This window comes from Rhyacophila brunnea, unplaced genomic scaffold (assembly GCF_057557595.1).
Source record: "Rhyacophila brunnea isolate RB1 unplaced genomic scaffold, BYU_Rbru_1.0 scaffold_13, whole genome shotgun sequence".
Classification (NCBI taxonomy): Eukaryota; Metazoa; Arthropoda; class Insecta; order Trichoptera; family Rhyacophilidae; genus Rhyacophila; species Rhyacophila brunnea.
Window position 1 is genome coordinate 23,833,253 of NW_028232785.1, and position 126,203 is coordinate 23,959,455.

At 34.3% G+C, this 126,203-nt stretch overlaps 1 protein-coding gene across 6 annotated transcripts; it reads right to left on the bottom strand.

The window, feature by feature from the left end:
- Window positions 1-12,703: 12,703 nt before the first annotated feature.
- Window positions 12,704-116,715, bottom strand: orb2 (cytoplasmic polyadenylation element-binding protein orb2). Of its 6 annotated transcripts, XM_085940636.1 has the most exons (13): window positions 116,397-116,715; window positions 116,135-116,205; window positions 111,567-112,263; window positions 65,549-65,639; window positions 35,419-35,472; window positions 19,750-19,857; window positions 19,067-19,201; window positions 18,569-18,681; window positions 17,947-18,157; window positions 16,500-16,585; window positions 16,286-16,387; window positions 15,463-15,567; window positions 12,704-13,337 (listed from the first exon to the last, which is right to left on the bottom strand). In XM_085940636.1, exons 3-13 carry the CDS (start codon window positions 112,053-112,055, stop codon window positions 13,221-13,223), a joined length of 1,611 nt encoding a protein of 536 aa, XP_085796762.1. In that variant the 5' UTR covers window positions 112,056-112,263; window positions 116,135-116,205; window positions 116,397-116,715; the 3' UTR covers window positions 12,704-13,220. The 6 variants fall into 6 exon arrangements, with proteins under 6 accessions (XP_085796762.1, XP_085796760.1, XP_085796763.1 ...); XM_085940634.1 differs by lacking the exon at window positions 116,135-116,205; XM_085940637.1 differs by having other exon boundaries at window positions 111,567-112,174; window positions 116,139-116,715.
- Window positions 116,716-126,203: the final 9,488 nt, after the last annotated feature.

Below are 126,203 nucleotides of genomic sequence, written 5' to 3' on the forward strand. Positions count from 1 at the left end.
TAACGAATTTATCTACATTTTTATTACCTATTAATTATGATAGTAATATATCATTAATTTTTATTATGATTGTTCCTAAAAAAATAAAGTTTAATTATTATCGATAATTTGCAGAAATCGTTTGAAATAATTTTGCGAATATTAAAATAAAAAAAATGTTTTAGATCTGGGAATTTTTTATACATTACAGTATTCCATATTATCATTATTAAATTTATTCCTAGAAGAGTGCTTTCAAATATGGCAAATTCTGGCGGCAACAGCTGATTTTTAGAAAAATTAATATTACGTCTTATATCTAACGATAGATACAATCGAGGTAAAAATGTTAGACATTATTGAAATAAAACAAAATGTTTTATGCGAAAACGTATTGTTACAAACACTTAACATTTAGTTTTATCGTTAGATAAGTACCTAACTATTTCAGCTAACATTATATTAGGTAGGTACATGAAAATAACACGATTGAGCAGTTAGGTATATAGAAAATATAATGACATACAAAACTGTCTACATATTTGAAATTATAAAACTTCTAATCTATACAAACATGATCGTTAAAAAAATCTACATAATATTATTACCTACTTTAATAGTTTTTGGAAATAATTAAAATAGAAGTAGCTACTGAAACGCTTGGTTAAAGCATTAACAGACCGAAAGACATATTCAAAATAAATGAGTTACGAAGAGACGTAGCATTTAACGTCGAGAGAAATTAACAGACACCCAATTCATGCACATAAAATAGAAACCTCAAGAAGGAATCAAAAAGAGGACTGTTTTTCCACATCGTGAAAAGACTCGCTAATGGAGACAGAAAAGACAGAAGACATGAACTATCTTTTGATGTTTAGTAGGCGTCACAAATATGTTAAAAGTCGGTGTCCCAAGACACGAGACAGACCGAGGGACCTGCCTAAAGCGATCTCTACTGCAATGTTTTGAAGAGAAGTGTCATAAATCAGAACACGTCAATGGAATAAACATAATTTGGAATCAATTGGATCGGTAGCTTATGGGATGTGGGCTAAAAATCATCCCAAGATTTTTTTAAGAATCGAATAGAATCAAAAACTGTTGAAGACAAACCCTCTTCTAACAGCGTAAATGCTGAAAAAAGGTAACCACAGGTAATGATTGAATCATCTTATATCATGTTCTGAGAAAAAACTTTGCACAAGTGTTACAAGGATAAAAAAGTTCCTACGTGAATCAATACAATTTAGAATATTTAGATGAACAATGACAAAATGTCACAAATAAATATTATTTTTATGGCTAATAATTTGACAACATTAAAAATGGTTTTGGAAACGGCGTAAAATTACAGTATCCTTCGTAAATCAATTTTTTTGAATGTCATTTGATCTGGTAACGCTACTATTGTGGTTCAAATGGTCATTATTTTGTATAATATAAATTGTACTGCAATGATAATCCATTAAAAATGAAAAAAATGTGTCTTTTTTGTGAAAATTTCAATTTATTTGGAATTTTAGAGGTACAGGATTCATTTTCTGGATTTTTCTGAAGACGGTATGGACACTGGATATTGGGACATCTGGAACAAACAAAAATAGTGGAAGAAGAAGAATATTTGTGGTCAGAATAAATAATTCAAAACAAATTATAACCAAATTGTAAATATATTAAGAAAAATAAAATATACACATAAAAAAACATATTGGGTAAAAAAGATATAAAAAAAAAACAATTCAAAAAATTCTAATAGTAATTTAAAAATAAGAAAAATAGTAAGTAAATTTAGTTTTCAGTTTTTCTTTTTTTTTACTCTGGTCATTGAAAAGAATTAAAAATGTTTAATTTAAGAATTAATGATTTATTTATTTTACTGTTGTTTTTTTATCGTTTCAATTCATCATTGTTTTGTACATGTTTCTCTATAAAGCGAGACGTGACCAGTCGCGGTAAAGAAATTTCCAAAATTAGGATAATAATCTCGTGTTAAATAAATAACAAAATATTTATTCGAAAATCATTTGGAGATTTATTCTCCTATTGGATAATAATTATAAGATAATCGCAGACTCGATGAAATAATAATAAAAAAATATTAATAATAATTAATAGGATAGGAGCAATTGTCCCTTTTATATAATATTTTAAAGAAATGATTGCAGTTTTTCGCCACTTTTGATTAAAAATAAAAAAAAATATTTGGTTTTTTTTATATAGATATTCATAATAAAAATGGAAAACATTACTTACATTTTACTTTTAGGTAGGTAAAGCATTGTTCAAATTTATAATTCTTTTAATAAGTGACTGGTTTTTGTATGTAGAATCAAATTGCCAATACTTACTGTGATTGTGGTTCATTTGGATAAAATTATAGATTTATATAATTCGTAATTTGAATTGAAACAAATTTTCATTAGTTCTATTATCATGACTGACACATTTATTAGTGTCCTGTATGTAGTGTGAAAGGAACGTAGCGGGTGATGGGGTATGAAGTATGTATTATGTGATGATAATAATGTAAGGTTGAATTTGTAGTTATATAGAGATATCTATAATGACATGTCAGCCACAATATAAAAGTATGTTTTGAGGTGAAGGTGAAATGAAAAATATGATTCTCTCAATAATGGACTGTAACAAAATTAAAATGGCTTTAAAATACATTAAGACGTTTCGTCAACGCACATTAATAATTATTATAATATAATTATAAAATCCGACGTTCCCTCTGAGACGCGTCGGTTCGACGAAGATATTTTTTCAAAATATTCAGCTCTCTTTCGCGTCAACGACAAAATATTATCGTATCCGTAAAAATACTAAGTAGTAAAAAATTTATAAACATACAAAAAAAAACATCAACGACTTAAAAAGCCTCTATTAGAAAAATACAAAACTACAAAAAAATCAAAAACGTTATATTTATTATAGGTTTAAAAAATATTTAATAGTTTCATTTTGAAAATCCACTGTCCTCGTTCACAATAGTAAAACTGACCGGCGGATGCGACGCCGGCCGATCCGCCGGTTTTAATAATCAATAATTTTAATCATCGCCGACGCCCCCACCGCGTCCGGCGAGTCTAGTTTTATTTACGTAATAAAAAATGGCCACGAGAGTGTTTTTTATAAATCCCCCGGGCGCCAAAAATTGTACTATCATAAAAAGTAGGTATTAATAATAATAATATTAATTATACATGTATTCAATTGTTACATACCAGTATTCGTAACACAAACTCTCGGATACGAATGACTCAATAAAAAAATATATAAATAATTCAAAGACAAAATATAAATGTGATGTAGGTATTTAAAATAGACTTCCGAGTGAATTGAAGATTACAATATCGTTCCAACAATGTAACAATACAATTTATAAAGTGTCTTTGCATTATAAATATTTTTTTTACAGACATTTTTCCATCTGGTAACATTAAAAAAATAAGAATTGGAGAAAGCTTTTCGGGTCATTTTGCCATTGCATCGCATTTGATTGTGATCAATATTCCAAGATGGCGAGCGCCGACCGAGAAATTAGTTTCTCCGAATCCTTACATGGTAATTATAATAATAATATTAATAACATACAAAAATAATCATTTCAGATAAAAACAAAACAAGAGAAAAAACACTACTAATAACTAGACATATTTGTTATCATTTTTGGTACAATTATAATGTAATAGTATGACAATATAGTGGTTGTTTTTTTAATAAATTTAATTATTAAAGGAACACTTAGGTAGCTAAGCAAAAAAGAGGAAAACTCATTTTTATTTTTTCTCTAAAACTTAGGTAACAACATTCAACGGTAGTATCATAATTTTGGTTTCGTTTCAAGTCGACAATCCAAGATTCAAACCATTTTTATTTTTACACTTGCGATATTAATTGCACTGATAAAACACAGATGGCATCGTTTCGTTTAGATATTATATTATTTAAACGGTATATTATAAGAATAAATATGGAAAGAATTAAAATTAATATCTGGCGATACTAATTGTAATCGGGTTTAAAAATGCCAAAAAAATATATATATCCTACGCTAAAAACAATAATAACAAATAATTATCAAGCGCGTACAATCGACGTAACAAACTTTTCACTTTCGTTAATCGTTAAAAAAAATGCCTTTTCCCTTTCAGGGGCACGGCAAAACACAACTTATTAATATTACAATATTAATTAATTAATAAAAATTCATACCACTAATAGACTAATAGGTGAGACAGTGAAAGTTTCATTTTTTATTTCATTCAGAAGTTGAATGAAATCGGCCACAGATCCGATGCGTCGATTAAAACTCCCACATAAAAAGCTATGCATTATACTTAGTAAGTTTACTGAACACAAAAACTTCAAAATGCGTCACGTACCTCAATCATATTGCATTCGTTGACGCGTCATTTTTTCCTTCTATTTACAGATTACATAACAGCGAAAATACTGGCAATTTTTATCTTTTATCATCATCAAATTTCTCCGCCTCCCCGTCTTGAGAGTTGACGATAAAAAAAATCATTATTTCCTATCATTAGAATAATATATATATATACCTATTAATTTTACTAAATATTTTTTAAAAAAAGCTAAATTTTCAAGTCGTTTCGCTAGTGGGTACGAAATATTTTTATCATCCGTGAATACTGTTTTTGGGCGCACATTGTCTTTTCTTTTATAATCGAATTAAAAATCAGTATTTTCAATTATCATTATTTTAATAGTTCAACTATCATCGTGTGTATTCCTTTGGCAACATTCTCCGACGTTTCGGGCTCATTGCAGAAGCCATTCATTCTCTAAAGATAATGTGGTACACGTACTGTTAAGTATTATACGAAGGCTGCTCAGTAAAGGAACCCATTAAAATAATACATCAGGATCAATGCTACCTGTATTATCGTTAAAACTGAATGGCTTCTGCGTCAGTTCTGGCATTTCGGGTCACAATTTAGACCAACAACTCATGGCCCCACATATGTTTGATATTACAGAGAGAATTAATGTACAATTTCATTAAATAATATAATTATATTCGATGCAGTTTTGCAATACCAATAAATTCTAAACCTGTTGAACAAAACAGACTGCCCATGTGATTATGACACCAATAAAATTGCTGACATTTTTTATTCTGAGCAACTTTCGCTGTCAGCCATTTTGAACATTTTTTGACACACATTATTCCTTTGACCAGCATTCGCACATATACACCCAACAGTATGGTTAATCTAATAATCTTTTAAGAAAAGTCTCCGCAACGGATCCGAAACGTCAAAGAAAGAATGCCAACTACAAGAGACAAAAAAAATCTCAAGCGATATATTATGGACTAAACAATTTACGTGAAGTAAAGTTTTATTTTAAAATTAAAAAAAAAACGTGGCCGCAAATAGGGCAGATGTGTTTGATATTACAATAGATCGGTATTAAATATTCTATCAAGGTAGTAGGTAGATAAATTTAATTTATTCTAAATATTATTTACGTACAAGAAAAAAGAGAGATGAAAATTGTGTGTATTTTTCTAATAGGCGAGATTTTAAATAATTATTACATAATAATTACGCACGCATATCGCGCGCGTAGATATTCCTTTCAAACGGCACGCCTCGAGAGTGCGACACGAGCAACCTCCCTTCATTAAATTTAAATTTATCGGTAGTAATAATTTTCGGCTAATAATATACACGCATTGTTATAAATACGCACGCCCGTACAAACGCTGTGGCTATTTTCGAATATTACAAAAAGGATTTTAACTATTATATATTTTTTTTCCACCTCAATACAAAAATATAAAAATACAAAAGGTCGAGTATGGTTAAGTTAATAATTTTCGTTTCGGTTTTAAAAAAATTTCATTACATTGTAAGTAGAAACACTCGATACAAAATTAAAATAATATATTAACGGTATACGTTACGACAATACAATATTACATCATACTGTATACACATATATAAATACTACGGCACGATTGTTTCGCGGTTCGTCATCGCAGCGGCCACTTCAGACAGTATCTGTTTCAGTTCAAAACGACAAAAAAATTTTGACAATCCATGTTACACATTTTCCGTGCAATGGTGCTTGTTTGAAAACATATTTTCATATATATTTTCCGCTGTTTGAATTTGCCTTATTTAAGCGGTCCATGATACGTTGATTTATGAAAACCATGCACTGTTTTGTGGCGGTATCAATATTGAAGCGAGACCCTAGCACAATTTTCCATCTTTACCAAGTCTCCACACCAGTGATGTAACAAACATTACATGCTTTTCAGAGTTGTGCCAAGAAGAGATTTTAGCGATTGAGAAATTTTACCAAGTCGCAATCGTCTGGTCCAACTGGTCCAACTAAGGGTCGAATGGAATTTGAAAAGTCCGTCAGAGGACAGCAGGAATCTAGTTTACAGATTAAAATTCATGGACGACTCTAGTGATGACTATTGAAAGCACACGATAAAAATCACCAAGTGTATACATACCTATTGACTGTTTAAAATTAACAGATGTCATAATGTAATAATATGTTGCCATTTTGAACTTTGAACTGTAAATAAGATTTATGTACGGATGTACATAGTCACCATCTTAGTAATGGATTCAAACTGTCAAAGAGAGATGTTGTATGATTGTCACAGAACTAATAAATTCATATTGCTTAGTACAAAAAGAATTTGTGTGACATCAGAATGAGGACTGTCTTAACATGACGCAAGTAAATATCATGAATGATCATGATATTTATTAGCGCGAGAGAAGTATGTAATGTTGTTAACAAAATTCACCATTTTTTACAGTGAATCATACAAAATCTCTAGGTGACAATACCTATGTATAATAAACATTTCTTCAATCGTCATTTTTATGACAATAATAATCCGTTTCTGACAATGGCCGCCGGTTGCGAATCGAACAGACATTTATGTTCAAATAGTACACAGTGAATTTAAAAAGAAAACAAAAAAATATAATGAAAATACCACGACATTTAGATTATTAAAAAGACACCAGTCAATTTTGCATCGCGTATGATATATAAAAACGTTCCCGAGTGAAAAAATTTACATGGCCGGAATATTAAATAATCTCGTGCCCCTGCTTAATGTCACTGTAGCTGCAGCAAGTGTGAATAAACCAAAGCAGGCAGAACCTATCTGTGGAGTTTGGTTGTTAGGTTAGGTGACGTTCGACAAATTTGGCAAGCGGCAAATGGATCAAAAACACCGCCGGATTCCACTTAGCATGAGGCGAGCACTCGAGCAGCTTTCACAGTGAGAGAATATTATTTCCAGCAGAAAAAAAACAGCTATTACAGATTTGATGATTTGATTACATGTGAGGTGTTATTTAAAAAATTCAACGAAGAATACAGAAAAGAGAAAAAGATAATATGTAATGGAACCACTGTAATAGAAAGAGTGTGTAATATGTAAGAATTTTTTATACTACAACACTTAATAGCGATTCCATAAGATTGAATTGGTAACCCAAATAAGAAAAAAATGGTTGCCTGATGTCCATGTCTTGCTTTGGTTATTACTATCATACTGTATCTGCGTTTTACACGATTGTTTATCAAAATTATGATGATTCGCTCTGTAAAAACCTTTTTTAAGCATGTAACATTGATACTAAGTGTTTTTGTTTTGTCATATAATACCACAGTTAAATCGTCATTTATCATAAAAAAGTTTTTCTTGAACGTCTTAAGGGCGCAGCACCTCAAAGTTATAATGACATGTCAAATGCGTCTCTTTCACTGGGAACGTTTTATACAACGTCTCGCATGATAATAATTACATCACTAGATATCATTATTATTAAAAAAAATATTCTACCGTTTATTTTAGTAATAGTAGGTAGAGACGGCGCTAAGAAAATCATTTTTTTTTACATAAGACAGTTTCTAACGTGTTACGATATTACGACGGTAATAATGTTAATTTAAAATATTACAAATACCGAGAGAGAGGACAAATGTTTTCTTTTTCATATAATTCAATATCGATAACAACAAACTTCAAAATTAAAAATTTAATAAAACTGACTAACGTTAGTTTTTTTTAATACTTCAAGAGCTACCCCTACTGTATTACACTCTACCCACGCACTACGTCTCGAAAAACGACAAAATTTAAATAAAAGGAGGGGGGATCAAAACAAAAAGAGGGGGAGGAGGTCAAAAATTGGCCCCACCCCCCCCGGTTTTAATTTTTTATAAATTATCATAACTAGTTTTATTATTATTTATCACTATAATTAATTTAATAAAAAATTGAATTACCATTTTTAATAATAATTATATTAATTTATTATTAATGTACTAAATTTTTGTACCCGTACGGGATTGCCACTTAAATTCCAGATATTGCACTAAACCGGCCGTGTTAAAATTTGAAAAAACAAAAATAAACAAAAATAAAATAAATTTCCCTAAAACGAAATAATAAAACAAAATTATTGATTGTCACTTATTTGAGACAATCGACGGTGAAAATGGGAGACATTTTTCTTTCCGCTAAATAATAATTTCACTAGAAATTTATTAATATTAATAATTACAATTTATTCTAGAAAATAAAATTCATCAAATTTAATCAGACGTAAGCTTTCACTGGTTAAAATAACTATGGTATACCTCTGCCAATGATATTTTAAAAGTTGATAAGTTACTCAAAATATTCACGTTATGAAGTTCTTCTTTGTTTCAATTCATATAGTTTTACAAAGTTGAACCAACGTGTGCTACCAATACTCATGCGTGAAACATGGAGCCTTAATATGGAAAGAGATCCGAAAATGAAGTGAGGTCCAATCTAGCGCGAAAAGGTGAATGTTGGGACAGCAGCCAAGAATACACTGTGTAATGGAGGTCACAGAACTGATGGTTCGAGGAGCGATTAACTGCCAGACAAATTAAGTTATACTACAGTGCCCTAGAGACACTAAACGGCTGCTCTATAACCCGCCGAATCAACGAACTCATCAATTTCGGCGAAAGTACGTGGCAAAAGCGAAAGGAGTTGTGATGAAGCAAAAGCTGTTGAGGAATTTCAATATGCATTGCCAAAACAAAACAAACTTTGATAACAGTCACACTATATGCTGAGAAATATTTGAATTAAACTCTCATTGGCAGAGTTATACCAAAACGTGATTTCACACATTTTATTAACACCCAAAGGTAAAAATAAAATAATTCAAAACAGAGGCTTCCCCGACCACGAAGTCCGCACCCGTCAGGGTACAGAACTGAGAGCGATCGAGAACTGCAAACACGATAATTATTATGTGTGCTGTGCCACAAATAATAAAAAAGGCCTTTTCCTCATTGGTGTTGTCATTCAAACAATATTACGTCTTATAGAAATTAAGTCTTAAAAAAAATACAAAAAAGTCACTCTAATAGGGGTGGGGGGAGGGGATGCTGTGTATTTTTTCAAAAAAATACTTCTCTTCTCGCCTACCCATCGTAATAATTATTTACTACAAGGAAAAGTGGTAGGTAAGTAGGTAATAATTTTATTATTAATGAATTAGTCAATATGTGTACATTTTTGTATGGTACACATCACGTCAACAAAACTAACTATTTTCAATTGTTTATTCATTTAAAAAAAAAATCTTTTTTCGTCTCGCATTTCGCATAAAATACGCGTTGAAAACTTGTGACAATAATAATGAATTAGTATCACATTATTATTTATTTTTTATATAAAAAAATTCGCTATAATTTCACGTTGTACAGTAATTATCCGTGCGTCGTGTCGCGCGGACACGGCGAATGTCGCACGGGGGTATTTTTAACATCGAATTTTTCTTTGAAAAAAATCGGTACGTCATAGCAGATTATACGATGTTGTATAATAGTATACACACGCACACACACAATAGTAATTAATTATATTATATTAACGACATCAAAACCGTGTTGTCTGCCTTTTTTACTTTTGTTTACGAGTGTTAGAGTAAAACAGAACAAGTGAGGAGTGCAGTTTGATTTATCTGACAAATAATTTAGTAGATATTATCATCTTCTCTTTCACACATGACGCAATGACAAGGATTTTCATATTATAAATATCATAAATAAAAGAAACATAAATTAAATGCATGTATAATTTTTTGAATTTCACATCAGCTGTTGCCGTAAATAATAACATTGTCCAAATGCATATGGTAAATTACGTTACTGGACATTCAATAATTTATTGTATAATTAGTCAGGTAAAAGTAAATTTCCTTCATTTAATAGAATGTAATTATTGAACGCAAGTGTGAAAGAGACAATCCGCAAAGAGACTCTGCGCTACTCCAACAAATGTTCACGAAGCAAAATATAAAATAGTAATTTTTACCCTCTAGTGTCTAAGAAACACGTGTATGCATTCTTTTTAAATTTGCACGAGTGAGAATGGTTTTTAAGTATTCTTTTAAAACTGGTGTTGAATTTAAAATTGGTGTCACGCGGTGTTGAAATATATATTTTCAATAAATCACACACTAGTATAATAGAGCGCCCGATACGAGTCATGTCAATCTACGTATATATTGAAGCGTTTCATCAAAATCATATTTTCATATTTCATAAAAATTGAATCCCGTTATGCATTTGAAAGACGACGCCACGTATCGTGAATTAATAACATTTGTGATTGATACGAGTGCAGTTCCACCAACCTGTTACGGGTAGCAGACAATAAATAAAAGTCTACCCTGATTGTGGCCAACTTCCAATAGATGATTGTAAGAGAGGAAGAAGATGCATTAAATGTAGATCTAGAAAAATTTTAAAGATGTCTACTGGAATAATTGGCTTTCAGCAGCTTCTATACAGTTAAACATCTGTCTTCCGACAAACATTTTTCTAGGCGGCTTATTTATAAGGTGTCTCTTGGATGTTTGGGTGTTTTCGATCCTTGAGTCATGGCATGAGCAACAGTTTGAACAGTTTACTCTGATACATATATTATGTACTTGAGCTTCATTTAAAAATGCATAACGCGATCCAATCACATTTAGGAAAAATCTCTCCCCGTCGTTGAAGATAATAAATATTAATAATTACGGTTGACAAAATTATCAATTAATTTTTGGTTTTTACAAGAACAATAAAAAAACATGTAACTGTTGTGAAAAATATTTGAAAATCAAAGTAGTATAATGAAAATCTGTATGAAATTATGTTGATTCTCAAAAAGTTCAACTGTTGACAAAATAAAATTACGAATTAAAATAGTATTAATTTATTAATTATTAATATGAGATAAGAAAATATGTATGTCTCCATTAAAAATGCTAGTAAGTTACACAGTTACGTACGTGCACAGTTAAAATTGAATATGTATTAAAAGACGGCATCATTTTGCATGCACGGGTACAAAGAGATATTTCGAGCAGCCGTTGATTTCGAAATGGATTCTCATAAAAACCAAATAATATTCTAATGTTATCAAAATTTCATACAAAAAGATGCTGTTTTATGAGCGCGTTTGTGATTGGTTATTTTTAATGCAACCGTAAACACTTTATTCTTATTATCAGAATGGAAAATAAGTTTCCGAAAACTGGCAACACTGTCTAGAAGGCATGAAAAACTTACAATATAGGTATTATATTATTAGTTTAATTAAATACTATCCAATATGACTGTTTTAACGTTATTTTGACATGGTAAATTAACAACAATTGATTGACACCAGGTGAGGTTAGGTTAGATTCTAAATTTAGCTTGACTTAACAAAACCAACGATAGCTTGGCATGTATAGAGTAGAACCTCGGATATCCGGATTCCTTTTTGATAGTCAATTTGGTGCAATTAAGAAAATTGTACAATTTAAAATGTATAATAATTATTGAAAAATACAATTTTTTCAAAGAATCATATATTCTGGAAGTAAAATGGATGTTTTATGATTATCCAGATTTTTAGTTATCTGGATTATCATTATCATCAATTAACTTCGATAATCGAGGTTTTACTGCATACAATACCATTACAATGCAATAAACGAGACACAATTCAAACATGCTACATTGTTTTGTTTATACCATAACGTCGGGGACAAGTTTCTTCATTATCACACAAGTTCTAACTGACTGCAAGTTTGATTTAGTAATTTTTAAACATTGAATCAAAATACATGCAACGTTGGCATATACGGCAGGGTAACAGAGATACAGTCGATTGATAAAATATAGTGACAATAATTAAGAACACCGTAATGTCGAAAAAAAATAATATGTACTTACATGTTGAACATAACACGAAAAGACTACAACAGAATCGAAAGCTGCCGGATCGACGATTTAAGCTGAAATTCGTGTTGCAAGCACACAACTGTCTCGTTTATTAATTTTAACGGTGGTGCAGCTTGAAGCTATCGTTTGCTAGATAAATTTACAGCCATATCTCTTAGACAGTGTTACTAGTGCTAATAATAATAAATTATTCTCTATTTATATTGCCAGTTGACAGGTTTACCACAAACTTTATGCCGTTATCAATGATTTCATTGAATATAATTCTTAAGGAGCTGAGGGTTAAACGAATACATGTGACATAATCAAACATTTAGTTAGAAGCAGTTTCCACAACACCGCTTAACTATCTATTTGAGATAAAGGAAACGAACACTTATATTGAACTTTATATTGAATTTTAGCAAAGAAGGTACCTATCTAATTTGAATATTTTGGGTTGACTTTTCATGGATTTTTAATAATGAAGCGTTTGTAGAACGATACCTAATTTATAGATTGTTGAAAACAAATATGTAGAATTTACAATCGTGCTATTTAAGTCTTGTATTCGTTCAATCCTCGATGCTTTAAAAATTATTCTTTTTTGTACATTTAGTTCTATTGACTTTAATAATGAGAAGTGTCACAGCCTATGTCCATTGTCGAATGTGTATGGCATATTTTGTTTATTATGTGTAAATGTGACATAACAAATAATCATTATAATTTAAATGTGATGGCCAATGAACATAGTTCGAACACTCATAGAGAATAAAACATAACGGCTTTACAATTTCACCTATACATATCAAATCAACGGTGAACAGACTCACAAAATGGCAGTCATCGTGGACCAGTCGAATACGTAAAAACAACAACAATATTACAAACGTTGTGAATAAAAGTAGGTAGTGGATGTCTAGCGGGTGGTGTGAGTTCTCTGCGAGTGCGGTGTCTCTGATGGTCGACAGTTAACACCACCGAAAGGGCACGGCGCGTGGTCTGTCGGCTCCCTCCTTCACCAGCGGTTTGTGGAACTCGCGGCCCGGCCTCGAGTGAATGGTCGCCCAGCAGTGTTCGCAGTAATACTGAAAATGACAACATGAAGACATGTTATAATATACATCTAATTACTCATCCAATAGTCTTTGATAAAAGCATGTATGAAAATACATAGTTAACGGCTAAACCAAATAAACCCAAAGGAATTGAAAGACTGACAAAATGTGTACCTACTATAATTCTTTTCGTTTACCTCTTTGTCTAATATGCAGTCATCACCATTGGTGCCTCCAAATATCTACTCAAGTCTGACTGACCTTCACTTGAGCTGATTAGATAAAATCCTTGATTTACCATTATAGATTTGAAGCGTACACAATTTCTGACAGTTTGTAAAGTATTCGGAGCCGTTCTTTTGTCATCGTATTTGTATTAAACAGTATGCAATCAATGAGGTGTCAACTGATTAGTATGGAGAAGTTTTCAGCAGATATTTTATATCGCTAGTCGAGAGTCATAACAGCAAACGGGTGCTACTTTGGTCTATAAAATCCAGAGAATGGGAGCAGACCCTTTGTTGAGTTGCTCCGTAAATTTACTCAAAATTTCCGGCAAAAAGTTTTAATAGGTATAGGTAAATCATTTTACAATGGCACCATAGGCGATTCGCGCGTGTATTGAATTGCTTGCGACCATGCCTGTTTCAATGCTAGCAAACAATACCACTACAACTGCAAGTCGCATTTGCCGTACCCATGGTGCCACTGTAAAGCGATTTACCTATACCTATCGTATGTATACAAATGTTGAAAAGAAAAAAAATAAGTGGTTTTGAAATAAGGTGTAGGTATTATTCGTTCTATTCAATATGTCTCTTCTGTCAAAAAAGTGAGCTTATTTATTACTCGGCAGTATTGCCGTATTTCAAATAAATGTGTGTCAAATATAATATTTTCATTGGATTTTAGGACAAAAATGTTATAATAAAAAAACATCTTCGGTGCTCTAGCTCCGCTCCTGTGGGTCTATTCTATGCTTATCGACCGCTAAAGTGATAAATTGATAAATAGTATCAAACTTAGGGTAGGTTTGTATCAAAATATTAGCACTTATTGTAACAATTACACGAAGTTGGTTTTTATTGTTGCAATAAGTGCTATATTTTAACAGCACCTATCTTGCTGCTGTTAAAATATCGCACTTATTGCAACAATAAAAACCAGCTTCGTGTAATTGTTACAATAAGTGCTAATATTTTGATACAAACCTACCCTAAGTTTGATACTATTTATCAATTTAGTGTTCGATAAGTATAGAATAGACCCACTGCTCCGGGTAAAACCCCAATGCTCCACTGCTCCGAGCTCTACTCCAACGCTCTGATAAAATCAGCTAAAGTCTAATATCCTCTAAGACGTATTGACCCACGGGCCGGAGTATTAGACTCTCACCTAGGGCGAATAATACAACCTCTTTCAAGTAGAACGTAGAATTTGTTAAACTTGGTAGGCTCTGATGGGCGGGCCATGTGGCAAGAATTGATAGTGCCCATTTGCTGAGGGGTATCCACGATATCAGACCAATGTAAATACCTAGAGGACACTTTTCCAGGATAGGGGGAAATGGAGGAAGTTCTCAGAGGAGGCTAGCACCCGCTCTGGAATGTTAAACCATCAGAACTGAAGGTGGGCAATGTACGATTTTCATTCGTAAAGATGTCTCTATAAGCAGTGCGAAAAAATCAAACCTCATTGGCTATTGCGGTATAGTATCCACGAGGGATAATAACATACCATTTATAGTAACATCGCAGTAGATATTGTAATGTGCGCAGGAATCATTTCTTCTCTAGTTTGAATATTGCCTATGGTCACTATTACCCGCCCAAACTATCTAACCTCATTTACATTGCGACACATTTAAAGTAAATTTGCAGCATCATACGGTAAAATAGACGTTCTCTTCCAATCTAGACTTGATTGAACTAACATTAGGGAAGACAAACTAGAAATATTGCATATCTTAAGGCACAACCAAAGTTTTGAGATTTTTTTTCCCCAGGTATTTCTGGTATTTGAGTTGTGATCACGCAATTTTCTTCCTACATCCCAAACTCCTTAAAGAATCTATTCTCAAGAGATGATTTCGCAAAGTATGCTATTAGGTAGACAATTAAGTTGGTAACACACACGGTAAATATGTAGTGGTTACCTGCAGACAAGTGACGTTGGCGCAGAAGAAGGGGGCGAACTTGCCTCCGCAGCGGGCGCCTTGGCATTCGTCACACATCTGGTCATCCAGGACGTACGGCTTCACCTGAAATTCAATACATCATCATTATTATTCATATTGAAATAATTTTTTTTTACAGCTGATACACGCAAATCCCCTGATGAAAAAGTTTCAAGATTTATCGGCAGACAAATAAATTACCTATTACGTTATATTTGGTTTGATGTTATATATTATGATATAACACGATTTTGTCAAAATATCATGAAATGTTTGAGTCAAAGAGTGTGTTTTCATGTGGTGGTTCATTTCCTAGCTAATCTTTAACGTCAAGAAGAGAAAATATTATAGCTTAGTACAAAGGCAGTGGAGAACGTGTAACCAAAATGGCACAAACCATTATCCATTTCAGCAAGTAGACATAGATTTCCATTATTTCTTATTGGGATATAATAGAATCACAGATCCTTCGGTGAGTATTGTTAACAGGCGGGATTAATGAAGAATCAGTTATCAATTTCAACAAGAAATTTGATTTAGATACTATATAAAAACACCATTAGAATGTTCCAGATTCCAGTTTCTCCTGATTATCAAGATTTTTCGTTATCGTTTGTTCCAGTTAATTCAGACTCTACTGTATATAGTTCAACTTCAATAATAACACAACAAAAATCGCCCATTGACACACATGTTTTGTAAGATACAATTTTCCAAGCCACATTAATTTGGTACTCTTCTTAACTTTCAGATTGTTCATTTATTACGGGCGAGAATTGAGAGATTATAAAAATGAACATACCTCGACCCTCTTATCGATATCGCCATGTTGCAACTGGACAAAACGCGCCGAGATGGCGGCAATGTAACTCTGCTGGTTGCTAAAAGCGACACGGCCCGCACCCTGCAAATAATCACATAATAACATTAGGTATAGGTATACGAAAAGTTCGCACGGTGGAAAATATTATATTAGATTTAAATTTCAGTCAACCGGTCGAGTAATTGCTGCCTACCTTGGGATATTTGAGTTCTGGATCCGTGTCGATGCCCGCATAGCAAACACCGCCGTACAGCCGGTCCATGATTGTCGCCAGCTCAACTGAAACGTTCATCAGAGCACATTGTCAATATTAGTGCTACAGGGACACCATTATTATCTCCTACAATCACTACAAATGTATTAATTATAAGGGATGAGATATGAAGGATCTATTTCCAAATATTGATTTGTCCACTCTGTATTTTTATTGATATTCTATATGGCTATTATTAATATATTGCCATTTGTTCGAATCATTGTAAATGAATGTAAAAAAATTCGAGGAACATTCATCTTGGGCCTTCCATTAGTTGGCACATTTGTATGGGGAAATGTGCAGTATGTGAGGCTTAATATTGCTACTAGGGAATCCAATCCCGAGCCAAAATTCTGATCCCGGGATTTCGGGATTACAATTTGACAATCCCGGGATTGGCATTTTTTTCCATTGTTAATATAAAAATTTTATATTTACAAATAACATTGATAAAATCGGTCAAAAATAAATCTAGTATAATTTATACTATTTAAGACATTTATTATTAATATTGTGTACGTTCAATCTTGGAAATACATAAGTTTAATGGAGTAAATAATATTGTAATATAAATACTAATGTGAATTTAATATGAGATTGCTGTTTCTGATAGTACCTAAAGACTTATGGTGTACTTATGGCCTTTCCGCTTAATAAATCTAATTAGTCAGCCAAATATGAAACTGCCGTAAAACGTATGAGATCGTGGTGGAATTACTTTGTTAATAGTGCTAAGCATTGTTTTTTTCCAATCTTTCTATTTTCTATTAATTTATGTGAAAAAATAGAATGAATCGGCAACTTACACATGGATATAAATCAAACTTCATTCAAACTCAGTTTATTTCAAATGTAGTTATTTGTTATCAAAAGTATGTTTTCTGTTATATTTTTGTTTTTATTTTATTTTCCGTAAAAATTGATAAAAAGATTAATCCCGAAAGTTTCGGGATTATGTTAATCAATCCCGGGATTCATAGGTATCGAAAATAGCTTGGGATCCCGGGATTGGAATCCCTAATTGCTACTGTACAGCTAACTTCACAGTAGTCACAAGTGGCAGTGTGTTCTGTACGATTCGTGCGAATATGCGTGTTTCCAAAAGTGGGGCAATGACGCAATTACAATTTCAAACCGCCTTGGACTTGAATTAATTGTTTTATGATTAATTAAAATTATTACCTTTACTGGAAACCATGAGCTAAAGCGATTTGCACTTTTATTAATAGCAAACCATACCAATACACATGCGAATCGCCCAAGGTGCCACTGTAGAATGATTCCAGAATACATCTAGTTATATTTTTTAATAGATGTCCATAATACTCTAAAAAAGATAGAACTGGACTGACGATATATTATGAATAATGTGGTCTGTACTCACGGGCTTTGAGGGGCCTGGGTACGCCCCCGACGAAGACAGTCTTGCGGGGGTCCAGCGCCATGGAGGCGTCCAGTACAAAGTCGGCATCCCCGAGTCTCCACGGCCGGATCTGCACCGGTTTGTCTTTGATGGTGGGCGACGACACGCACAGATACAGCTTCTCCTCATCCGTTATGCACGCATCCATCAGCTGCTGAACTGAAGACTCGTCCTGGAAACAAACACAGTTTTATCATCAGCGACGCTGTCAATGACTGTGTTATGTGACCAATGTAGTAATGGAATGTATGCATATAACGATGATGCGTTACAATCTAGGGGCGGCAGGTTATATGAAAGTATGTTGAGGCAGGCTGGTAATTAAGTTGCAGCAAAACTTCCACGTAAACATTACTATATTATATGGGTACGTTATAATGATGGTCAAAAGGCCAAATCCTCCATGACGCCCTGCATATTTTTATCGCGTCGCTATTTCTCGTAAGTTGTAGGCTATTGTTGGCCTGCTTCATTCAGTTGTATGAGAAAGCGGATTCCTTACCCCTCTTTTTATTTAATACCTCTATGGTTACAATGTTGGATCATTGACATGTTATAAATGAAAATGAGTATTGGGCATTACCTGAAATAATAGAAAGGCGTATCCCTTAGGCGGGAAGTAGCTTTTGCTCTCGGCTTTATGCGGCCAGTCCACCACGAGAGCGCCGAATCGTCGGAAGGACGTCGTGATTTCATCTGAAACACATTTAAAAATATTTTATTATCAGGACTGTCATTATTTCTTTATAAAATTCTCCACTGCGGCAAAAGTATGGGAAAGCGGTGTCCGCTGGATTGTTCACAATGGAGAAGGCTTTCGGAGTAGGCAAAAACAAACCAAAGAATGGTGATCCTCTTCGAACTGGGACTTTGACCCAATTTTTTCTCTATGTATTTGTCATGAGTCATATAATGCCATCTGTCGGCGAAATCTTCAACTTATATAAGAAAAATTTTCAAACAAGCAGAAATTTAATCAATTATTTTTTTTTTAAATTTCTTGCGATATTCAATGTAGGTTTAAATCCCTAACATATTAATACTAAGATCAGACTTTATGATAATCGTGAATGTCAGTTACCTTCGTCAATGTCCGGAGGCAGTCCCCCGACGAAGACTTTCCTGGAGAATCTTTCCGTTCCCCCCTCACCACCCTCCGAGCCTCCGCTGAGGGGCGATGAGCGCGCCGGTGATCCGCCCACCATCGCCGACAAGCCTGCCAAATGAACAACACACAGATTAAAACCAAAATAGGTACTCAGTAGATAGATATTTTTAGGCAGGCGTTATTGGCTGAAATTTAAATTCAATTATACTATTAATTTAGTAAAATTTTTATAACGTCTCACTAATTATTGTCGAAACGAATGTTCTATCTCTGGTTCATGATAAGAACATCTATAAATGATAAAATACAATAGCTGGTGGCATTTTAAAAATGTAGAACATATTTTCTTGTCCATAAAATATTATATTAAACAATCCGTGGAGGGAAAGCAACAACGATATTCGTGTTCACGAAGTGACTAGCCAGGCTGTGGGGATTATAGGTACCTTATTTATTTTATTATGTCATAAATTAATATAGTTTCTGTTTTAGTATTAAGACATGATTAGTTATTATTTTACGGGACTTCGTGCCATTTGTTTCGTTTTTGACGATAACGTGTGTCGTCAGGGCATCAATAAAATGAACACTGATACACATTAATCACTTGACTAATAATGGATAATGTATAATAATAATAAATGAGATAATGTTACCGGCGGATGAGATGGAGTGCTGGTCTCCGCTGGCGACGTCTCCGCCTGCCCCCGCTCCCTGCTGGTGCTGGTGACCGTCTTCCACTCCCAGGAAGAACGGGTACTTTACTGAAAGACAATGAGAATTCCAATGTTAATGAAAAATAATAAAAAAAATGTCTTTGCCGCACTTTGAATCCAGTGATGGATAATTGGCATGCAGCTATAAATACAGGTGCGCATCTATGAATAATTAAAACCTGTCACATCCACGAATGGTTATTGAATAGTCATTTATTATATGCAGAAAATATAACATAGATAGAGCGACGCTGAGTGAGAGAAAACGATGCAATAGGCTTCATGGAAAAGCAGTCAGAAATAATAACGGTAACAATAATTAAATATACCCTATGTAAGTCGAAGGACGCGCAATCTACACAATTTCAAGGATAAGTTGTTCCACTATTGAATGGTAAATGTCCGTTTATGTTGTCTGCGCTTATTATCATTTAAGCCGCCATCCAAGTACACTTGGATCGAGTGCCATCCAAGTGACAGCTTCATACTATTTATTCCTATCCAAGTGCACTCGTATGAGACATCTTTATACTAATTATTCCTATTCAAGCTACTTGGACCGCGTCCTACTCATCCAAGTTAACTTGGATAGGAATAAATAGTATGGAGCTGTCACTTGGATGAGACATCTTCATACTAATTATTCCTATCCAAGTCTACTTGGATCGTACTTGGACCGTGTCAACGCGGTTTTAGACATGCTGCGTCAGAATATTTTAAAGCAATCCGTTGAGAAGGCTATTGCTATTCGACACATAACTAGTCTCTCAATCATGAGGTGCTGGTGACGAAGAAGAAGAAGAAGTGATATTCCATTCAATAATTTGTAACATCCCCCTGCGGGGTGGAAACATCCCCCTGTTGACTCGCCTGCACAGTTTCATGTGACAGTTATTCAGGGATTCTCAATTATGTGTGCGCCCACGGACTTACTTGTGTATTACTTTACCTATCATTATTTATTTTTCAACCATGATAACATCGAAATACAGATCACAACTCACTCAATATCTGTAGGAATATCCACATTATACATTCCTAACTATGACTAATTGATTGAAGAAAATGCCAAAGGTCCCACCAATGATATTGTCTTTATTTTCTTTTCTTAAAAGTATATTTTTATCAGACGACAATCGAATATAAGTAGGTACTTTTAATAATAAAAAACTTAATTACACATTTCTAATTATCTGTTTCATTGTATTTACACGGGTAATACTTAAAATTTCATTACCACAACTAGGAATAACTTTGTCAGTTATGTAAGTTTTATTGGGAAAAAAATTCCCTCCATTTCATTTTTGATTAGAAAATGTGCTTCTCCTAGCTGAAAATAAGGTTGGGAACCGCTGCAATGAGTATATTATATCGAAACGACCGTAGACATGACGTTGCAAAAATTATTGGAACGAATTTGGACTCGTCCAAAATTTTGAATTATTTCACCTATGCCATGGACTCCAAGAGAAAAGAAAAGATCGGTACACGATACCTAAACGTAAATGAAACTAATATTTTAAATGTTGGGAACCCTTGCATATTATATCGAAACGCAGACATGACGCCGCAAAAATAATTCGAACGAATTTGGACTTCTTCTCTTCGTCTAGGTACATTCGATTCCGAGAAGAAAAAAAAATATTGGTACACGGCAACCCTGGCGGAAAACAAGATAGCTAAAAATAGTTAAAACCAATATTTAAAAGGTTGGTGATCCCTAAAATATTATATCGAAACACGGACATGGCGTCGGAAAAATAATTGGACTCGTCCAAAATTTTAAATTCTTCCATGTCATGATGGATTCCAAGAAAGAAAAAAAGGTTGGTGCACCTGCGAGTGGCGGAGACATTGTACCTGATGCAAATCAAAGAAATTGCGCATAGCAACAGATGAAAAATGAAACGGAAGACAATAGTGTTGGTAGTTGAAAAGAGAAGACAAATAATGAGGACCATTTTTGATTTTTCATTACCTACCTATGAAAACGCATGGAAACGAAAAAAATACACTATGTATTGTATAGTTGAAGATTGAATATTTTTGAATGTTTTTTTAAATAAATACTCGATTCAAACATATTATTACTTATATCAAAACAATGAAAGAATTAAGTACTTACTTATAAGAACATTTTTAAAAGAAATACAATATTTTTTTATAAGTAAATATGAAAATGCAAGGGTAACAGATACGCGTAAGTAGTAAGTAAGTAGGTAGGTATTTTAAAACGAGAAAATACCGGTCCACACTTGTTATAAATTTAAATATGATCATTTTCTTTTGACATAATATAATATAAACCGTATAAAATGCAAGGCTAACAGATACGCGTAAAAATAATCCAACATATTGCATTGTGTAATAAATGGTGTAAATATTTTGATTTTTAGTCAGGAATGCATCGACTCACCCATCAGTCTGGGACGCCCGTAGCCCAACAGCGAACAATTATCTGGATAACGATAATAATTCTGCATTCTGTTTTCTAATCGAAAATTTTTAACTATCTATCACTTTCACAACAATTAATATACGATATCGTATTATTTTAAACACAAAATCTCGAGGAGACACCGTCAGGTTCGCAGCCGGATGAGACAAGGAAAAGTAATTCGAAAGGGGGCACTTTTATTGAAAATATTACGTTCCAAATTCAAATATTTTCTTCGGAGACTTTTTTTTTTTTTGAAAGCGTGGTTGTTGATTCATATAATAAAATATTTCAACCGGCCGTGTAAAAATAATAAAAAAATAACATGACGTAGATATATTTTTTTTGTACCTAGATAGGTAACATTGTTTTTATAGACACACAGAAATAGCATGTAATAATGGTAATATATATTGTATAGAATTAAATAAGCTATTAGTTTCAAAATCGCTAACATTATTTTCTTGATTCTACACAATTATTCTGGAAGTGCTTTAAAGAGATTAATTTATTTCGCTATTTTCATTTTCTAATAAATTTACTACTTCTAGGGGTTGTTTCATGGAAATGTTATATTGGAATAGTCACGTGAATAAAGATAATTAAGTATATCGTTGTTATCTTTTATTTTGTTAACTGTCAATTCATGGTGGAACTTCATTGTACCTATTGTTGTTTAATTTAATAAAACGCAATTTTTTTGTAGTACTTATTCAACTTTTAAGAAATAAATTATGATCTTTTCAACTCTGAGGCGGACGAAACCGGTCCTAATTTATTGATTAAAAGTGGAATAAGCACTACAAAAAAATTGCGATTTATTAAATTAAACAACAATATATAGTTGTTATTTTTAACTTGAAAACAACCGAGAACCAGCAAATTAAGGGTAAAAATGTGAAGGGAGCGATTAGTCAGTTCAATTACAAAGTAATTGTGGCAAATTGTATTGATCTTTAGCATCCCTCGCTTCAATTTTTTTGTCTATCGATACTCGATAGGTGTCATTGATTTTACGAAATTTTTGGTACATATCTGTCGAAATATTATTAAAACATGTGCTTTAAAAAAGTAGGTGTTAGGAGAGGGGGGGGATTACCATGTTTAAAAACTGCAACCGGCACTATTTTATTTGGCACTATCTTTGATTATAAGCACACATTGGTTGAACATTTCGAGGATTCCAAAAATTTAGAGTAGATCAAAGCGTCTTTGGGAATGTGCATATTTTGCATTGCACACAAACCAATGGATAAAGAAGCAGACAGGAGTACCTACCAGTGTCGAAGGGTGGAGGTAGGCTGTGGATACCCGACACTAAACTTTGTCAGTTATACTAATTATTTGTTTTCATTGAACTGAGAATATAACTTGCAAATTGCGTTGGTTACATTTTGAAATTTAACGAAACCTTACCTAACCAAAACATAATCGATTAAAATAACTTCTATTTTCTAATTTTATAAAATGTACTATGATTTAATGGCATAATTTTAGATGTATCATTTATCTATTATGGTTTATTTTAGGCATGGTTTAATTGAATTTTAAAAAACTAATCAACAATATCTGCAATTTGTATTCTTAGTTCAATGAAAACAAGAAAAGTATGTCTGAAAAAGTTTAGTATGCACTATTTATGTCGGATCTTAACAGCCTACCTCTGCCCTTCGCCACTGGCGCCTACATGGTGTGATTCGTCAAACTGTTAAAACAGCAATGCGTTAGGCATATCGCTCGAAGAATGAACAACACGAAGCAATAAATATGTATATTGAACTAGGGGATGCCTTCATTGGCACTGTATCACCCCGGCTGATTGACAGAATATTAAAAGAAACCGATTTACTTCCATAAGTAGGTACCCGATAGTTTGATAGGAATGCGAAATATTATGTTTTTTTTTCAAACGAGATTTACTCGTTCAAATTCAAGTAAAAATATACTTATTTCTACATTATAATTTGTAAAAATGTAAATATAATAGATATACAGTACTCTCTCAGTAATCCGCCACTCAAAAAACTAGACAAGTGTCCAATTAGTGAAAGCGGCCGATTATAGTGCATACATACAAAGTAATATGGTAAAAATTAAAACAGGTATTTCGTAAAAATGTTTTTTTGAGAAATTCGTACTAGAAAATTACGGTTTTATTTATAATTAAAATCAAACTAAGTTTTTTTTAACTAAATATAGTAAATCGCTCGACACAACCGGTTGTTCAGTGAGGCAGATATTCTCGAATGTCTTAGGCGTAAAACCCACTTAACGGAGCGAGTGGGGCTCTCGCGCAAAATTTCACAAGTGGCGTGTAAATCATCGAAAATACAACGTAATCAAATACGCCAGCGCACACTGGATTTGACGACGCATTGTGCCCGCCTGCCCCATGAGTCACCGTTGTGTGGCTTTTCAGCCGGGCGAATTAACGAAAATACAACGTAGTCCATTCATTGAACACGGCGAGCAAAATCACGCTCTGGAAGCGTCGTCGATAGACGGGCGAGAAGCCATTATTTAATAACAGAGAACTCATTATTTAGTTATTGCGTAATTACAAGCCCCGAGAAATAATATAATATTTTTATTGCTTTGTTATGAGAGACGCTGATAATAATAATTATTTTGTGCTTCTTGGGCCCCTTATTACATAGGTGAAGGGTAATGCGCGGGTGGGAGGGGGCCTACTCAGTAGTGAGCGCACCGAACGCTTTTTTGGTGGGCTTTATGCCTTAGGATTCCTGGCATTCCCTATGACCAAAAGCTTCATTTTGTGTGCCTCGATTGCATTGGAGGACGGCATAATTCGCACCCCCGCAACTAAACTGCCACAATCCAAAAAACGTCAAACAGAGAAAATCAGCTTTGAAGTTTTTACCTTTCGCATTTTTGTACTGTGTTTTTGAAAATATATGTTTAGATATTGAATGAAGTTTTGACTTGAATTTGATGACTTAGAGATATGAAATTTTCGGTACATATACTATGAACGATAGAAAAAGGAAACGTAGTAATTAACTCAAAATACGTAAATTTTGACTTGTGGCGGTTTAGTTGCGAGGGTGCGAATTGTGATGCGGTCCTTGGACACTTTCCTCCCTGGTACATTACTTTCTTCGCAAAGTTTTACGAAGGAGATTTTTCCAAAATAAACCCGTCTCATCTGCGTTGTATACCTACTTGTATGGGGCAAACTACTGAATTTGACAATCGACTACCGGCGAATTATAGAGCTTGATGTTGTGATCTCAACTAATAAAAATAGCGGCGGATTACTGAGAGTGTACTGTATATCGAAATATTTTGTTATATTGACGTATTTATTGCTTATAAAATTTATTCGAACGAAGTGTAAAATAATGTCAAAGAGGATGGTTGTCGAAGAAATTATTATTAGGTAAATGTAGTACGTGTGGAATTAAAATTTATTAAAACATCGACTCACTTCTTCTCGGCTGCCTGTGGCCCACCCTCGTGAAGGAAGCCCACGCGGGGCGCGGTGTGGCCATTTTTATCGAAATATTTATCACTTTTAACAACAATATTGCAATCTTTTATAGGAGATCGATGACAGTTCCAAAGCCGGACGGAAGTAGAAAAGTAAAACAAGCGAACGCAAAACATTTTAAAATTTGTTCTAAATTCAAATTTTTATTAAAAGACTCTTTTATATATTTTTTCTAACGCGTGGCTATTAGGTTTGTTAAAATAAGCGGCCACGTGGAATGAAAATAATAAAATTATAAATTAAAAGCATTAAAAAAATAATATTGTTAAAATAATTGACCGGCGAGCTGTAAACCCAAGGTTCGATTCCAGTGGGTCTATTCTAACCTTGTCATATTATCGACCAGTAAAGTGATAAAGTGATAAATATTATCAAACTTAAGGGTAGGTTTGTATCAAAGTATTAGCACTTATTGTAACAATCACAATAAGTTGGTTGTAATTGTTGCAAAAAGCGCTATATTTTAACAGCAGCAAGAGAGGTGCTCTATTGCATGTATTGCAACAATTACAACCAACTCATTGTAATTGTTACAATAAGTACTAATATTTTGATACAAACCTACCCTAAGTTTGGTGATATTTATCACTTTAGCGTTCGATAAGTATAGAATAGACTCACTGGTATCAAAAATCGATTTTCTCTTAAATGTTTATTTTTTAATACAAATACATTCAATAAAATTGATAATACAAATTTAATTATATTTAATTTTACGTGTTGTTTTATTAGTAAATAATTATTTCGGTTGTCACACCATTATCAAGAGTAAACCGAAATAGCTATCGATAAAACCCAACAGGAAAAATCTAATATAAGTTCTACGTAATATTATCGTTTTGTAAAATGGAATTTTACAAAGTAAGTGATAGTTCGGGCATGAAACTAGAAATTGTGAGAGGCGTACCGAGCGAGACAACGCGATATAACAGGCGCGATGTTAAACACCGTAATATGCAATACACACATTATCCACGATTGCTTCCTGCGGCCAGAAGAATGTGCGAATGTTGGAAATTGAGAACCATCTTTGCGATCTTAGTCTAAATAATCTGTAGATTTACGTCACTATGATACCTTGTCTTTTCTCATCATGGCTAGGTATATAAAATATGTTAATTCCATAGAAAACTATCACTTATTGTAAATGTCGTCGTGTTAAAATTGAGAATAAAGCCATATTATAATATAAATATATAAAATTCTGTACGGTTCAATGGCATAATTTTAGATATTTTAAAGATAACCGAATATTTTTTTTACTATTATCTACTATGGTTTGGATTAGGCAGAGTTAAATTGAATTTTAAAAAAATAATAAACACTATCTCTTTACATTGTAGTCTTAGTTCAATGAAAACAAATACGTTTGACGGATAAAGTTTAATGTACATTATTTATGTCGGATCTTGACAGCCTACCTCCACCCTTCACCACAGCTACCTACTTACCAACTTGTTCTTTTTAAACAGAATACACCAAATATTTTTACATCGAAATAGCCTTATACTAATAATTGAACCATTTCTACGAAACATACTCTCAAATACTAGTAGATTTAGGTACGTGGAGATCTGTGGCGCTGACAGGTTTGTGAATTTTGAAATTTTGCCTGAATGATAGCCGCTATTAGAGTATTAATTACAATACAACAATAGTTATGTTGTCAGGATATTTTATGGTTGGACTATTTTTTAAACTACGATATCTACACTAATTCAAAACGAAGCAACCGCATCGTATGCTTCATGGAAAACCACCACAGATCTAAAAAAATTGTAATATCCTTCATAATATACCCCCCCCCCATGCAACGCACAACCTGCCTATCCTCACGTGACGTCATTGAATGTAGTCATGAAATATAAATATTACGAATTTCCTACTAAGTCTACAGAATGATCTTCACACAGCACCTGGACCCTTAAAACTCATTTAGTGCTAACACCACGACTGGCGCGTTTCGAGTAATTGGCCATTAGATTTAATTGACTTGTTATTGAAATGTGGTAATTATCAAAAAAATATAATATCCTTCATGGTATACCGCCCCTATGCAACGCACAACCTGCCTACCCTCATGTGACGTCATTGAATGTAGTCATGGAATATAAATTTCTGAGATGAGAAAATACACGGTATCATAATGACATATTACGAATTTCACAAGTACAAGTACAGAATGATCTTCACAAAGTACCCAGGCCCACAATCACTGCTGACCTTTTAATTACCTTTTAATTGACACATTTAAATGACACGTTAATTATATCTAATGGCCAAGTACTCCAAACGCGCCAGTCGCGGTGTTAGCACTAAATGAGTTGAGCGGTATTTAAGCTTCAAACCATGAATATGTCGCGAGAATGGCTTGCAACCAGGACCTCTAAAATATTAAAAATGTTTATAATAAGAAACGAAAGATATTATTATTGATTCAATTACATATATTAGTGAAGACATTATGTATATTTATTTATAGATGAAAAATGTTATACTAAACACAATATGTAGTATGTAATGGAGATATAATTGAAAAATGTCGACTCATGATTAATTTTCTTGTCAGAAAATCGAAATTAAAAGTATAATTTTTATTGTATTAAAGCTACTTAAAACCTAAAAAACATAATAATATACATAAAAGATCGTGGAATCTTAATAATTCTGCTTATATTGATATAATTAATTATCGACAATATGAATTATTTGACACGTCTTTTTTAGAGCGCGAAAGAAAAATGTTGGACATTTTTTTATTTTTTCACGAATTGTAAAAGGATGTTTAAACATTGGACTCACTGCGTTTTGTCTGCCCATTGCTTATGCGGATGAACGTGGATGAAGGGGGGAATGGTCGCTGAGACATCGTAGTGGTTTTTTTAATAACTTTTTAACACTGTTTAAATGATTATTTTACTATTTACTTTTGACGACCTTGTCAAGCAATGGCTGCAAAGAGAATAATGATGGTTCCATTTTTGAATTTCGTTCGCCTCCTTCATTCTTTATTCCATAAACTATTATGGCTGTTGAGTTTTTAATTGTGTACATAAACAATATTGTTGTGAAATGTGTCAAATAGGTAAATGATTTAAGTAAGTAATTATTTTTGAAACTTTAAAACAAGGATTTATCTTCACAATGCAAAAGGACTTTTATCTTGAAGACGAGTGGGGTATGTATAAAGTAAAGCAAAACTGTTTTTCAAAGCCAAGGTACATAAATAGTACTGTCAGCAGCGGAGAGTTTAAGGACGTGTATGCCCGAGGTACTGACTGATTTTGAGCCCCCCCCACGACACAAATAAAACTACCAATATACCTTGTGGTGCAGGGCGTAAGGCGCCGGCCTTCCATCGCGGAGTTCTGGGTTCGATTCGGTTCGAGTGAGGTCAAAATATATTTACATAATCTAATATGTTAATTCCTCAAGCCTGGTAGTTTTACCACTGTTATTGGGCTTCACGGCCTGTTGTGGTGTTTAATAAAGAAACAAATAATAAATAATAATAATAATAATAAAATATCGACGTAGGTACATCTTACTGGGTTGAACTGTTTCGAGGCCCCCTTTTAAATCTTCTGACGAATCGATTGCATCATCTGCGTCAAAGAAAATTACCGTTGCAAATACGATGCGTTTCCAAGTAGTAATTTCCAAGTAGGTAACAATTCCCTGGTAATTATTAACCAAAAAGAAAATCCACCAAGACAACGGAGCCGAAGATATTTCAATTTACCGGCAGTGGAGTACAATGACGTCAGGCCAATGATTCCAGATTTTCGTTTACCTACACAGTAAAGTATTTTTGATCAGCAAACTGCATAACGCGGTTCAATAATTTTATTTGATGCATCGTTAAAAATCGGCTCACAAAAACAGCTCCAATGGCAGAGATCGTGAGAGTAACAATATCGATTCAGTTTAAACCAGGGCGGCACGAGGACCGGCGACGTCCCGGTCGGTATATCGCATGATAGTCCGCCGCCCCACGACGGTGCCACCTTGCTCCAAGCGAAGCCAAAGCCCTGCGCCAGAGATCAGCAACGGATTGGAACTCCCATTGTAAAGGCACACCTACTCGTAGCGCAAGTTAATTGGTTATATTATTTTGATCATATTGAAACACGCCTTACACAATTGGATCAAGACATATTGCGTTGACATCAGCTTCTTATCGAAAATCGTAAGTATTCCAAAATTCAGCATATTTATTCAGCGGCACCCAATGGGCATTAAGCGACCACATGGACGTCCTAAAACCTGATGGACCAACGAAGTTATTACTCGGTAAATAATATAAATATGTGACAGTAAATAACTGAGAAGAGTGGAAGGAGATATGGAAGGCTGTTAAGTACTAAAACGAGTTTATATTAGGAATCTCTTGCTTCGACATATCACTTAATTCGTATTGCATCACTCGCGACCTGCCGCAGGAGTAAGAGAAAGAGAGGATGTGAATCCTTGCACTTAAATACTAAGGCGTAGTTCTCCTTGCATGAGTGCCCAAAAGAATGCGTATTTTTGTTTAGTTTGCAACAGTAAACTCAGTATCAGCCAAATATAATACGATTTTTCAAAATGAATATCGACAATAATGGGAGAGCGTGGTATACCTATCACTTCCAGTTTTGATAATGGATAGATCACAGTTTACTTGAAGTTGGACATGTCTGTTAAATACTAAAACGAGTTTATATTAGAAATCTCTTGCCTCGACGTATCACTTATTTCGTATTGCATCACTCACGGCCTGCTGCAGGAGTAATAGAAAGAGAAGATGTAAATCCATGCGCTTAATTACTAAGGCGTAGTGTTCTCCTTGCATGAGTGCCCAAAAGAAGACGTATTGTTGTTTAGTTTGCAACGCCTCAGTGTCAAAATATAATACGTTTTATCAAAATGAATGTGATACCTATATCACTTTCAGTTTTGATAATAGATGGATCACAGTTTAATAATTGAAGTTGGGCATGTTTGTTGTACTAAAACGAGTTTATATTAGGAATCTTTTGCATATGAATACCTAGTAGAATCTCTGTGAATAATAAACGTCTGTACCTATTGCGAAAAGGTTTGTCACCCATTTTGCTGCTTCCTTGAATTGGGTCGTGACCCCATTACTGGGGCAATAATCCGGACGCTGGCTTATGAGCACAGCTAACTCGTGTGCCACAAATTCACTAATCAATTAATGGATGCACTCAACGCGCAGCACTGCTAGATCGACGTGTTACAATGCATTTTAAAGTATCCAAATATTAACGTATGCTGTCATATCCTCTCAATAATTCCCTAAATTCAGTGACGTCCCTAGACAAAATGCCGCCACATTTTTTTTAAACAGTAGGTACATTTTATCATCTTTTCATGACTCCAATATCTAAGAATTGTGTTGTATGGATACATTACTAACAAGATGTATAGGTACCACTAAATCTAATTTAAATGCCATCTCTGCTTCAAAAAAGACAATATTGCGAGTCATTTAAACATACACCTGACAACTTCCTAAACTCGTGAGTGGCATATTTGGATAAATTTTAAATTAGGTATGCACGTGTGATTGCTATTCACGAAGAACGTGACGTCCAGTGTCAGCGGAAGTAAACTAGACATCGCGAACCCGACAAAAAAATAAAGTCCAGTTAAAACTTTTACCTTTGTTTCCAACCAGTAAGCGTGGTTTTTTTAATGGAAAGATATTTCCGTTATTATTATTATTATTACTAAGTTTAGGTAGACTTTTCTATATATACCTAATGATTCTCCTCGATTTGCCGCCCTTTGGGTAACTGCCGCCCCCAAGCGACGCTCAATCTGCCTACCCCCACGGGACGTTACTGCCTAAATTAGATACCTACATAAGATGATTGTGATTGTTGTTACGGTTGTTATTTCCGACTGCACGTAGTCGTACATCAATCCTATTGTATCGCCTTCTCTCGCTCGGTGTCACTCTGATTGTCACGCTGATGTGACATGTTTATAGTCATTCAGAATTGCAGATTTTGGACTACTGTCCAATAAGAAGATTTAGACATAAGCCAAAGGCGCTGTCGTCGACTAAATGGGAGGAGCTTGTTAGTTCACAGTTTTAATACGTAGCCAAGAAGTTCTTGTTGAACAGTACATATGACTATTTGCCAAAGTTACTGACAATAAATTATTACATAAAAATGCAATACATTGGTGATAACCACTGATATTTAGAATATTTAGTTAGATGAACAATCACTATTAGCGAACATTACGACATATTATTGATGTCATTGAGTACCTATATGGTTAAACCTACCTAGGTTACTAAAAACTTGCTGGAAATTATTGAATTTGAAAGATTTACTAGTACTAGGAATTCATCATTCATAATGTGTAGTTTTCTTAAATCTCTCTTCTGATTCTTAGTCTATGTTAGCATCCCGTAGCTCCGCCGTATACGCCATGTGGATGGTATTTAGCGGCCTTTCAGGACAAGCAAGCCAGGTTGAAATTCTCTTAAGTCATCAATAGAACGTGGCCAAACCAGATTCAACGTCGCTTCATCACCCCCACTGTGATGAAAGGCTGCATGGTCCACTAAAGGTATACTGCAGACCCAATATCCACTGCAAGCATCTGTTCTCGATGCTCAATATATGGTTTCCATGATCCTTTGTAAGGTAAAGCAGTACCGTCAGAATGCAAGCGTCGAATAGCGGTTTTAGTCGAGTATAGTCGTGAGTTCCAGGTATTCCCATTCGGATAGCAAATTACTGTTTGCATGATATCCCCATCGCTAATACAAATAAAATAATAAATTATTCCGGAATCCTGATAGAGTCTAGCGGGCTACTGTCAGTGAGTTTATTATTATAAAATGCATATGCATGTAATAAAATACCATTTGTAAATAATAAATAATACATAAATCTAATTAATATATATTTGATATAGACCGCCGCATTACAACAAAATTCAACAGCCATACAACATCGCCCCATGTAATGCTGCAGTGCGCAAGAAAGAGAAGTGTCGTGAAAAACTTTTTCAGTTGGTACAACTGAAAGAGACGGAATATGTGCAGGACGTCGTTTCCATTTCGAAATAATAAATTGTATTAGCGCAGGAACTTGGTGAAAATTGTGCTTTTTTGACGCATTGAAACCCGGAATTAGTGCTTTTTTTAACACAACACTTAATATTATTTTTATTGTTTGTTCTGTTAAATGAATAAAGTTATAAACTAATATAATATTTATCCATATTACACTAATAATCTAATTCTAATTCTAAAATTTAATTATTGTTTCCGTTATTATTTCTGACTGCTCTTACATGGAGCCTATTGCACCGTTTTCAATCGCTTGGCGTCGCTCTAACTACGTCATATTTTCTATCAAAACTTTCGAACTTCACGCGTATGTGGTATCTTTTTAAAAAGCATTTGTTTACGGACACGAATATTTGAGACGTGGTCGTACCAGTGTACCCCAAAAATTCGACGGATATAATATAATACTTATATAAATAAATTTATCCGTATGTTGTACGACAGGTAGTAAAACCAATGGCACTCAAATCGAGTGATTCACGTCTGTCTTGGGACAATAAATATCATTTTACGGTGGTAGGTATGTACTATGACAAGATATCTCACAGAACCAAACTGGTATGAAGTGAATTTGGCACATGCATGGTATCTTCAAAGGTGACGTCCCATCGGTCTTAAGCGTGCGTGTGAAACATAAACTTTTAATGTAAGATAAATCTTAAATTCCGCGATACGCAACGTGTCATGTAAAGGTGTATGTTGGGCATAACGCGTAAAGATCACAAAACAAACCAATGAAAAAGGAAGCAGACAAAAGTACACGATGTGATAGAAATAGCTAAGCAAATGAAATGGCAATCGGCTGGACATGTCTTCTCGGCGAGTGGACAACCGCTGGACAAATTAATGCCGTCATACAGTGGTACCCAAGGGGCACTAAACACCCGCATGGACGCCCTTCAGCCCGCTGGATAGACGGATTCATAAAGTTTTGTGGATCTAATAGTGGAGGGAGCTAGGGGAGGCCTTAGCAGGCAATTTCACACGGGTGTTACATTATTTTTACGATAATAATAAAGAAAAATAACTTTATTTCAAACGTTTTACAAATAAAACTGCAATCAAATGACTGTGATTGTAAAAAAATGTCGGGTCTAAATGCGTTATATTCGAGAGTTATGTTGTAAGAAAGGGACGGCCTGATTTGTTGTATGAGTGCGTCCCGCTCATTTTTGGGGACGGTCGTTGAACCCACACGTGTTTCCCGCGCTTTTCTTCGCCGTGGAAAGACGCCATATCCTTTATAAATTAACTTCCTGTCTCTCTCTCGCATCCATATCACGACACGCGCAAGGGTGGGACGGCGCGAAGTCTTACAAAATAAAAAGCGGCAATAATAGACAATTCATTAGATTTTCTACTTTTGATTCCGAATTTAAAAAAGATACGTAATGAATTTTGTTATGAACAAGTATTCTATATAAACAAATATTTAGGTAGGTAGATATTATTATAGGCAGAAATATTACCTAATTTTATTTCAAGATTGTCCCAAATTTTAATTATAAAATTAAGAGAAATATTATATTGTGCTATTTTGTAAAGCTTATTTTTTATTTGTGTTTATTTATATGCGTGAACTTTACAAATTATACGTAAAACGTTCACAATATGACGACATGAAACATAATAACGACAATAATTATTATTGAATAAGTAACGGAATGGTACACTAAATTTAATATTATACAGGTTAGATATTATAATATCAGGTAGATTAAGAATTTATAAAAAAAAATCGGTACGACTTTACGATACAGTCACTGAACCACCAATTGGCATCATCAATGGCCGGTAAGTATTTCACATTAGGAGATAAAACGACAGATGTTATCAAATTCTTACACATGACACACAAGTCAGCACTATCAAGAATGGCAATGTTTCCATTTACAGTGCAGATAAGTCGAAATAATTACAAGATAAAAAAAATTAATATACCACATTTTTAAATTTTCTGTTGAATCATATAAACTTGACAATCCTATGTATTAATAAATACTTTGTTTTGTACTTGATAGAAATAGATATCTACTGAATAAATATTATAGAATACTGAAAGTCATTTTGACATTTCATGTTGATTTCCATAGTAACGCACGCATATGTTAATAATTTAGTTGCTAGGACCATCCCCTTAGCAACCAATAATAGTATTTTACTTTTTACGGATTTCTTCCAAAATAACTTTTCATACAAAACAGAATTAACTGAAAATGAATTCAATTCTACTTAAAGATGGCTAAAAGTGCATTGGCATCGTGTTCTGATATATTCTAAAAGTTTCAAATGTCTAGCTAGTCGGGAAGTTAGTTAAAAATCGATTGCAAGATTTGTACTGGATAAACAACCACCGGACAAACAAGAATGCGAGCTAAGAAAAACGTGGTAAAATACGTTCAAATTACAGTATGCAAGAGGGATTCAGACTGAATAAAGCTAAGTCATTCTAAGTGTGCTTAAGGGTAGCACTTTGTATAGCGACGTAACTGTTTTTTTATGTATGCCAACAAAATAATACAATAATTTATTTATAAAATGGATAATCTTTTTTCCTCTTACCTCCATGAAGATGTGATAAATTTTGGAGTGTGTTCGCATTACAGTTGATAAAGCCTGAAACAAAAGATAAATAAACATTATTAACAATTCAAAAATACTTAATCACCTAGTGATCGGGGAATTATTTCAATTTGCATATCGCCATATTATAGGAAGGGAGTATAGGAAGGGTAGTTTACCCCGGGCATCACGAATTTCAAGGCCTAAATTTTTAACTCAAAAATTCATGTCTTATTTCCAATGCATAATAGCGTTTGTATTACGTGCATGGATTTACCTGCAGTAATAGCGCCTGTACATGTGCATGGAATTATTGTCGGCAATAGTGCTTATTTTAAACTATCGTGACAATAACTGTTTACACGTAAAAGTGCTGACTGTCTCTGCAATCTCATTCTTCAAGAGTAAGCGTGGTGCGATCGTGTCGGGTCGACGAGATAAATGAGATATAACACACATTAAAAATTTGCTCATACAAATATTAATATTAAAAAATATATGGTTGTGAGATGCAATTTTTGATTATTTTGTGTCGATACTCGACAACTCTATAATGAGTAACAGGCAATCAATCTTGAGTGTGGAATAATATGGGATAAACTTAAACACGTGTCAAGAATACGTCATTCTAAGATTCGTCATGTACTGACGCTCGTTCAATATCGGTGTACTTAAAAGTTGCAACACACACTATTGCACTCTATAATGTGTGTTTCATTTTAGTAGGACACTCACACGTTCAAAACCCTGCTTCAAAATGTAGTTGGATGCGGTATAGCCTATAATCTATATGAATTATATTTATTAATCTGTTCTGTGAGCGTCACATTAGCGATAGGTAGGGGGGAAGGTCCTGGTATGGGGGCCCGTTCAGGATTTGGGGGCCAAGGTTCTTCAAATCAAAAGAGTCTCAACTGACCTACTATGTCTTCAAGTGGTAGAAAGAGTGTATGCTGTGAAACTACGAAATGCAGACATATCCTGGGAAGATGCAAGTCAACGATAGGTGTTTTTTAGGCGTCTGTGGTACATATACGTAATAATAATCAGTGACGTCCCGTGGGTGTAGACATATAGAGCGTCGCTTGGGGGCGGCAGTTACTCCATGGGCGGCAAATCGAGGATAATAATTTGGTATAATATATGTATTTCTAAACGGTACAAACCAAATATATCAGAAATATCAACCAAATAATATAACCTCACATTTCTGGTGATTTGGGTAAGTGTCTAACATAATTACCTATATTATATTTATTTGCCTTTTATATCTAAATTTAATTTTGTAGGTTTTAGTGGTATATATTTTGTAAGTAATCTATCCATACAAAACATTTCTTAGATAAATGATAAAAAAATAAAGTATAAAAAATGGGGCGGAATTTTGGCGCTGTCTTCTTATTCTTCTTGGTCGTACACTCATGGCTGAGGATCGTGACCACATTTGAATTTCGCCATCCTTTGAGCGAGCAAGACTTTCCATCCTTCTCGATCTTCCGTTTCTCTCAGGGCAGAATGAATGGTACCCCCCCCCCCCCCCCAGTCAGCTCTTTCACTTGATCGCTCCAGCGCGCAGACGCCCTTCCTCTGCTTCACCTTTCCTGGATGAGACCCAAAACTACCAGTCTCTCTAGGTTGTCCGGTCCGCGCCTGACAATATATCCAAAAAACTGCAGAATAAAAATCTTCTCAGACATATTGTCGAGAGCCGTTCCTTTATCTTCAGTCTCTGGATGATTGACTGGTTCGTTTTGTGCTCCGTCCAAGGGGCGGCATTTTATCTAGGGACGTCACTGATAATAGTCTTTGACTAAGGAGTCGAGGAGGAACAAAGACGAAGAAGAATAATTATCTGAATTTAGTAAGATCAAACGTCAAATTATATAATAAGATGAATGCACAACTGTTTATGTTTATATGTACCTGTTATGGTAGGTAGGCGAAGTTCATCATTGATTATCTATCGATAGGCCGTATTACTTTATCCGTGACATTTTTTCTTTGATTGTCTATTATTAGATTGGTTAAATGTATATTTAAAAAAATGTGAAAGCATTCAACGCAATTTAAATCCAATCATTCACTTTTGCAATCTTTTTTATTAAACTAGGCATCAATTTTATATAACACCTTGAGGGTCAGACTTTTAAAATAGTATACCAACGTACGTTCTTGGAAAAATTAAGTTATCAGCTAAGGTTACATGCGAATTGTACGTAAAACAATTCACCGTGGCACAGTTCGCCGTGAGCTTTCTTATCAGAAAAGAGATGACCGCATACTATACGGTCTCCAATTTTATTAGATTAAATATGAACATTAATTCAATTTTCATGGCTGATTTTCGAAAAATTCTAATAATAATTCAAGAATGAAAACCTAACCTAACCTAACAAATAATCCAGTATATCGGCTATTTTCAAAATTTGTTTGCTGCTGGCTTCCTGTAAAGTGTAAACCTACAAGAACCGTGTTTTATTTAGACATGAATGTTATGTCAGTACTTACGACCCAAAAACAACAGGAGAAATTGTCAGAATATTACACGGGATTCGAACCAGTAGGTACTTGAAATGGAAAATTGTATGAACCGGAGCACTCGATAATTTTACGAAAATATTAACCTAGTTAAGTATCTAATTTTATGTGTATTTTATAAAAAATAATTGTGTTAGTTTTTGTTATATGGCATATTTAGCTCAGATGGTCAAATTATTTTTTCCGCGAGACGGAGATAATTTAGGCGATCTTATGAATCGGAACGGAGGTCCGGCGCGCTTCAGTTTATTTCAAGCCCTGATTCGAACCCGAGATCCATGACTTAATAAGACAACACCGGGAACACCCTAAATAAATACTGTTCCGAGGATAAATAAAATAATACACTTCCAATAATGCAATAAATAAAAAACGGCAGGTTCTCAAAGTGTTCTCCGCAACAGACTGAAGAAGTAATAAGAGACAATTCTAGCATGAATAAAAAAACCTGCGAAATAGAATAGCAAGTAGGTACCTATAGAGTCAATTTTCTAAACAAATGATTAGGTAGTTTACCAGTTAACCACTTATTTCAATGACTCGCTTACCTTTAACTGGTACATTATTTTATTATATTATGTATTTATTGTTTATTTTACTTTTTCTTCGACGCCATCTTCTGCCAGAGATTGAAACAAGTTCCTGGATCAATAAAATAAATTCTTCCATCACCTATAGACGTATATTTAACATACAATGGCCCCCACATCCTAAAACGGGTCCCCAGGCCAGGATCTTTGACGAGCCCCCTACCTATCGCTAAAGGTTAACGGGCCCACATGCCCAACGTAGGTCAAAATGGATATTTTATGGTATTTTCAAAGCATTACCCTGAACTTTCCTTAAACGTTGTAGATAATCTATTTACATAATTTTGAAGCCTCATTATCCTTTATATTTATTTTAAACATTTGATGACTGCATAAAGTATTTTTATTACATAAAATAGTATTCTTTTAAACCTCTCGATCTAATGTTTTAGAATATAGTCATATTTCAGTACATCCATGTGCAGAGATGTTAAGATTTTTTAGATTTATTCATTTTTAAATGCATTTACAAAACCATTTTAGTAAAATTAATGTTAACATTATATAGTGACATATTTACGATAAAAAAAATTATTTTATTATCTTTGTGATCAAAAATTTGACAAGAATTAGGCATTTTACTATTCAAAAAATGGGCACGATTAACACATTTGAAGATAATTCGAAAGATACTGATTATAAGCTATGTATTTGACCATTCAAATGTGATAAACATCTTATGAATAATGATTGATTTATAATAATTATTGACCTAAGAATAAGGTATTATTTTTTTGAAATACGCCATTTCTATTGGCATTTCCCAGTGGTTAGACTACAATATATGGTCGTAGCCATAAATTGACAAACTATAACTGAAATAGGGAGTAAGATCATGTCAACGCGCGTGTTTGAACATGTACCCAGTGACGTCCTTAGACAAAATGCCGCCCTTAGGCAGTACCAAAATGCCGCCATAATTTTTTTATACTTAAAGTGCTTTTATCATCCTTTCATGACTCCAATATCTAAGAAATGTGTTGTGTGGATACATTACTAGCATGATAAGTATTTATATCTGCTTCAATAGACAATGATTTCAGATAGGTAACTTCATTTAAAAATACGCCTGACAACTTCCAAAACTCGCGAGTAGCTAGCAAACATATTCAAACACGCGCGTTAACATAATTTTACTCCCTACTTTAATTATAGTTTGTCAATTTATGGCTACGGCCGTATGTTGTAGCTTAACCACTGGGGAATGCCAAAAGAAATGGCGTATTTCAAAAAAACACTACCTTATTCTTAGGTCAATAATTATTATAAAGCAATCATTATTCGTAGGATGTTTATCACACTTGAATGGTCAAAGACATAGCTTATAGTGAGTATCTTTAGAATTATCTTCAAATGTGTTAATCTTGCCGATTTTTTGAATAATAAAATGCCTAATTCTTGTCAAATTTGGGATCACAGAGATTATCAATATAATTTTTTATCGTGAATATTTTACTAAAATTATCTCGTCATAAATTATACTAATGGTTTTATAAATGAGTTTAAAAATTAATAAATGTAAAACATCTTAACACCACTGCACATTCATGTACTTACCGAAATATGACTATATTCTAAAACATTAGAGCGAGAGGTTTAAAAGAATACTATTTTATGTAACAAAAATACTTTATGCAGTCATCAAATGTTTGAAATAAATATAAAGGATAATAAGGCTTCAAAATTATATAAATAGATTATCTACAACGTTTAAGGAGTGTCCAGGATCATGGTTTGAAAATACAATAAAAATTCAATCTTGACCTACGACGAGCATGTCCCCCCTTAATGGAAAGATATTTCCTTTATTACTAAGTTAAGGTAGCCATTTCTATATATAAATAATGATTCTCCTCGATTTGCCGCCCTTCGGGTAACTGCCCCCCCCCCCCCCAAGCGACGCTCAATCTGCCTACCCCCACGGGACGTCACTGCATGTACCTAACCGAAAAAAAAACGAATTTTTCCCCGATGTGTTTCCAAATTTCACTCATAAATTTCTTCACGGGGACGGTTTCTACATCATCTTTTGGTGACATCTTCTATTAAAAGTTGTGCAATCGAGGATTGCAAACTCAAGAAAAAAAATTACTTGCTAAGTTTTGTATTTAGGTTGAAAATGAGCGCATAATTGCATTGCTTTGCTGTCATCCGATAGGGTGACATAACAACCCAAGATGCTGTCCAACGATAGTAGAGGAATCAAAAAAAAAATAAGAAGAATCATAGACAATATTTTATGTCCCAGAACTAACCTAAAACACTAACCGTAGCTCACCGGCTGGCTGAACACAGCAACTATTCATTAGGCATGGTTGTTAGATTTAAAAAATAGTAAATTATTTTTATTCGCCTCAAATTTGGGCAGAGCTGTATTCTGGAGAGTGTAGATTTGATTCAGTGGCGAAGGGTGGAGGTAGGCTGTTAAGATCCGCCATAAATAGTGCACACCCAACTTTGTCAGTCATACGTATTTGTTTTCATTGAAATAAGACAACAATTTACAGATAGTGTTGGTTAGTTTTTAAAATTCAATTAAACCCTACGAAACCAAACCATAATAGATAATAGTCAAAAAATACTCGTCTATCTATAAAGTATCTAAAATTATGCATAACTTTGAATATTCTATAGATAAAATAATATTAAATTTTGGTTTTGGCAGGGTTTAATGAATTGAAAAAATTAATCAACAAAATGAGTACCTATCTGTTATATTATGTATTCTTAACCAACGAAAACAAATAAGTATGAATGATATTATAGTGTGCACAATTTTGTCGTATAGCCCAAAATATACCAAAACTATCACGGTTTCGTTAGGCAGGGTTTAATTGATTTTTAAAAACTAAACAATACCATATTCTGTAAATTGTAGTCTTAGTTCAATAAAAACAAATACGTATGACTAACAAAGTTTAATATGCACTATTTGTGACGGATCTTAACAGCCTTCCTCCACCCTTCGCTACTGGATAACATTAATATTGTATTAACTGGTTTTAGGTTCCCCATCTCCACTCTTCAGACTTCTCTTCACTCTACATTCTCCACAGTCGTGGATGTGGAGAGCCGCCTTTCATGACGGTTAAAACGTGTCCGAAAGAAAAGACTTGTAGGTACTTAAACTGCTATCCCGATAGGGAGCCGCACGGGACTGATATTGTAATGACCATGCACTGTGGTGCTTAAAGAAATGGTTTAGAAAGAAAAGAAAAGGGTCGGACTGGCTCAGTTAGCAGTGGCGAAGGGTGGAGGTAGACTGTTAAGATCCGACATAAACAGTGCACATGAACGTGTTTGTCTTCATTGAACTAAGACTACAGTGTGTAGTAGTGTTCGTTATTTTTTTCCAATTAAACCCTGCCTAATCCAAACCATAGTAGATAATAGACAAAAAACATTCCTCTATTTATAAAATATCTAAAATTTTGCGATCAAACCACACAGAATTTTAAATATTTTATAGATTGAAGGATATTTTTTTGTCGATTATAGTTTGGTTTAGACTTTAGGCAGTGTTTATGAATTGAAAAATAAAACTAACCAATACCATCTGTAATATTATTATGTATTCCTAATTCAACGAAAACAAATAAGTATTACTGAAAAAGTATGCAGTATTTTTGTCGGATCGCTCATAGTGTACCTACAATATAATGGTTTGGTTTAGGCAGGGTTTAATTGAATATTATAATCCAGCACCATCTGCAAACTATGAAAGCAAATAAGTAGGGATTGCAGTACCGGTATTTCAAAACCGGTATTCAATTATTTATCGATACCAAAATACCAGTTTCAAAAATCCAAAAAATAGGGATTTTCGGTATTAAGATTACACGTTTATGTTTTTCGAAAATGAATTTAATGTAATTTTTTCATTACTTAGTACTATTATTGTATTTTCAATTTCCAAGTTTTACGCAGCCAAAACGCAAATATTATTAAAATAAAATCCATTAAACATTCTTGTCGCCATGAATGAATTTCGAAAAAAGAAAATATTCGTGGTAAATATTTCCAATTATTCTATAACTATTGGCCGCGGTGGTGGCCGCGCGGCTTAAGCGTTGGACTATCACGCCGTGGATCCCAGGTTCGAATCGTGGGTCTGGCAAGTATACATATTATTTTTCAATTTGTGTGTGAGTCAGGTTATGGACCTAATAGGTTGAGCAAGTGGCTGACATCCATTTCTCGTAAAAAAATCTGTTAATACAAACCTCTACTCTGTGGAGGCCCATATGATCCTATTAGGATCGGACATGGTCGGAAAAAAAATTGATCCAAAAAGTACAGTACATCCAACAAATGTTGAATTTGAGAAAAAAATTCTTGTACCCAAACATATTGTATTTAAAAAATTAGCATTTCTAATATATTATGATCTATTATACAAGGTCAATATAGTAAAATGTAGGTAGTATCACTTCCCTCCATTTTGGTAAGTGAATAGCAAACTGTCACTTTTATCTTTAGTATTGGTTTTTCGTCTGGATTCGGGAGGTGGAGGTGGACAATTAACACACCGGAATTGTTTTGGAAACGGCAAGGTATATTTAAGTTATTATATTCTAAATGGTTACATTTTTATACAAATTCGTTTCGATTTAATTTTGACGGATAGCGAGCTTAACACTGCTTACTGCGTTGCTGTCAAATATGCTTCTCCCGCTAAAACCAACGGTCACTTGAGAGCCGTACAAAATGCGGCGTTGCCATTCGTATTTTTTTAACGCTATTCAGACAATGTTGCCGGCAGATATTTAACATTATTTAATTATTTTTACAATCAGCCGTTATACCGTTGATACCGATTCGGGCCTCTCCAGATACCAAAGATACCAAAGACATCCCCAAATGGGGACCATACGGGGGTGTCACAGTAGGTACTTGTGGTTGCTGTAAAATAGTATTTTAAATAGATTATATTAGTTATATTTATTGTGTAATAATTATGTTTTGACGAATACCGGTATTGATGAATTCATTCAGTATTGCAATCCCTACAAATAAGTATGACTGAAAAAGTTTAATGTGCACTATTTGTACTTAAACCTTTGCGAAATTAGATAACAGCTTATCCTATATGGCAAATCAATATAATTGTCACTGCTCTAAATAGGGATACAGTGTCAAGAAAATAAATGTATTTTTTTAAAGAGGCAATAAAATTTCCCATTGCGGTACTGTGACAAAAAAGAAAAATCTGCGAAATGTATTTATTATTTTCGTATCGCCAGGTTACAGAGTGTTTATTGTCACACCGACCGAGACAATTTGCCAAATAATAATAAATTATGCCAGAGGTATCAAACTGCTTTAAAATCAAAGATAATAACATTTCGCCACTCGACGCCACTGTCATATTATAAACGGGACGAAATCAAGAACACAAATATAATGAGAACTGTCTCACTCTACCTGCAAAGCTAATCTATACACACGGCGGCTATTGACAGTAGTTTATCATAGTTAAATTGAGGCGGTTAATTATTACAGTAACGGCTCGTCTTAGGTAAGTGCGTTCGGCGGCGCGTTGAGCGGCGCGCGCAACTCAAACGTATAACCGTATAAACGTATAACTAAAAAAAGACTTTGTCTACAAAAATTTTCACACACGGTTATATGTTTGAGTTGCGCGCGCCGCTCAACGCTTCGCCGACTTCACCCACGTAAGACAAATTAAATAAATTAATTTATGCCAGTTCAAAAAACACACGTTCATTGGAGCACCGATCTACAATATTCAGAAATGATCTCTTGGACGAGAGGGTGATCGCTGTCGTGGACCCCGCTGATGGTGATACATATATAACTTTTTGCAAATTTTCTTAGCTCTGGGAAATGTTCACAGGGTGAACGCCAGAAATTAATTATGTCATAAGCATTTTGATCAGGAAAAAGCTCATCAAATTTCATTTTCAATAATGAATTTGCTTTTAAATCAATCAGTTCCATTTGTATGTTACTAGGCACCTGCATTACACTTTGTTCACTAAGTGAAAATGGATTTATAAATGCGAGCATGCAGTTTTCTTCTTTAGCAAAATCATGAAAACGATTTTCAAATGACCCTTGCAATATCTTGATTTCTTCAATATATTTGGTCAGATTGCTATTATCCGCAGCACTTTCATTCTGCTCTTTCAAGTGTGGAAAATGACTCAAATCCTCATTTTTTAACTGAGAAATGAACAGTTTTAATTTAATTTTTTTTCAGTTGTGGCGCCTATTTCAAAAGAATAACTACTCGCAAATATGCAATGCAACACTTGTAATCATCCAATGCGGTACGTTCGGCGCATGTGCCACGGTTTGGCCACCACTTGGTTAGGTTATTATTCTTGAATTCATGAATTTTGCCAAGATCGGCTATAACAATTGCCGCTGTTCCCGCCTGGCTTCCAGTAAAGAGAATTGTACCAAAATGTGTATTTAAAAATACTTATTATTCCCACATTTTCAAAATAATCATGTTTTGTTTCATCCATAAAATGTTTGCTGTGAAAACAAGACGTGTATTATTAAAACTTCGCGATATTATATTATTGTAGATATTTCACACGTTATAGAATAATAAACCAAAACATGTCTGTCCTCGAGAGACCGTATTCAGACCGCGGACGCCATGTTGACGACGCCTAAATATTGACAGACAATCAGTCACTTTAGAAAACCAAACCAAACCTTGTCTTGGTTGAGTTATTTAGAAATTGGACCCACTTCGGAAGAGTATAAAATTATATTGCATTAAATCCAAAATCGAGAAAATAAGCAATGCCAAAAAGACTTGATAACATTTTATATTATATTTATTCACGTAAACATATTCTGTTTTCATTATTGTAGACAGAAAATAATTTAAGGGGAGGGCCCGTTTCCAAAAAAATATCCATAATAATTTACTATTGATTTTTAAAACGATGAGAAGGGCAAGCAGTGACGTCCCGTGGGGGTAGGCAGATTGAGTGTCGCTTGGAGGCGGCAGTTACCCAAAGGGCGGCAAATCGAGGAGACTCATTAAGCAGTGACGTCCCTAGACAAAATGCCGCCCCTAGGCAGCGCCAAAATGCCATCACATTTTTTTTTTATACTTACAGTTTTTTTGTAATCCTTCCGTGACTCCAATATCTAAGAAATGTGTTGTATGGATACATTACTTACAACTTCTGCTTCAATATACATTATTGCAAGTCCACGGTTTCAGATACATTAAAAAATACACCTGACAACTCCAAAAATCGCGAAAACATTTTACACAAAATCAAGTAAAGTGTGTATCTACCTATAATTCACATATAATTCGAAATCTGCACGTGTCATTGCTATTCACCAAGGACGTGACATCCAAAAACAACGGAAGTAAACTAGACATCGCAAACTGGACAGAAAATTATAGTCCGATTTAAACTTGTATAGTAATTAATACATTTTGTTTCCAACCAGTGAGCTGATTTCTTTAAAAGCAAGATATTTCCATTATTATTAAGTTTAAGTAGTTAGCTTTTTCTATATATTATGTCTAAAGATCGATTTGCCGCCCCCAAGCGACGGTAAATCTGCCTACCCCCACGGGACGTCACTGTCATTAAGTATATATAGAAATAGCTACCTAAACTTAGTAATAACGGAAACATCTTTCCATTAATAAATTCAGCTCACTGGTTGGAAACAAAATGTATTAATTAGGTACTATAAAAGTTTGAAAAGGACTTTATTTTTTTGTCGGGTTCGCGATGCCTAGTTTACTTCCGTTGTCCTTGGACGTCACATTCTTGGTGAACAGCAATAACACGTGCATACCTAATTTAAAATTTATCCAAATATATTTACCAGTCACTCATGAGTTTTGAAAGTTGTCAAGTGTATTTTTAAATGTACCTATCTGAAACCGTAGACTAACAATATTGTCTATTGAACCAGAGATGGCATTTAAATTAGATTTAGTGGTATATATCTTGTTAGTAATGTATCCATACAACGCATTTCTTGGATATTGGTGTCACTAAAGTACGATAAAAAGTACTGTATAAAAAAAATGTGGCGGCATTTTGTCTAGGGACGTCACTGTGGGCAAGATTACCAAAATATAGCAGCGCATCTATTCTATACATAAGACTGCTTTCGGCCGCTATGGTAGCTATCAAGGGTAGGTTCGTATTAAAGTATTAACACTTATTGTAACAAATACAATAAGTTAGCCCTCTATACAGTCAAAACTGTCTATCTCGCTTTAAAAAAAATACCACAGCCATAAGAGGTGGTGTTAAAACATTATTGTCACAATTACAACTAACTTATTGTATGTTACAATAAGTGCCAATACTTCGATACAAATCTACCCAGATACTCCATACGTTGATTGTTGTTTTATTTAATAAAACGCAATTTTTTTATAGTACTTATTCCACTGCTGGTCTGTAGATATAACTAAGTGTGCTCTCATACAAGTTATTGCGAAGTGTCGCATCCACAATTATTATTAGTGGTTATCGAATGCGCGTGGCTAGCGCCATCTTTATAAAGCCTGAGCATATCTTTTTGCAACGAGTGGTCCACTGTTCAGCTGTCAAAATCGGATCCCAGATTGCTTGACATATTGATTCGCCCTTTCTCGTTTCATATTGAATTATAAAAGATTCTCAAATAAAATATATTAATAAATTTTAAATAATATATATTCCTGTTATTTATTAGCTGTCAAAGTCAGACTAGACCTTCACACAAAAACCGGTGGTAATATCGATTTCCAAAAAATATGTAGCATTGATCTATGAATTACATTTGTAGAAGGTGTTTGTTAATGCTAGTGTATTATTTATCATGTAACTTATCTATTCAAATCAAACCATTCCCTGTGTGATCACTACAGACGTGTCAGTGTGACCACTATATAGAAAAATGACAGGCAATGACAGGTCATCCTTAAATAACAATGGGAGGGGCGGAAAAAGTAGGACCAGTCGTTGTGAATTTATAGGCTTTCTACTTGACTCGGCAATGGCGTGGCCGAACCATCATAATTATTAAGATCGAAGATTGCCACGGTTACCTGGGCTAAAATTATTTTCTTTACGTCATGACAATGATAGTATCTATAGTAAAATTGTGTGAAAATAATAAATCTGTGTATTGATAAATGGTAAAAACCAAATGTGTCAGAAATATCAACCAAATAGATAGAACCTCAGACTCTGGTGAATTCGCTTTTTCTATCTATATTTAACGTATGTTTTAGTGGTAGGTACCTAAGTGTAGCTATATTTTGTAAGTAATGCATCCATACAACACATTTCTTAGATATTGGAGTCATGAAAGGATAATAAAAATACTGTATAAAAATTGGGCGGCATTTTGTCTATGGACGTCACTGATTTTTTTTCTGTTTCCGCGGGGTGTCCGGACCCGAGAACCCCCCTTGTGTGTGCACCTGATGAAGACCGCTGTGTCTACTTTATTGAAATTTTTACGAAGTCCCACTATTTGTCTTTCCATACTTTGAGAGGTCTATCTACCTTTGGGTCTTTAGGTCTTTTTTTCAAAAAGATTTTTTCTATTGGTTATAATATATTTTCTCAAAAGTGTTTTCAAAATTATGTATGTTAAATATCTAGTGTTTTTTCAACACATTTAAAGGTATTGGAGGCATCACACAAGCCAGATGCGTTTTTTGCAAGCTAGATACTTATAGAAAAATGCTAGATCTGGTAAGAAAAACACTAAATTGGCAACGCTGGGTACATGGATGGCTTGTGTCCTAAGCCTCTCAATTATTGTCATTGACAATAATTCACAGCTGATGACGATTGCTAATAATAACTCACTGTTGGAGCTAATTCCAGTAAAAAGTGGGACAATAGGTAGGTATTTTACGTCGCTATGATATTTTTGTGCATACATAGATGATAATAATGTAACATGCATTATTATTTTTCAAGGTATTGTTAGTGACTCCACAGTTATACTGTGCTACTGCAATTTTATTAAAAAGAGTTTGCAACTTCTAAATACTTCGTTCAAACCAGAGAACACAATTAATGAATGGGAACTGAAATCTGTATACAGTTCGCCGTATCACATTTCACCGTAAAATGTTGTATCGGAAATAGGTATATGGCCGTATATTAAAGACCGTCCATCCTCTTTGGGTCGTAGAGTACTGACATAAAATTCATGTCTAAATAAAACACGGTTCTTGTCGGTTTATACTTTACAGGAAGCCAGCTGCAAATAAATTTTGAAAATAGCAGATATACTGGATTATTTGTTGGGTTAGGTTAGGTTTTTATTCTTGAATTCAAGAATTTTGCCAAAATCAGCTATGAAATTTTTGAATTAATATTCATATTGAATCTAATACAATTGGAGACAGTATAGTATACGGTCATCTCTTTCCGATAAGAAAGCTCAAGGCGAACTGTGCCACAGTGAAATGTTTTACGTACAATTTACAAGTAACCAACTGAAATACTTAACGGGTGTGGAGTAGGGATTGCAATACCGAATGAAAATACCAATACTGGTATTCGTAAAATAATAATTGAAAAAAAAACAGCTACCATTAAATATAATAAGTATAATAATATTATGTAAAAAACTTTTTTATGATATTAATATGTTATAGCATGTGTCATTGCTGATCACAAAGGACGCTGAAAGGACACGGAAGTAAACGAGACATCGCGTAATCCGACAAAAAATTACACTCCTGTCAATCCGTTTATGTTGTTTAATACATTTTGTTTCCACTTTCAATACTGTATATATCGGTATTGTCTGATTTTTAAAACCGGTATATCAATATAGAAAAATACTGGGATACCGGTATTGCAATTCCTAGTGTGGTACCTATAACAAGCAACTGATCTTGAGTGTGGAAGAATATTGGGTAAACTAAAACACATGTCATGAATACGTCATTCTAAGGTTGCCCTTCGTTATGACAACTGCTCCTTGTCTAGCTCTCTTTTACACATTAACATATTATTATTGCAGTGGCGAAGGTTAGAGGTAGGCTGTCAAGATTTGACATAAATAGTGCACATTAAACTTTGTCAGTCAAACGTATTTGTTTTCATTGAACTAAGACTACAGTGTGTAGATAGTGTTTGTTTGTTTTTTTTAAATTATGCCATTAAACCATACAGAATTTTAAATATTTTATATATAGAAGAATATTTTTTATCGATTATAGTTTGGTTAGGCAGGGTTTAATTGAATTTTAAAAACTAACCAGCACCATCTGCAAATTGTATTCTTAGTTCAATGAAAACAAATAAGTATGACTGACAAGTTTGGTGTGCACTACTTATTATGTCGAATCTTAACAACCTACCTCCACCCTTGCGTTACAGATAATTCAAGACAAATATATCGTCACTTTTCTGGCAGAAGACACAAATTCAAAAAAAGACATATTGAGTTAGTTATACGAAAATGTTCCTTATTTCAAACTTTACCGTCTGGAAACCTTCTTAATAAATAAACAGTCTTTATTTTATAGTCATCATTTTTACGATTACTTAATAAACTCACATGATAGACCATTTCAAGCATTTTAACAACTTCAAAGTCAAATTACTCAAAACTAGTATTCTCCAGTTAGTGTGTTCAGCCAGAACAGAGACGATATTATATATAGTATATAATACCTAATGCAGCTGTGACATTTTGTTTTCTGACCGTTCACATTGTTACGTATGTACCTAGTAAGTACATTTGTGCCAGTGTATACGACCTTCATTCGATAACACTAGGATTCCTACTGACAAATTACCTACCTATAATATCTATGGATAGGTAGGTAATATAAAATATTATTGTCGTTCCTACACATATATACGTTGGTAGGTAAATATGATTACAAAATAGCATGTGCGATAAAAATGCTGTCGCATATCATCGGTTCAAGAGCGAGATAATATAATTAAATATATGCCTATCTCACAAAACAGATTATTAAATATAATTCAGATAAGCTGTACCCCAATACACTACATTTTGAAGCATGGTTTTGAATGCGTGAGTGTCCTACGAAACTGAACCACACATTTTAGATGTGCTATAATAGTGTGTATTGTAACCTTCAAATACACCAATATGAACGAGTCCATAACCCGAGAGCAATAAAAAGGATTTCAAGTTATACACATTTATACTTTTATAAAAATTTATTATTTTTATTTTTAAATTAAATATAAAAAAAATATTAAAACGATGAATTAGTCAAAAATCTAAACGTTAAAAAATTTTAAATTTAATAAACTAAATTTTAATAATAAATATTACCATAAAATATAATGGAATAATAAGATGGGACCCTGCAACTAATTCACATTTTATTACATTTTTTTACAATTGTAAGTTTATATTTGCCTTAAAAAAATCTTTTTAATGTTTTCAGATACTTATTTATTAATTAATACAGTTGAAATTGTAAATTATCAAAAAAATGTCTCAAATTGCAAGCTTCGTATTTTTCCGCTAGGTGCCTCTGTTGGTATAAGGATACCCCATAATGTCTTCCTACATAGTACTGCTCAATAATTATTAATATAATCAAGAACTAGCAAATTACCAGGTGGCAGTACCACCTGTCAACATTATTAGATCTCGCTTAGTTATGCAACAGTACTTTGAATAAAATCACACTTGAACTTTATTACTGAAAAACCTATCTGAACACAAGATTTTTCTCACCGTACCCCTTTTAATATTTCATCTCTGTGTCTCGTTTTCTTATACACATTTAAACGTTTTGTCTTGCCAAATGAGCTCTATCAATACGTTTACGTTGCCTATGTATCTCCCTCTCAAATATTTATATATGTTTTCTCTCACCTTTCCCCCTTTAATACGTCTTCTAGTCTCCCCCTCTCTCATACGTTTACGTATATGTTATGCTTTATATTATCACTATTTTAATCACAGAACAGATAATTTTCAATTATTTCTGAGTTCCCTGATTTTAATACACTCTTTGGCCTATCTTACACACATTTAGATAGGATTTCTCACACCTTACCCTTTTTAATATTCTATCTCTCTCTCTTTCCTGCTCTCTTCCGCACTGTTTCGTATATGATTATTTGCTTTCTCATTCTGCGTTACACGTGACAGCAAAGATCACCCAAGACAAATATATTATGTAATATTTTTGTGCACCATAACCTTCACTTGATGATCGCTGATGGGTACATACTATATAATTAAGGACATCCTATACTCACTTTGTCAATGAACGTATCAGTGCCAACAAATCGTTATGAACCACACTGTACAAGCTATTACAAATTATTTTATTATTAGTACCTATATATTGATATTTTCATCCACTGCGAGATGAAGGCATATCTTTTCGACCTACTTTCAGGGCTTTTTGATTTGATGCGATAATAATTCTCATTGGTTTCTTTTGTAGGCTTTCACCAACCAATCTGCCACTGGTAATGCCAATTGGGAGGGCGATAACTATGTTCAACCAAATTGCTTTGGGTGTTTATATATTCCACTTGCGTGAGGTGAGTTTAGGAGGACGCTATTTTATAAATTCTTAAAATAGGGTCTCCTTAGCTAACTCGGTGTACTTCTTTGAACTACTATAGATGTACAATTGTATGTTTATAATTATTATGTTCTCTTTTTATATTTTCATTTTTATCCCTTTTATTAGTTTTCTTTCTTCTTTATAATACTGTTTCATGACATGTTGTGAACGTCTTAAACTTATAATTTCTAATGTCCACGATATGTAAAATAAATAAATTGAATTGAATTGAATTCATTATGCTCAACATGCATCTTTCATTGGGACGTGAGCGAGCCGCCATTGAAATACATTAGCTAGATTCTGGCTCGAATTTTAGTTTCAGTCTCATCTCCTTTGAGAATTCTCGTGAGCGGAAGGCCTTAGGCTCAATCCAAAGAGCGAAGATTTTTTTCAATGGCTATGTTCAATACAGTGCGTTCGGTAAATTGTACGAATACAATATAATAGCCGAAAACAGTTACGTTTCCCCCCCCCCCAATACTACCACTACCGTACCATCTCGTGTCCGGAAACTTGTAAGTATGCAGTTCGCCGTATCACACTTCATCGTAAAATGTTGTTTCGGAAATATATAGTAGTATATTAAAGACCGTCCAACTTCTCTGAGTCGTACAGTACTGACATAAAATTCATGTCTAAATAAAACACGGTTCTTGTCGGTTTACACTTTACAGGAAGCCAGCAGCAAACAAATTGAATGACTATGAAAACTATGATAATTGGATTAATGTTTTTTTTGTGATTTTACCGAGGCTTTGACTGCGACTCGCTGTCATATCGCCTCTTCTCTTCTAGAAGGGGATCCGTCAACCAGGTCCTCAATCCTATTCTGTTAAATAACTTTACAATTTTGCTTAGCTCTTCCGTCTTACCCACCGCCAGGACACCTTTCAATTCGTCTATATGTACAATGTCCTCTAAAACATGACATTCATCGCAGAGTTGCGATTCGCTTCTTCCCATGAGGACATCAAATCTTTTGCACATTGTGTGCCCTGTTCTTAGCCTCAGTATTAACTTAAGCTCATTCCTCGTCAAAGGAGACTCTACAAACTAGGGCACCTCTCGTGGTAATGGTAGAATAGACTTACTCCATTTCCCCTTGTGCATATTGAATCCAATAAAATTGGAGACCGTATAGTATACGGTTATCTCTTTCCGATAAGAAAACTCACGGCGAACTGTGCCTTACGTACAATTTACATGTGACCGTATCATTTACATTCTTGAAAATTATTGATGTTTAGAACGTAACGTGTTCCCAGTCTAAATCCGGTTGGGAATCCCTGCTCTACATCGCAGCGGTCGTAGTTAGTTGTTCTACAAAGCAAGTAACTAGATAATTCGTGCTCCGGCAATTGCCATTTCCTGTGAAATATTTATCTATCAAAAACTACCTATAACATAACACACCACCGATAAATTGAATAGGTAGGTGAGTACCCAGTTACTAGCTGCAAGGATGTGATATCTTTATTTCTTTTCATTTCTACGTCAGTTGCGAGGAACAATATGTAACTCATCAAAAGATATCAATTATATCATAATATAATATATGAATGACGTCAAGATCATAAAATACATTTTTTTAATACCTACCTAACTATATTAGTTGAATGTATGACAAGGGGTAGCCAAACAAAAACATTCCAGACGGCCGTTGCGAAGGGTGAAGGTAAACTTTAATAATCATACGTATTTGTTTTTATTGAACTAAGAATACAATAATTTACAGATGATGTTGTTAGTTTTAACAAAGCCAATTAAATCCTGCCTAAACCAAACCATAATAGTTTTGGTATACTATGGGCGATAACACGAAATTGTGCACACTTTTTCATTCATACTCACCTATTTGTTTTTGTTGGACAAGAATACATATTGCACATTTATTGTTGGTTATTTTTTTAAATTAAGTAAGCCCTGCCTAAACCAAATTATAATAGATAAAAAATAGTATTCTATTCATAAAATATCCAAAGTTATGTATTGCATAATTTTAGATATTTTATAGACAGATGAGTATTTTTTGACTATTAAGGCATGGTTTTCGCAGGATTTAATTGAATTTCATGACTACGTTAATATTTTCAGAAAATTGTCGAGCGCTCCGGGCCCCGATTTCCTAACTATCGACTCGTGTGGCACCAAACGACATGACGTAATTGTGACATCAGCCAATACACGCTCGAAGCATGCCGCCCGTGCGCAGTGCTCACCGTAGATGATTATTACGATGAAACACCTATATGTGTATGGTGACAATGAATAGCGCCGCTGTCTGAGTAGCGTGATTTTCTCGAGTGCTATTATCACTCCGGTAGTACGTCACAATGATGTCATATGACGTCATGTCGACCGGTAAGCTTGCACTCGCAAGTTCTAACATAGGGCCCCCGGTTCGTAAACCTTTCCATTTCGAGCGCTCATACTGCTACTGCCATCTACCAATGATTAATTATATTTAGCTTTAATTCTTACAATTGCCGTTCTTTGATAAGTGTCATTATTCGGCAGTATCCAACGCACGTAGGTACTTATATTTTAACATGAGAATCAATTAACGTAATTGAAGGGAATATGTTATATTTTTTAATAACATATACTATTAGCCCCCGAATCATGCCGCCCGGGTGCAATGCACCCCCAACACCACCGCTTTGCGCGTTATTTATTGTATTACAACACCCGGAAAATTTCTATTTACTCGCGGCATTTAAAAAGGTTTGGTTTTAAATATTAATTAATAAATAAATAAATAAGTATGTATCTACTTAATTCCGCACTGTAAACATATGCATATTAGTATTACACACTATCTAAATCTAAATAGAGCGCTGCCAAGTTGGACTGACCGATTGCAAAACTGTTTTATATTTTTGTTTATTTTTCGCAATTTCTCATTTTGACTTACACTTACCGTGAGTCGATAACATTATTATTGGAGGACAGCCTGTGTTTCTCAATCTAATGTGGACATTTACTTACTAATAATGGTGCAATTGAACGAGTTGACTCACGTCGATTTCCGTGAGCAATCGTCACAAGAACCTTAATTAGTGATTACATTCACGAATCAGTAGTCAATTCGATCATCTCGAAGCTAGTTACAATATTTTTTGTAACACATAACAATATACTTCAGCTGGGGCACAGTCTAAAGCGATCGTGACTGCGCGACGCGAAGAATGTGCATATTCAACATGCGTCCATTTAGTGTTATGTTTATTGTTCTAATTGTAATAATAATAATATATTCATTGACATGTTTTCTTTTTCAAGTAAATGGGTAACGCTTGTTAGTCATATTTACACGATTTAAGAATTAATTCACCCGACGCCATCACAAAACAAATTGACGTGTTCACAGCTCGACTTTCGCTCTCCGATTGGCAGCCAGTACGAAATTTCGTCGAACCTATAGTTGAAAATTATTTGCCGTTTCACTGAAGTATCACCTTAATAAGATAAAAATACGAAAGCTAGTTGCCATGGTTACATGTACCTATATTGTATCTACTTATTACATTTCACCGTAGCACAGTTCGCCGTGAGCTTTCTTATCGTAAAGAATTGACCGTATACTATACGGTCTCCAATTTTATTAGATTCAATATGAAAATTAATTCAATGTTCATCGCCGATTTGGGCAAAATTAATAAAAACCTAACCTAACCTAACAGATAATCCAGTATATCGGCTATTTTCAACATTTGTTTGTCGCTGGAAAACCGACAAAAACCGTGTGTTATTTAGAATATTATCTCAGTAGGTACTATACGACCCAAAGAGGTGGGAAGGTCTTTAATATACGACCATAAATTTCCGATACAACGGATTCACGGTGAAGCGTGATAGGATACGACGGAATGCATACGTACAAATTTCCGGAGACGAGTTACTATGGCCCCCACAAGGAGGGGGCTGACAGGGCTCTAGCCTGTCGCCTGTAGAATTTGGGAATAACTACTGTAGAGCATAAAACTGCCATTAACATTAGCGATAGGTAGGTGGGCCCGTCAAAGATCCCGGCCTGGGTGCCCGTTTCAGGATGTGGGGGCCTTGCAGTCGACATAGATGAAAATTTAACGACAGTTTTGGATTATGACTAAATGAGGGGCAAGCACAGAACAGATTGATAAATATAATTCAGATATGCTATACCCCAAATACATTACATTTTAAAGCAGGGTTTTGAATGTGTGAGTGTCCTACTAAAATGAAACACACGTTATATACGTGCAATAGTGTGTGTTTCAACCTTAAAATACAATAAGCGCCAGTGCATAAACCGAGAGCAGTTGTCTTAACGAAATATAACGGCATATTTTATCACGTATTTATTATCTCGTATTTTTGTTTGTCCGGTACAGATTTTTTCTTGTGTGTACAGTACAAATTTTTTCTTATTTGTCCAAGATTCGTATTGGGCAATCGAAGATTTTTAACTAACTTCCCGACCAGCTAGACATTTGAAACTTTAAGAATATATCAGAACACGACGACAATGCATTCTTTTAATACTTTTGGCCATCTTTAAGCAGAATTGAATTCCTTTTCAGTTAATTCTGTTTTGTATGGAAAGTTATTATTGTCGGTTGCTAAGGGGGTCCTAGCAACTAAATTATTAATATTTACGTGCGTTACTATGGAAATCAATATGAAATGTCAAAATGACATTTCTGTATTATATAATAGTTATTCAGTGTTTCTATCAAGTACAATAAAAAGTTTTTATTAATACTTATAATTGCCAAGTTTATATGATTCAACAGAAAATTTAAAAACGTGGAATATAAAAAGTTATTTTTATCTTGTAATTATTTATATTGTCTTGAGGTACAATAAATTTGACCAGGCTTTCAGAAAATCACATACTTAAATGTATTGTGACCTCACTGGGAATCAAAGCCGGAGCCTGAACTACGGAGACCGCTTTTTTACATTACTTCTTATATTTCTAATTTATATTATTTGCACGGAATGCGTTGTAGCAGCAAAGACGTTTCACAAATTCTCGTAATAATAAAATACCGTTTTAAAAGTCAAGGTATACGTTACATAATCACTCAGTAGCTAGCCTTCGCCACTATTTTGTGGTAAACTTGCGCCACTGTTGGCCATCTGTGTAATGCGCGAAACTCCGATTGGGAAACTCTGCATTGTGCAACTCGAATTAATACTTCAACTAGTTGCAATTCTGTTGCAACTGAATAATATTTTATAATCGGCTGACAATGACGAATTTTATTTTATTCCATCTGATAACACATTAAACTATTAACAATGATTTAAAATAATATTGACACATAGGCTTATATGGTGGAAAACGCGACCTTCGACAATTAATCGGCCTATGCCATGCATTAAACAATCAAACGACATAGGTATCGTAAAATGTAATCTGTGCTATGTTTATTTAGGATAAGTGTTGCCAACATACTGCTGTACGTTTGACAGTAAGTATTATCGCGGTCATCGCAAGAAAATGTATGGCTAAACATGAATTATCCTGCAGTTGCAAGCTTGCATGCATGAATCATAAACGTTTGGAAGCATCTGAATTTTCATGCGACAGTAGGGATTTTTTTCGATCTGCGTCTGCCCAGTAGAACGATTGTGGCGAATCTGCCGGCAAAAAAACGAACTATACTTATTTTGACGTTAACCATTTTCACTACCTGTCAGATAGTACCATAAAATGACAACTTCGCGTCTCGTTTACTCTTGAAGAATGAGATTGGAGAAACAGTTAGCACTTTTACGTGTAAACAGTTATTGTTATACCACGTTTACACGTGCATGGATGTATTGTGCACAGTAAGAAAATGTAAGGGGAAATATGTATTATCCTGCAGTTGGCAAAATTGCGTGCATAAATCAAACAAGATTGGAAGATTCCAAATTATGATGATTTATTGCGCGCAAGTAAGATTATTTTCGATCTGCGCCTGCGCAGTAGAGCGATAGAGAGCGAGATAGCGATAGAGAACATGCCGGTAAAAAAACGAACTACTCATTTTGAGCTCCGATTTTCAATACGACCTGTCAGATAAAATATAAAATCATAGTATAAAATGACAACCTCGCGTCTCGCTTACCTGGAAGAATGGGATTGTTATGACAGATTAAAATAAGCACAATTATTGCCGACAGTAATTCCATGCATGTGTACAGGCGCTATTACGATAGTTTAAAATACGCACTATTGCTGCCAGTAAATCCATGCACGTGTACAGGCGCTATTATTCAAAAAACATGACAGATTACAGATTCAGTGGCGAAGGATGGAGGTTGGCTGTTAAGATCTGACATAAATAAGGCACACTAAGCTTCGTCAGTCATACGTATTTGTTTTCATTGAACTAAGACTACAATTTGCAGGCTGGTTAGATTTCTAAAATCAATTAAACCCTGCCTAAGCCGAATAATCATAGTGGAGGTAGGCTGTGGAGATCTGACAAAAATGGTGTACACGTGTCAGATATACTTAACTTAAATTGCAGATGGTGTTGGTTAGTTTTTTTTTTAAATTCATGTTACTCCAGCCTAAACCAATTAATCATAATATATAAAATAGAAGAGTGGAGGTAGGCTTTTAACATCCGACATAAATAGTGCACTCTAAACTTTGTCAGTTGTACGTATTTGTTTTCATTGAGCTAAAACTACAATTTGCAGATATACATTGTAATGCATGTTGTTATGGTGGTTTATCGCACAGCTAAAAATTTCACAAGGGTCCCTCCAAGCCTGTCATCACCACACACCTCCATATACCTAAAACTACTACTATTTATTTTGAAAGTACGTTTCATATCCCATCAAATCATGGTCGATAAAAAAATCATGTTTCTATTTATAAAATATCCAAAATGATGTATGATTTAATGGCATAATTTTAGATATTTTATAGGTAGATGATTTTTTTACTATTACCTTTTATGGATTGGTTTACGCAGGGTTTTATCGAATTTTAAAAACTAACATAACACAATCTGCAATTTGTAGACTTAGTTCAATGAAACAAATACGTATGACTGACAAAGTTTTAGTGTGCACAATTTCCCTCCACTACCTCTATCCTTCGCCACTGATGGGAACATAGGTAACCTAACGGATTTAGAAACAATTTGAAAGGAGTCTGTTTAAGTGCGGCACTTTGTCTGGGGTCGTCACTGATAGCAGCGAAGAACTAGGAAAGGTACCAAGAATAATGGAGGGATTCTAGGAAGTCTTCATTCAACAGTAGATGCTGATGGTGATGATTCATGAACATCTTCGAATTATTGTGTTTCTTTCTACTGACGATATTCAATAAGTCACAATATTACAATATACCTCTTTACATCATTATATTGTTAGGTGAATAAAAACAGCCAAGTGGGGCCTCGCATTTGCTAGGACCGGCACTATATTATTAAGGGCCATTGGATAAAATGAAAAGATTATTTTTGTAAAACAAACTGGTATTTTGATTTACACCAACAAAATTATTTAAAAATTTTATCATGACCCAAAAATCAACGATATGTACCAACATAGCAAAAAAAACACGGTTTTTTTAAATAATTTAATTAAAAAAATACTCACTGACAAAGTTCATGTTTGTCACAAGATTTTCATTCATTTTTTTTAATGAATAATTCACTATTGACACATATTGTTTTTAAATCACTAATAAACACTTGTATTTTATGTTCTCTGTACCTAAACGGAACACAAAAACACATACGTTATTCATTTATAAATACTTGCTTGAAATCTAATGTTGTTTTTTCTCTTTTATTTTGGATTTATAGATCAATCGACATATTGGTGAATATTTGTAATGCTCGATCACATGTAGTTAGGTTCTAGGACAGGATTGGCGAACCTTTTTACGTACGCGTGCCAAAATTTCCCAAATATTATTTTTCTACTCTAACGTGCCATGCATTTTTTCATGGAGAAAAAAATAGTTTTTAAGAATGCTATTAAAAAATGATGATATTCTAGATATCACTCACAGAACATAGCACACATATTATATAACTGTAGCACTTATTCAATTACGCCATACATTTCGGGCTACCAATTTTGAAACTGTCTACCAGAATTACTACTACAAACTCCACCAAGTCTTTGTTTTATATTCGGTAGTCATTTTCATGGGTATGAAATTGTTTGTTACCATATTACTTAGTTTGGTTCTTTACGCACTAATTGACAGTATAATTGCTCCGATCAGATGAGGAATTCTCTCGTTACAGTGATCTCAAGCATTGTAAATCGATCAAAATTATACGTTCGCGGCGCAGCTTCTCCCGCCGCCTGATGAGGTTAGTGCGATAATATTATATATGACACATAAAGCATAAGGATCGACCTATTCAATTATAATATATTTACTTTAACGTATACGTTTCCGTATTCGTAATGCGATCTGTCATTTATTATCATTATAGATATATTTTTTCTCTTCAATATAAAACATTCGCTTGCCATGCAAAATCATCTCGCGTGCCATAGGTTCGCCACCACTGTCCTAGAATATCTGCTTTTGCACTCTGTGAAAGGGTAAGCTGATACAAGTATGCATATATTATCATCGCTCGAAATGGAAAATTTAACGAACCGGAGCGCTTGATAATTTTATGAAATTCTCTATCCTTCAAAAAATTCGGTTTTTTCGGTTCGGTACATGTTCAAACACGCGAGTTAATATGATCTTACTCCCCACTTAAGTTGTCCCAGTATTTAAATATATAATATACATGGATACAGCTGTGCGGTGCACCATACCCATTGGTTTCGGAGGGTGGCGCGGGCTATCATACAAGTATCATAAAATGTATTACTAAATTATGATAAAAAATCATTTTTAATACAAATAAAACATTTAAAAATTAATCACTGGGAGCTGAACCGAAAACCGGAAAAAATAACGATTCATAGCCCTGATTGGAGTGTCCCCTTTAAAATTTTGAATAATACAGTAAACAAATAAATCGTAATAAAAAACATTTAATTAAAATATTATATTGTTTCATGTCAACTTTCTGTGAACCTAATTATAATACTTAATATTATTTATATTATAAGTAAATGCTGACTCCATTAATATATAATTTTTATGTTTACAATATATAAATTTTAATTGGTATTATTTATCCATAATATTATGTAGTAATACTAGGTATTATAATATTATTATTAAGTTGGTATATATAAAAAAACAAAACTGTCACTTTTCACCGCATGTTCCAATAAACTGATCAGGTATTATCCTACGCACTTGCGCAATAAAACATTAACTATAAAGGTATACTTTGTCACATAAAAAAATATAATAATTGTCTATTACTATGTATGTTTCTAGCGTTACCGATTTTACTGTGCGCGCGATCGACGTCGCAGATGTACTGATAGACTGACAAAGGCAAACGATAGAAAATCGCTTCGTCAACACTGTTATTTTGATACGTAACTATATAGCTGCTAATTTTTTAGCCACGCCGCAGGGGAAACGAAGCGACGCTCGCGGCCGAAACGCGGACTCAAAATACCTATAATAATATTATTATGTACTTTGAAAAACCACAAATATATATGTCAGCAGTTTTACCATTAACGCTATACCAGTGTCGAGGAGTTTAGTTAGGCTGTTAAGATTCGACATAAATAGTACACACTAAACTTTGTCAGTCAAACGTACTTTGAACAACTAATCAGGGCATCCGTTGTTTGTTCTCCCAAGGTGCACTTCTAGTGCACTAGTGATGCCAATTATTGGGAGGGCAATAACCATGTTTAGTGAAATCGCTTCAGAAATTGATATATACCACTTACGTGAGAGGGAATTTAAGCGGTCGTTTTTTTAATACGTTTTTAAGATAGGGTCTATGAACAGTTCACTCTGTGTGCTTCCATTTACTTTTATTTATGTTAATTTATTTCTTTTCTTATTTTATTATTAACTCACATTGGTCTGTATTTATATTATGTTCCCTGTTAACACTAATTATTTTATGTCATGTCGTGAACGCTTTAAATTTATAATTTGTTTTGTAAAATAAATAAATTTGAATTTGAATTTACAATGTAGGTATAGCATTGTTTGTCAATTTTGAAAATTCAATTAAACCATGACGTCTATTCCAAGCCATAGTAGATAATAGTCAAAAAATATCAAATACCATCAAAGGAGCCCATCATATAATCACTCAACAGAATACACGCAGGTACCTACTTGTACACAAAACAAAATGATGACTAATAATATTATTATCACGTTCATCTCATCAGTCATCACAATCAACCTGAATATCAAGTAATTATTATAAATAACTATGTTTTTATTCAACGAATAATTCACAAGATTTAAGAATGTAACATTATTTTATTGAACATACATTCTTTGAAATATATAACCAATAGAAAAATATTTAATACTTTGATTTAAAATACAAAATCTGATTGCCAATTAGTAACGCAATTTAGTAAGCGCTTCAGTGTAGCTATTCTATACACAAAGCGGCTATCGACGGCTAAAGTGATAAATATTATCACTTTATAATTTATGTATTGAAGCGGTTAATTGTTACAATATAAGTTAACCCGTATAAACTGTCAAAAAGTGCCTCAGTACATACATATGATAAACTACCATCGATAGCCACCTTGTGTATAGAATAGCTTCGCAAAAAAGGTTTTTTCTGTCAATATATACGTAATTATTATAGTTGAAGGCATGGTCCCTACAAAAGGAGGGGGCTGACAGGGCTCTAGCCTGGGGGCCCGGGCTCAGGAGGGGCCCGGCGAGTTGATTCGACCAGTAAGTGATATAAACACACGTCTGCTTTAATAGTAAAAAAAGTTATTATTATATAATATAGTATATTAATGTTATTATTTAAAATTATGTGGTTGTACGATTATTTTAATTGTGTATCTATACTCGACAACTCCATTATTCAAATGGATGTATGAAAATATACTAAAAACACTAAATATACACATTAATTTTACCGCGTACACCATTTGGAAAACGCTACTGTAGAGCGTCATACTGCCTTTATCCTTAGCGATAGGTAGGGGGGCCGCCAAAGATCTTGGCCTGAGGGCCCGGTTCAGGATGTGGGGCCCATGGTTGAAGGGTGTGATTTATAGTCGTTCCTAAACCCGCCACCTACCTTGCTTGGCAAACCGCGGCTCGCGAGCCGCACGTGGCTCTATGGCTCCTTGAATGCGGCTCTGTTTCATATGATCAGTTGAAGAAACTAGCATGTGCTATAAGCTGTTCTTTCCCTTTTCGGTTCTACATATTCATGCGAACAATATTTTTAAAGCAATAACCTTATCAAGAGTAAATTGAGAAGTCGTCTTATTGATGAGAATCTGGAATCGTGCCTAAAATTAAAAACAACACTATACAAACCTGACTTATCCAAACTTTCCAAGGAGATGTAAGGCCATTGTTCACATGAAGTGTTTGTCAGTAATTTTCATGATTTAATTTTATGGATAGCTTACGTACAATGTGATTTTTATCAATAAATAAGATAAATATTAAGTATGATATCAAGTTTTATTCAGTGTACCTACCTATATTTTAATTAAGACTCACAACTTTAATTAAAGTTTATTAAGTTTATTAACAGTGTAGGTACCTACCTATATAGTTAAAGTTTAAAAAAATTGGCTCTAAAAAGAAATCTCAATCTTGTACTGTTCATATTTGGCTCTGTTGACTAATGAGTTTGCCGAGAACTGTATTAGGCCAAGTTGAGAAGCTTGGAGGCACCCGTCACCTACCGAAGTTTTTTTTACAACAGCAACATTTAACATTAACTCGGTTCCTGTTTGAAGTAAGTTGACAACCCCTGGCCGATTATTGCAACGACAGAGATAGAAAACAACAGAAATACGGTGCACATTACAATTTTTTGACACTCGATTAAATAAAAAAAAATAATTTCGTAACTTTTGTCGAACTGTAAAAAAACACTGACGAATCTATTCATCGACATCGGCTCCGTGGCGCAGTGGTCGATAATCAATGCGCTAAGCCTGTGCTTTTTGCATTATAAAATACTATAATGTTTTAATATCAGTACAGAATCTGCATTCTCTAAAGACTTTATAGAAAACATATTATTTAATACTCTATACTTTTTATAAACAGAAAATAATTTTCCTCAAAGGTGATTGTAATATATTTGGTAAATACCTACAGTGACGTCCCGTGGGGGTAGGCAGATTGAGCGTCGCTTGGGGGCGGCATTTACTCGAAGGGCGGCAAATCATTTGGCATATATTATAGAAATAGCTACCTACACTTAGTAATAACGATTTTTATTTGGCCTATAGGCCGACGCTTAAGCCACGCAGTCGTCGTGGGTATATCGAAAATATCTTTCCATTAAAAAAATCAGCTCACTGGTTTTATCGGGTCCGCGATATCTAGTTTACTTCCGTTGCCCGTCGACGTCCTTGATGATCAGAAACGACACGTGCACATTTGCGAATAATTAGTCTGATATTTTGTTAGTAATGCATCCGTACAACACATTTCTTAGATATTGGACTCATGAAAGGATGATAAAAATACTGTAAGTATAAAAAAATGAGGCGGCATTTTATCTAGGGACGTCACTGTATACCTAGGTATAAGCGAAAGAAAGTGAAAAATGTTTTAAAACAATGATCAGTATGTAACATCTTCTTTCTACGGCCATGTCCGCTCTTTAGCTGGAGCATATGGTCACCACACGGCAGTTGCGAAGGGTGGAGGTAGACTGTTAAGATCCGCCATAAATAGTGCACACTAAACTTTATCTGTCATACGTATTTGTTTTCATTGAAATACGACTACAATTTACAGATGTCGTTGGGTAGTTTTTAAACTTCAATTAAACCCTACGAAAACCAAGCCATTTATCGTATCCAGGCTATACCCCAATACACTACATTTTGAAGCAGAGTTTTGAATGTGTGAGTGTCATACGAATATGAAACAGACATTATGACATGCAATAGTCAAAAGCCGAGAGCAGTTGTCAGACGAAAGATAAGCTTAGAATTTCGTATTCTTGACACGTTTTTAAGTTTATCCCATATTCTTCCACACTCGTGATCGGTTGCCTGTTACTCCACACCCTTTAGGTATCAATTCTGTTCCCTTTAATTATATGTTCCCTGCTAAAGCCCTATTTGTCCCCTTGTGGAAGCCATGACAATGTATGTCATACGCAAAGAAAATGACTTCATATAGCCAGACAATACAGTCTCGCTTTAGTATCTATTATTGCTCTGAGATTTGCCCTGTCTATGTCATGATTTACTGAAGTATTTAATGAACGAGCCATACTTCCATATATAATGATTCTTTATAATAATAATTAATAAAGTATGGATTAGTGAAATGAAAGTGAAGTGAAAAAAAATGTAGAAGGATTGTCTTTCTTACCTTTGAGATGATCCGGAGTTTCGCTGGTTCCTCTCATAATGTCAGTCAGGTAATGTTCTAATGATCTCATATTCTCCAGGGGCCCTCGGTCCTGAAAACCAGAAAGATAACCAACAGTTAGTCTTGTACAAATATATTAAATTCACCCAAAAGGGGGAGTAAAGCAAACGTTTCGTTATTTTTTTGTCCAATACTAAATACACAATAATAATTAATAATATTTGATTCTTTATTATATTATAATATACAATATAATTACTTTGAAAAACCTCAGAAATATACTCATTAGAGAAAGGACATCTTTTGCTATCTGAGTGAGAGCTCTTAGGCGTAAAACCCACTTAACGCAGCAAGTGTGGCTCTCGCGCAAAATTTCACAAGTGGCGCGTAAATCAACGAAAATACAACGTAATCAAATACGCCAGCGCCCACTGGATTTGACGACGCATTATACGCGCCCGCCGCATGAATCATCGTTTTTTCGCGAATCACCGCTTCTCGGCGATACGAATGAAAGAAAATACAATGGAGTCCATTCATTGAACACAGCGAGCAAAATCACGCCCTGGACGGCGTCGTCGATCGACGGGCGAGAAGTCATTATTTAATAACAGAGATCTCATTGTTTAATTTTATTGCATGTCCTATATTTCGCTGGTTGAATAATGTCGTCGTAAATATTAATTACAAGCCCCGAAATAATATAATATTTTTATTGCTTTGTTATGAGAGACGCTGTAATAATAATTATTTTGTGCTGCTTGGGCCGCTTATTACATAGGTGAAGGGTAATGAGCGGCAAGAGACGTATGATTATGGTTATGAATAAACGCTTCATACGCCGACTTCGCCCGCTCGACGCGTTCTATGGGCACTATCGCTTATACCTACATGTTATCAATCAGTCTACGGTTTATGCGTATTATTGCTAATGACTACGCTATCTGACCGTAGACCATTGATATACTACTAGATGAGGAGTTCCCATACAAGGGTCATTTTAAAAATGTACCACAAAAGAAGATATTACGAATATCGTCTTATAATATTTCCTTGTAGGTATAATGCGTTAAGACCGTTAACATGGATTCCCGAATTTCACCCGTATTGTCCTTGCTGTAAAAATAAATTTGCGTTCTCGGAATAGTAACCCTTAGGGTGCTGCAAGCCAAAGCTTGCAAGCTACCAAAAATTCATGTCTGAGCGGACAGAGCAAGTCGTCATGCGCTGACTATTAGTTAGAGTACGATGCAAGCTAGATCGGGCTTACTCATAATTATTGCCAGCTCGTTTTCGAGACAAATATTAAGTGAGCTTATATCGAGTTAAGTCCGCTGATATTAAAACAGTAAGTTTTAACACTGGCCGAGTCGCTGAAAATCGGGCGTCATTTTAAGAAGCATATGATTCATCCAGTAGTAGATACGAGGGTGGGTCAATAAGTCCTTAGAAAAGCCGACAGGTGGCGCGACTAGTACTGTAAGCGGTTTGTTTTCATGCAGCGGCACTACCGATTCAGTATGCTGCGAAGTTTCAATCAGATTGGTCGGGTTGTTGTGTGTTTCTCGTACATTTAAAAAAAAATTTGCTTGTGGAAAATGGAAAAATGGAAAATGGAGAAAATTGAGTTTAGAGCTGTTATTAAACATTTTAATATAAAAGGGTTAACAGCAAAGGAAATAAAAAATGAGTTGGATTTAGTTCACGGAATATCTGCTCCTTCACTTGCAACTATTTATAACTGGTTAAATGAATTTAAACGTGGTCGTACATCAACAAAGGATGAACCACGCTCAGGACGTCCTGTAGAGGTGACTACACCAGAAATGATCAATAAAATCCACGATATGGTGTTAAGTGACCGAAGATTAAAGTTGAGTGAGATAATTGAGGTTACAGGGATCTCAAAAGGTAGCGTCATTTCTATTTTACATGACAAATTGGGCATGAAAAATATTTCTGCAATATGGGTGCCGCGTTTGCTCACAGTCGACAATAAACGCAATAGGGTGGTGGCCTCTAAAGCCCTGTTGTCGCTCATGCAACGCAATCCGGATGAATTTTTTCGTCGTTTTGTGACTGTAGATGAAACATGGATACACCACTATACTCCCGAGACGAAAGAACAGTCAAAGCAGTGGATTGCGAAGGTAAACCATGTCCAAAGAAGGCGAAAACCGTAAAATCAGCTGGTAAGGTTATGGCTACTGTATTTTGGGATGCACGTGAAATTATTTTCGTTGACTATTTGGAAAAAGGAAAAACAATAACAGGGGATTATTATGCATCTTTATTGGACCAGCTAAAAAACAAAATTGAAGAAAAACGGCCTCATTTAAACAGGAAAAAAATCCTCTTTCATCAGGACAATGCCCGTGTTCACACATGTTTACGATCAATGGCTAAAATTGAAGAATTGAAGTTCGAATTGGTCGACCACCCACCGTATTCGCCAGATTTAGCCCCCAGTGACTTTTTCCTTTTCCCAAACTTAAAAAAATGGCTAAGTGGACAACGTTTTTTTTCAAATGAAGAAGTCATCGATCGGACAAATGCTTATTTTGAGGACCTTCCGAAAACTTATTTTTCTGACGGTTTAAAAAAAATTGAGAAACGTCTAACCAAGTGTATTGAGCTCCAAGGAGATTATGTTGAGAAATAAAAAAAAAATACAAAAATAAAAACTGTTTTAATGCTTTTTTCTAAGGAATTATTGACCCACCCTCGTATATCAATGCCGTAGACACATAAAATTTTACACAAATATCAATAAAATATAATTAACCATATGTAGGCACATTTAAATTAGTATAAGGTGGTATTTTACGAAATAATATTGTTGTAATATATGATTCTGAAAAAACCTTTTATACCCACTCAATAGAGATGGAGCCTAATCATTATACCTACAAAGAACCTCTGGTCTACTGAATAAGTTAAAACTACAAATGACACACTTACTATGACATTCCATTATAGTTTAAAATTCATCTATTGACCATTATGTTTTAAATGAATAATCACGTAAACACTTAGAAGTGCGTACCTACGTAGTTTATGTAAACAAAACAACATACTTCAAGCTAGAATGCGACCCGCCATTTTGTTTCCGTGCAGCCAATAGAAGAAAATAAAATACAATTACACGTACAATCGTTCGATTCAAAAATCTAACAAAATTCCCATTTCGGAATACGTATAATGGTCCGAACACATTACCATCACGTCACGTCCTGTCACGCTGAGATAGTACCTAAATCAAAATCGCTATCTTAACGTTTCTATCTCTATCGCGTGACAGCACCTGGCGTGATGGTAATGTGTTCGTCCTTCTATCTAGAGACAAAATTCTTTGAATTCGAATGTGGTAGGAATCTCTGACTTCAGGTTTTACCCCATCTACTATTTATCGCGCTTTGTTGCTTCCATCATGGCCTCCTGCCTTTTCCGTGTATATTCCTCATGCCGAGACGCTCCATAGTTTGATTCTAACAACGATCACCTATTTTGAAGTTATAAACAATGGTGAGATGCTCACTTACTAGTCGTTGCGATTTTGGACATATTCTTGCATGACAAGTAATATTTCATTCGCCTGAATTTTTGGTCGTTACTTGGGGGATTCGTAACCGAGGATGCCCTTTGTAATATGTCAGTGGCGACGAGTGGAGGTAGGCTGTTAAGATTCGACATAAACAGTGCCCACTAAACTTTATCAGTCATACTCACTTATTTGTTTTCATTGAACTAAGAATACAATTTTATTTGCAGATGATGCTGGTTAATTTTTAATAAATTAAACACTGCCTAAACCAAACCACAATAATTTAGTTATGATATTGGTGGATCCACAATTAATAATAGTGCACACTTTTTCATTTATATTTATTTGTTTTCGTTGAATTAAGAATACAATATATTATTACAGATGGTGTTATTTAGTTTTTTTTTAAATTCATTAAGCCCTGTCTAAACCAAACGATAAACGATAAAAAAATATTGTAATATCTATAAAATATCTAAAATTTTGTATGGTTTAATGGCATAACATGTTTGACTGACAAAGTGTAATGTATACTATTTATGTCGGATTCGGCCTACCGCCTCCCTTCGCCACTGTTGCATGTTCACCTGCCCCCAAGTCTTTCATCATGACGACGTGTTGATACTCCAACGAATCAGTCAATACCATCGTGGGTGGATAGATAATAATATTATCTATATTCTATACCTATATGATAATATTGTATTACTAATTTTTAATTAAATACGTGAGAGGCAACCTAATTTCAATCCTCCTGAGGGCATTCTATCGACTATCTGCTACATAGATACCAAAATATCAACAGAAACGCCCCCTTTGTGATGATTAAAACAATTTAAATTTTAAAAATATATTATTTTTTATCCCATACCTACCTTAATATATAATAAGATTTAATAATGTTAGATTTTTTAGTTTCAATTTTCAATTGTGCAATTTTTAACATATTGTGAACATTACAAATTATAAGTTTAAGACGTTCACAACATGACATTTAGAAACAAAGATATATAAATATAACAGTATTACATTAAAAAAAGATAGATGAGTAGATAAATTAGATAGGTACAAGGAAGTGCACCGGATGAGTTAAGCAGACCCTATTTTAAGAATTTATAAAACAACGTCCACCTAAACTTATTCTCACGTAGGTGGAATATATCAACACCCGAAGCAATTTCGTTGAACATAGTTATCGCCCTCCCAATTGGCATTACCAGTGGCAGGTTGGTTCTGCACCTTGGGAGATAAACAACTGATGGTCTCTATTTCTAAGATAGCTATCAGGTACACACAGGTCAACACTACCCAGAAAGGCAGAGTTCTCATTTATACCTCGTATAAGTCGAAAAAAATACGTAGCTAAATAAAGATTTCTTCTAAATTGCAGACTGCAGTATGTAAGCATGCCTAAGAGAATTAATGAAAATGATATATAGGTACGATACCTTCTTTTATTTTGTTAACTGTCAATTCATGGTGGAACTGCATTGTATTAAATGTCCCTCTGAGGCGGACGAAACCGGTCCTAATTTATTGATTAAAAGTGGAATAATAATAAAAAAATGCGTTTTATTGAATTAAACAACAGTATACGATACCATCCATGGTCTTAGTTAAACGAATCACAAAAAAGACTGCTTCTGTCATATTATGTAGACCAAGAACCAAGTTACGGAGGTAAGGATTGGGTACCACGACCAGTGACGTCCCGTGGGGGTAGGCAGATTGAGCGTCGCTTGGGAGCGGCAGTTACTCGAAGGGCGGCAAATCGAAATTTGGTATACCTACTTATAAAAATAGCTAAAAATATTGTATTTACATGTTGTACCTACCTACAATACTAGCTTTGTAAAAATGGTGTGGAAATAACAAATCTGTGTATTGCTAAATGGTACAAACCAAATGTGTCAGAACCAAATACGACATCAGACTTCGATGATTTGGGTAAGTGTCTAACTTAATTATATTTATTCGCTTTTTATATCTAAATTTAATTTTGTATGCTTTATTGGTGTATATTTTGTTAGTAATGTATCAATACAACTCATTTCTTAGATACTGGAGTCATGAAAGGGTGATGAAAATACTGTATAAAAAATGGGGTGGCTTTTTGGCGCTGCCTAGGGGCGGCATTTTGCCTATGGACGTCACTGACCACGACCACTTGTCAGCCTGGCTCCATGACTTTTCGTGTATACATGGTCCCAACTAGACGAATCACAAAATAAAGTGCGTCTTCCTAATTATTATGTATACCTACGGATTCGATAACTTCACTTGCACTTGTACGAGTGTTATTATTCTATTTTCCGACCATGTCCGATCCTAATAAGATCATATTATGGGCCTCCACAGAAAGGAGGTTTGTATTAACAGATTTTGTTTTTACGAGAAATGTATGTAAGCCACTTGCTCAATCTATAAGATCCATACTCTGACTCATACACAAATTTAAAACTAATATGCATACCTGCCAGACCCAGGATTCGAACCTGGAACCCTCGATGCTATAGACGCTGCTAAAATGCCAGGAAGAGAAAAGCACATGGAACTTACGAAAAGAAAATGAAGTTACGTTGTGTATACAGCAAAGAAAACGAAGCTAATCATACGGACAGCAAAAATTATGTGAAGAGATCTTCACGCCCGCAGTAAGACGCCGCAATTTTTTTAAAAGCAAGATAATTGGCCTTAGTAGCAACCGAGTCGGACGGGCCGATGGACCGATGGGCTGGTTGAACCGACTTGAGCATTTCCTCCCGTTCGGAGCACATTCTCAGACATTCCCAGATTATGTTGTTGGCATCCTGTATTTCCCCTCCGCATGGACATGTCGGACGGCTTGCAAGTCCAAGCCCAAAGAGCCTGCCAGCGAAACCACCGTGTCCAGTCACTAATTGACTGGTGTGATAGTCAGAAGTCAGCTATTTGGTTATCTCCATTCGCCACTTTATATCTGGAAAAACATATATGTGTGCAGGCCCTTAGGTACCCATCGCCACAGATATATAATTTTAATTCCAATATTGAACATCGTATCCGGAAATTTATACGTAAACAGTTCACCGCAGGACACTTATTTGTGCGCCGCAGTACGTGAAACATGAGTTCGTGTAACATTTAATCAAATGACGAGTTCTTCGTTGAATATTTCACCGTGGAGTATATTTGTACGTATGCTACAACATGTGGCGAATTTTATAAGATGTCTTTACTAGGTTAGGTTAGGTTAGGGTTAATCTAATTGGAACAGTACTATTTGCAAACTATCGCCGCATTTTGTAAGATACGTACAAATGTATTCCACGGTGAAATGTTCAACGAAGAACTCGTATTTTGATAAAATGTTATATGAACTCATGTTTTACGTACTGCGGCGCACGAATAAGTGTCGCACGATGAACTGCATACGTACAACTCACATGTAACCGAGCGGTTTACGCGTCGGCTTATAATGTCGAAAACATGGCCCCCTATTTTACTTACTATTTGCTGTATACTACGAGTTTAAGATGCGTGTTTATCTCATTTATCTGGTCGACCCTCGACGCCGGGGCCTCTACGCTAGAGCCCTGTAAGCCACCACCCTTGTGGAGGCCATGGTCCAATTATCTTACATAATACAACATAATAAAAATGTGTTTTTATCACAGAACAGATTAATAAATATAATCAGATAAGCTATACCCCCAATACACTAAATTTTGAATGTGTGAGTGTCCTACGAAAATGAAACACACATGCACGTGTAATAGTGTGTGTTGCAACCTTAAAATACAACACTATTGAATGAGTATCAGTGCATATACCGAGAGCAGTTGTCAGAACGAAGGACAAGCTTAGAGTGACGTATTCTCGACACGTGTTTATACCATATTATTTCACACTCAAGATTGGTTTCCTGTTATTCCACACCCGTTAGGTATTTCAGGCGAATTTTATGAGATGTCTTTACTAGGTTAGGTTAGGTTAGGGTTAATCTAATTAGAACAGTACTATTTGCAAACTATCGCCGCATTTTGTAAGATAGAGGTGAATTTAATATTTAAGATAGTCAATAATACCAACATAATATCTGTTATCCGATATAATTTGCTTTATATGGCTACCCATTGGCCGATATAAATAGTCAGTATTATCGGTTATTTTAATTAAATTTTATTGTATATAATCTTTTAGTTTAAACTATTATTTTTGAGCACAAAAAGCTACACAAAACCGTCATGTAAAGTCTACAAATGTATTCCACGGTTAAAAATGTTCAACGAAGAACTCGTCATTTGATAAAAATAATGTTATACGAACTCATGTTTCACGTACTGCGGCGCACGAATAATTGTCCCACGATGAACTGCATACATACAACTTACAATATGTAACCATTGAACATAGAGTAGTGAAACTATAAATCTGAATTAATACAAACCGCCTTCAACATTACCTACATATTATGACTTAATTATCACGCCCTACATTCTGTTATCAGTTAGTAGGTACGTAAGTAGATTTTTAGCTGAAGTTATATTATTATAGTATTGCAACTGTGCGTAATTTATTTGAGCAGGGTTGCCAGGTAAATAGTACCGACCGGTATATAGTATTCATGGCCCCACATCCTGAAGCGGCCCCCCTACCTATCGCTAAGGGTAAAGGCAGTGTGAAGCGCTGCAGTAGTGTTTTCTAAATGGTGTACCTACGTATCGATTTTCTGTAATTTTATTTTTATGTACATCCATTTGAATTATGGAGTTGTCGAGTATCGGCACACAGTTAAAATTGCATCGTACAATCAAATATTACAACGTTTTTATTAGGTCGTATTCTTATTTGTCCTGTAGTTGTTTGTCCAGTACAAATCTTGCAATCGATTTTTAACTAACTTGCCGACTAACTAGACATTTGAAACTTTTAGAATATATCAAAAGACGATGCCAATGCATTCTTTTAATACTTTTAGCCATCTTTAAGTAGAATTGAATTCATTTTCAGTTAATTCTGTTTTGTATGAAAAGTTATTTCGGAAAAAATCCGTAATCCAATCCACTATTATTGGTTGCTAGGGGTCTGGGGTCCTAGCAATTAAATTATTAATATATACGTGCGTTACTATGGAAATCAATATGAAATGTCAAAATGACATTTTAGTGTTATTTCTATTAAGTACAATTTTTTCTGATCGTTTAAGCTAGTCAAGTCAAGTTTATATGATTCAACGGAAACGTTGTGTATAAAAAGTTCTTTTTATCTTGTAATTTATTATTTTTAATTATTAATATCATTGAAGGAAAATAGCCCCGTAGGCGACTTTTTTTTTACTGGACGAGCAAATTTCTGATCTTTGTTTTTCTCACTTATCTGGTCGACTCGTCACGCCGGGTCCTTCCTGAGCCCGGGCCCCCAGGCTAGAGCCCTGTCAGCACCCCTTGTGGGGGCCATGGCCATGATAGTATTGATTACTATTTATCAGTGACGTAGGGTGTAGGTAGGCTGTTAAGATCTGACATAAACAGTGCACATTAAATTTTGTCAGTCATACAATATATTTGTTTTCATTGAACTAAAACTACTATTTGCAGATGGTGTTGGTTAGCTTTTAAAATTCAATTAAACCCTGCTAAACCAAACCATAGTAATTAATAATAATCAAAAAATAACTAAAACTACAATTTGCAGATAAATAAAGAATTGCAGAAAAATTTAAATTCAAGTAAAGTAAGCCATAATAGATAATTGCCAAAAAATATTCGTCTATCTATAAAACATTCAAAATTATGCCAATAAACATACCTAAAATATTATGGTTTGGTTTAGGCAGTGTTTAATCGATATTTAAAAAATAACCAGCAAAATCTGCACCTTGTATTTTTAGTTCAATGAAAATATATTATGATTATCACTGACAAAGTTCAGTGTGCACTATTTATGTCAGATCTTAACAGCCTACCTCCAGTCTTCGTCATTGCTATTTAATATACCTATTCGATCCGAATCATTCGGCGTTCTCACGTGGCATTTTTTATCGTTCAACTGTGTGCTATCAAGAATTGCAAAGTTCTCATTTACGCCGCGTATAAGTCAGAAAACAATAATTAATACGTAGCCAAATATATGTATCTTCCAGTGTTTAAACTACAATATGTAAGCATAGCTTAGATAAAGCCACGATCTCAAAAAATTCTTTTGAACTCGATAAGGTCGTATTTCAACTGATACTGGAGGCCAAACAATCGACCCACTCTCAATCCGGCTTCTAACTAAGCAATGTTGACTTGAATTCGTCCAATCCTCAGTACCCTAATCATTAATACATAATTTCGTTCTTTACTATAACCGGTTAAGCTAATAGTAGGTAATAAATGACCGGTTATATTATGTGCAGACCCTATCACTGGTTTCATAAAAATATGTAGAGTACCAACTGAAATGATATTTGTTAATAAACATAGTTACTTAGACTGAATTAATAATAATTGTATTTAATCATAAAATATGTTTACAAATTAGTGCAGTAATAATAGAAGATTTATCTTTCCAATGAAAGTTATCAGCAAATGGATACATAGCAACATAGAAAATATTTATCATGATAGTTATAATTGAAACATTATTGAATTTTAATTAATATTAATATAATAGTCAGTGACTTCCCTAGGAAAAGTGTAGCCCTTATACTGACTGATAATGCCACCCCCTATCATTTTTAGTCTTAAATTGTATACAAGGTGTTTTAGGTAGGTACCTATCTAAAAACAAATTCAACAAAAATAGTTAAAATAATTACAATATAAAAATAACTTTTTATATAGAACGTTTTTAAATTTTCTGTTGAATTATATAAACTTGACTTGACTAGCTTATACGATCAAAAAAATTTGTACTTGATAGAAATAATACTGAAATGTCATTTTGATTTCCATAGTAACGCACGTATATATTAATAATATAGTTGCTAGGACACCAGACCCCTAGCAACCAATAATGGTGTCGAAATAACTTTTCATACAAAACAGAATTAACTGAAAATGAATTCAATTCTACTTAAAGATGGTTATAAGTATTAAAAGAATGCATTGGCATCGTGTTCTGATGTATTCTAAAAGTTTCAAATGTCTAGCTAGTCGGGAAGTTAGTTAAAAATCGATTTCAAGATTTGTACCGGACAAATAAGAATACGAGCTAAGAAAAACTTATTGCTGTATTGGTATTATAGCCTATCGGAATTCTATTTATTATCTGTTCTGTGGGTATACTATTTCAACAAAACATACTATCAAACATCTGTATATTAAGGACATGGCTCCCACATCCTGAAGCGGGCCCCCAGGCTAGGATCTTTGGCGGCCCCCTTACCTATCTCTAAGGATAAAGGCAGTGTGATGCTCTACAGTTATATTAATATATTTAGTGTTTTTTTTGTATATTTTATTACCTACATCCATTTGAATTATGGAATTGTCGGGTATCGATAGACAATTATTAAAAATTGCATTGTCCAACCACTTAATTTTAAATGACATTTTTTACTATTAGAGCAAATTTGTGATGTGTGTTTATCTCACTTATTTGGTCGACTTGCCACGCCGGGCCGTTCCCGAATCCGGGCCTCCAGGCTAGAGTCCTGTCAGCCCCCCCTTAAGGACATGGAGATCGGACAGGTTTGGAGGCCCTATTGAGAAAATTTTGCCAATGCGACAAACCGCCATTGGTTATTAAAACAATACATAAATATGATAGGTTGCCGAGATTTGTATGCATCCATTATATTGGAAAACCGTCATTGCTCTCAAAAGTTGTAATATTTGTATTTGTTCTTTCATTTGCCGCCCCTAAGCAACGCTTGACCTGTCTACACCCACGGGACGTCACTGATGAGAGTGCAAAGAATCTAGAAGACAGCAGGGGTATAAATGAGTACATAACTGAATCAAAACATAGTCAGAGGGATATCTGCTAATGATTGCATAAGTCTTGAAACTTGGACTTTCAAAGAGTCTGATAGGTAGAGCTTGGTACTAAAGAATCTCTCGCGTCCAACTGCAAGAGACGCGTTCTCCAATTCGTGCTCTATTTATGCCGTATCCCCACAGCAGTAGCGAAAGATGGAGGTAGGCTGTTAAGATCCAACATAAATAGTACCTACACACTGATCTTTGTCAGTCATACGTATTTGTTTTCATTGAACTAAGACTACAATGTGTCGATAGTGTTTGTTAGTTTTTAAAATTCAATTAGACCCTGCCTAATCCAAGCCATAGTAGATAAGAGTAATAATCACAGAACAGCTGATAATAAATAGAATTCCGATAGGCTATATTCAATACGCTACATTTTGATGCAGGGTTTTGAATGTGTGAGTGTCCTACGAAAATGAAATACGCATTGTGCACGTGCAATAGTGTGTGTAATACACCAATATTAAATGAGCGTCAATGCATAAACCGACAGCAGTTGTCAGTATTCGACATAATATATGACGTATTCTTGACACGTGTTCAAGTTTATCCCGTATTCTTCCGCACTCGAGATAGGTTGCCTGCTAATCCTTACCCTTTAGGTATTTCAGTTCCCATTATTTCTGAGTTCCCTGTATTAGATATTTTATAAATACAAGAATATTTTTTATCGATTATGTATTATTATAGGCAGGGCTTAATGAATTTTGAAAAAAAAACTAACCGACACCATCTGTATTATGCGGTGGCGAAGGGTGGAAGTTGGCTGTTAAGATCCCACAAAATAGCGCACACTAAACTTTGTCAGTTAGTATTTGTTAGTTTTTAAAGTTATGCGATTAAACCATACATAATTTTAGATATTTTATAGATAGAATAATATTTTTATCCATTATGGTTTGGTTTCGGCAGGATTTTTAGGCATTTTTAATAAATTAAAAAATCGAACCCTCGCCATCTGTAATATGTGTTCTAACTAAAACAAACAAGTATGACTGAAAAGGTGCATCGGTATTATGATTTGGTTTAGGCAGGGTTTAATTTGATTTAAAAAACTAACCAGGACCATCTGCAAATAAAATTGTATTCTTAGTTCAATGAAAATAAATAAGTATGACTAGCAAAGTTTAGTGTGCACTATTTAATGTGTCTAATATTAACAGCCTACCTCCAGCCCTCGCCACTGGTAGTAAAGGCAGAGCTTAAGACTATACTTCAGCTGAGGCATGGTCTAAAAAGATCGTGACTAGGCGATGCGCGAATTGTGCAAATGACGCGAGCCTAACGAAATATAATTTTTCATAAAAATTCAACATACGTCCTTTTAATGTTATGTTTATTATCATATTCGTAATAATAATAATATATTCATTGATATGTTTTCTTTTTCAATTACATACGGAACGTTTTTTAGTCATATTTACACGACGCCCACGGTGGCCGCGCGGCATAAGCGTTGGACTATAAAGCCGTGGGTCCCAGGTTCGAATCCTGGGTCTGGCAAGTACACATATTGTTTTTCAATTTGTGTGTGTCAGGGTATGGACCTAATAGGTTGAGCAAGTGGCTGACATCCATTTCTCGTAAAAAACAAAATCTGTCAATACAAACCTCCACCCTGTGGAGGCCCATATGATCCGGATCGGACATGGTCGAAAAAAAAAAGAAGAATATATTCCTCCGACGCCATCACAAAAATTGACGTACTCACACCTCTCCGATTGGCGACGACTGCGAAATTTCGTTCTACATACTGTTGAAAATTATTTGCCGTTTCACTTATGTACGCTCTTAATGAATTAAAAAAAAAACTAACTTAACACTATCTGTAGGTAATATGTAACTATTTATTTTGTAGTTCATTGAAAACAAATAATTATTAGTACGACTGACGCAGTTTAGTGTGCACTATTTATGTCGAATCTTAACAGCCCACCTCCACCCTTCACCGTTGCTAAAAATATAATCTGAAATGTTTAGAAATTAACAGCTCGTCGGTAAAGTAACAGTCGATAGCCACAAGGTCGCTTGTATTGATTTTATTTGCATTTAAAATTTGCATCCGACCATTTTCTAATACGTAATTTCATTCCTAACACAGTAGGCATTGTGAAGGCAAGTAAGTTCTGAAAATAATTAAATCAGAGCTGGTCAACCAACGCGAGGATCAATGGTTTTACCCCTCGTTTTGGTCTTCCAAAAACGGTTAAGAGAAGGAGGTAACTAAATTATTGAGAAAACTATTTAAATATTCTTGATTATTTATACCTATTTAATGCCCCACTATGGCTGAGCGGTTTCGTATCCGGAAATTTGTACGTAAACAGTTCACCGCAGGACACTTATTCGTGCGCCGCAGTACGTGTAACATTTAATCAAATGACGAGTTCTTCGTTGAACATTTCACCGTGGAATATATTTGTACGTATGTTACAACATGTGGCGAATTTAATGAGATGTCTTTACTAGGTTAGGTTAGGTTAGGGTTAATCTAATTGGAACAGTACTATTTGCAAACTATCGCCGCATTTTGTAAGATACGTACAAATGTATTGTGAAATGTTCAACGAAGAACTCGTCTTTTAATAACATGTTTTATGAACTTATGTTTCACGTACTGCGGCGCACGAATAAGTGTCCCACGATGAACTGCATACGATGTAACCGAGCCGTTTACGCGTCGGCTTATAATGTCGAAAACATGGCCCCATATTTTAATTACTATTAAAGCGAATTTAAGATGTGTGTTTATCTCATTTATCTGGTTGACCCACGACGCCTCTAGGTTAGAGCCCTGTCGCCCCCCCCCCCCTTGTGGAGGCCATGGTCCAATTACCTCACCTAACACAACATATTAAAAATGTGTTTTTATCACAGAACAGATTAATAAATTTAATATATTCAGATAAGCTATAACCCCAATACACTAAATTTTGAATGTGTGAGTGTCCTACGAAAATGAAACACACATACACGTGTAATAGTGTGTGTTGCAACCTTAAAATACAACAATATTGAATGAGTATCAGTGCATATACCGAGAGCAGTTGTCAGAACGAAGGACAAGTTTAGAGTGATGTATTCTTGACACGTGTTTCTCCCATATTCTTTCACACTCGAGATTGGTTTCCTGTTACTCCACACCCGTCACGTATTTCAGCGGGTCTATTCTATACACAAGCCTGCTTTCGGTCTGCTACGGCAGCTAAATATCGAATTATTAAGGGGGGACATGCTCGTCGAAGGTCAAAATTGAGTTTTTATTGTATTTTCAAACCATGATCCTGGACACTCCTTAAACGTTGTAGATGATCTATTTATATAATTTTGAAGCCTTATTATCCTTTATAGTTATTTTAAACATTTGATGACTGCATGAAGTATTTTTGTTACATAAAATAGTATTCTTTTAAACCTCTCGCTCTAATGTTTTAGAATATAGTCATATTTCGGTACATAACTGTGCAGTGGTGTTAAGATTTTCTACATTTATTAATTTTTAAATGCATTTATAAAACCATGAGTATAATTTATTACGAGATAATTTTTGTAAAATATTCACGATAAAAAAATATTTTGATAATCTCTGTGATCCCAAATTTGACAAGAATTAGGCATTTTATTATTCAAAAAATCGGCAAGATTAACACATTTGAAGATGATTTTAAAAATACTTATTATAAGCTATGTCTTTGACCATTAAAGTGTGATAAAAATCTTATGAATAATGATTGCTTTATAATAATTATTGACCTAAGAATAAGGTAGTGTTTTTTTGAAATACGCCATTTCTTTTGTCATTCCCTAGTGGTTAAGCTACAACATACGGGCGTAGCCATAAAATGACAAACTATAATTAAAGTAGGGAGTAAAATTATGTTAACGCGCGTGTTTGAACATGTACCTAACCGAATTTTTTTTTATTTTTTTTTTAAACGGTACATGTTCAAACACGCGCGTCAATATCATTTTACTCCCTACTTCAAATATAGTTTGTCGATTTATGGCTACGGCCGTATGTTGTAGCTTAACTACTGGGGAATGACAAAAGAAATGGCGTATTTCAAAAAAACACTACCTTATTCTTAGGTCAATAATTATTATAAAGCAATCATTATTGATAAGATGTTTATCACACTTGAATGGTCAAAGACATAGCTTATAATAAGTATCTTTAGAATTATCTTCAAATGTGTTAATCTTGCCAATTTTTTGAATAATAAAATGCCTAATTCTTGTCAAATTTGGGATCACAGAGATTATCAATATAATTTTTTATCGTGAATATTTTACAAAAATTATCTCGTAATAAATTATGCTAATGGTTTTATAAATGCGTTTAAAAATTAATAAATGTAAAAAATCATAACACCACTGCACAGTTATGTACCGAAATATGACTATATTCTAAAACATTAAAGCGAGAGGTTTAAAAGAATACTATTTTATGTAACAAAAATACTTCATGCAGTCATCAAATGTTTAAAATAACTATAAAGGATAATAAGGCTTCAAAATTATATAAATAGATCATCTACAACGTTTAAGGAGTGTCCAGGATCATGGTTTGAAAATACAATAAAAACTCAATTTTGACCTTCGACGAGCATGTCCCCCCAAGTTACCCGTCTGAACTGTCAAAACTGTCTATCTCGGTCTCAAATTTATCACAGCCAAGAGAGCTGCTGTTAAAACATAGCACTTATTGTATCAATTATAACTAAATTATTGTAATTGTTACAATAATTCTATACTTTCCTACCATATTTAGCTGCCGTAGTGGACCGAAAGCAGCTTTGTGTATAGAATAGACCCGCAGTTCCCATTAATTCTGGGTTCCCTAGTTTTTATGGTAATGTTGAGGGGGGGGGGGGGGGTAGCAACTTACGCGGTTACTATAAAATGGGGCCACGACATGAAAAAGTTTATGAACCAGTGGTCTGATACGCTGAGAGAGTGGCTAATAATTTCTTGTAAATACTTTAGACATAAGAAAGTGTTAATTACCATATGTAAATTATTAATAACGTCTTTAGTTTCCTAACCCTGCCGTTAAACGGAATAATATAGGTCGTACGCAATGTGACGTTTCAAGATGGCCGCCGCTTTGCCTACGTCACACAAAATTACTGATTGTTACCATGGCAACCGTACCAACTAAATAATTCGAAAGCCGAAAGCAAATATGGCATTGTCCAATAATTAATGCTACTTCAAACCGGGAGTGAATTTTTGTTTACGGAAAGTAAAATAACTCTTAAAATATTATATCAGTCGATAAGAGGTGGTTTGCATTAAAGCAGTGATTCCCAACCGGTTGCGTAACCCGTGTCAGAGGCTCCGCGAGATCCTAGTTTTAAACAATGAAGTATTTTTAGGTTTTAAGTAAAAAGCAAGGAATCGAGTAAAGTTGTGATTATATTCGAGTACTATCACGCTATAGCGGCGACAAATTTAGTCTATGGTTTCATCATTTTGCAGAATATTTTGAACGAACACGATCTCTTTAAATCAATGATGGAGTAACCTAGTAACGGGTTTCTGTAAATTCAATAGTATTTTGAACAGAACCACCAACCACCGCCATATTTAACCCAACCAGTAGACCATAGATAATAGACAACATTCTTATAGAAAATACATAGAGCCAATCGCTAAAAATAAAAAACACGCGATTTTGACATTGAGTCGAAAATGTGTATCTACCTAGGCATGTATAAAATGATAAAAAAAGTTCATTGAGTCATGCAGGTTTCGATCCAGTGCGGTACAGCGTGAGGTGACCTCATTGTTGTTCTGGTGGTTTCGGCAGATTTTGCTAAGTGACAATGTTTGTTTAAAGAAAGGTTCAAAATGTGCTACGGGATAAGAGCATCAGTCTGACATAGGGAATCCAATCCCGAGCCAAAATTCTGATCCCGGGACTGGTCCCGGGAATGGGGTTTTTTCCATTGTTAATATAAAATTTTTATATTTACAAATAACATTGATAAAATCGGTCAAAAATAAATCTAGTATAATTTATACTGTTTAAGACATTTATTGTTAATATTGTATACGTTAAATCTTGGAAATACACAAGTTTAATGGAGTAAATAATATTGTAATATAAATAATAATGTGAATTTAATATGAGATTGCTATTTCTGATAGTAAAGACATAATGAATAGATCAGCGAGATTTAAAATAGTAAAGCAAATAATCATGGCGTACTTATGGCCTTTCCGCTTCATAAATCTAATTAGTCAGCCAAATATGAAACTGCCGTAAAACGTATGATATCATGGTAGAATTACTTTGTTAAAAGTGCGAAGCATTGTTTTTTTACCAATCTTTCTCATTTTTAATAATCTATGTGAAAAAATAAAATGAATCGGCAACCTACACATCAAACTTCATTCAAACTCAGTTTATTTCTAATGTAGTTATTTTGTATTAAAAGTATTTTTTCTGTTATATTTTCCATAAAAATTGATAAAAAAATCAATCCCGAAATCCCGGGATTATGTTTATCAATCCCGGGATTCATAGGTATCGAAAATAGCTCAGGATCCCGGGATTGGATTCCCTAGTCTGACAACATCCCGTAGCACAGTTTGAACCTTTAAACGAACATTGTTAGTAGGTAGTTAGCAAAATCTGCCGAAATCACCAGAACAACAATGAGGTCACCTCACGCGTACCGCACTGCATCGACACATGCATGACTCAATTAACGTTTTTTATCATTTTTTACATGCCTACACATTTTTGAATCATGTAAAAATCGCGTTTTTTTTTTGTTTTTAGCGGATGACACTAATATTATTGAATTTACAGAGACTCGTTATTAGGTTACTCCATCATTGAATTTACAGAGATCGTGTTCGTTCAAAATATTCTGCAAAATGACGAAACCATAGACTAAATTTGTCGCCGTGACAGTAACTGACATACATCTCAATCAGCGCTCGAAATGGAAATTTTTACGAACCGGAGCGCTCGATAATTTTATGACAATATTAACGTTGTTATCTAATTGTGTATGTATTTTATAAAAATAAGTCTGTTAGATTTTTTATTATATGACATATCTAGCTCAGACGGTCAAATTAATATTTCCACAAGACGGAGCGATAATTTTGGAGATTTTATGAACCGGAACGGCGCTCCGGTCCATTTCGAGCCCTGATCTCAATATAATCCCAGCTTTATACACGTCGCAATCTAGGGGTTCTGATCGAGAAATCTGGTCTCGTAGATAAATAATCAGAAAAGGCCAATATCGAATCTCCAGAAATTGTCACTATGCTGAGATGTAACCGGAATTTTATGAAAAACTGAAATAAACTTAGTTAAAAAAAGGTTTCGACATTGATTCTGAACAGAATTTCTTAAATTTCCTTCCTACATTTTCTCCCACACTTTTCCGAATACACACCCCATAGTCACCCTGCTGTTATAACTACCTCAGCTACGAGTTATTGCGATTTGTCTCATCCACTAGCAGTTATCGAATGCGCGTGACCTGGTCATAATTATCTGGATAGTTAGTGTGTATTGGCTTTTAGACATGCCGCGTCATTATATTAAAGCATGGGTTCACAAAGTGTGTCCCGTGGGACAATATGTCCCGCAAGATTAATGTTACATCTGTATTATTTTACCACGTTTTTATTAGCTCGTATTCTTGTTTGTCCGGTACAGATTTTTTCTTGTTTGTCCAAGATTTTTAAATAACTTCCCGACTAGCTAGACATTTGAAACTTTTAGAATATATCAGAACACGACGACAATGCATTCTATTAATACTTTTGGCAATCTTTAAGCAGAATTGAATTCATTTTCAGTTAATTCTGTTTTGTATGTTTCGGAAAAAATCCTTAAAAGTAATATTTACTGCTCACTATTATTGGTTGCTAAGGGGGTCCTAGCAACTAAATTATTAATATATACGTGCGTTACTATGGAAATCAATATGAAATGTCAAAATGACATTTCAATATTCTATAATATTTATTCAGTATTTCTATCAAATAAAATAAAAAGTTTTTTATTAATACATATAATTATAAAGTTTATATGATTCAACAGAAAATTTAAAAACGTGGTAGGTATATAAAAAGTTCTTTTTACGTTGTAATTATTTTATTCTTCAATCGAATATTAAAAATTACATTTAAAATTAAATATCCTCTGGCAAGAATGAATGGTCTAAAAATTTTGAGCATAGATTGCTGGATTTAGTTTCAAACAAAAATAATTGTATAAATCACATGGTGAAAATATAATATTTTTAGTACTTACCTATAAGTATTAATAAGAGTTATAATAATGTATATTTAGTTAACAATATAAGTATTTTTAACTAAAAGAAAGAGCGGCCCGCCAAATATTTTTGATTTCTAAATTGTCCCTTTGGCGAAAAAGCTTGTGAACCCATGTATTAAAACAAGCATTGGTTACACAGATAGTTACATCAATACATGCGTACTACGGTTGTTCCACTGACAACTCTAGCGTGTCGTAGAATGCCGAGAGGAGGGTCACCCCGATTTCTTTGACAGCCTAATCATCCCGGTTACGATTTTCAGTTATGAGATCCTGAAAAGGAAGAACCCAATATTCCATTCGCTTAAATAATTGGTATTTTATTCGTTCCTGGGTGCCTGAATAATGTCTTCAAAAGTGACGTTTCACTGTGCCTAAAGCGCAAAGTGTTCAACCAGTGTGTGCTTCCCGTGTGAAATATGGACCCTACGTAAAAGAGAGATCCAGAAACTTAGAGTAGCACAACGTGGTATGGTGAGGTGCATGCTGGGCATAACGCGAAAGGACAAAAAGAGGAATGAGTGTATAAGGAAGCAGACAAGGGTTTGCGATGTAACAGAGTTCATTAAAAGCCTCAAATAGAGATGGGCTGGACACATAGCTCGAAGAAGAGACAATCGTTGGACAAATTTAGTCATCCAGTGGTATCCAAGAGGTACAAACGTCCGCAAGGTAGACTTAGCCGCTGGATCGGTGAAATGATAAAGTTCTGCGGAATTACGTCGCAGCGCAACGCACAGGACAGAGAGAAATGGAAGCAGCTTGGAGAGGCCTTCATCCAGCAGTGGATAGATTCAGGCTGATGATGATTCGTTCCTGGAGTGGGTCGGGACCAGAAATCACACCCCATTGGAGCAGTGACGTCCCTTGGGGGTAGGCAGATTGATTGTCGCTTGGGGGCGGCAGTTACTCGAAGGGCGGAAAATCGACGAGAATCATTTGGAATATATAGAAATAGCTACCTTAACTCATTTAGTGCTGACAACGCGACTGGCGCGTTTGCATTAGTTGGCCATTAGATATAATTAACATGATATTTAATTATCTGGTCAGCAGTAAATGTATCTTAGTAATAACGAAAATATATTTTCATTAACAAATTCAGCTCACTGGTTTTTTCGGGTTCGCGATATCTAGTTTACTGCTGTTGCCCTTCGACGTCCTTGATGACCAGAAACGGCACGGGCAGTTTTGCAAATAATTAGTCTAATATTTTGTTAGTAATGGATCCATACAACACATTTCTTAGATACTGCACTCATGAAAGGATGATAAAAATACTGTATAAAAAATGGGGCGGCATTTTCTCTAGGGACGTCACTGCATGGGAGCGCGTCTGATTTCCACCAGGAATTATAAAACATTTTTTAAACTTTTATATAAATGTACCTGTGTCGAATTAAAATATATCTAATACTTACAGATATGCTAAATATTTCGCAAAGCACTAACCTATTTTTGCCAGGCTACTCTAAAAACTTTCCTCACGACCCCTAGTTGCCCCGATTCCCGCGCAGGGCCTTCATCCCCCACCCCCTGTTACAGCGTCCCCCGTAATAGGGTCACGCTGGCACAGTTTCCCACTGCAACGGTGCATAATGCGACAGAATTGTTTTCATTACCTGCCGCATTACGCGTTAATGCGTCATCTTCGTAGACACGTACAAGCCGGTTGTGAAGACTATCCATTAGCATTAGACGATATAGTAAACTGTACCTAGTAGATTTTTTTAAAGACTTCAGCCATATGTACCTACTCAACTTATCTGTATTCATGGAATAGGCCACAATCTGCTCCAATAGTCAAGGATGTGGCCTTTCGCTAGGTTAGGTTCCCAACCTTTATTGTGTCAGATACCTACTTAATAAAATAAAGAATATCTACCAATTATGTAAAATATATTTTTTGATTGGCTCTACAATCCAATGTCAATATTATTAGCAACCACATAAAGAGATTTCTTTACAGATTTTTTTTACGAGAAATGGACATTGATGACTTCTTAGTAATTAGATCATTTAATTATTGATCTTACATTGATTTGAAATACAATTAGCCGATATCCAAAATTAACGCAATTTGATAAGCATGTCAATAATATTTATAAAAAACGACTAGTTTAGCATAACTAGCAGTGACGTCCCGTGGGGGTGGGCAGATTGAGCGTCGCTTGGGGGCGGCAGTTACGCGAAGGGTGGCAAATCAAGGAAAATCATTTGGTATATAGAAATAGCTACCTAAACTTAGTAATTACGAAAATATCTTTCCATTAAAAAAATCAGCTCATTGGTTGGAAACAAAATGTATTAATTAACATTAACATAAAAGGTTTAACAGGACTGTCGAGTTTGCGATGTCTAGTTTACATCCGTTGCTCTTCGACGTCCATGGTGACCAGAAACGACGCGTTCAGGAATGTTTAAAAAAATGGGGTGGCATTTTGTCTAGGGACATCACTGATAACTAGATTGGATGATCGCTGTTTAATTGGTAAAGCATATTAAAGTGAATATCGATTCGAGATCCTTTTGGGCGTCGTATTTTTTTCAAAGATTTTTCAGTTTACAGAATGTTTAAAACACGTAAGTAGATAATACATAATAATTATTATCAGTGACGTCCCTAAGCAAAATGCTGCCCTTGAAAAGACTTACAATGCCTAACTCTTTTATTTTACAACGTTTTTCTTAGCTCGTATTCTTGTTTGTCCGGTGGTTGTTTATCCAGTACAAATCTTGCAATCGATTTTTAACTAACTTCCCGACTAGCTAGACATTTGAAACTTTTAGGATATATCAGAGCACGATGCCAATGCATTCTTTAAACACTGTTAGTCATCCTTAAGTAGAATTGAATTCATTTCCAGTTAATTCTATTTTGTATGAAAAGTTATATCGGAAGAAATCCGTAAAAAGAAAAATAGTATTATTGGTTGCTAAGGGGGTGGTCTTAGCAACTAAATTATTAATATTCGTCGGTGTTTTGTAAAAAGGGCGAATTAATCAAAATGCTATTTTACAGGAGGATTTTTAACTTTTGACATTTATTTGTTTATTACCTGTGAATGATTATAAATATCTAACAAGTTTATAATAAAGCTTAGAAAGAATACTGTCATTATAATAGGCATTATTATATAATATTTTAAAAGAACTAATATGTCACATTCGCTTTTTATTCGTAATTTTAATTAATTTTATTTTAGACGATTATCGTTTTTAAGTACTTTCATATGGAGATACAAATTTGCCGTTTTTACACAATAAAGCTAGTGGGGAACATATTGTATTTTCATTAAAATTTCGATTTCGCCAAAATGGTTGATACGCCCTTTTTACAAAACAACGACGATATACGTGCGCTACTATGGCAATCAAAATGACATTTCAGTATTCTATAGGTATTTGTTTGTTCATTGCAAAATAGCAAAAAAAATGATTTGTTGACAATTGCCTTATTTGTCCTAAATTATTAATACATAGAATTGTCAAGTTTATAAGATTCAACAGAAAATTTAAAAACGTGGTATATAAACAGTTCTTTTTATCTTGTAATTATTTAGTTTAAATATGTATGTGTCTTTAAATTTGTTAAGTACCTACCTATTTTATTATTTTTATCTTCGGCTATCTTAAACAGACAAATGCCCCAAAAATCTTAAATTGATACACATAATGTCTACTGTGAATTAGAGCATTTCCAAGAAACCTACTCTCAAACAGTGGAGGTCTGAGGCACCCTTATGAAAATTGTCATGATTTTTATGCTTCGATTATTTTTTAAAACTAATACGTCGATATGTACTGTTTATAATGAAACGACAGCATCGTTTACTTCATGGAAAACCGTCACCACCGACAACCAGAGGTTGTAATATTTGTATTCGTTCATTCACTCGCCGTCACTATGAAACGCATGACCTGCCTACCCCCGCGGAACGTCACTGCATAATATTAGGTATGTAGATTTTGCAGTACCTAGTCGATTTACTCAACTTTTGCACGATTCTCGTTAAACCCTTTTTTAAATAAGTACTTAATAACCATTCTAAGAATGATAATATCATTATTTACTAGAATTGTAATCGATTTTACACTATGGATAAAGAATTAGCTATATAATATTATTATAACTAGGTACTACTTCTTCACTGCGTTCGATCATCAGAGGATCTTATGGGTCTCCACCACAGAACAGCTTAATAAATATAATTCCGATAGGCTATAGGTATTCAAGACACTACATTTTGATACAGGGTTTTGAATGTGTGAGTGTCCTACGAAAATGAAACACGCATTATGCACGTGCAATAATGTGTGTAATACACCAATATTAAATGAGCGTCAGTGCATAAACGGAGCAGTTGTCAGTATTCGACGTATTCTTGACACGACGTATTTATGTTTATCCTGGATTCCGGTTGCCTGCTACTCCTTACCCGTTAGATATTTCAGTTCCCTGATCTCCACAGAGTGGAGGTTGTATTAACAGATTTGAGTCGCCTATAATCATCACTCACATTTTGCAATTATTGAGTTAAATATACCAAGTGATTCTAAAGACATTAATCTATATAAAGAAAAATAGTTGACTATCAAAAATCACTTTAAACCATGAGTGAAAGTTGTTGATAAAGTTGATTGTTGGTTCAATTCCATTCAATTTATTTTACATATAGTGGGCATTACAAATTATAAGTTTAAGACGTTCACAACGTGACATTAAACAGTATTATACAGAAGAAAGAAAAAGAAAAGTAATAAAAGGGATAAAAAATGAAAATATAAAAAGCTGAAATGAATGATAACCTAACCTAAGCAAACAGAGTTTCTATTTTTCATAGTGTGTCTACAGCCTTGAGAGTATTATAATATACCTATCTATATCTAAAAAAATGTAAATCGACTCACTCATTAATATTCGAGGGAGTTCTATACCTTTCTTATAATTATTACAAAAAACAGTGCTCTACTAGTTTTTTACGATTATCTCAAAACTCGATTTTTGGAATATTATGTGAGTAGGTAATGACTATAGGCAACTCATTTTGTTTTTACGATAAATGGATGTTAGCCACTTGCTCAGCCTAGTGGGTCGATACTCTAAATTAAAAAACAATATGTGTATTTGTCAGACCCTGGGATTTGGGAACCACGGCATTATAAGCCGCTCGTATATATTTTATAAAGCCGTAAGTACATTGCATTACAATAATTCAGTTTCCCCCAGATTCTGCGCATTGCGTACAAGACTGCAGTAGTGTGGATGTGACCGTAGTAGTATATTAGTTTACGAATGTGGCCGTAGACGCTAAATGGGCCAGCGCTGTAACGGGGTTGCCCTGGTTATTCGAGGAAAAGGTATTCCCCGTAATGGGTGTTGTCAGTATAAAAAAATCTATTTTTATCCCGGACTCAATATTATTAATATCTCAATCTAAAAAGGAATACAGGATAATATTATTTTTACATTACATAAACGTGTCGCAGTATTGAAAACTACAATAATGGGTGTACTTTAAATGACCATACGATATTATAATACATTTTCTTGGTGTAATTCTATTTTTTTTATCAACCAAGATTTGGTAGGAACCAATTGCGAAGGGTGGATGTAGGCTGTCAACATCCTATATAAATAGTGCACACCAAACATTGTCAATCATACCTACGTATTTGTTTCCGTAGAATTAAGCATACAAATTATTGCATGTGGTGTTGGTTAGTTTTTAGAAATCAATCCTAACAGTTTTGGTGTCCTTTGAACGATCCGACAAAAATGGTGCACACTTTTTCAATCGTACTTATGATTTTTGTTGAATTAAAAATGCACATAGATGGTGTTGGGTTATTTTTTTTAAATTCATTAAGGCCTAAACCAAACCAAACCATAATAAGAGAAAAATATATATTCTTTTATCTATAAAATATTCAAATAGGTATGAATTATTAATGGCATATTTTTTGACTATTATGGCTTGGTTACACAGGGTTTAGTTATTGAATTCTAAAAGTGAACCAACACTTTGCAATATTAGTTAAATGAAAACAGATACTTACGTAACTATGTATGACTGACAAAGTTTCGTAGGTTTTATTCATTTTGGATCCTAACAGCCTACCTCCACTCTTCGCCACTGTTATAAATACGGGCAATATGGCACAATTATACTGAAATAGTTATCGCTTATGTGACCATTTTTAATATATATTATGTATAGGTACACTTAATGACATGCCGACGGAAATAGAACAAATCGTTACAATTATTAACAAAAATAACAAACTATTTTTAAAAAGACCCACGGTGGTGAAGTTGGTACAGCCTATTAATTAAGCCGTGGGTCAATGGCAACAATTTAATGTTGTTTTTAATTCAGTCCAAAGTACCCACCCAGTGGGTTGGTCGAACAGCTGACCCCAATGGCTATTACATGGAGGCGAGCATACAATGTTCCGCTTAGAAACGAAAATTTACTCACATAAAAGACATTACCATATTTCTATTCCAGATGCAGTCTACGAACCAGGCGTGTCTCGGTAGCGTGCGGTGACTATTGAGATTAGGGATACTCTTAAAAATATATTACTTGAACTTTCTACATACACATTATATATTATGTAACTAATGCGGGATTTACGTGGAAAATAGACAATAAAAAAAACTAAGTACATTTTACATATATATTGGCAATGTAGCGAAGGCAACAATATACGGATATTATTTTAATAAATGCATATGCTATATTTCTATAATATTTAATTATGTTAGCTTATTTTCTTGAGTTTAAATAACTTAGGGATGTGTTACATCCACAGCATCTATGGACCGCACGCCACTGGTATGTACATACATATTATAATATATTGAAAAAAGCATAAGTATGCTCAGTGGGATTCGAATCGGCGACCCACGGACCATGATGCTAATATTTTTTATTAAGCCAAATGTTGGCCAATGAGTTAAAATCCATATAGAGAACTCTCTCAATGTGTTACTAAATGTTAATTAAAAGCTATTGTTTTATTGTGATCCAACTGGGACTTGAAGGCAGTCTGTTGTGAATGGCTTGTCGCTAGTTTTTACACTACCATAAGCTACATCGGATATTAATACCTATATGATATTGTTAACAGGGCCGGATTTACACTTGAAGGGGGACTGAGCTAATACGTATTGGAGGACCCAAACCCCGAACCTATCCTGGTTTAAAAATTCAATAGCAATATGCAAAATTTTGTCAGTCTAATCGTTCAACTGATGCATCCCGATGAACTGTTATACTATTTAATGGTAGTTTTTAATAACCTCGCTTATATTACAAAAATAAAGACTGCAATGCATCACAAGCCTCCCTCGATAGGATAATTATAGGATTATCAAATAAGAGATGTATATTTTCTTTTAAGTTACTCTAAAGCCCAACCAGCAAAATTTCCACGCACCAAACGGTTATTCGGTTAAGTTGTCGTGTTAACTGTGTTTTATACGCCTTTAAACTTAAATCTTTATGAATAATATTCCATGTAGTGCCATAAGAAGGTCCAAACTCTTGAGAACTACATGTAATTGATTGTTTTGTATTTTCACCCACACTTTGATTCACAACATCGATATTTTCAGCAGTACGTATACGTTTTTGATTCTTAAAACTGCAAACATTATCATTTGACTAGAATTTCCCAATTAAATTACGAATAGTAAGCTCTGTAGGTCGATTGTTTTGACCATAAATTTCCTAATGGTCGAAAGTAGCTCGAATAGATTTGTATACGCTGTGCAACTGTGTATCTATCCATGATGATTTTCCAAACAATACTGAACACAAATGCCAAATTTGGTGGGATTCAGAAAATAATTTGATAAACCTATAGGTATTTGAATCGTTCACACGTTGTAAATATGTAATATATAATTGCAGGGGTAGCGTATTTTTTCTGAAATTGACTTCAAGAATATTATATTTTAATGAAAGTAAGTACCTATCTACCTTTGCGTGGATGCAGCTGTTTCCTCTCCCTCGAGATTGTTTCTGTTAATTTTTGGGGCCTCTACCAATCGTGGGCCCTTGACTATTGCCACTTTAGCCCTATGTATAAATCTTGCCCTGATTGTAAACTCATTATTAGCTATACTAAACATTCTGTGCACTAGGTATGTGATAGGTTAGTATAAGGAAGTGGGTTAAAATAAATAAAAACACACACAAAAAAAAAACATAACACAAAACAGAAAGGTGGTTTTATTAATTCAACAATAGGACAAATTAAAAGCACAAAAGCATCCATAATAAATCAGCTGCAGTGAATTAAAAGTTTTTTTTAATAAATTACCAAAATAAACAAACATAAAGAAGTCGTACACAACAAACAAATAATTGCAACAAAAATATCATATAATCACAATAACAGAAAGTTGGAAAAACAAAAACAAACAGAAGTGTTTAAGTAAAAACTATTCTATAATATTAATATGAATAGTTGAGAACTTAATTGGTAGAAAATCAGGTATCGATTCCCGATGAAGTCATACATTAATGTGATTTTATCAAAGACTGAGTGTTTCTGTGATTATTTCAATGCTATTGCACAGCTGTCATCAGTCGTGTTGTAGTGCTAATGTTAATCATCTGTGTTCGCATGAAACTCCGTTCAGATGTCAAAAATATCCACGACTAAGGTGTTATTAATTTGTATTGCAATTTTATTTGTAAATACCTATGTTATGCTCAGTTCAATATTACTTATATAGTATTTCAAGCAGAGTTGTTTTTTTTCGCCCTAAATAATGCAAACTAAATTTTGTCAGTCATTTTTATTTGTTTTCATTGAACTAAGAATGCAAATTGCAGACGGTGCTGATTAGTTTTTAAAAATCAATTAAACACTGCCTTAACCAAACCATAAATAGTTTTGGTATACTTTAGGCGATACGACAAAATTGCGCACACTTTTTCATTCATACTTATTTGTTTTCATTGGATTAAGAATACATATTACACATATTGTTGGTTATTTTTTTTTAAATCCATTAAGCCACGCCTTACCAAACTATCGTAGATAAAAATAATATTATTCTGTCTATAAAAGTATTTTTTTACTATTATGGTTTTTTCGCTGGGTTTAATTGAATTTTAGATACAAACCAGCACCGTCTGTAAATTGTAGTAGTATTCCAATGAAAATAAATACGCTTGTCTGACAAAGTTTAGTGTGCACTATTTATGGCGGATCTTCACAGCCTACCTCTACCCTTGCCACTGGGGTATATACAGAGTGAAAGTTGTAACAACATACTTTAATTACGAGGAACGTCTGGTAGCAGTCTTTTAGTTCATTGCTTTGGAGCGAACACACATTGAAGATGTGCTTTATACAAGAGACAAGCTTCGAACCTCAATCCACGGTCTCGAGAGACACGAACGTGATAATGACACAACCGACAATAATTAAATCAATATTTTACTGAGCTATTTTTTGACACAACTTTTAGTTAAATCAATAATTGAGTTCTCAACACTTCATTCGTTTATGTAGGTACAAGCACACAAAACAAGCGGTGGTATTTGACTAAACAATCAAAAAATTATAACAAATATATAAGCACTATATGACTATAACAACACAAATAAATTAAAATTAGAGACAAACAAAGGGCACATTTATTAAATTTATTTACAAAAAAGTTTAAAAAAAAACATTATTGTATTTTTAGAGCGACTAAAAAGTGTATAGATATCGTAAGAGAGAAAATTTTTACAGTATATCACAGTCTAAATTACACTAAGATACATTATATAATCCAATGATAAACGCAACGCAAACATCTTATCGTCATATACGAGTATCATTTTTCCCCCATTTGCACAATAATTTTCAACTTAAAATACGGCCGTTGTGACATTTTTATTAAATTCTAAACTTATACAAAATTCCACTTCTACAAAACCGATGTAATGCACGAAGAAATTAGCCTAATCTGCTACGAAAACGTATCTAAGATGTAAATTGTACGTATCACAGTTCACCGTGAGCTGTCGCACAGGGAAGAAATGACATCATGGCATTGAAATAAAAAGACGTATTATTCGTCCGATTTTTTTAGATTCAGTGGAAACATTGATTTGATATTGATAATAAATCTGTCATACTTACGAGCGCGTACTTACTTGCTAACCTACTTTTGAATTGTTCATAATTTTACATAAACACTAGCTGAAATACCTGGCTTCGCACGTGGTCGCTTCATTGCTCGATATACATGTACCTACTTTACAAAACGATAATAATAATTAACTAATTACATTCTTCAATATTAAAATATCTATATCTCCAGTGTTTCCCAACCTTATTTCTGCCAAGCTTCACTTCAATACTTCAAAAATCTCCATGCCCCCCATCAAAATGTTATAGTTACCTAACTAATTCTGAAAAAAAATGAAATGCTTCAAATAAAAAATGCGCATAGGCAATACCTACTATTTTATTACCACGTTTTTATTAGCTCGTATTCTTGTTTGTCCGGTACAGATTTTTTTCTTGTGTGTCCAAAATTTGTATTGGACGATTGAAGATTGTTAACTAACTTCCCGACTAGCTAGAAATTTAAAACTTTTAGAATATATCAGAACACGACGACAATGCATTCTTTTAATACTTTTAGCCATTTTAAGCAGAATTGAATTTATTTTCAGTTAATTCTGTTTTCTATGGAAAGTTATTATTGTTGGTTGCTAAGGGGGTCCTAGTGACTAAATTATTAATATATACATGCGTTACTATGGAAATCAATATGAAATGTCAAAATAACATTTCAGTATTCTATATTAATTATTCAGTATTTCTATCAAGTACAATAAAAAGTATTTATTAATACATAGAATTGTCAAGTTTATATGATTTAAAAACGTGGTTAGTATATAAAAAGTTCTTTTTATCTTGTAATTATTTAATTTAACTTTCGTAAGTAAATATGTATATTACGGTACATGTACAACTCGGAAGAAAATTAGTGCGATACTTGTGCTACGTTTCGTCTTCAAATGATTTTCAAAATTACCTCTTTGACCCCCAAAACATTCAAATTGCCCCCCGGACTGCATGTCAATTATTATCTATCATGAAAATCCAAAATCGGAAATGGCAGGAAACGTAATTTGTAAACACCGTTTCGTTTTCTCGCTTTATCAAGAGTCACTTTTGATATATAATTATGAAACATTGTGTTATTTCATTAATTATTTCTATCAAAAAAATGTTGAAAAAGACATTGTTGATACACGCTCACTCAAAAGTTCGTAAACAACCGACGGCCATGTTGTTGTAATCACTGTCAGTGATTGGTCTAAATGACAATGGCTGAGTGTGATAAGTATAATTTATTAGTTCAGTGGATGTGGATGAATTTGAAAAAAACTGTACAACTTTGATTTACGTGTTACACAGACGGATTTGGATGATTACGATAATGCAGAAATGTTAGAAGGCAGTAGTACCTACTTCAGGAATTCAAAGGTGAAAAATCCCTAAAAGTGGACTTGGCTGATTATGAAATCTAGCGACCTTTGTATTTTACCACGTTTATCCATTTTATAAATAAATTATTGTATTATTTTGTTGGCATACATAAAAAAACAGTTACGTCGCTATACAAAGTGCTACCCTTAAGCACACTTAGAATGACTTAGCTTTATTCAGTCTGAATCCCTCTTGCATACTGTAATTTGAACGTATTTTACCACGTTTTTCTTAGCTCGTATTCTTGTTTGTCCGGTGGTTGTTTATCCAGTACAAATCTTGCAATCGATTTTTAACTAACTTCCCGACTAGCTAGATATTTGAAACTTTTATAATATATCAGAACACGATGCCAATGCATTCTTTTAATACTTTTAGCCATCTTTAAGTAGAATTGAATTCATTTTCAGTTAATTCTGTTTTGTATGAAAAGTTATTTCGGAAGAAATCCGTAATCCAATCCACTATTATTGCTTGCTAAGTGGGTGGTCCTAGCAACTAAATTATTAATATATACGTGCGTTACTATGGAAATCAAAATGACATTTCAGAATTCTATATTTGTTTGTTTGTTGCAAAATAGCAAAAAAAAAATTGTTGACAATTGCCTTATTTGTCCTAAATTATTAATACATAGAATTGTCAAGTTTATATGATTCAACAGAAAATTTAAAAACGTGGTAAGTATATAAAAAGTTAAAAATTATTTTATATTATGCAGATGTCAGTTGGAGCCAAGTAGGAAAATGAAATCAATACTATACGATTGTATTTAGAGTGTTTTATTTACACATGAGCTTGATCTCAATACCACACAACCATCCATTTCTGATATAACATCTCACGGAGAACAGCGATACGAACAATTGCATACGTACAATTTTCCGGACACGACATTATAATATTATATTATAGCCGTATACTTGGTAAGCGGCAAGCTGACATCTTTTCAGAAGAGTTTGAAACAATAATTAGTAAATTATGTAAAAGTAACTAGTTATTTAGTTAGTAACTATCTACAGTTATTATTTCAATAGTTTGGATTGACCAATCGGAAGAGATCGGAAACTGAACACCCATCTTGAAACTACCAACTTATCTCATAATAATGTGAGCAAAAACCACAGATAACAATATATTTTTAATAGTTAGTTTAAAATTAGTTGACAATTGTTAGGAGAACTATGTAAATATACAAGCTATGGAAACTAAATTAATATCACAGAAATATTACATCGATTTGGAATGAAATGATAGAATTTGGTTGTTAAAATAATATGCTATGGTTTGCGAACTACATAATACATTGTCTAATACTGAAAAAATAACATTTCTTAATAATCACTGCAATCTTATAAACGTCAGTAATTTTGTATTTTTCGCCTACGACCTATTTAAAATCCAAAATCTATACTAAGTACTAATATTTAAAAATTGGAGTGTCTATTTTTATAACTACTGGATCAATATCGTCAAAACTCACACAGCGTAACAGTGGCGAAGGGTGGAGGTAGGCTATTGAGATCCGATATAAATTGTGCATACTAAACTTTATCAGTCAAATGTATTGGTTTTCATTGAACCAAGACTTCAGTGTGTAGATGGAGACTGTCAGTTTTTAAAATTCAGTTAAACTTTGCCTAATCCAAGCCATAGTAGATGATAATAGTCAAAAAATATCCGTTTATCTATAAAATATGTAAAATTATGCTATTAAACTATATTTTTTTTGTATATTTCATAGATAGAGGAATATTTTTTATCGAACATGGTTTGGTTAGGCAGGACTTAATGAATTTAAAAAAACTAGCCAACACCATATTTTTTAATAATATGTATCCTTAATTTAACGAAAACAAATAAATATAAATGAAAAAGTGTGCACTATTTTGTCGAGTCGCCCATATTGTACCTAAACTATTATGGTTTGGGTTCTTCTTCTTCGACCATGTCACCTCTTTAAAAAGAACGAATACAGATAAAGGAAACTCTCTTCGCCTTCTGCAGTTTCTTGGAAGGCAAAGCAGATGAACGGGGAGACCAAGTGAACGACCTGACTGGGAGCACCTTCACTCTGCCCTGAGAGACGCTGAGGACCAAAGATGACTGAATTTAAGGGAATCGAACCCCGTATCTCCCGGGATTACGCCTCATCCGTCGCATTTAACCAATATGCTACGGCGTGACACACTAATTGATTTGGAAGACCGCTGATGAGTAGGTATTAAAATTGACCAATAGTTAAAATTTGTCGCAATTAGTGTGTCACGCCATAGCATATTGGTTAAATGCGACGGATGGGGCGTAAACCCGGGAGATACGGGGTTCGATTTCCCGTCGGGGTGACTTACTTTTTTCACAAAAAGATTTTTTCTATTGGTTATATATAATATATTCTCTCAGAAAGTGTTTTTCTAAATTATATAAATTCTATTTTAAGTTGGACATGCCTGAAATTTAAGGAATTTAATTTTTACTGTCTGTTAACATATTATATTATGTAGGTAGTTAATGAGGCGTTGTTACAGGGGCACCCGAGTATTGTTACAAACACCAGCGACACGTTACAGGTCACAACCGATGCCGGGGCAGTGTTACGGTACGGCATGGGCGCAGTCCGGGCGCGATGCGATATGCTCCGGGGGCGACCGCGTGACCTAGTTCGGCGCCCGATCGATAGACCTCGTTCGGCGAGGGGGTCGCGGCCCCACCCCCCTGCACCCCCGCTCATCTCCAGCGCCGGCCGCCGACGCTGGCAAGTGAACTACTGTGTGTGCATTTTCGGCAGATTTGTACTTCGGCGCGCCGAGGGGTGAGTTGACTTGTCAATGGGTGCGAAAAAATCCGACAGCGAGTACGGAAGCGGGGGTGAAAAATTCAACAGCGATTTAGGCATAATGCTACCTCTATAACATAAACAAGGTAACTGTGAATAAATTACATATTGTGGGGTTACTGCCAAAAGTGTGCAAGTCTCGAAAGCATGTTATGAATAAAGTTATGACCATCTTAAAGTTTAAAATCTTAGATTGAAGTAAGTATATTGTATTAGGTATTTCATTACGTTAAATAGCCCAGATTATCTAAGAATTATGGATGGAAAGAAACAGTTTAGGCAAGACTTAAATGAATTTAAAAAAAAACTAACCAACATCATGTGACAGTAATTAATTCAAAGAAAACAAATAAGTTTAATCGAAAAAGTGTGCACTATTTCTGTCGGATCGCCCATAGCATACCTAAACACATAATTTTGAAAACACTTCTGAGAAAAAATATAGTCTATGATTATATCCAATAGAAAACATCTATTTGAAAAAAGTAAGACACCCCGCAGGAATCGAACCTGCATCTCTCGGGTATCGCGAAATAGAAGCGAATAAAAAAATGGTTAATTAAAAATTATTAGCAAGTTCAAGTAAGTTACAACAAAAAATCTTGAAGTGATCCGTAACGTCGGTTAGTAATTCAAGTAATACCTACTTTGATTTAAAATACAAAAGCCGATCGCCAATATTAGCTCAATTTGGAAAGCGCTTCAGTGAGTACTAAAAGCGATTAGTTAAAATTTGTCGCAATTAAATATGGCGCCTTTAGCATAGTCTATGTGCATTGGCACGATACCCAAGAGATGCTGGTTAGATTCCTGCGGGGTGTCTTACTTTTTTCAAAAAGATTTTTTCTATTGGTTATAATATATTTTCTCAGAGGTGTTTTCAACAATTATGTATTTTTTAATATTTCGAATGTTACATTCTTAAATTATTCGTTGAATAAAAAATACTCGTCTATCTTTTTTGGGTAATCCTGGGTCTGGCAAGTACACATATTGTTTTTCAATTTGTGTGTGAGTCAGGGTATGTACCTAGGTTGAGCAAGTGGCTGACATCCATTTCTCGTAAAAAACAAAATCTATTGATACAAACCTCTACTCTGTGGAGGCCCATATGATCCTATTAGGATCGGACATGGTCGAAAAAAAATAACGGTTTGGTTAGGCAGGGATTAATTGATGTTTACAAACTAACCAACTCCATCTTTAAATTGTAGTCTTAGTTTAATAAAAACAAAAACGTATTACTAAGAAAGTCTAATGTGCACTATTTATTTGTGCGGATCTTAACAGCCTACCTCCACCTTTCGCTACTGGTATTTTGTAATATTGTAAAAAAAATTAACCTCGACCGTAAACAAATATGTAAATACTAAATAAAGTAGTTACGTTACAGCGATACCTGTATCCTACAGTACCCAGCAGCATGAAACGATTTTCATGAAAATGTCTTCATTTAGAGTTGAGGCCTCTCTGTATAATTATGTCAAAAACACATTACCTACCGGATGTTGTAAAAATTAAATTTAATTGTTTACTATTGCACAATGGCAAAGAGAACCGGTTCATATTGTAAATTGTACCTACGTATTATATTTCGCTGAATCACAGTTCAAAGTAGGCTGTCGCAGCGTAAAGAGATGGGTTACATGTAAATTGTACGTAAAACATTTCTCCGCCGCACAGTTCGCCGTAAGCTTTCTATCGGAAAGAGATGACCGTATACTCTACGATCTCTAATTTTATTAGATTCAATATGAACATTAATTCAATTGTCGTAGCTGATTTTGACAAAATTCATGAATTCAAGAATGAAAACCTAACCTAACCTAACAAATAATCCAGTATATCGGCTATTTTCAAAAATTCTTTGCTTCTGGCTTTCTGCAAAGTGTAAACCGACAAGAACCGTGTTTTATTTAGACATGAATTTTATGTCAGTTCTATACTACCGAAAGAGGTTGGACGGTGAAGTGCGATACGGCGAACTGCATACGTACAAGTTTCCGGACACAGATAGAGGTACAATCACCTTCTTGCTAACCTACATTTGAATCATTCAAAATTTTATATAAATATTCACGAAATGATTGTATGTATTTCTTATTTATAATCTAGGTATCTATTTTTGTGTCTTTCCCGTGTATGTCAGTGGTTTTATTTTGACATGAATTTGACCTTGATGCTATACGGCTGTCCGTTTCTCCGATACAACATCGATCTGCGATACGGGTAACAGCAAAACTACATACAATTTTCCGGATACGCAGACAACCGCGGTAAAATTTAAATGTTGAAGGTAATGTAGTACCTATCAGAAAATGACATTTATTAATTCAGACGTTGATTCACACACTGTCAAGTGGATTGTGAAACCCTTCAACTGTGACATTTCTTATGTCAGAGGAGCCAGGAGGATTGGATATTAATCCATTATTAAATGAAGCAAGCATTGAATTTCAGAAAATAGCGCGTAACTGTATATTTTTGGATGTGAAGATTTGCAAAGGCTTTCAAAACTACAAATGAGACAGTGATAAAAGACGGTTCCATGAATAAACAGAACATGAAGAAATAGAACGGTGACAAAACAGAACACCGATTAACAGAACTATGATATTTTAGGGAAAATATAACATTTAATATTGAATTAATTGTAAGAGATCTTTATGTTGTATAGATAATTAATAACACATGTTTTCAATGCACCGTAAAAAATCAAATTATTTAATTTCTTCATTTCTAATCGCTGGAAAGCGTCAATTAAGCGGGACTCAAATCGGTGTTGCCGGCAAGTTAGGTATATCTCGTCTTAATCGATCTAATAATATGTTCAAAATGCTTGGGTTACTAGGTACAACAAAATAATTAGTTTAATAATTCTGATCAAAATCAAGCAGATACATTGAGGTTTTTACGCCGAATGGCCAACATCAAATGATTATATATTATATTAAATATTTATACTTATATATTTCGTTTATAAACTTAAGTTTTATAAATATTTGATTAATGAATAGATACAACAAAAATGAATGTTTTATTTGTCCATTGGCTGTTCTGTTTTGTCCGGTTACCCGCATCACCCTACTGTTACACCCCCGAATGGTCCCCATTTGGGGATGTCTCTGTGAATCTGGAGAGGCCCTAATCGGTATCACATCAACAAATAGTAAGGGTTGATTGCGAAAATAATTAAATAATTTTAAATATCTGACCAGCAACATTGTCTGAATGCCGTTAAAAAATACGAATGGCAACGCCGCATTTGTTCGGCTCGTAATCGACCGTTTGTTTTTAGCGGGAGAAGCATTTTTGACAGCAACGCAGTAAGCTGTGTTAACCTCGCTATCCGTCAAAATTAAATTGAAAAGAATTTGTATAAAAATGTAACCATTTAGAATATATTAACGTAAATATACCTTGCCGTTTCCACCACAATTCCGGTGTGTTATTTGTCCACCTCCAAGTCCTAAATCCAGACGAAAATCCATACAACGAAGCAAAGTGACAGCATGTTTTCACTTTCGAAAATGGAGGGAAATGACACTACCTTTGTAGACCAGCATTTTTAATCTCACGTACATATAAAAAAAATACTACAACAAGCGTGAAGTTCGATAGTTTTGACAGAAAACTAGACGTAGTCGACGGGGTGTCAAGCGAGAGAAATAGATGAAACATTGTAGATGTAGATAGAGTTGAGTAGATACTTCGATATTTTTTTTCCATGGCTAGTTGGAATATTGAGAATTGACGTTGACAATACATTACAATATTTGCAGAATTTTAGCCATTACTTTCAGTGAAATACAAACTATTTTTTTGATTGTTGTTTTCCAATAATTATAACAAGAACACAAACTAATAATATACTGATCGTTAAATTCCTATACAGACACTGGCCTTTCATCCGGGAGCTCCGGTTTCGATTCCAGTAAGGTCACCATAAATTTATGTGATTTTCTCGAAGTCTGGGTATTTGTGATTGTTTCATTTCTATTACTGTTTCACTACATTACTGTTATTGGGCATCTTGGCCTGTTGTAGTTTTATAAAGAATATTTAACAAAAAATACAATTAAGTAATTATATCATATAAATTTGGTACTAAGTATATATCATGATTATTGTTTTTCAAGAAAATATTGGAATTCTTAATTTCTTTCGATATGACGCCCTTAGATGTAGATAAAGTCGACGATATCATCCCAAACATTTGCTAGATACGTCTACGCATGTCCAAGGTTAAATTGTTTCTCTATAAAAGCAACGTACAGAAATCTGTTGAACACCAAAAACAGAACCATTCCAATAACTCTGACATAAAATAATTACAAAAATAACTTTTTATATACAACGTTTTTAAATTTTCTGTTGAATCATATAAACTTGACAATTCTATGTATTAATAAATACTTTTTATTATACTTGATAGAAATACTGAATACTGAAATGTCATTTTGACATTTCATATTGATTTCCATAGTGTCGCACGTATATACCTATTAATAATTTAGTTGCTAGGACCCCCTTAGTAACCAATAACAGTGTTTTACTTTTTCCGAAATAACTTTCCATACAAAACAGAATTAACTGAAAATGAATTCAATTCTGCTTAAAGATTGCCAAAAGTATTAAAAGAATGCATTATCATCGTGTTATGATATATTGTAAAAGTTTAAAACGTCTAGCTAGTTGGGAAATTAGTTAAAAATCGATTGCAAGATTTGTATTGGACAAACAAGAATACGAGCTAATAAAAACGTGGTAATAAAATAACAAATTTTTGTTCTAAAAATTACACAACATTGTATCATTATCTCAAACACGTGAGGTGACAATGTTTTCAATAAAGTTCTTTGGTTCCATAATGAGATTTTTTTTTAATAAATTTTCATTCATTTATAGTCTGTGTTTCTTTTGCTTAAAGGTCAAGAGCCTGAAAAAATATGAACGGAAAATCAATATAGTGAAAAAAACTGCCTAGTCGTAAAAGAAAGAATGCAGATAATTTTAAAAAATACGCAAAAGCTGATAACACGGAAAAAAATGGCAAGAAAGCTTAAAAAAGGTCTCGACTTTGAATTAAGTAGGTTATTAGATTATAATAGGAAGAGCTTGTATTACTTAAAGAAACGGAAGCTTACACTGTTTATTTAATGAATACTACACCAATCTGTCCCTTGATACAATCTAGTATACGGTCTAGGCTTAAGTCTCAATTACATTGAGCTTCTTTACGAGCTGTTTATTGGCGAATTTAAAAGCGGGCGATTCAGCTACTGCGATTTGATGATTACACACACAACTTTCCATTCGCAGAGAAGCCACAAGCCAACGACTATTTTGACGGAACTTAGTTCGTTTTTTTACCGGGAGGTTGGTACTGCGCTCTACTGCGCAGACGCAGTAGGGCCACACGCCGGCGTGTAGCGTGTGAAGTTGACCGGCTTTCAACTTTTCTCGGTAGAGTGTTGACAACCTGCTTATTAGCTTATTCGATGATTACACTGGGCGACTTAACAGGCAGATTGTAAATTCGCCAATAAACAGCTCGTAAAGAAGCTCAATGTAATTGAGGCTTTAGTAATTTTTCGTAATATACTACGGAATTCTGGCGTCAATCAAAAAAACTATGTAAGATTACATACTGTAGTTTAAATGCTAGAAGATATCAATATTTGGCCACGTATTTTTGTCAACTTATAGATACGTGGTGTAAATAAGAACTATGCCATTTTTGGTAGTATTGACTTACATGTCCCTGATAATTATCATATAAATCGGGAGCATCAGCTGTTGTTTGTCCTCCCAAGGAGTAGAACTAACCTGCCATTGGTGATGCCAATTGGGAGGGCAATAACAGTGTTCAACCAAATCGAAAATTTGTAATGTTTACTGTATGTAAAAAAAAATCGGTGTGTGTACTTATGTACGCGCGTTAGAAGTTATACTTCTTTGGCGTAACAAAACAAAAACAAAACTTGTGATAAACTAGATTCTTTGACTAGCTCTTAATTATCATGTTAAATTACACACTCAATAAAAAGTACCGCTTATTGGAACGCCGTCGGTTTATTTCTCAAAGTTCTTACTCCATACTTCAGTTATAGTTTGTCAATTTATGGCTACGGCCGTATGTTATAGCTTAACCACCGGGAAATGCCAATAGAAATGGCGTATTAAAAAAAAAATACTACCTTATTCTTAGGTCAATAATTATTGTAACGCAATCATTCATATGATGTTTATCACATTTGAATGGTCAAAGACATAGCTTATAATCAGTACTTATCTTTAGAATTATCTTCAAATGTGTTAATCGTACCCATTTTTTGAATAATAAAATGCCTAATTCTTGTCAAATTTGGGATCACAAAGATTATAAAATATAATTTTTTGTCGTAAATATGTCACTATATAATGTTAACATTAATTTTACTAATGGTTTTGTAAATGCGTTTAAAAATTATTAAATCTAAAAAATCTTAACACCACTGCACATGGACGTACTTTAAATATGACCATATTCTTAAACATAGATTAGATCGAGAGGTTTAAAAGAATACTATTTTATGTAATAAAAATACTTTATATAGTCATCAAATGTTTAAAATAATCATAAAGGATAATAAGGCTTCAAAATTATATAAATAGATTATCTACAATTTTTAAGGAATGTCCAGGGTTATGCTCTGAAAATACCATAAAAGCTCCATTTTGACCTACGCTGAGCATGTGGGCCCTTACGTATATGTTAAATTAGCTAAATAATAAAAAAAGGTCTCAGTTTTTTTTTTTTTTGGTGAGAAGTAACAAACCTGGTGATGAGAAGCAACAAGCAACATAATAATGACAACGCGTACTATAATTTATTGGACCGCGTACTATAATTCGGTGACAAAAAGATGGCAACAGTTGAGGGGTGTTAAAATATACCACCTTTGACAGTAAAGTTAACTAATTTTAATAATTAACCGCATGAATACATAATGATATATGTGATATATTTATTTTCTTTTATGGTGCTAACTGTCAAACTCATTGTGGAATGGTGGAGGAGGACAAAACCGGTCCAAAATTTTATTAATAAAGTGGAATAAATACTATACAATTGTGTTTTATTTAATTAAACAAATAATAACATATTTATCACATTTAGCTCTTTTTGGGTGTTAAGAGATAAATTAGAATACCTTCGCAGATATTGTATGGAATGGTGTGGTAGATAGTTTGACGTTGAGTGTCCACGACGAATGGGAAATTGAGGATTTTTCTTTGTGATGGTAAAAAAACAATTATTAGTGTTAGATCACTTCCAATGTTGATACTGGCTCAAAGCATACTTGAAGTTGGACATGCCTGTTATAGACGAAAGTTTTTTTCAACATCTTTGCATAAGAAGGTTTATTATTGAATCCTATATCAAAATTCGTGTCAGTACCTACTTAGTGCAATATACCTCGTAAGTGATGTAACACACAAGGTGCACTGGCGTTGTTTACCTCGGCGTAAACAAAAATACACACGGACTGTTATTGTCACAAAACTGTGCCAATGCGCCAGTGCCGTAAAAACCTCCGCATAGCCGCCCCGGTGCCTCGCCCCCTCGGCGATGGGGACGCGGGGCGGCCGGGGGGCGGAGCCGGGGTGGAGAAGCGGGGCCTGATATCGATTCTCGCCAGAACAAACTGGCACGCGATGCGGCCGCATTTTAAAAGTTGTAATGTCCGCTTTTGTATTATTGAGTGCCGCGGCGTTTTAAAGCCGGCCCCGTCGGCTGAGCGGCCTATGCGGGCGGCGAGACCCCTCCTGTTCGCAGTAAAAGTCCATAGTTATACAATACTTCTTGATACAAGAAGAAGAATAACACTCTCGTGGTGCAGTACGTAAGGCGCTGGCCTTCCATCCCGGAGCTATGGGTTCGATTCCCGGTGAGGTCAAAATATATTTACTTAATCTAATATGTAAATTCCTCAATTATCAAGAAAATGTCTCAAATTGCAGGCTTCGTAATTTTCCACGAGGTGCCTCTGGTAGGTAAAGACATCGTCTTAAATAAAGAATTTAGAGAGAGGGTTGGATTGGCTCAGTTAGTCTCGGTGACATTAAAAGTATCATCTCCATCCGCACACTAAATATCAAGATTTGAATTCGATGATTAACCTGCTCTCCATACGACGCTGCAAATTTCTCAAATTCCTCAAAGTAGGCCTCGGTCTAATAAAATAGAAACGTTAAAGCCATCGCCATGGACCAGAGTTTTAAAGAAGGGTACTTTATGACGGTCAGGCCGTATAGCCCAAGTAAAATAAAGCCCACCGACTGTCCTCACATATTAAACGCTCATTACATTTACGTGACAAACTTTAATACATATCATTATGATACATACGTAACTGTTGAAAATAACATATTTTAACACGTGTTCAAGTTTATCCCACCCAGTAAGTTAAGCCCCAGTATTTCCATTGCCGGAAATTGAAATATATCGGTTGGCGTAGATGTTAAAATGAATTAGACTGATATTTGCAGATAGAGGTTTTAAAAAACATTGAAAGTGAACATGGAAAACGTTGCTACTAAGGCCAAAGATTGATTAAATTAACTGCAAGTCAAGACAAACACAGAATATTTTAATTATTTCATAGTTACCAATTCAATATAACTAAAAAACGTTCTGGGATTGCGATCTAAAGATTTAATATAAATAATTTTAATCTTTTAGATTGGCTGCAAAAATTTAGAAGTCATTTATCTTATTTCGCACGATTTTCGCTATACCGGAGGGTGTCCAGTGCGGAAACCAAGTCGCAATGAACGATCAGTCCAACTAGAGATCACACAGACTTTCGTAGCTCTTCCCTTTCCAGAGGATACAAATAGCGTTATGCAATTTGCCACACAATTGTATTATGATCCATTATATAACGACACGCATGCAGAAGTCAAATGACCTAGAGTCAGTCGAGTTATCTCCATGAAGAATTGATAGTCGTTTGGCTTATAGGAAATTTGTAACGTCATGCGGTGAGAGAGAAGATCTATAATTCTCCATCTAGGCTCAACCAAAGCAATAATATAGATCAAAACATAACCACGGTATTTCAGACGTGAAATAATGTGTGTGTCTCCAAAGAGTGTAGATTATCATACAAAAACGTCTTTTACGGAGAATATTGTGACCGGTGTGAATTTTATCAGGCCGCGGGATACACCCCTTGACTTACGACTTTAGAGGCGCTGTGTCCATTTCTCCATTACGAGTGCTAAATGCTTATATGTCAATAATATTAATGGATTTATGTTGATACTTGCGGGAAAAAATATTTTTTTTTACCTGCACCGATTCTTGAGTCAATATGTTTTGTATAGACAATCCGTATACTTAATGGCGACAAAAACCGTGCCGCTGTGTCATTAGGATATGGAGTGTCGCATTCTCTGGCGACATCCTGAATACAGGTTCAATGAAGCGTCTCTTCACGAATATAGCAGCCACCAAGGACCTATAAGATTTGGCGGAGACATCGATTCTCAAAGTTTAAAACTCGAGGCCTTTGTAGTTTGGTAAGATGTCACGTCTTACAGTCATACAGGAGCACATGTATCACGCACGCATTCGAAAATAATACATGCGTGAAGATAAGAGTATAGACCGAGGCAAGTGATGTGACCTTGTGCTCATCCTATGCTCAGACGCTGGACCATAATATAGTACAGTAAGTATACTTTTATTGGAATAAAGGCACATGCTTTCTATAGTAGATAGTAGAGACACACACGATCGGTAAAGTTTAACAAGAAAGTCTCTCTGTCCAGAAGGGTTCAGTATAATATTTACAAAAATACTTAAACGAAATTGGCCGCAACAGAAATTAGACCGATTCGCGACAATGAGAGAAAAGCATTCAAACCGAAAGAAATTATTGTCAGGTAGCACTTTGCCAAAGTGGTAATTTGTACGAATTTTAACAATGAGTAACATTTATTACAACTGCATACTTTCCGTAATGAGAAGTATGATTTATTCTAACTCATGATGCTGGAGAATGTAGAAGACAGCAGAAGCGTCAGTATAAGAAGATCGCCTTGTCTACGTAATCTCTGCAGGTGGCTCAGTGTCCAAGGCGTTGGGGATCTGATACGACTGGCCATGACAGAAAGGTGTACTAACTGCACGCTGGTCACCAAGTTTCGATAGTCGGCACCAAAAGAAGTATAATTTGAAATTTTCAGATTAGATAAAATCAGAGAATTATTGTTCAATAATCCAGAATAAATATATGATACCTAATAGTGGCCTATATATTTAAATATTTAAAAATTTGTAATAATTTTGAATATTTTCGACTTCTAAGTAAATAAAAAATGCGAGCAGTGGCTTTATATAAATTGTCACGACACGATTCGATTCGAAATTGCGGATATTATTCTACTACCAAAACCTGGTAAGGACCCGCTTCTCTCCTGGAATCACAAACCTATAAGACTACTCCCTACGATGAGCAAAATCCTAGAGAGAATATTAAACTCCAGACTTCAAATCGTAATAAATGAGACAAAACTCGTTTCAGACAAGCAGCATGGGTTTAGAGCTGGTCACGCTACTAATTACTAACACCTGGGTATAACAGAAGGTTTCAACCAACATATTATGCACACAGTTGACTTGTTCCTAGATATTGCGAATGCCTTTGACAAAGTTTGGATTGAAGCCTTGACAATATTAATCTTTCAGATGCCGAAATGAATCAGGCAACCATTAAAGATACTCAGTTCTCACCAACAGACACTATTTTCAGTCAAACTCCATTTAATCAAATCCACAATCAGATAAGCCGGAGTCGTACTCGCTACAATCTATTACACACGGAACATCCCAATCCCATTCGCTACTATCCTTCTACTGCGCAGGCGTGGATAACTCACAAATTCTAACTGTCGCGTGAAAATTCAGAAGCTTCTTAACTTTTTTGATTCATGCATCTCGCAACTTGCACAATACGCATGTATACGTGCATTTTCTTGTTATGGCCGCGATAACACGTAGGTACTGTCGGCCAGTGGCGAAGGGTGGAGGTAGGCTGTTAAGATATGCCATAAATAGTGCACACTAAACTTTGTCAGTCATACGTATTTGTTTTCATTGAAATAAGACTACAGTTTACATATGGTTAGTTTTTAAAATTCAATTAAGCCCTGCGAAAACCACGCCATAATAGATAATAGTCAAAAAATACTCGTATATCTATAGAATATCTAACATTATGCAATTAAATCATACATACCTTTGAATATTTTATAGATAGATTAATATTTTTTATCTATTATAGTTTGACTTAGGCAAGGCTAAATGAATTTAAAAAAATTAACCAACAATATTATTATGTGTAATGTAAATTCTTAATCCAACTTCTTATTCTTAAACAAATACTTAAGTATGAATGAAAAAGTGTGCACAATTTTGTCGTACCACCCAATATAATATATTACCAAAACTAGTATGGTTTGGTTTAGGAAGGGTTTAATTGATTTTTAAAAACCAACCAACCCCATCTGTAAATTTTATTGTAGTGTTAGTTCAATAAAAACAAATATGTTTGACTAACAAAGTTTAATGTGCACTATTTATAGCAGATTTTAACAGCCTACCTCCACCCTGCACATGTAAACGAGGTATAAAGGAAAGGGAATACATAATATAAAACCCCGGTTTCTTCAAATTACATACTACAATTTTTGATCAATGGTAACTAACTCTTTCTTATATATAAGTATGTACCCATAAAATAAATTTAAAAAAAACAAACACAACACAACACAAAAATCTTTCTTTATTGGCATATCTTCACCTGAAACATCTGAGATTCGTCCATATCCCCCGGCTGTTGGACTTTGCCAGGGTACGAGGTACTCCGTCTAAACTTGGGCGGAGAGTTATTCTGCCCTCTCTGCTGCATGTTGGGAGGAATCTGCTGATGGTTCTGCTGCGTCCTCCCTCTGCCCCACGCCGCGCCGGAGTTGTTGCCGCCGCTCCAGGAGCCGCCCCCGCTCGTCCACGGCCTGAAGCCGGGGCCTCTGGAGCTGGGCGCCTGCTGCGGAGGTTGAGATCTGTGTCTGTTGGCCCCGTTCGATCCGTTCTGCGAGTTGAGGATGTCGTTCTGGTTCTGCCATATGGCCGGGGAGGAGTTGTTGGTGTTGCCCGACGACTGCTGGTGCTGCAGCATGATCGGGTGGTGCTGCTGCGACGTCACGTGGTGGCTGTTGGGGTTATCTTCGTCCAGGTTGTCGTTTTCGCCCGACACGCAATTCGACGCCGAGTTGAATTTGAACTCTCCCATGTTAAATATTTTAACTTTTTCTATTTTTTTTATGGGTACTAGTATTATAAATAGGTACTAGTATAGTTGGTACTAATAGGTTTTTGGCGCTTTTTTGATTTAACTGTGTTAACTTTCACCTATTCGAGAGAATTTTATTTTTTATTATCATTTTTTGTCGTAATTTTGACTAAAAAATCATTTTTGTATATTTTTAAAACGATATCACCTAAGCAATCAAAAGTAAACCAATTTATTTTAAATATTGCACTGTTTAAATAAATCAATACCTTATTTCAATAAGGCAGTGGCGAAGGGTTTTTGTCAGTCATACGTATTTGTTTTTATTGAAATTAGACTACAATAATTTATTTACAGATGGTGTTAGTTAGTTTTTAAAAATAAATTAAACCCTGCGAAAACCGAGCCATAATAAATAAAAGTTAAAAAATATTCGTTATATATTTATAAAATATCTAAAGTTATGCAATTAAATCATACATAACTTTGGATACTTTATAGATAGAATATTTTTTTTACCTATTAAGTACCTATAGTTTGGTTTGGGTAGGGTAGTTGGGTAGTTAAAAATTAACAATAAGTATGTGTAAATATGTATTCTTAATCCAATGAAAATAAATAAGTATGAATGACAAGTGTGCACAATTATGTCGTATCACCCATAACATACCAAAACTTTTATGGTTTGGTTAATTTCAATAGTTTCTGTAAATTGTAGTCGTAGTTCAAAAAAAACAAATACATATGACTAACAAGCTTAATGTGCACTCTTTATGGCGCATCTTAACAGCCTACACCCACCCTTCGCTGCTGCACAATAAGGAAAAAAAATTCAAAATTTCACGGTTTTGAGTTAATAATTAACATTCGATGTAAAAAGGACATCTCTTTTAAAAAAATCTTCAACGTGTCAAAAAATAGAAAACCCTTTCCGAGTTAATCATTAATTCAAACACACACTGAAATGCCTGTGTTAATTCCTAATTAAACTGTAAAATTTAATTGTGCATTGCTAAATTCCACTAAACTAAATTAAAAAAACATCCATTTTTCTCAAAATCAAGACTTAAAAATTTTATATAAATAAAAGTTATAAATTTAAAAAAAAGCTTTTTCGAGTTGTTTCCCTATTGAAATATAAAAATGGTAATTAATAGTGCCTAATCCAGAACAAGATACATCCTAATAATAATAAATGTCCGCATACAAATTATACATAGGTTTATAAACTTTTGCTGTTACAAAAACTTAATTTAGGTAGATACAAGCACATGTATTTTTGTCTGCAAACATTAGATATTAAGTATCAAATTAAAAATAGTTTGGACATTATACGTCATGATACAAATGTGCGTGCTTTAATCAAGACAACATTTAACAAGACCGCGCGTCGATGACCGCCTTCTGATGAAACATTAACTACACCTGCTTGTGGTCGCACAAGTTTTCTATCTGTGGCAATGTTTGTTAACAGTTTTTATGCAATGTTTATTTGTTTACGGGCATATGTATCTTGGTCCAGACTAGGCACACTGAAACGTATTTTACTGTCTTGTCCTAAACGTATGCAGCGAATGGGTTGTATGAATGTATTTTTTTTACGTTTTTTAATGAGAGTTGTTAATCATTCACTCACCTAACCTTATCGGAGAATTTAGAAGATAACCGTGCAAGAATCAATAATTAACTCGTGACCCGGATTCGAATTGTTTGGTACCTACTTAGGTAATTAATAATGTAACCAAGCAAAACACATTGCAACCGATAGCGCATTAAGGTACGTGGAGGCCAGAGGCACTGATTTATATCGAGTCAAATTTAACTAATCCAATATTCAGTAAAAAATATACTTACTTTTAAAAAAAGTAAATACAAAATTTACAAATTAACATAGAAGTTAATGGCCCCACCAAACCACAACCGCCCCGCACCACATCCGGTCTTAATCGGGCGTATCACGGGAAAGGATCATAATCTTTTTGACTGGGATTATCTCAGGAGCAGTTACCCAAGACTAAAGTCGCCATGCATCCACACGTGCTTTGACTGAATTTACATGACTTAAAGTTAATAGTTTTACAAATTAACAATTTCATTGGATTGCTTTGATTTGTGTATTGTTTGTTCGTATTTCTTGAGTGGTTTGGAGACCCCCTTGCGGAATTTACTCTATGCGATAGTCCGCCATACAGTAATAAAATTTGCTGCAAGGATATTAAATTTTACACAAACTAGACGTGAAAAATACATGCAGCTGAGAATAGAGTCAAATACTTGACTAAATGTAGGGATTTATTGATAAAACAAGTTAAAATTACCAAACTATTTCTTTTATTCAACGAAAAATTCACAAGATTTTAAGAATGTATCATTCTAATTATTGAACATACATAATTCTGAAAACACAAATGAGAAAATATACCCAAGAGAAAAAAACTTTTTCAAAAAGTACTAAGACACCCGACAGGTTCGAACCTGCGTCTCTTGGGTATCGCACCCTAATTTGTCTCAATTAAGCATGGCAGTCATAGCATAGTGGTAGTGCACAGAGTGCGATACCCAAGAGACGCAGGTTCGAAGCCTGCCGGGTCTTACTTTTTTCAAAACGATATTTTTCTATCGGCTATAATTTTCTCATAAGTGTTTTCAGAATTATGTAGGTATTTTTAAATTTACTGATTGAAAAGAGCGCACATTTAAAATTAAATTGTGAAGAATTGAAGGCGTCCCCCGAAAAGGGGCCCATATAATGCAGCATGTCAAAAAGTGATTTTATTGACTAAAACGGGTCTATATAGCATTCATTGCTCACGTTATTGGAAAGTTTTATTATTTTATCTGCCACAGTTTTTGAGATATTAGCAATACTAAAATGCTTACCGTAGAAGAAGGGTATATATGATTTATTTTATTATCTAAAATAAAAAAAATAAAAAATTTGTCAATGATAAAGAGTGCTTTCATGAACATAATTATTATCACAGATATACTCCAAAAGTCCGCATGTTCGAATAAAACGTTTTTTTCCTTTCCTGAACAATTTTGTTTTTGCATATACTTAGACCTCTTTTCGGGGGACGCCTTCAATTATTATTTTTTGAGTGCTTAACAACCAATTCTGGTGAATATGTATTGTAAAAATACTTCCGCAACGCTATATAAACAGGTATGGAAAGAGAGAGAGAAATAATCGAGTTTATAAAAATACGTAGTTATGAAAGCTTGGAAAAAAAATTGGTAAATATGCTGCAGAGGTGGCCATTAGATTTTACAACTTTCTTTTTAGACCAAACCAAACTTAACCTAACCTAATATTACCTCATATAATCTTAGTTTGTGATAATGGTGCATCAAAATGTTTAATAAAATAAAACGATTATTGGATCGAAAAGCCGATGCGCCGACAGAAAAAGGTATTTATTATAATTGTCTACATGGAATAAACTGTTTTCGTAAAAAAAAAAATATAAAAGCTCATGGCCACCTCTGCGGCACAATTACAGAAAAATTTTGAAAAATGAAAGAAATATTTGTCAACTTGATACGTTTTTTTTACGATTAAATCAATTATAAACGAAATCTGACTAGATATCCGGTATTGATCGCATAAAAAAACACATTTCTAGGTTACTTCTGCTCGATCAATATTATTATTTCACCGGAAAATGCCGTAAAATGTAATCGGATTGAGCAGATTAGAATTTAATTGACGTTTTCTATACACAAATATCCAACGACTTGAAATTTAATGCGAATATCGACCTATTTTTTTTAGGTTATGTGCGATATTTTTGTTTATGGTTTAATTTAAATAACACAATATTATAGGTAGGTAAATAATTAACAAATTTCATTTTTGGAATGTTTCTACCTCCATAAACTTACCTATAAATAGGTAAAATGAGGTTAGTATTTTAATTTAAAATATTAAGTACCTACTAGATATTAATAATATATTAAATGTAGGTAAATATAAATTTAATAAAATAATAATAAGGTATGAAAGAATTGAGAGTTTTAATACTAATATGTTTTAGTGAAAATAATGTCGTGGAAATGCACTATTATCTGATACCAACCTACTAATTGACAAAATTGTTCTAGATTTTTCAATTTTCTATTATAAAATGATAGTTTTTCGGTTATACAACTGTTATTATATACAAATACATTAGTTTTATTATTAATTTAGCTATTTTTTATACAAATATAACGTATTAAATGATCATATCCGTGTCATCAAAAAAAAAAAAAAAACACTAGAAAATTTTCAACACAGATTTTCGAGTATTTTTACAATTTTATTATTTATGTTAGATTAAAACTATATAAACACTATACACTGGTTTGGATTCACTGTGAATGCGCACTGTTTTACGGTATTTAAATTGATTTATTTTGAAAATTGTGAAATTTCGCGATACGGCCGCGGTGTACAGTGTGTGGAAAAATGTCTTTCGGGAATTTTCCTCGCGAAATTTCAGCGGGCCCCCCTTTTCAGAGCGGTCACGGGAGGGGCACAGCCGTCCGCGAACAGCACGGCTAGTTCGATATCAACAAAATCATGTCCGCGGTGTTATTATTTCCAATTGAAAACGTATTTTCCGTGATCTCGGGTCGCGCACAACGCAGTCGGAGGGCGGCCATTTATGCCCGGTCTGTTCGAGATTTTACCAGGTGGCGGCACCTGACTCTCTCGATCTATTTCCATCCGTGTAATTCCTAGCGAATACGTCACAAAACCGAAACAAAAACACGCGAAAACAGACTCTATTCACATCTTCCACAACGCGCGTAAACGTATAACAAACGAAAGACTTGCGACAAAGTTCACAGTGTTCTAAATACGGCGAGCAAATTCAAAACGTAACAAAAAAAACAATATATTACACCACAATAATACCTCTTCTCTCATTACATAAGATCTATTTTCGCTTACAATGTAAGATACTCGAGTTATCTATCGTGCCGTAGTGCCGCGGAAATATAAAAAAAACACAAGCGCCTAATTTGCAAATTATACAATATACCTTAATAGTAAATGTTTTAAGGTCTGTTTTAGCATGATTTATTAATGGACTTGTGTACGTTTCTGCACCCGTCGGATCGATACTGTAATAGACCTGCGCGGAAATGTCTGCGCTCACTACAAAAATATGTCTTCCGCTATTACTTTGAGAAAAATCCGAAAGGGGCGCTAGTGTGAAAACATATGATGATTATCGCTATGATCACTACGCTTGACAATTGAATGACAAGACTGTGTTGATGTGGAAATTTGACAAAATAGGTTAACCTAATTCGGGAAAAATTCAAGAATACATATTGAAAGCTGTTAATATATGTGTAATAATATTATAAAATATATATTACTACTGATTCTCATACTATTGTCATGACGGAAGTACTGTACGTGTTTTGTTTTAAATAGAAAATGTTAGATTTTAAGCTACGTAGGGTGAATCATTTGTTATAATAGAGCTACCTAAACTTAGTAATCACAAAAATATATTTCCATTAAAAAAAATCAGCTTACTGGTTGGAAACAAATGTATTAAGTAATTAACATAAAAGGTTTAACAGGACTTTTAGGATTTTTATTAATTTTGTATGTTTTAGTGGTATATTTTGTTAGTACTTAATGTATCCATCCAACACAATATTTCTTAGATATTGTAGTTATGAAAGGGTGAAAAAAAATTCTGTATAAAAAATGGAGTGGCATTTTGGCGCTGCCTAGGGGCGGCATTTTGTCTAGGGAGGTCGTTGCATGCATTCTAATAGTAATCGTGATAGAGATAACTAATAATTAATTATTATTGATTTTAATGTAAGATTTCATCTGAAATTTCAATGAAGATGTTACTATAACAGTTTTACCATCAATAAATTTTCCGCAATTTTCATCAATAGCGTTCGATGCATCAAAACCGTAACGTGGTGACCGTAGCGTTTCCCATATGATTCGCGCTGCTAGCGACATGCGGAATTCATTAGTACCGCAAACTGTCAGATTGGATACACAAAAAAATGTACGTAGAGAAAATAATTGATTATATTTCGATGTTTTTATTTTTTATATAACCGCTCTAATCGACAATGACACTGATTGTGCGATTGGATATATTTAAAGAACTGTTTATTGTGTGTTATTTTACAATTTAAGTGCGATTTTAACATTTTTTTATGTATGTATTTAATCATTTATGTGAAGGTATTTTTTCAATGCAGTTGATACCTATCAGTTTGGTTTTATTTTTTATAGTTTATTGTTGTTGTCGAATGTAAATATATCCGTAAACGTGGGTAAAATTTTAGATTCGATTTTTTTTATATTCAACTGCATTGCGCTGCATCTTGGGTCGATCGCAAAACAATCGTACCTACCACTAAATACCAGTGACGTCCCGTGGGGGTAGGCAGATTGAGCGTCGCTTGGAGGCGGCAGTTACTCGAAGGGTGGCAAATCGAGGAGAATCATTTGGAATATATAGAAATAGCTACGTAAAATTAGTAATAACGAAAATATATTTCCATAAAAAAATTCAACTCACTGGTTTTGTCGGGTTTGCGATATCTAGTTTACTTCCGTTGCCCTTCGACATCCTTGGTGACCAGGGGCCTTATGTTAGAACTTGTTAGAGTTGTAGTCGCCCGGTCGACATGACGTCATATGACATCATTGTGACGTACTACCGGAGTGATAATAGCATTCGAGAAAATAACGCTAGTCAAATACTGGCGTTATTCATTGTCCCCATACATAAATAGGTGTTTCAGCATAATAATATCTATGGTGAGCAGTGTGTGTTGGGCGGCTTGCCTCGAGCGTGTATTGGCTTACGTCATGTCGTCGGGTGACTTTATATCACCAGTTATAACATAGGCCTGCAGAAACGACACGTGCAGATTTGCGAATAATTATTACAGTCTGATATTTTGTTAGTAATGTATCCATACAATACATTTTTTAGATATTGGACTCATGAAAGGATGGCAAAAATACTGTATAAAAATGGGGCGGCATTTTGGCGCTGCCTAGGGGCGGCATTTTATCTAGGGACGCCACTGCTAAAGACTCATTCACGCAAAGGGCATAAAGTCAGTTCGCCGTATCACACTTCACCGTGAAATGTTGTATCGGAAATATGGCCGTCAGTGACGCACCCAGGATTTAATATTGGGGGGGGCCCAAGGAGGAGAATGTAAATTAGTCCCATTGGCTCTTTTTCTTCTTCACAGCTTAATTTCTCGTTTATCGGTCTTTTGTCTATTGCACTCGGTGTACCTATACCATGGTCCCCACATTCTGAAACGGGCCCTCAGGCTAGGATATTTGGCGGGCCCCCTACCTACCGCTAAGATTAAATGCAGTGTGAAACACTACAATAACGTTTTTCAAATTGTGTTTTAGTTCAAATTAAGGGTACTTATACAGTGAATTATTGGTGATTTTCAATACGTCTACTTTAATAATGGAGCTATCGAGTATCGACACATAATAATCAAAAAATCTATTGCCCAAAGTAATTGAAAATGTGCATGGCCATGAAGTGTAATAGCGCCGCAGGCGACTTTTTTACTATTAAAGCTAATTTATTATGTGTGTTTATCTCACTTATCTGGTCAACTCGACACGCCGTGCCCCCAGGCTAGAGCCCTGTCAGCCCTCCCCAGCCATGACCTACACTACTCCGGAATTCGGGTGGACTTTAACAGTCCCCTTAGGTATTGGGTTTCTAAAAAAACCTGTCATAAGTGTTTCGAAATTTTTGTGTTAGAAATTAAAATCTAAGAAATTTTTCTAAAAAGGGTGCTGGAGAATTATTATTACAAATCATTTTTTTGCCATGTTTTTATTTGTCTAAGACCAAAGGTATAGTTGATTGGCTTTCAATGTCAATGTTTAAAATCATTCTGATAATTTTCATATTTGAGGGGTGCCAGGGCCCCTTTCCCCCCCTGGGTGTGCCACTGGTGTACACCACTCCGGAATTCGGGTGGACACCGAGAATTTTTTGACATTTCCATTAGAGATTGAGTTTCTAAAAAAACCCGACATTAATGTTTCGAAATTTTTGTGATAGAAATTAAAATCTTAGAAATTTTTCTAAAGAGGGTGCTGGAGAATTTCAAATCATTTTTTGCCATGTTTTTATTTGTCTAATCTATTGGCTTTCAATTTCAATGTTTTTGGGGGGGGCCAAGGCCCCTTGGCCCCCCCCTGGGTGCGCCACTGATGGCCGTACATTAAAAGACCGTCCAACCTCATTGGGTCGTATAGTACTGACATAAAATGCATGTCTAAATAAAACACGGTTCTTGTCGCTTTATACTTTACAGGAAGCCAGCAGCAAACAATTTTTGAAAATAGCCGATATAATACTGGATTATATTATAATAATTCATGAATTTTGCCAAAATCAGCTATGAAAATTGAATTAATGTTCATATTGAATCTAATAATGTGTGCTAATATAATAATCTGTGCCACGGTGAAATGTTTTACGTACAATATACGCCATGTAACCGTTAGGAGGGGGCAGGATTAATAAAATATTATAAGTTCCATTGACTTCCGTATTTCCAGCTGTTAATTTCTAAAGATTTCAGATTATAATATTGTTCGCAGCGGCGAAGGGTGGAGGTAAGTTGTTAAGATCCGACATACATAGTGCATACTAAACTTTGTCAGCAGCGTTCGAAATGGAAAAGTTTACGAACCGGAGCGCTCGAAAATGGAAAAGGATATTTACATGGTTATCAGTGCTAGATTTTTGTTATATGCCATATCTAGCTCAGACGGTCAAATTATTTTGTCCACGAGACGGAGCGAAAACTTTACAGATTTCACGAACCGGAACGGCGCTTCGGTGCGTTCCCGTCCATTTCGTCCTGTTTGTCAGTCATACTTATTTGTTTTCATTGAACTAAGAATACAAATAATTGAAGATGGTGCTTGTTAGACTTTAAAATTCAATTATACCCTGTTTAATTCAAATCACTATAGTGGAAGTAGGCAGTGGAGATCCGACAAAAATACTGTACACTTTCTCAGTCCTACTTAATTGTTTTCATTGAAGAGTAGCTAGTTGGTAGTGTTTTTTTTTAAATGCATGTTACAACTGATTAAACCAAACCACAATGGATAAATAAAATATAACTAAAATTATGTATAATTCAGTAGCTTAATTTTAGATATTTTATAGATAGACGAATATATTTTACTATTATCTATTATGCATTGGTCTACGCTGAGTTTAATTGAATTTTAAAAACTAATCAAGAATATCTGCAATTATTTGTAGTAGGTATTAGTACAATGAAAACAAATACGTATGACTGACAAAGTTTACTGTGCAACATTTATGTCGGATCTTAACAGCCTACCTCCACGCTTCGCCACTGATGTGTCTATCTACATGGCTTTGGGTAGGAGTGACTTATTGAGTTAGCAACATATCGAAGACTAGAAAACACTTGTTATCAATTTTGATTTAATAAACACATAGGTCAAGTAATCAGCCATTATGCACCTAGTTAGCTATTTTTTCGCACCGTTTGTCTCTTATCAAGTATAACTACGTACACACTTGTATAGTGCGCTTATCTCTCGGTATACAAACATACCTGTTTTCTAGTGTGATAATAAAATTTAATATTTACTTAGAAAGATTAGGTTTGTATAATATTATAACAGGTAGTATTTTAGTTCAACGTTCTATATTATATTTTTGTTATATTGTTTATAATCATAAATTCATTTTTCAATTGTCCCTAAAGGCCGGTTCGGATTAGTCGAGTAGTTTAGTCCAGTAGCGAGTGATTTAGTTACCACTAAATGATTTAGTAACTGAAAAGTGTCCAAACACATTACATTAGTACGTGTTGTGTGTATAGTGACGTGTCAAAATGAACAGAGCACAACGTAACAAAGCAAAAATAAATAATTAACTTTTTTTTATTCAACGAATAATTCACAAGATTTAAGAATGTAACATTCTTTTTATTGAGCATACATAATTTAAAAAATACTTCTGAGATATATATAACCATAACCAATAGAAAAAAAATATATAAAAATACGACACCCAGCAGGATTCGAACCTATATATGTTCAAAAAATAAATAAGTTGATAACTTCATTAGAAGAATTGGAGGAATTACTCGACTAAATTTGTCTGTTCATACGTGCTTAGTTACTAAATTACTCGCTACTCGACTAAATTACTCGATTAATCCGAACCGGCCAACTGTTGTATACAGTGTTGTTCACTCTCGTCGACAAAAATATCCCAGACGTGATAAGAAATTAATCCATTTTAGGAATCCATGCTGTCAACGTGAAGTTAAAGAAACGATTGTTCGGCAGTATTGTAATAGCTTTTGTATTTACCAAGATTTTTTTAAATTTTGCTTCTGCTCCTCTCTCCCAAGGCAAACTTAAAGTCATGTAAATTCAGTCAAAGCACACTTGAGTGCATAGCGACTTTAGGTCTTGGGTAACTACTGCTGAGACACTCCCAGTCATAACAAAATACTGATGCTTTACACCAAAGCGTACGGTTCCGTGATACGCCCGATAAAGACCGATTATAGCTTGGTGTGGCCATTCAATTCAATACCTGCGCATCTATTCTATACACAAAACTGCTTTCGGTTGTAATTGTTACAATAAGTGCATGTTTTAACAGCACCTCCTTTGGCTGTGGTAAATTTTAAAGCAAGATAGACAGTTTTGACTGTTTAGACTTTAGACGGCTAACTTATTGTACTGTCCAACAAGAAGATTCAGGTACAAGCCGGAAGTCGCTGTCGTCGACTAAATAGGAGGAGCTTGTGAGTTCACAGTTTTAACACGTAGCCAAGAAGATGTTGTTCGACAGTAATTGTTACATTGAAGTTAAGTGCCCTCCACCGAAACCCGCCCTGCACTACACTCGGTTTTAATCGAGCGTATCGCGGGACCCTACAATTGGTGATGTGAAGCATCTGAAACAATTGGACTGGGAGTGTCCTGGGAGAAGATGCCCAAGACTTGGGTTGCTACGCTGAAAGTGAGCTCTGATTGAGTGTAATGAGTTTACGTTGTATATTATAGCAAAGAAAACGAAGCTAATCATACGGACAGCAAATGTATTATGTATAATAGTGTTAATAATTCGATACAAACCTACCCTAGACAGCTGCCGTAGCGGCCGAAAGCAGTCTTGTGTATATAGAATAGATGCGCTGGTCTAGAATAATATGATCTTATCAATATTATGTTTTATCAGTTTGTGTCAGTCAATAATGTCAGATATATATAATATTATTATATTTATTATAAATTCATAAGCAATATTGAACTGTCTTTATTTTGCTGATGTCATAATATGACATAGTATTTCAGATGATAGGTATCAAATCGATTTAGATTAGGTACTGTAATATTATGACAAACGTGGTATAACTAGCGGTCTCGTACATTGATGTCACGCGGGGGTAAACAGGCCATGCGTTGCATAGGCGGGCACATTATAAAGGGTGGCGAATGAAGGAACTAAGTATACAAACACTTATTACAATCATTTTTTAAAACAATGGCGGTCAATGAAGCAGAAAATGCGGTCACTTTATTATAAAACATCGACATCTTAGTTTAAAAAATATCGAATAATAAAAAATAGTATTAGGTATATACTTAATTGAACATACATAATTTGAAAACGTCTCATGCATATACCCACTAGAAAAAATATGACATCCGACAGGACTTGAACATGTAACCGCTGGATTCGCGCCAGTGTACTTTTCCAATTAAGCTACGGGCATCCTACTTAATTACGACGTACATGAAATGCTTAGATATCAAATTGCGTTGGTTGATTGATGATTTTTCAACTAAATAATAATGCCAAAGTGTAGTATAATTGGGTGCTTATCTACTCATTGTGGCGAATTATTGTCTTTTTATACGACCTGCAAATAACGTCAATTCAGTAGCGAAAGGTGGACATAGGCTGTTAATATCCGATATAAATAGTACACGTAACCCATAATAGATCATAGTCCAAAAATATTCTATCTATCATCATCATCAGTCAGAATCTATCCACTGCTGGATGAAGGCCTCTCCAAGCTGATTCCGCTTCTCTCGGTTCTGTGCGTTGCGTTGCCACGTATTTCCGCAGAACTTTATCATTTCGTCGACCCAGCGGCCTCTAGGTCTACGTTGCGGAGGTTTTGTACCTCTGGATACCACTGGATGACTAAAATTGTCGCACGATTGTCTCTTCTTCGAGCTATGTGTCCAGCCCATTTCCATTTGACGTTTTTAACGAACTCTATTACATCGCAAACCCTTGTCTGTTTCCTTATCCACTCATTCGTCTATCTATAAAATATTTAAAATTATGCCATGAAAAAATAGATATTTTTATATAATATTATACATGGAAGAATGTGTTTTTATCGATTATATTTAGTTTAGTCTAACATGAATTTAACTAACTACATTAACACCATTTGCAATCAAATTTATACTCTTAATTATTCAAGTATGGCTGAAAAAGTGTGCATTATTTTTGTCAGATCTCCACAGCCTACCTCCGCGATGGTTTGGTTTAGGCAGGCTTTAATTGAATTTTAAAAACTAACCAGCACCATCTGCAATTTGTATTCTTAGTTCAATGAAAACAAATACGTGGTATGAATGACAAAGTTTAGTGTGCATTATTTATGTCTGACCTTAATGGTCTATCTCCACCTTTCGCTACTGTGTCATAGCAGTAGTGTGAAGTTCTCTGCAATACGAAGTCACTTGTAGCTGATTTCATAATATGTAGACTTGTGGTCCACACTGTATTTGAGAAACTGTGCTAGGTACATGTAATCGATTGACCTAACTAAACAGATATTATTTATATTATGAAAAATATAATAACATAATTTTATCTGATAAGGTCGCAAATAGTCAATCCTACTATATAATTACGTGATATTTCTTAGTTTCAGTGAAGTTTTACAGAATGATACTGGATCATCCAGCGTTTAATTGTTATTAAAATATATTGATCTAATTTAATATTCTTAAAACATAAATTCTGATCTTATAACAGTGAGTTAATTTTTTCAATACAGTAATACCCAGAAGTTACCCGATAATCGGGTCCGACAAAAATCGCTCAAATTCGCGTAAGTCGAGGTACAACTTTGCATATTTATAAATTTTGTTTAATTGGGACCAAGGACTAACAACAACACTAGTTTAGAAGAAATAATTACAAGATAAAAATAACTTTTTATATATAACGTTTTTAAATTTTCTGTTGAATTATTTTGCTCAATATGCTCAAACTTGTACTTGGTATGAAGTAAATAAAAAACAAACAAACAAATATAGAATACTGAAATGTCATTTTGATTTCCATAGTAACGCACGTATATATTAATAATTTAGTTGCTAGGACCACCCCCTTAGCAACCAATAATAGCGGATTGGATTACGGATTTCTTCCGAAATAACTTTTCATAAAATACAGAATTAACTTATAATGAATTCAATTCTACTTAAAGATGGCTAAAAGTATTAAAAAAATGCATTGGCATATATATATATATATATATATATATATATATATATATATATATATATATATTGGATATATTCTAAAAGTTTCAAATGTCTAGTTAGTCGGGAAGTTAGTTAAAAATCGATTGCAAGATTTGTACTGGATAAACAACCACCGGACAAACAAGAATACGAGCTAATAAAAACGTTGTAAAATGTTTAATAAAATTGCAGTTATATTTGTACATACCAGTGACGAAGAGTGGAGGTAGGCTGTTAGGATCTGACATAAATAGTGCATACTAAACTTTGTCAGTCAAACGTATTTTTTTTCATTGAACTAAGACTACAATATGTAATAATAGTGTTTGTTAGTTTTAAACCCTGCCTAATCCAGCCATAGTACATAATAGTCAAAAAATAATTGTTTATCTATAAAATATATCTATGCCATTAAACCATACATATTTTTTGACATTTTCTAGATATAATAATATTTTTATATATTATTATGGTCAGCAGATTGTTGATCGGCGAAATTAAAATATCTATTTTTCCATAGTGTCAAGTTATACGAATGCAATAATAATTCCCAG

What these genes read in the sequence shown, in the direction of transcription:
- orb2 (XM_085940634.1), bottom strand. Translation starts at nt 112,055, where the DNA reads ATGGGAGAGTTCAAATTCAACTCGGCGTCGAATTGCGTGTCGGGCGAA. An exon ending in TTTATCACATCTTCATGGAG is followed by an intron (nt 19,858 to 35,418) that starts GTAAGAGGAAAA and finishes ATTGTCTTTCAG; the next exon opens with TAAAGTACCCGTTCTTCCTG. An exon ending in GCCTCCGGACATTGACGAAG is followed by an intron (nt 18,682 to 19,066) that starts GTAACTGACATT and finishes AATGTGTTTCAG; the next exon opens with ATGAAATCACGACGTCCTTC.